Source organism: Folsomia candida, unplaced genomic scaffold (genome assembly GCF_002217175.1).
Source record: "Folsomia candida strain VU population unplaced genomic scaffold, ASM221717v1 Fcan01_Sc018, whole genome shotgun sequence".
In the NCBI taxonomy this organism is placed as follows: Eukaryota; Metazoa; Arthropoda; class Collembola; order Entomobryomorpha; family Isotomidae; genus Folsomia; species Folsomia candida.
In genome coordinates, this window is record NW_019091210.1 from 487,597 (window position 1) to 629,200 (window position 141,604).

The 141,604-nt window shown below is 37.0% G+C and overlaps 15 protein-coding genes and 5 long non-coding RNA genes across 28 annotated transcripts; 8 read left to right on the forward strand and 12 right to left on the reverse strand.

Annotated features, from left to right (window-relative positions):
• Positions 1-6,372: 6,372 nt before the first annotated feature.
• On the forward strand, positions 6,373-12,430 carry LOC118438145. Its single transcript, XM_035857959.1, has 10 exons — positions 6,373-7,184; positions 7,300-10,156; positions 10,231-10,413; positions 10,491-10,574; positions 10,650-10,795; positions 10,868-11,115; positions 11,183-11,370; positions 11,448-11,607; positions 11,700-11,941; positions 12,022-12,430. Exons 2-10 carry the CDS (start codon positions 10,055-10,057, stop codon positions 12,340-12,342), a joined length of 1,674 nt encoding a protein of 557 aa, XP_035713852.1. The 5' UTR covers positions 6,373-7,184; positions 7,300-10,054; the 3' UTR covers positions 12,343-12,430.
• Positions 12,431-18,629: 6,199 nt separating this feature from the next.
• On the forward strand, positions 18,630-20,112 carry LOC110857106. Its single transcript, XR_004836518.1, has 2 exons — positions 18,630-19,766; positions 19,836-20,112. It is a non-coding gene; the product is annotated as an uncharacterized LOC110857106 (long non-coding RNA).
• A 26-nt stretch (positions 20,113-20,138) lies between these two features.
• On the forward strand, positions 20,139-20,694 carry LOC118438108 (zinc finger protein 823-like). Its single transcript, XM_035857881.1, has 2 exons — positions 20,139-20,243; positions 20,311-20,694. The coding sequence occupies exons 1-2, from the start codon at positions 20,139-20,141 to the stop codon at positions 20,692-20,694; spliced, it is 489 nt and encodes a 162-aa protein (XP_035713774.1).
• Positions 20,695-24,383: 3,689 nt separating this feature from the next.
• Positions 24,384-26,111, reverse strand: LOC110857387 (piggyBac transposable element-derived protein 4). Its single transcript, XM_022105983.1, has 4 exons — positions 25,923-26,111; positions 25,504-25,856; positions 24,639-25,433; positions 24,384-24,522 (listed from the first exon to the last, which is right to left on the reverse strand). The coding sequence occupies exons 1-4, from the start codon at positions 26,109-26,111 to the stop codon at positions 24,384-24,386; spliced, it is 1,476 nt and encodes a 491-aa protein (XP_021961675.1).
• Positions 26,112-28,759: 2,648 nt separating this feature from the next.
• Positions 28,760-30,215, forward strand: LOC110857388 (PR domain zinc finger protein 5). Its single transcript, XM_022105984.2, has 3 exons — positions 28,760-29,246; positions 29,325-29,731; positions 29,789-30,215. The coding sequence occupies exons 1-3, from the start codon at positions 29,240-29,242 to the stop codon at positions 30,167-30,169; spliced, it is 795 nt and encodes a 264-aa protein (XP_021961676.2). The 5' UTR covers positions 28,760-29,239; the 3' UTR covers positions 30,170-30,215.
• A 4,248-nt stretch (positions 30,216-34,463) lies between these two features.
• LOC118437971 lies at positions 34,464-37,153 on the reverse strand. Its single transcript, XM_035857578.1, has 3 exons — positions 36,936-37,153; positions 36,001-36,498; positions 34,464-35,436 (listed from the first exon to the last, which is right to left on the reverse strand). Exons 2-3 carry the CDS (start codon positions 36,044-36,046, stop codon positions 34,580-34,582), a joined length of 903 nt encoding a protein of 300 aa, XP_035713471.1. The 5' UTR covers positions 36,047-36,498; positions 36,936-37,153; the 3' UTR covers positions 34,464-34,579.
• A 7,402-nt stretch (positions 37,154-44,555) lies between these two features.
• On the reverse strand, positions 44,556-48,359 carry LOC110857389 (synaptosomal-associated protein 25). 3 transcript variants are annotated; one of them, XM_035857584.1, is made up of 5 exons: positions 48,139-48,359; positions 47,929-48,059; positions 46,963-47,171; positions 46,758-46,874; positions 44,556-45,067 (listed from the first exon to the last, which is right to left on the reverse strand). In XM_035857584.1, the coding sequence occupies exons 2-5, from the start codon at positions 48,010-48,012 to the stop codon at positions 44,653-44,655; spliced, it is 825 nt and encodes a 274-aa protein (XP_035713477.1). In that variant the 5' UTR covers positions 48,013-48,059; positions 48,139-48,359; the 3' UTR covers positions 44,556-44,652. The 3 variants fall into 3 exon arrangements, with proteins under 3 accessions (XP_035713477.1, XP_035713476.1, XP_021961677.1); XM_022105985.2 differs by having other exon boundaries at positions 44,646-44,854; positions 44,923-45,067; positions 47,929-48,357; XM_035857583.1 differs by having other exon boundaries at positions 47,929-48,359.
• Positions 48,360-48,514: 155 nt separating this feature from the next.
• Positions 48,515-51,676, forward strand: LOC118437976. Of its 2 annotated transcripts, XR_004836517.1 has the most exons (4): positions 48,515-48,981; positions 49,076-49,318; positions 49,390-49,457; positions 49,564-51,676. It is a non-coding gene; the product is annotated as an uncharacterized LOC118437976 (long non-coding RNA). The 2 variants fall into 2 exon arrangements; XR_004836516.1 differs by having other exon boundaries at positions 49,390-51,676.
• A 4,555-nt stretch (positions 51,677-56,231) lies between these two features.
• LOC118437978 lies at positions 56,232-60,319 on the reverse strand. Its single transcript, XR_004836521.1, has 3 exons — positions 60,233-60,319; positions 56,494-56,590; positions 56,232-56,429 (listed from the first exon to the last, which is right to left on the reverse strand). It is a non-coding gene; the product is annotated as an uncharacterized LOC118437978 (long non-coding RNA).
• Positions 60,320-61,690: 1,371 nt separating this feature from the next.
• LOC110857390 (eukaryotic translation initiation factor 2-alpha kinase pek-1) lies at positions 61,691-63,252 on the reverse strand. The gene has a single exon (XM_035857585.1). The coding sequence runs from the start codon at positions 62,542-62,544 to the stop codon at positions 61,939-61,941; it is 606 nt and encodes a 201-aa protein (XP_035713478.1). The 5' UTR covers positions 62,545-63,252; the 3' UTR covers positions 61,691-61,938.
• Positions 63,253-64,205: 953 nt separating this feature from the next.
• LOC118437977 lies at positions 64,206-69,975 on the reverse strand. The gene is made up of 9 exons (XR_004836520.1): positions 69,610-69,975; positions 69,339-69,546; positions 68,506-68,717; positions 68,236-68,419; positions 67,757-67,950; positions 67,509-67,678; positions 67,115-67,436; positions 64,671-64,870; positions 64,206-64,598 (listed from the first exon to the last, which is right to left on the reverse strand). It is a non-coding gene; the product is annotated as an uncharacterized LOC118437977 (long non-coding RNA).
• A 6,239-nt stretch (positions 69,976-76,214) lies between these two features.
• Positions 76,215-80,389, reverse strand: LOC110857391 (oxygen-dependent choline dehydrogenase). The gene is made up of 10 exons (XM_035857882.1): positions 80,107-80,389; positions 79,466-79,659; positions 79,195-79,393; positions 78,844-79,032; positions 78,636-78,760; positions 78,395-78,565; positions 77,826-78,137; positions 77,306-77,462; positions 77,015-77,237; positions 76,215-76,952 (listed from the first exon to the last, which is right to left on the reverse strand). The coding sequence occupies exons 1-10, from the start codon at positions 80,258-80,260 to the stop codon at positions 76,754-76,756; spliced, it is 1,923 nt and encodes a 640-aa protein (XP_035713775.1). The 5' UTR covers positions 80,261-80,389; the 3' UTR covers positions 76,215-76,753.
• A 1,876-nt stretch (positions 80,390-82,265) lies between these two features.
• Positions 82,266-84,400, reverse strand: LOC110857392 (oocyte zinc finger protein XlCOF26). 3 transcript variants are annotated; one of them, XM_035857576.1, is made up of 3 exons: positions 83,700-84,400; positions 83,210-83,617; positions 82,266-83,019 (listed from the first exon to the last, which is right to left on the reverse strand). In XM_035857576.1, exons 1-3 carry the CDS (start codon positions 83,712-83,714, stop codon positions 82,630-82,632), a joined length of 813 nt encoding a protein of 270 aa, XP_035713469.1. In that variant the 5' UTR covers positions 83,715-84,400; the 3' UTR covers positions 82,266-82,629. The 3 variants fall into 3 exon arrangements, with proteins under 3 accessions (XP_035713469.1, XP_035713470.1, XP_021961681.1); XM_035857577.1 differs by having other exon boundaries at positions 83,210-83,591; positions 83,695-84,400; XM_022105989.2 differs by having other exon boundaries at positions 83,695-84,399.
• A 604-nt stretch (positions 84,401-85,004) lies between these two features.
• On the forward strand, positions 85,005-90,707 carry LOC110857103. Of its 2 annotated transcripts, XR_004836519.1 has the most exons (5): positions 85,005-85,102; positions 87,766-87,967; positions 88,042-88,217; positions 90,280-90,508; positions 90,570-90,707. It is a non-coding gene; the product is annotated as an uncharacterized LOC110857103 (long non-coding RNA). The 2 variants fall into 2 exon arrangements; XR_002548630.2 differs by lacking the exons at positions 90,280-90,508; positions 90,570-90,707 and having other exon boundaries at positions 88,042-88,317.
• An 11,680-nt stretch (positions 90,708-102,387) lies between these two features.
• LOC110857102 lies at positions 102,388-104,109 on the forward strand. 2 transcript variants are annotated; one of them, XM_022105709.2, is made up of 3 exons: positions 102,388-102,481; positions 102,579-103,102; positions 103,414-104,109. In XM_022105709.2, exons 2-3 carry the CDS (start codon positions 102,590-102,592, stop codon positions 103,999-104,001), a joined length of 1,101 nt encoding a protein of 366 aa, XP_021961401.1. In that variant the 5' UTR covers positions 102,388-102,481; positions 102,579-102,589; the 3' UTR covers positions 104,002-104,109. The 2 variants fall into 2 exon arrangements, with proteins under 2 accessions (XP_021961401.1, XP_021961400.1); XM_022105708.2 differs by having other exon boundaries at positions 102,440-103,102.
• Positions 104,110-109,524: 5,415 nt separating this feature from the next.
• On the forward strand, positions 109,525-113,961 carry LOC118437973 (oocyte zinc finger protein XlCOF19-like). 2 transcript variants are annotated; one of them, XM_035857581.1, is made up of 5 exons: positions 109,525-109,714; positions 109,806-109,932; positions 112,515-112,922; positions 112,989-113,374; positions 113,700-113,957. In XM_035857581.1, the coding sequence occupies exons 2-4, from the start codon at positions 109,813-109,815 to the stop codon at positions 113,343-113,345; spliced, it is 885 nt and encodes a 294-aa protein (XP_035713474.1). In that variant the 5' UTR covers positions 109,525-109,714; positions 109,806-109,812; the 3' UTR covers positions 113,346-113,374; positions 113,700-113,957. The 2 variants fall into 2 exon arrangements, with proteins under 2 accessions (XP_035713474.1, XP_035713473.1); XM_035857580.1 differs by having other exon boundaries at positions 112,989-113,961.
• An 8,245-nt stretch (positions 113,962-122,206) lies between these two features.
• LOC118437972 (zinc finger protein 888-like) lies at positions 122,207-123,822 on the reverse strand. Its single transcript, XM_035857579.1, has 3 exons — positions 123,506-123,822; positions 122,848-123,252; positions 122,207-122,786 (listed from the first exon to the last, which is right to left on the reverse strand). The coding sequence occupies exons 1-3, from the start codon at positions 123,614-123,616 to the stop codon at positions 122,403-122,405; spliced, it is 900 nt and encodes a 299-aa protein (XP_035713472.1). The 5' UTR covers positions 123,617-123,822; the 3' UTR covers positions 122,207-122,402.
• A 6,021-nt stretch (positions 123,823-129,843) lies between these two features.
• LOC118437975 lies at positions 129,844-130,783 on the reverse strand. The gene is made up of 4 exons (XM_035857586.1): positions 130,686-130,783; positions 130,382-130,547; positions 130,156-130,267; positions 129,844-130,063 (listed from the first exon to the last, which is right to left on the reverse strand). Exons 1-4 carry the CDS (start codon positions 130,733-130,735, stop codon positions 129,984-129,986), a joined length of 408 nt encoding a protein of 135 aa, XP_035713479.1. The 5' UTR covers positions 130,736-130,783; the 3' UTR covers positions 129,844-129,983.
• Positions 130,784-133,250: 2,467 nt separating this feature from the next.
• LOC118437974 (zinc finger protein 888-like) lies at positions 133,251-135,114 on the reverse strand. Its single transcript, XM_035857582.1, has 4 exons — positions 134,995-135,114; positions 134,656-134,810; positions 134,185-134,589; positions 133,251-134,116 (listed from the first exon to the last, which is right to left on the reverse strand). The coding sequence occupies exons 2-4, from the start codon at positions 134,716-134,718 to the stop codon at positions 133,721-133,723; spliced, it is 864 nt and encodes a 287-aa protein (XP_035713475.1). The 5' UTR covers positions 134,719-134,810; positions 134,995-135,114; the 3' UTR covers positions 133,251-133,720.
• A 5,381-nt stretch (positions 135,115-140,495) lies between these two features.
• LOC118438090 lies at positions 140,496-141,320 on the reverse strand. The gene is made up of 4 exons (XM_035857846.1): positions 141,222-141,320; positions 140,921-141,086; positions 140,701-140,806; positions 140,496-140,608 (listed from the first exon to the last, which is right to left on the reverse strand). The coding sequence occupies exons 1-4, from the start codon at positions 141,269-141,271 to the stop codon at positions 140,532-140,534; spliced, it is 399 nt and encodes a 132-aa protein (XP_035713739.1). The 5' UTR covers positions 141,272-141,320; the 3' UTR covers positions 140,496-140,531.
• Between the last annotated feature and the right edge of the window lie 284 nt (positions 141,321-141,604).

Here is a 141,604-nt window from a genome sequence, read left to right on the forward strand (position 1 = left end):
TGAAATTGTTGTTGTTTCATTTCTAATGGCATTTTCATGTTCAGATATTCTTGTTTTGAAGTCTCTTTCGGTTTCCCCTATGTATTTGGCGGGACAGTCATTGCATTTGATGTAGTATACACCGCATTGAGTTTTCTTGAGTTTTTCTTTTGTGTTGCATATTATTGTGAATAGTTTAGGTCCAGCATAATAACCAATTTCTACTTCTAATTTTCTTTGTAAAAATCGTGCAATTTTGGTTGTGACGTTTCCAGCCCAAGGTAGAATAATCCGTTTTTCTAGTTGTTTTGGATCCTGGTTTGGTCCTTCGCTAATTTTCCGTTTGACTTTCTTCAAGCGGTATCGAATCATAGATTCTGGATAGTCATTCTTCATGAGTATTTTGATGGTGTACTCTATTTCGTTGGTGAGATGATCATTGTCTGAGAGTTTGAACGCTCTTGTCAGCAGCGTATCAACTACTCCAATTTTGTGTGAGGTGGGTGGAAGGAATGGAAGTTTAAGTATTTATTTGTGTGTGTAGCTTTTCTGAAAATGTGATGGCCTAAACTGCGGTCTGGTTTTTCGTAGAGCATCACATCTAGAAATGCTATTTTGCCATTTTCTTCTTTTTCCACTGTGAATTTAATAGCATGGTGAAAGGCATTGATTTGGTTGAGGACAGCTTCCAATTTTCTTTTCCTAATAATTGCAAGAATGTCATCGACAAATCTTCTCCAAAAGATGATGAACTTGTTGTTGGTGACCAGTTCGTGTTCCAGGCTTTGCAGATAAAGTTCTGCTACAATTGCTGAGATGGGTGACCCCATGGCTGTTCCCTCAGTTTGGTGGTAGAATTTCCCGTTATATTTGAAATATGTCGATTGGAGGCATATTTTTAATAGGTCCATAATATCTTCATTTGTTAATATTTATATTTATTTATGTGATATGCAAGTTTTCAAGTAATTTAAAAATTAGAAAGTTGAATGATTTGAGAGTTTGAATCTTGTTCGTGGCCATAAGTGGATGATTTTCAGGAGATATGGATCATAAACATACCTCTTGACAAACGAATGCTGAAACATACTGTGGAAGTATTGTTCTGTTCACCTCATTAGCGTATATTGACGAGACTATTAACATGGAAAGTCCGAATCGTCCAAAAACGGCATGGTGAGATTTATGCTGATGAGGTGACCCGCAACAATAATTCCACAATGCATATGTATGTTGACATCGCTTGGGAGAAAGTTTTTTGGTCTTCCATATGTACAAAGGATGGCCAAAAGCCTCCATAAATTATTTGATCGGCGGAATTTTGACTATGGGCAAAAATTTGTTGATAATCTACATATGTGTGCTTATGATGACGTAAGTTGAACAGTGGAAATGTTATACTTTTAAAAGGTATGAACAATTATTTATTTATAAATACGCGCGACACTGCCAAATCATGTCTTTCTTCGAATGTCTATTTTAGCAAAGTATGCATGTTTAATCTTTGTAAGTGGAAAGAAAACGCGATGGAATTTTTGCATACGTCGCATTACTTCAACGTATGTCTGTATATGCATAATACGTAAAAGTATGTACGTAAGTAATATAGATATTACCATGACAAGCAGTAAGGGAGGGAACCAGATATACATAATATACATAGAAGGCAATGCTATGCACTCTAAATAAAGTTGCACAAAAATTTCTCAAGGTTGACCGGAAATCCTAAGACGAGGGATAAATTTTAACTTTTATATAGTAAATTTCACAATCAGTTGCGTCAACGCAAAATTTTTCTCACCCTTTAGACTCAATTTAGACTTTGAAGTGGTACTGATTTGGTAATAACTTCGGGATGGGTAGTAGTTTCCGAATGGTAAATTTATCATTACAATAACACTACTAAACAGTAATGCTCGTTATTCCTATGCCTGTAGAGTCTAAGAGTCATACATATTTATCTTACTCCCAACTTTGTACAAAAATCGCTTTTTCCGCTGTTTTAAACCGCACTGCGCATGCGATTCCGATCTTTTTTTCCGCTTTTTTGGCTCAAAAATAAAATCTACTTTAAGTTGATTTTTTTCCTACTTGCGAGCGAAAAATCAGTTTTTTGGGAACATTTTAACCGGAGGGTACCAGATTTTGATGCCCTTTGGATACGTTACAGTCCTTGGCGAGTGTATCAAAAGTGAAGGAGGATTTTACTCCTTGGCCCATTTGCGCCAAAAAAATTGGCTATGTAAAATTAGGTTTTCGGCGATGGTTTGAATGTGGAAGACAGGACGTTTTTCAAGCAGGCATTTTCTCCGTTGTCCGTCTTTTGCACACATCAACTTCCACCCTTCATCTTGCACACTAATGATCTCCACACGTAAATTACTTTCAGCAACCAATTGGAGGAAAATGTAATGCCAAGAAACCCTTATCTATATACGAACGTCACTTCACCACATTTCTAAGAGTTCATGTTATTCGTTCCCCGTTTACTTGGTTTCACGGTTCGCTTGACAAAATCCTTGAATTGAAGAATTTCAATGTAGGTAAGGTCATGTTATATTAAAATTGAGTAGGATAGGATATGTACTATGCGGGTGGAGCCTAATAGTGAAAAACCATAGGTTTCCTTACCTCTCTTGTCCTCAGGCCTACGTTTTTTCACTATTAGGCTCCACCCTCAAAGTACATGTCTTACTCAATTTTAGTATAGCCAAAAATTTCTCCGTATGTCTAAGATTTTGAAGTATGGGCAAATGGATCATTTATGCTGGAGGGTTTAGTTATAAAGAAAATAATATATTCCATGAAGCATCATATTTATAAGCATAGAGCGTCTCACTTACATGCGCATAATACATACCGATTTTAATTTACCATAAAATCTCTATTTATAGCCCTATTCTGCCCCTGCCAGTCTCAACTTCCTTCAAATAATGCTGACGGGAAACTTTGAGACTGGAAGTGGCGTAGTTTCTCAGAATTCTCAATTCCTGTAAAAGTTCAATCATGCATGGATGTATCTAGTAGTACGCCAGGGATTTCAAATAAATCCGTTTTTCACATCAGGTCCATTGCCATAGCTCGTGGAATTACTTTGTAATTGACGAAATTTAAGTAGGATCGGTATCAGAAACGGTACCTATGTAAAAATTATTCATGTGCAGTTCGTGATAGATTGAAGTATTTCATTTTTCTTGTCAACCAAACTCTCTCAGCACAAATCACATACATATTCCAAAACTGAAAATCATAATACAATTTGAGAAATTTTGAGCTGACATGACCCTACCTAAAAATCCCCAAAGCATTCAGTCAATAGACCCTGGTTGTCATATAACACGACATATTAATATCCCTCTCATAACCTTGTACGACATATTTTCCTCGTATAGTTTGTATCAAACTGACGCCAATATTTTAGTCCAATTCGACTCAAGCTTTCAATCCTACCTACAAAAAACTCGGAAATAGCTAAGATTGTACTAAGCTACAAATTGCTGCTTCATTAAAAAATGCATTCCTTCTCGATATCACTTATTCTCTTGACCCTAGGAATTAGGAACACGGTAGCCATCGACAAATTTGAGCTCCATTTCATTGTGGACAGCGGGGAGGAGGGTAGGTGGGAATCTAGATTACAAAATTTCTTACCCCTTTCGTACCATCACAATGTTAAAATTATACGAAATTCTAATCTCCCCTCAAATCACATTGCCTTCATGCACAATGTCAACAATATTAAAAAATATCCCGGTTCAGAAATTGTATTTATTTCAAACCCGTCACTATATTCTGTCGAATTCGATACTTCTGTTAGCTTAAAAACCGATTACATCTTTGTCTTTCTGTCTCATCCATTACGCTACGAGGATAAACTTTCAAATGTTATCAGGGCGTCCAAAACAATATTTTTCGGCGCAGATGGGATTTTCATTCCGTATTTTCCTTTCCGCAATTTCACATTTGTTAACAGCCACATTTTATCATTCGATATGATTAACTCAATTTGGCATCGACAAAACGAGATCGACATGCAGGGAAATATTTTCGCTGTTTTATTTATTAGCAAGGGTATTTTAATTTTTGACAAAACAACTTCTTGTGGCCCAAGCCTAAGTAAATTGGGCATGGAGACTTTGCAATATTGTCTGAGTTATATGATAGGAACGCAACTCAATTTCACCACGGTGCACAGAAATCCTGTAATCAATTCTGTCATTACAAACGTAAGCTCGACCATCGCCTTCGGTTATACCTTAAACGGTGGTTCCTTGCAAATGTTTTATAGACGTTATATTTTACTCGGACAAACTTTTGAAACGTATAGATTTTCCATAATAACACAATTTCCCACAGCAGAAAGTAGTTTTGGGAACATTTTTACCCCATTTGATCTTTGGACGTGGATCTTAGTTTTAGCTTGTTGTATTCTAATAACTATTGTAGTTCAATTTAACCAGGATATTCGCAATCTCCCTAAAAGCAAGGCAGAATATGGCGCCAGATTCCTGCGCGATTTTATTACATTTACGTCAATTTTGATGAGTCAGAATAGTAGTGATATTGTGAATTACAAAAACAGAGAAAAGCTGTTCCGATGCTTCCCGTGTGGTTTTTGGGGTGCTACGTTCTTATGCAAAATTTGTACCATGGATCAGTCACGTCAGACTTGACGGTTACGCCTTTTCCCGTGGTTCCCAGAACTTTGAAAGATTTAGCGAATTCTAATCTCACAATAATCACATGCGGCGCATCTGCCACGTCAAAGGGGGAGTATGAACCCACGATACAAATGCTACTACCACCCCGACCTGAATCTTGGAAGACAGATTTGTCACTTTGGGGCGATGAAAAATTTGTCACCTTTCTGCGCACCTTTGTAAACCGATGTATCTTCGTGTCGCCCGTAATCTATGATTTGGCCGCGATTACGAGTAATATTTCCAACTCGGAAATCATCGCGACCAAGGAGGCGGCAATTCCGACGCATGATACGTTTGCAGTTACAGACGTTCAAGCTGGCTTGTCCCTGTTTACCTCTATAATTAAAACACTTGGAAAGCGGTTAATCCTCGACAGCCTGCACGATCTACCCTTCCAATATCTTTTGGTGGACATTGGCAGAAACAATTACATTTCGCCATCAATATCCAAATGTATTGTGAGATTGGCTGAGTCGGGAATATCTGGGAGATGGAAAGCAGTCCATACTATGAGGATAAAGCTCGCGTATATGAAGTATTATGCACCCAATTTGACCAGAAAATTATTTATAAAATTCAATTCAAACTTTAAAGAAGCAAGCGTGCAAGTGTCTAATTCTCACGAGAGCGCGTTTCCAGCGCTTTATTACTTTCTCGGGTTATGTGGCACGATTATTGCGATGGCCGTGTTCACTTTACTGGTTGAGTGCAAACTTGCGATCAAGCGTTTTCTAGCAACCGTCAGACTTTTCATGTGGCACCTTGGCGGTTATATAGGCTACTTGGCACGATGTGCGGTATACTAAAAATCTGCATGTTGTGAAAAGAGATTCTCCAACTCATCTGAGTTGAAGCGTCACGTGGAGGCGAAACATGCCACTAATACAGAGAAGATTCATTCCTGTTTTATGTAATTGTCATGTCCGTCTGTCTGTCTGTCCGTCTGTCTTTCGATAACTCTTGAACGAGTTGACCGATTGACTTGAAATTTTTACCATATGCATATTGGACAAAGTTAGGAAACGAGTTCGAAGATGGGCGAAATCGGTCCAGTGGTTGACCGGTGGGGGTCATCGGAGTGGATGGGGTATTATGTACCAAATTTTCAAAATTTTCGTAGAAAGCTGAAATTTGGTACAGAGGTTGCTAATGGCCCCTAATAGATAAAAATGACTTCAAGTTGGAAAAGAGGGACCCTATGGGGTGACCCATATTGATTTTTCGAAATCGTCATATCGAGCTAAATTTGGCAGAGAGGTTGCTTATGGCTCTTAATTGAAGAATATACGTAGGAATTAGTAAAAATTTCATCTAGGACCATATTGGGTGACCCCCACCGATTTTCAGAAATTAACATAGAAAGCTGAAATTTGGACCAGAAATCCTTACTTCTTTTTCATGAAATAATATGAAGTTAAATATGAACAAAAATTAATCAGAAGGGGTATAAAGACGACCTCCACTGGGAGGGAAGTAGTCAGGGGGAAGGGATGGTAAATATTTTTAGAATTTGGAACCTAGTCATACGAAGGATTGATGCAAGAATTAGTGCAAAATAGTAGCACATAATTTTATAGAAAACTACTGATAAATATGGGTTTACAATCCCTGGTTCGGGCTAAGCAAAGCTGTACTGATAGGTTTTAGAAATTGCGAATTGTTACGAAGCAACGAAGTCAAGACACTTCAATCAATCAATCAAATTTATTGCATATTCGGCCAACGGCCCTTGCAGAAATATTAGAATAATTTTACAAAATTTGTAATATATAGTATGGAATTTAGGTTATGATTATAATTAGATTTTCCGTAATGTTTACACTAAAGCATGTTAGTCAGTGCACATGTCAAGCATTTTTGATACGGACGTCCAAAATAAGAATATAGCTTTACAATGATCAATATTTAAAATGCTTTCTTTCAGTAAATTGACAAGATCAGTTCCGTGATGATTAGTAAGGGAGAAGTTTAGTCTAGACAATAGAGTTGCACGTTCAAGAGAAAGGGGTTTACATTCAAATAGGAAATGTTGAGCTGAGGTTAGATTGGTAGATGTGCAGAGTGTACATTTCACTGTTAAAAATGTCATCAACTTTATTTTGTGTTAATATTCGGGTGACACTGGCTGGGGTAAAATTTATACGAGTCAGCATTAAAAGCTCTACCCATTACCAGGTAACACGCAATACAGTGCCAGAAAGGGTAAGAGTTACAAAGTTACCCTGGCTGGCATTGTGAGCAACCCTGTAAAAAGTTGCCATTATATTTTAACTCGGTGCGAGATTGTAAATGGGCGGGATTTGGTCGAGGCTGCCACTGCGCTCCATTCATTCTTCTACTCCTATACATCTCGCTTCAGCTTATTGGCCAGTCTTTGTGAATTCTTAATATTTGAAAAATTCCGTAAATAGTAAATAACGTAAATTTCGAAAATGTCATACGTTGAGGTGCGACGTCTTCTTCAACAGTGCGGTTTGGAGGATTATATCACCAAGTTTGAAGGTAAGTAAATTTATTTAATAAATGTAGAAGCAATGTAGAATTAAGTATTCCCTAAATTTAATTCATATTAGAATCTTTCCTCCGTATAAAATTTTTTATTTTTATTTGTTTCCAGAGAATCACATTAACGACGAAGCAGTTTTGGAACTTTCCAAAGAAGACATGGTCGATCTCGTTCCAAGTATAGGACACAGGTCAAAACTCGTCAAAGCAATTCATCAACTAAAAACTGGAGCCGTCTACGTATGTTTTAAATGTCGAGATAGTTTTGGTAACTTAGATTTATTGTCGAGGCATTTCAAAATTGTACATAAATTAAGAGGTAACAGTGAGTACAGGTGCCCACATTGCAATGGACTTTATGAAAGGAAAGCTTATCTTAAACATTTTAGAAATGTTTTTAGTCTTCATACTAATCTTTTTGAAATTAATTTTGACGATTGTAACAATCAGGCAGACGTATTAAATTGTGAAGTAATACCGTGTACACCATGTCCCATAGATTCCAATTTAAATAGCAATTAAACCAGATCAACAAATCATTTCGAATTTTGCATTTCAAAACTGTTTGCTGCCTTACTGGAATCTGGAAAAATTCCATTGCTCACTTGTAATAAGATTGTTTCAGTTGTAAAAGAAAGTGTTGAAGAGGCAATCAAATTATGTTGCTCAATAGCTGACGAGCAATTTCAATGTAGTTCTACTAGAAATTTTTCGTTGAACAATGCTCCGTTTCAAAGTTTACTGGCAGTTTTTGACAAATTTGGATCTAAATATAAAATGGACAAATACTTAATTGCAAATAAACTTATGATCGAGCCTAGAGAAATTGTGCTAGATAGTGACATTAGTTTTCAGTCAAAAAATATGAAATAAAGATCCCAGGTGTATAAAGCAATTTCAATGCAATATGTATCTATTCGCGACTCAATTAATCAACTTCTGCAGAAGCCTGGATTTCGAACCATTTTGCAAACACAAATGTATAGCCATGGGCAATACTTTTCGTGCTTTAGGGATGGCAAATTAATCAAAAGCTTTAGTCAAAAACCAGAGAAAGATTTTATTTTTATCAATTTGTATTACGATGACGCTGAGGTTGCAAATCCCTTGGGTAGCAAAAGCGGAAGACACAAAATTGCGAATTTTTATTTTTCAATACTAGACATGCCACAACATTTTCTTTCAAAACTTGAAAACATTATGCTAGTTGCGTCAGTAAAATCAGAAGATTTAAAATTGTGCTCCCCAAATTCTGTGCTCAAAATTATCATGCACGAATTGAAAGAACTCTGGGAAGATGGAATTAAATTCAGTGCTAATGGCGAGGAATTTAATTTTAAAGTAATTTTGGCGCAGGTGTCTGGGGACAATTTAGGGCTGCATTCCGTTTTAGGTTTTTCGGAAGGGTTCAATGCAAATTTTCCTTGTCGTAGATGTCGAATGCAGAAAAGGAATGCCAGACAACGTGCACTGAGGTCAAATCTAATCTCCGAAATGTCGCAAACTTTGAAAATGACATGATAATTAACAATTTGAGTGAAACCGGATTGAATTTTCGCTGTATTTTAAATTCTCTTCCGTATTATCATGTCACAATTAACTTTGTATTTGACATTATGCACGATATATTTGAGGGCGTGGTCCCAGATTTATTTCATGCTGTAACTAACTATCTAATTTCTGTTAGGAAGATGACTATTGACACATTGAATTACAGAATAGAATCGTTTGATTTCGGGCGACACTACAATAAAAGTCGCCCTTCACAAATTAAACCATCTTTCATGAAAGGTGACACTAAATCCGGACAAAATGCGTCACAAAACTTGTGTTTGGTTCTTTTCCTTCCGTCGATTTTGGGAGACCTCGTGGACCCATGTGACAAAGTTTGGTCTCTCTTTCTGCTTCTAAACGAAATTGTCCGAATTTTGTTAGCAAGCAATATTTCCAAGGGTGGATTGGTACTCTTGGACTCGTTGGTCGCCGAATTTTTGCATACATATCAAGTCTTGCTGAAAAAACGTTTAAAACCTAAACAGCACCATATGATTCACTACAGCTCCGCTATTAAGCAGATTGGCCCTCTTAGATATTTTTGGAGCATGCCTTTTGAAGCTCGACATAAATTTTTTAAGACCACTGCCCACGCCAGTGGTAATTTTATAAACATTTGTAAATCTCTTTGTTATCGATTTCAACTCTCCCGTTGTTTCAGATTAATGGGCGTAGACGCATTCACTCCTCACAGTTTTGCATTTAATGGCTGCCAAACAATTTTATTGTCAGAAGTACAGGATAGTGGAATAATTGCAAAATTATTTCATAAGAATTTGTTGGATCAAATTACAGTGACCGAGAGAGTGACGCACAACGGATCAAATTTTGAGTTAGGTAGTTTTGTTTTGTTAAATTATTGCAACAATAATCCTGAGTTCGGGTGCATTAAATTGATCATGATGGAAGTGGAAGAGTGCTATTTGTTGGTTAGTAAATATCTACGCAAATTCATTGATCGTGTATCTGGTTTTCAGCTTTTGAATTCGGATTCCTTGTTGGTGATAAATATTAGCGCTATAAAATATTTCCAATGCTTCTATGAGACGATTTCGTTTGAAAATGACACACAAAGATATAGTATATTACCATTTAAATGTATATAGTTATGCATTTACAAACTTAATGCTATGCATAGATTTCGACTATTTTAAATTAATTCTGTTCGTTAAAAATGAACGTATGTATATGTATTTATGTAGAAATCGCAATCGCCAATTACGTTATTAGTTAATATTGTTTGTATTTATGTTGTATGTATGTAGGAATCACAATCGTCAGTTTTTAGTTATTCATTTATTGATGAGAAGGAAATGAGAGAAAGGGGTCTAAATTTATCACCAAACCTGTTCCGTAAAAAACAAGCTGGAAATTTGCAAACCTCACCTGGCTCCAGTCCGCAGCTGATTATTGTTGTATGATCTTACTTTCAAATTTTGTTATTTTATTTAGCTGTGTAAAATTTTAAAATAGCTAAATTTGATTACAGAATCAACCACAGCAGAACGTTAATCAGGATTACATCAATTCGGAACTCACTTTTAATGTAATTTCAACTTTGGACGAACTATCCAGACCAAATTCTCCAGTATTACCATCAGCCATGGCTAACGCTACATTAGTGAATAATGACCAGCTAATTACGATGACGGAGAAATTCACAACAGTGCAGGTGAGTTCTTATACGTCCAGGTAAAAGTTTAGAGTACAATTTTTGCGCCTTCACTATCATAATTGTAACTATTTTAGGAATCCCAGTTGGAAACATATGTTATGCCGGATGTAAACCAGCGAGCGATCGTTTCTAAACCCCAAAAGCCATATTATGGATTTGTAAGGATTTATTGACAATAAATAACTACCTCCTCGTTAATTATAAATTTAATATAATATTTCATTGTAATGTAGGATCTTAATACCATTTTGAGAGACAACGAGCAGGCCCGACGCATCGTGGAAGAAAAAATTCCATCTAACGAATTCATACTTCGCAGCGACCGCATAGCCGTATGTAATGTTCTGATTGACGCAATCATTAAAATTCTTGGGACAAAGTGAGTCGCCACGTATCCATATATGTATGTATTATTTGAACTTGAGGTTATATGATTTATTTAAATTACTAGCCCAAGTAAGCAAGCAATGGAACATCTGGCGGTTGATCTTGTAAAATCTTATCCATCGCTTGGTGACCCAAGAAAGAAAAGTCTTGGGGCCTGTATGTGGTATCAAAGTTCGGCATTTGGGGGTGGACCTGCTGGCTTCCTCGAAGAAAGGTTGAAAAACCAAAGGAAGAAATTGGAATTAAACCATGTGGACATTGTTGATAATGTTGACATTTGCACTTTATCCTGGGATTCTGAGAATGAAGAAGGTTTGTAGTGGAAACAAAATACGAGATAGATTTTTTTAAATCACATATTTACTTGATTACTTGACAGAAAATCCAGAGCGGGATGAAAAGATTTTGGAATATCTTCGCCAAAACAGAGGAGAAGGTGTAATTTCCAGTATGAAAACTACGGTTTTTATGCGGAGAACTGTCATCAGACATGAACTCAAGGATAATTTAGCTGGTTTCCTGAGACTTCCGGGGATTCTTCCACGTTTGTTTGACATGGAGGGAATGGTAAGTTGAATTAATTTTGCGTGTTGTAATCATCTTATGGGGATTTACTTATATGATTTTATTAATTTAATGAGCAGATTGTACAAGACTTCGACTTAAGGCATCCCGCGCTAAAACTCGTCATCTATGATCGCTGGCCTAAGGCGTCAAAACTGCTGCTGAACTACGCGGAGAAAAGTGGCGTGGATTATGTTAGAAAACTAGATATTCATAAACCACGCTGCGATTTGACTGACAGTAAGTATGCATATATTATTAACTAAATTTCTTCCGTCAAGTAAAATTCTCAAGCTACGTAATGGTCAATAATGCGATTGATAATTTTGCAGATGACGTGTCCTTAATGGCTTATGCCCTGCTGCCTTACATTCTTCCGTCATGCGCAAGAAAAATCGCAACAAGAGTGGAAGTCGTAAATGAAGACGAAGATGAAGTCAGTGCACCTCAGCCAAAACGATCCAAAAGCAGTAAATTGCAAAAGGGCCGAAACAAGGCTCCATTAACCGCCCAGTCTAGAACTGTGAAGGCATCGGATCTCGACTCGAGGAACAGCTTGATTTTATTCCGCTCGGTAACAAATTAATGTATTATTAGATTCTTCGCACAACGTAGACTAATCGTATTTCAATATTTTCAATATGTGTTTTCCAGAAAAATACGCATGTGTCTAGCGTTTTAAGTGAAAATAAGAACCCTGCACCATTTATATTGGCATTGGGATCGACATTTGACCTCAAGATGGAGTCATTCTTTGTAATTTTGGATAAATTTGCCATTCCTTGTGGAAACAGTTTCATGTTGGCCTTAGATACCTGCCTTAAAAGTTTTACCGTTTTCTATCTGCCTCCTCCCGTCGAATCAAAAGGTGTTTGGCAATTTCTTCAATACGGGATTGCTGGAAAACCTTGCGAGAATGAAGTTTTGTCACCAGCCGTACAAGCTCTCATTGGACAAATAATGCCTAGGTTGTGATTAATTATATAGTCAATTACATATGTATTTGTTATTCAATTAACCTATTTGTTAATTAATAAATGGGATAAATATTTTAAAATGCGAATCGATAAACGAGATTTAGCTTTCATTTACTGCATTTTAATATTTAGTAGTATTACAATTAAATTGACCCCTTCCAGGGTAAATTAAACCAACTGAAACTCAGTAAACGTAACCCTGTTCAGCATTGTTACCACCGGAATGCGTTTACCCAGGCGTGCGTAAACTGCATGTGGCTCCGAGTAAACTGCGTTACCCTTCTGCCTTCGGGTGCTCTGCAACCCTTTCTGGCGTAAGAGCACTTTTAATCCCACACGGCATAAGATTTTACTCGCACTGGCGTTAAAACTTTTAACAGTGTTTGTTTCTAGTTCTATATAGTTTGGACCTAATTTGATACTAAACCGGTTAAGTCGGAGTTGGGCCATCAGTTGGGCGATGGGCATAGAAAAGGTTCCGGAGAGGTAGTTTGGTTTATCAGGGCAGGCGCTCATGTATTGATATAGGGGGATGAAAGAGGAAACTTGTATCCGTTTTACATCCGCTTGGAGAAAGTGTTCTCGAAGATTGGTGACTATATCTGTTTTAAGATTGGTCAGTTGAGTGACATCCTTAAGAATGGACACATCGGAAAAGCCAGCTATTTTAAACATATTTAAGGGTAGTGATGACCAAGTTTTAAATTTGTTGGCTTGTTTAGACCACTTGAGTTGTTCCATTAGACAAATGTAAGGAAGGGAGGATGGTGGTCTTTTTAAAGTTCTAATCCAAAAAGCCAGAGTCGATTTCACAATGGGGATCTGAATTGGTGGTATATTTGCCTCTTGTCGGAGAAAATAGTTTGGCGCTGATGGTGGGAGACGAAGGAGTGTCTTCAAGAATTTAGATTGAACTTTTTCTAGAATTTTCTCTTGCCCCCACCCCCAAACTGGAACAGCATACAGAAGGGTAGATTGTACAATAGCGTTATATAACTTGAGGTGAGTTTCCATTGGGGGCACTTTGGTTCTCTTACATATATCCCAGATTTTGGAGAGAGCTACATTAGCCTTTTGACGAAAGTCCTGTGCTGTTTTGGAGAAAGTAAGGTTGGAGTGGAAAGTGACACCGAGGTATGTATATTTCATCACAATCTCTAGCTCTGCACCATCCCAGGTAATTTTCGTGGAATTCCACATCTTTTTTGATTTCCGTTTCGCAAATATCATAACTTTTGTTTTAGAAATATTTACTTGCAGTCCTCTGGCCTTGAAGAAGTTAGCAGCTATGTTAATTTTTTGTTGGAGAGCGTGGGCAGAGTCGGCAATAATACAAATATCATCACAGTAGAGTAACAGGTGAATCTTGGCATCACCCATCGTCACCGGAAACTGGTTTTTTTCTAGAAGGGTTACAAGTTCGTTGATAAATAAATTGTAACATAAACTCGAGCTGGGTTCACCCTGAAAAACACCTTTCTCCATGGGGAAAGGATCCGTGATGCCAAATGGTGTCTTCACTTGACCTTTGGCTTTGCTGTAAAGGTTTCTGAGGACTCTAATAATTTTGGGGGAGACTCCTTGCTCCGAGAGAACACTCCATAATTTGGCATGTGATGGAGAGTCGAAGGCAGATTTAAGGTCAATGAAAGCAGCGAATAGTTTACATCCTGGTTTTCGAATTCTGGATTGGATAAGTGTAAGTAGGGAGAATACATGTTCCAGCGTTCCCATTCCTTTTCTAAAGCCGGCTTGTTCAGGTGCGATCTTGTTGTTGTTGTCAGACCACGCTTGCAGTCTTTTTGTTAGGATGGATGTAAATAATTTCAAAATAGTTGCGGCAAGAGCAATGGGTCGATAATTGGATGGTTCATTTTTATCTCCTTTTTTGAAAACTGGTTGGAGTAGAATCACTGACCATTCATCTGGGATGGAGCCGTCCTCCAAGATTTTGTTGAAACATGCGGCAAGGTTACTTATATAAGCCGGTGTTAATGCCTTCCAGACATCTGAGGGTATGCCATCGTGCCCAGGGGCTTTTTTTGGTTTAATTTGTTTGAGGGCAGAATTCAGTTCATCATACGTGATGGGGGAGCTAACGTCATCATCAGAGTAGGTTTGACGAGGATGCTCAGTAATTTGAGTGTGAGCAGTTTTCTCTTTAAATAGGGATGAAAAGTGGTCAATCCAGGAGGTGGGGGTAACAGGTGAAGAGGTAATGACTCTTGGTCGCAGTTTCTTGATCGTTTCCCAAAATTTATCCGGTCGTTTATGATTAAGGAGTGATTTGACGTAATCTTGGGTTTGTTGTAGTTTTTTCTCTCTTTTACATTTCACATAGGAATTTCTTCTGGATAAATATATTTGTCGTAGTTCATCAGTGGGATCTTTTCTGTAGGCTCGGAGACTGGAGCGGGCTTGATGTTTTAGTAGTTTGCATTCGGTGTCGAACCAACTTGTTTTCGTTATTTTGGTACTGGGGGAAATTTTTATATCTTTAATCATTTCGCATTCAGTGAGAGATTGTACAACATTAGAAATGAAGGTGGTATATGGGTTGGAATCATTAGTTGGAGGTAGGCAGGTCTTAAATTTATAGGTCAAGAAGGGGTCCCACTTTACTCGTGTTATTGTTGACGTAGATATTCCTTTTACTGAAGTGAAGGTTGGCAAAGGAGAGGCGCTGTTATTATTAATCTCAAGTTGGATAGGATGATGGTAAGCGGATAAGCAGTCATTGACATTAAAATTGATTATTTGGTGTAGAATATTATTGGAAACGAGACAAATATCAGGAGAGCTGGCACCGTTCGCGTTGGTAAAGGTAAAACGCCCTGGAGAGTCGTTGGTTGCAAATCCATTTAAAATGCATAGATTATTGGAGTGGACTAGTTTCATCAATTTTGCCCCTCTAATGTTACTGGTTTTGTCACGGCATTCACGTTTCATCTCGGAATTTGTGTCTGATAAATTTGGGATTTCGCCGGTTCTAGCGTTGAGGTCACCTATGATGATAAGATTAGGTGTGTTAATTGTTAGCTCAGATATTGACTCGCAAAAATCATTAAAATAGGAATCTCCTTGTTCATTTGGGGGGAAGTAGCAAGAGAGGAGGGAAAATTCATCTAAATCTAGCTTTATGGAGGATTTGGTTGTTGAGATTTGGACAACCTTGATTCCGCTCTTAATTCCTAGGAGGAGCCCCCCACTTTTCCTCTCTTTAGTATTTATTCTGGTTGCCTCGACCGATACGAAGTTGTAAGAAGGCAGGAAGTTTTTGGTGGTGTATGTCTCCTCGTCGGAGCACCACGTCTCACATATAAATAAAATATCCGGGTTCATATTAATAATTTCTTGATAAAAAGAGAAGTCTTTAGTCCGAAGTCCATCCACATTCCACGAGATAATTCGCGTTGTCGTAGAGCTATTTACAGGGATTTCATTAATTTTGCAAGGGCGGCCGAATCCTCATGAGGAATCGCGTCGTTGTTGGTTGGGTCGGGGACGATTTGGAGGTGCATGTTTGCCTTTAGCTCTTTTGTCATGGTGCCGTCATCCTTAAGGTCATACCAGTCCTCGTCCGCTTGGATAGCATAATCATAGACATGCACCTTTTTTGCTGTCCCGTTGTCTATAAATTCACGCCGTTTCGCCAGTAGTTGCTTCCGCACTTTTAGTTGTTTGGGTGTCAGGTCATCTGTGATTGAGAGACTTGACCCTTTCAGGAATTTATACTTTGATTGGAGATAGTATTTTTCGCTAACGGAGCCAAGAGTAACGAGCAGTGGAGCCTTCGGTCCTTTCCCTAAGAATCGAGAGTGGGAGATGTGGATCTTCTTGTTGTCAGCTTTCAAATTGGAGTGCACTATTTCTTTGAATGTGTCGTTTGTTCCTACATCCGGATTTGCTTTCACACCATGTATAATAATGTTCTTCCTTTTTTGTAGATGTTGAGAGATTCAACACCTTCCTCCATAGCTGTAATTCGTCGTTCAAGGACCTTCTCACGGTCTTGTGAGGATTGCAGACTTGATTCTAGCCTCGTTACCTGTTCTTGCAAGCTTTCGATCAGCCTATGTAACTCTTTTTCCCCTTCGGTCAGCTCAAATGTTCAGTTGGATGTGTTGTTGGTTTTTTACCTTGTCGTAACAGTTGACGCCTTCATGGGGGATTGTTTTTTATTTGTAGGTCTTGTTCCTGACGATGAGGATGAGTTGAGGGTGGAATTTTTGTTCTTTCCTGACATGATTGCAGTGGATCAGATTGTGAACAATTTAAAAAAATTAATTGATTATTCAATTTCTCTTGCCTGAAACGGCTCAAGACTGAGCATGAGAGTGGGCAGCCTACGTGGGTGTGTCAATCAAACTCCTTGCACAAGCAGGTAGCTGTACACCACTCCCCCCTTAGGTAAAAACTTAGAGAGATCCACCCAAAGAATGGTTGATGAAAGGAAGAAAGAGTCCAGGTTAGTCCCAAATTAGAAAAGGGTCAAAATTTCCCCATCCGCCTGGTCACGAGCTGGAAACCTTGCTAAGCGCCACCCCCACTCACTAGTACACTCACTGAGTCATTTTTTAGCTTTAAAAAAGTAGTGGATAATTTAAAACTTTGATAAAACTAAAATATTAAAAATGGTGGTGTTGTGAGGCGGAGCAAAGCAACTGAGTCCTCAGGTACACTCATGTCAAATCTCCGAAATTACGATATGAATTATTGCAATCAACTTTAAACTTTGAAAACAAAAAATCGAATTAGTAAAAATTGAAAAAATAGTAAATCCGAAACGTATAAGTAAATTTTTAGTCAGGCCTGTAATATAGAAACAAAAACAATTTATTCTACTCTTTCCAGTATTGCATACTAAACGTCTCACTAACTGCGTCCTACTGCAGCTGTACTGATAGGTTTTAGAAATTGCGAATTGTTACGAAGCAACGAAGTCAAGACACTTAGCAAATGACAAATTTCGGGAAATTTGGTTCAAATGGCTTGAATTTTGCAATGGGAAAAATTTGCAAATTTAGTAACTATGTATGGGTAAGTTTTCGCCGGAAATGTACCAAATAAGAAATTTCAAAAATTTCAAAGGCCAAAATAAGCGAAGATTTATAGATATTTTCCATTGAAAAATTTTCTATACTTGTGAAAAATATTTTGCGAACCAGCTACTGAAGATGGGCAAGTTCGGAAATCAATTTGCAAGCTATTTTTTACAACGCTACTAAACATACGAAATCGAAATGAATACCCTAATTAATTTACCTCGTGATATTTCAAATGCTGCATTCGTGCAAAACTCCTCCCACAAGTGGCACAACTGTGCGTCTTCTCCGTCGTATGGGTGGAAATGTGACGCTCAAGGTTTGGTCTGCGTTTAAATTCTTTACCGCAAAGTGAGCACGGATATTTACCCGGATTTTGGGAATGTTCAGCTTTTACATGTTCCGAGAGATGACCCTGGTTTAAGTAAGTTTTCTCACAGGCGGGAAATGTACATGGAAAACGGGGTCGTTCACTAGAGCCGTGGACGAAAACGTGCGGTGACAAAGATCACAAGTGGGACGTTCGCGGTGGGTGTGATTTCTCGTAACGTGGGCAGCCAGGCAGACCCGGTTTTTCGAAACTTTCCCGCAAATCTAGATCATCAATACATTTTGATAGTAGGATTTGCTAATTGCGTAATTTAAATGGCACATATTTAAATTGATACCTCACCTCGCATTTTATCTTCGCATCAGGATCGTGCGTGACAACATGATTGTTAAGGATCCCCTTTTTCTTGAACGTTTTTGATCACTTGGGACATTCCCATGTTCTCTCGGGTTTAAAATCCATTTTGAGTTTGTTATAGCGAACCTGCATACGTATCAAGCTAAATTTTTCAAAATGTCTTGTGTGTTTATCGCCAGCGTGTACATACACATATTTGCATACAATTTCTGAGCACACAAAAAATCTTCAACTCTGTTTTTAGCTCTTTCTCATATTTCTAGTACTTTTTTATGTAAACCTATTTTTTTCGTCATGGTACGTCATATGACGAATTTTGTATGCAACGGATTTTTTTTGATACGTGATATGACGTATTTGGTCTCTTAGGGACATGTTTTGAAATACGTAATATCGCGTATTTACGTGAAAAGAGGTTAATTGTATTATTTAAATTGGTTAATTTAATATTTGTTTATCGATTGTTTTAATCGATGTTAGACTTAGGGACCGCTGCTTGCTTTCTGGCCGAACTACCAGATTTTCAGTAAATTCTTACTTTATCAGGTCTACGTTTTGGGGACAGAATTTTCTTCCATAGATGAAGATTAGGGTTTGGGGGATATTGTCAGAAAAAAATCAGTGCCGATAACAAATGTTCTTTTGTGTACAGATGGGAGGATTTATTGGAGTGCTCAGAAATGTTATGTACACAATGTAAACCAAAATTCGAGTCGTACTTCAAGACTGTTGTTACTTAATCCATCCGAGTATTAACAATGAATAGTGTACTCTGTGAAGTACGTGGTGAGTAAATACTTTTGATCTTAAAGTGAAACAGATGTATCGTATCGGTTTACTTTGCCTTTTTTTACAAAAATAGCTGGAGGCCACGATTTACATGCCTGAGTAAAGTTAGAATTTGAACCTTCACTCCAGGCGGTTAACCGTTTGTCTCATGCTAAAATCTACATGCAAAGGGCTTTATGTGAACCCTTGTTCTGTAATACGCATACTTCCCCTCGGTACGCATTCGCATGTATTTTAGAAATTATATTCATGTTTCACTTTGTGTTAGTCTATTCACATTCAATAAATATATTTTTTGTACGTGTCTCCTCATTTGCATAAATTTCACTATACCAATTTTCGGCTATACGTACTATCCATGTTGAACAAACTTCATGCCTCTCGCGAAGCCATCAAACTATGCAAATGAGGTGACACGCACAAATAATTCCACTATACACGTACAAGGTGTCTGGCGTGGTTAGTTATTTTTATCTAAAGCATCGTTAAAAAATTCAACCTTTTTGTCCCACGCACAAAACGAGCCACACACTTCACCATTCAGGCTTACGCAACCAACTTTCCAGACATAACTTAAACATTAGAGACAAACTAGAACACCTTTGTACCCAAGCAATAACGGGAGAAAATTTTAAATAGTGTGAGAAACATATTGCTAATTTTCTCCACACAATTTTTATCTAAGTTTCTTCAAAATTCAGGTAGAATTTCCCTATAAATACATTTAGAGAATTCAATCATGCACGTAGATAGTTTTTAGTTTGAAACCCACGAATCGAGATGGATCTCACACCACGGGGGAAATTTGCATGCTCCACGTGCCCTAAAAGGTTCAAATGGAAGAAAGATTTTGATAGGCACGTGATCACACACGACCCCGACGCCAAAGTTAAATGCAAGGTTTGCAATTGTATTTATTTATGAAATTGAATTCGAGTTCTCACTTTACCCCTCTTTTCACTTGTTTAGATATGCGGGAAAATTTCCAAGAACCCAATCGCCTTGTCTTTTCACATGAAAAATCTACACACCAACCGGAAACGGCCCATTTGCGACATTTGTGGGCATGTTTTTCACAACTCTCCCAGTTTACGGAGACACACCGAAGCCATGCACAGTACTCATGAACGACCCCGTTTGCCATGTGCGTTTCCCGGCTGTCGGAAAACCTTCCTACGTAAGCAACATGTTTCGAGACATGTAAAAATCGACCACGCCGAGAATCCGGTCAGATTTCGGTGCACACTTTGCAGGAAATAATTCAAATTGGGAATGCAACTTCAGCAACACATTCCCACCCACACGACAGAGAAGCCGTACAATTGTGCCACTTGTGGGAAGAGTTTCACCCTCAGGGGAAACATGAAACGTCACGAGGTACATAAATCAGCTTGGTGCGGAAAAAACTAGGTGAAAATGACCAATTCGCATATTAATTTTACAGGAGACGCACTTGGAAAAATCTACCCGGGACAGGTTACAATGTCAGGTCTGTACTCAGACTTTCTTAAGTAAACTTGCCGTACAACGCCACGTCCGAGCTGTGCATGAAAATCGGAAGAAATATCCGTGCGAATTTTGCGACAAGGGATTCTCTAAGCCATCAAACTTGGAGGGTCACGTGGAGGCGAAACATGCCACGAATAAAGATTTGATCCATTCCTGCGACAAGTGCGAGTACAAGAGTTACTCAAAATTCAATTTAGCTTACCACGTGAGACGTCACAATCCTGCGAATTTGCGCGAGTGTTACTTTTGCGGGAAGCAGTTTGTCATGTTCCAAGAATTGGTTAGACACTCTAATCGACTTCATACTCTTGAGGTGTAAAGGATTTAATGTGTTTAATTTATTGTGGGAATAATTTTGGATTTGGTTCATCGTACGTATGTATGTAGCAATTTTCATGTGAAAGCGATGTACTAATGTTACATGTTTTTAACTTTGTTGAATTATCCCTTTTTGTTTATTTTTTGAGTTATGTAATGCCATTCAGATGTGAGCTGCGGTAGGCACTTTTTCAAGTTGCAAAGATGAGCTTAATTGCATTTTTAAACAAACATAAACATTTACTTTTCTGCATAATTTAATACGATACATAATTTATGCAAGGGCGTAATCATTCCTATGTATAATTGCCGAAATATCTGCGTTTATATATAGGACCAACATACGTAAATATTTATTATTAAGTACTCACAAATGTACTCATAAATGATTTAATGACTTATGTTCTATGTATATTGACAGTTTAAAACTTGACAATAAATTTATTTGTAGTAAATAAAAGCATATTTACTGCTAAAAATTCTACTAAAAACAATGAGCGTATACATATTCACGTCAAGCTTCGCATATTTAAGGAGGAGTACGTACGACCTTTTCAATGCCAGATCTTGATGCCCTTTGGATATGTTGTAGGTCTATACGAGTGTAGAAAAAGTGAAGGAGGATTAAGGTCCATGGGCCCTAGTTCGCCAGCCACACCCCTTTGAAAGGGCGCCCAATGCCAAACTAGCCGCACTAAAAAATTCGCCAAAAATTCAATTTTGCTCGGATTTTCAAAATATTTACATATTCTTGATCCCAGATAGTTGCTTTATCATATCAAACATCAAACCCAACTTTTTTGAAATTTCACACTTTTTCGATACATACCCCTAATCAGAAGATTTTCAAAAATTTCAAAAATTTGAAAAGGGTCGAATTTGATGTTGGATATGATAAAGCAACTATCTAGGATCAAGAATATGTAAATATTATGGAAATCCGAGCAAAATTGGATTTTTGGCAAATATTTTAGTGCGGCTAATTTGGCATTGGGCGCCCCTTCAAAGGGGTGTGGCTGGCGAACTAGGGCCCATGGACCTTAACCCTCCTTCACTTTTTCTACACTCGTATAGACTTATAACATATCCAAAGGGCATCAAGATCTGGCATTGAAAAGGTCGTACGTATTCCTCCTAAGATTTATGCTGACGAGGTGACCCGCAACAATAATTCCACAATGTATATGTAGACATCGCTTGGAAGAAAGTTTGAGTCAAAGGTATTAAAAAATACATACATACGATGGCCAACAGCATTCATAAATTATTTGATCAGCAGAATTTTGAATATGAACAAAAATGTGTTCATAATCTATATGTATATGATGGCGGAAGTTGAAAGTGGAAACCACATTAAACTTTTATAAGTTATAAACAATTATTTATTTATAAATACGCGCGACACTGTCAAGTTGTGGCTTTCTTCAAATGTTTATTTTAGCAAAGTATGCATGTTTAATCTTGGTAAGTGGCAAGAAAACGCGATGGAATTTTTAGATACGTCGCATTACTTCAATGTATATATGTCTGCATATGCATAATAAGTAAAAGTATGTCAGTAAATACTATAGACATTACCATGACAAGCAGTAAAGGAGAGAACCAAATAAATAAATACGTAGAAGGCAATGCTGTGCACTCTAAATAAAGGTCGACAAAATTTTCGCTCAAGGTTGAGCGAAAATCCCACGGCGATGCATAAATTTTAACTTTTATATTTTATATGTACTTTTATATTTCACAATTGGTTGTGTCAACGCAAATTTTACTCAACCTTTAGACTGGATTTAGACTATGAAGTGGTATTGACTTGGTAATAACTTCGGGATTGGTAGTAGTGGTAAATTGGTCATTACCAACACGACTAATATGGTATCGTGTTTCGTGGTTATCACGAAACATAAACTTCTGGGAAATTAGTTAACGGCTACCTTAAAATTAACCACATATGTAAGACATATGTACATACCGACGTGAAAAGCTAATTTGCTTCTACATAATACCAGAGACTACATGTTCATAGACCAGCCATACGCATGGGTACATATGGGTACATATGTACAATCCAAGAAATCTAGTACTAAAATAATACCATGTGATGTGAAGTGGTCGTAATAAGTAAATATGTAATGTATGTTTACACATAATGTATCTAAAACCTTACTATTATAGATAAACTAGATTATAAGGTTTAGCAATTTCCACCCACAGGTAAAATATTACTACCAATTGGCTTAAAATGGTATCGTTATCTTTGTTAAACACATTTATAAGAGTGTATGTTATTCGCTCCCCGTCTAAATAAATAACTTGTTACATATATCTACAACTCGAAATAATAATACCCCATCCTAACATTATTTTCATTTTATGGGTCCGTAGAAAACTGACCTCAATGTCCTAGTCACATTCGTATCACATACAACACACCTAGTGACACTAAAAAATTACAAAATTCTAATTATATAGCGGCCCCATTAAAAAAATGTATCTCTTGCTTATCGTCATGGCGTTAGGAATTAGGCACAGTGTGGCCGAGGATAAGTTTGACCTTTATTTCATCCAAGAATACGCTGAGGACAGTTGGGAATACATAATACAAAGCTTGTCACCCCTTTCGTATCATCAAAGTGTTAAAACTATACGAGATTTTAACCTTCCCGCAAATAACACTGCCTTCATGCGAAACGCCAACCTTATTAAAAGATCGTCTCGTTCACAAATCGTGTTTATTTCAAATCACTTATTCTCCAACATTTTTGTCAACTTCAGGGCAGAATACACTTTTATCTTTATCTCTCACTCATTGCAGTACAATAATAAATTACCATATCATATCATGACGTCCAAGGTGATATTTTTCGGGGAGAATGGAATTTCCATTCCATGCATTCTCTGTCACAAGTTCATATTTGTTCACAGACACATTTTCTCGTTCGATATAATCAACTCAATTTGGCACCGACATAACTAGGTCGACATGCAGGGAAATATTTTGATTGCTATCTACGTAGCTCGAGACAATATATTATTTGACAAAACAATATCTTGTGGTCCGAGCCTGAGAAATTTCCTTGCCTCAGAGTCTTTATCATACTGTCAGAGTAATATCATAGGAATGCAACTCAACTTCACCACGGTGCACAGAAAACATTTAAAGAATTCTGGAATTAAGGGAGAAGCCATAGTGACGAACATCACCTTCAATGTGGCTTTAGACCACAATCACGTTAACCCCTTTGTGACTAAAATAGTTGAAATTTTGCTTTCCTTTGGGGACCAGAATTTTATCAGTGAGTTGTTGCTACATAACCAATTTAATTTTAATCATGGTGTAGCTGCGCCACCAAAATGGTATTATGTTGAGCATACGTACGTCACCGATTTCACTGTGGTGTGCAAACTATAAAGGACCAAATTTATTTAGACAACTTTTTATGATTTTGTTTAACCGGGAGCATTTGTTTATGCATAATAGCAAAAACTAAGCCCAAAATACAAGAACTGAAGTTGATATTAAGTTATTAAATTATGCATTTAACATATTACACAATTTGCATGGAATTGAACTACTGTGTTGACTGATGATATTTAACAAAACATGAATTTTCACCATCATTACACAGCCAAACATTACACACGTCACATGTATATTTTGTAGCATTGCGAATTTTGTTCTTTGTACAGAGTTTACAATTTGACCGCTTGGTTTTTCCATTGGCGTCTCGAGTTGACTGAGGATAATGTGCCTGGCTTGACGACTTTTCTTTCCTTTGTCTTGGTGGCCGTCCTAAAAAACTCCTCTGAACCGGATTGCTTGAAATAATATCTTCAACAAGGGATAAAATGTACGTTTTGTATCCTTGTTTCGCGATTGTTTGATTAAACTGGCAACTTAAGATGAAGGCGCTGTAGATACAGATATCAAAGAGATGGAATGCATACTTCCTATACCACTTTGTCGTCTTGCGAAGCGCTTGATAAGGTCTTATCATGGCGTCCATGTTATCGACCGCTCCCATGACTTTGTTGTAGACAAGTACGGAAGCTGGTTTCAATCTTTGATTGGCTGGGTTACCAGAGTTGCATTCTTCCATTCGATGGTCAATGAATGTATTTAGCATAAAAACTTCTCTTCTATCGCCCCAACGTTCCAACAGCATGTCGCCATCTGAGAATGTTTCCACTTCCCCTTGTGTAATCTTATTTGGCTTTTTAGTTATTGGGTCAACAAACCGGGGCATAAATTTTCTGTTCTTCCTTACTGTTCCTAGAACAAAGACTTCAAGTCTGACGAGAACTTTGGCAAGAGTAGGAGACTGAAAGTAATTGTCCAGCACGAGACGATGATTTTTATTGAAATATCCTTTTCTCAACAATGTAAGGGCTGTGGCACCACCAAATCCGTAAGCGGCGATCCAAGCTTGATCAAAGATCGGAGTACTTCGTCCTTGATATGGCAAAATGTCGAGAACATATTTCTTTTCAGCATCCATGAGTAAAAATGACTCGATCCCAAATCGTCCTCTTTTCTTAGGGTTGTACTGCCTGAAACTCAACCTTCCCCTGAATGGCATAAGTTCTTCGTCTAGTGTCAAAAATTCTCCTGGATTGACCGCTCTTCTGAAGTTATTCACAATATCCGGTAAGATAGTCCCCAACTTGTGAAATCGGTTGGTTGTGTCCAAATCAGGGTCCTCTATATTCACGAAATGTAGTCCACGTAAGATTTGTAAGAATCTGAGGATAATATAATTATTATAAATAATTTACATTTAAGTTTTACAGAAAGAATTATTATTGTGCACACCTGTTTCTACTCATCGTGTCCCCAAAATAATGTGTTGAAATCAGCATATTGATACTCCAATAATCTTTCAATGATGGTTTCTGCACAATTCCAGTTAGTACGTGTAGCGCCAGGAAGTTCCAGAACTCTGCCACAGTTAAGTGTTTCCATTGGGGTATTTTTCTCTGGACTGCATACAAGTTGGTCTGATGAATAATTTCTCTAATAACTTCATCGGTCATGAACTTTCTAAGAATTGAGTATGGCGTTGAGGTCCCATTGATTTCCACGTCTTGCACAAATCTCTCTGGATCCATGAATTCTGACGCCTCGGAGAAAAAATACTCGTGATCGCCCTCCCACGCTATATTATCCTGAGCGTTAGAACACACACATCAATAAAATTATCCACAGGAAAATGGTTAGAAATAAAAACTTACAAAGTTCGCCACTGGCTCTTCATCGTTGTCATCGATGGGGTCAAATTGCAGCAATTCTTTTTCGCCATCATTGTCCTCAACACCTTCTTCCTCGACCCACGCTGGAACAAAGTCACCGAGTTCCTGACCAGATTCTTCTATTTCCTCTGCCTCCACCACCCCCGAATTTGTCAATGTTATTGGAAACATTTTATTTATAGAGCAGATGAATCAAGAAAATCGTGTATGACTTGTGTACAAGTGTGTATTTTTGGTCCTTCTGAAAATTTTTCCGCAGTACACACATGTGTGTAGTTGGTCCCCAACGTAACCGGAAAATAGTACACAAATATGTGTACTTGGTCCTTCACGGAAAGGAAAAAACTCCACAAATATGTGTAGTTGGTCCCCAACGTAACTACAAAATAGTACACAAATGTGTGTACTTGGTCCTTAACGGAAAGCAAAATAGTACACAAATGTGTGTACTTGGTCCCCAAGGGAAAGCAAAAAAGTACACAAATATGTGTACTTGGTCCTTAACGGGTTAACTACTACAAAAGGAGAGCCATAACGTTTCCCACTCTAACTTTTAGAAAGTTCAGATTTTCCACTATTGCTCAATTTCCCCGAGCTGAGAGTAGTTTTGGGAACGTTTTTACCCCATTTGATGTCTGGACGTGGACCTTAATCTTAACTTTCTGCATTTTAATAACTCTTGTAATTCAATTTATTCGCAATCTCCCTAAAAGCAGGAAAGAATATAGTGCCGTATTCCTGCGTGATTTGATCACATTTACGTCAATTTTGTTTAATCAGAGTGGTGGTGATATCGTGAAATCCCTGCAAAAACAGAGAAAAGCTGTTCCGATCTTGACCGTCTGGTTTTTTGGGTGTTACGTCCTCATGGAAAATTTGTACCAGGGCTCAATCACGTCCGACTTAACGGCCGCACCTTTTCCCACCCTCCCCAAAACTTTGCAAGATTTAGCGGAATCGAAGTTCACCATTATTTCAACCAGCAGAATTTCAACTGCACTTGATGAATATGAATCCCTCATAAAATTTCTCCTACCGCCACTTCTTCACTCCATTAGGACCAGCGGTGACGATAAATTTGCCTCATTTCTGTCAAACTTTGTACAGCGTATGGTTCACATTCCTATCTGGAAATATAACATATTCGCGATAGCGCACATAATTCCAAACTCAGGAATTATCCCATTAAATGGTACTGAAATTCCGACAAGGGACACGTTTGCAGTTTTGGATGACACAGATGATCTTGTCAGATTCACCGCGTCACTAAAAACAATTGGAAAGCGATTAGTTATCGACAGCCTGCAAGATTTGCCCTTCCAGTTTAACTCGGTGACTTACACCACGCAGAACTATATTTCGCCCTCAATTTCCCAAGTAATTTTGAAGCTAACGGAATCGAGGATTTATGAGCGATGGGAATTACTCAAACTTATGAGGGATCAATTAGTTTACATGGATAATTTTGGTGAAGGCTTGTCAAAAAAATTAATTTTAAAGTTCAGTTCCGATTTTGGAGAATCAAACGTCCAAATGTATAATTCCGAGGGTGAAGCATTTCCTGCGCTGTTTTATGTTTTCGGATTATGCGCGACTGTTATCGCTATGGCGGTCTTAAGTTTATTGGTTGAGTGCAGGTTTGCGATTAATAGGTTTCTAGAAATCGGTAGACTTTTCATGCGGCACCTTGGGAGTTATATGGGCTACTTGGCACGATGTGCGGTATACTAGAAGTCGGAAAAGTGGGTTTTATCTTGTATGTAGATAATATACTAGTTATGTACTAAAGGGAGGGCAGCCTGGTGGATACGAATTTGGCCTTGAATAACCCCGGAACGGTTTGTCGTAGCGGGTCAAAATTTTGAACAGAAGAGCATGTTATCCTCAGATAGTTGTGTGCAAAAATTCAACTCTCTACTTTCAAAAATGCCTCCCCCACAGCCCCCAGAAGTTGAGACACTCGTTTCAACTTTTTCCAAACTCCGTCTAAAAAATTCGGTCCCCACAGAAAGATTTTCTTTTCATCTATCCGAACTCAAACAAGTCGATTTGACTTATATCAGGGGATTGTATAGGTATTTCACTATTCCAAATGATTTTTATCCCCAATCTAGGTTCAAGGTCATTTGCATAATCTTGGGTCAACTTTGCCGTCTGGGAGGACGCTCCGTCATGATGAAAAATCACCTTAATTATTATTTTACCGTGCAAATTAGGAAAATTGTATTCTAAAAGTGGTTTCAGTACAAGGTCCACATAATACTTCGAAGATTCCTTCACTTTTTGGGGGACTTTGATAAGTGGGAGGACACCACGGCAGGACATTGCACCCACGACCATCAACTGTTTAAAAAAGTTCTCCTCACTGAAAAGCACCAAATTTCTTGAATTTTTTTTCGGCATTTGTCGTGTAGTAAGCTCTTCGAACCCAATTAGTAACTTGTAGGGAAAATAGTTCTTCGTCAATTGTCACCAATAGCTCACTTCTATTCCTCAACAGAATATTCAAATAAAATTTTTTGCAAACACGGGCGAGATTTTTTCTGGAACTATTTGAAATGACTGTCTCAGCTTCTGGGGGCTGTGGGGCAGGCATTTTTCAAAGTAGAAGGCTGAAATTTTGCACACAACTATCTGAGGATAACATGCTCGTCTGTTCAAAATTTTGACCCGCTACGACAAACCGTTCCGGGGTTATTCAAGGTCAAATTCGTATCCACCAGGCCGCCCTCCCTTTGGCATATCTAGAATATAGAATTTAGTTACGCATATTTCATCCATGCTGGTCACTTTGGAAAGCTAATAAATAATAACTCATATTAACTCATTTTCTGAATATCGCTCACATGCTTTAAATACGTATGTCTGGCGTGGTTAGTTATTTTATTTATTAGCTAAAGCATTCGTCGTTAAAAAATTTAACCTTTTTTTGTCAAACAAACAAAACAAGACACACATTTCACTACTCACTCTCACTCAAACTTCTGTGACTCATAAATCAAATATTGGAGATAAAATTGAATACATTTAAAACCAATCAATAGCCAAAGAAAAATTTTTGGGAAATATATTGCTAATTTTCCCCACCGCTTTCATAATTCAGGGAAAGTTTCTCTATGAATAAATTGCATTCGTTTTAGAAAAGTTAAGCGCACAATTTTTAGTTTGAAACCAAACAGAATCGAGATGGATCTCACACCTCGGACGAAATTTGAATGTCCCACGTGCTATAAAACTTTCAAGTTGAAGCGTCAGCTTGCCTGGCATCTCGTCACGCACGCCCCCGACGCACAAGTGAAATGCAAGGTGTGCAATTAAATTCGTAAATTTGTAAAAATTCTCAACCATATGCGTTCTCAAATTACCCATTTTCTACTTGTTTAGGTATGCGGGAAAATTTCGAAAAACCCAGTCGCCTTGTCTCGTCACATGAAAAATCTTCACACCAACTGGAAACGGCCCAGTTGCGACATTTGTCAAATAGTGTTCTCAACTCTCCCAGTTTACGGAGACACACCGAAGCCATCCACATTACTCATGAACGACCCCGTTTGCCATGTGGGTTTGTCGGATGTGACAAAACTTTCCTCAAGAAACAAAATGTTTCGCGACACGTGAGAGCTGAACATGCCGAGAACCCGGTCCGATTTCGGTGCACACTTTGCGGGAAAGAATTCAAAATGAAGATAGAACTTGAGAGCCACGTTCCCACCCACACGACCGAGAAGCCGTACAATTGTGCCACTTGCGGTAGGAGTTTTGCCCTCAGGAGGACCATGAAAAGTCATGAGGTAAATGTCCACGTGGTAGGAAAAACTAGGTGAAAATTACAAATATTCATTTTGCAGCAGACGCATTTGGAAAAATCTGCCCGAGACATTTTCCAGTGTCACGTCTGTCCTGGTACCTTCTTAAAGAAAGGGGGTCTACAAGCCCACGTCCAAGTTGTGCATGAAAATCGGAGGAATTATCCTTGCACAATTTGTGATAAGAGATTCTCCAGCTCATCAGAATTGAAGCGTCACGTGGAGGCGAGACATGTCACAAATAAAGAGCTGGTCCATTCCTGCGACAAGTGCGAGTACAGGAGCTACTCAAAAGTCAATTTAACTCACCCCGTGAGACGTCACAATCCTGCGAATTGGCGCAAGTGTTATTTTTGCAATAAGTTTATCACCTTGCAAAACTTGGTTAAACACTACAGTCGAATTCATTGTCACGAGAAGTAGAACGTATATAATTGTGTTTTATGTGTGTGTTATGCCACATTCAAACCGCATTATCTGAACACCGCCAATTTTGAAAAAAATATCCACCAGTTAATTTTCTATGAATTACTCCGTACGACGCTCATCCAAGGCAGATATGTATAATAATTACACCCACTGGGGTAACCTGACCCAGAAAACAACTTCTTTAGACCAGTGTGCCTTATTCATAGAATGAAAATTGACTTGAAAATTAGTCGTTGGATTTCGATATCGAGTCGTAGAATTCTTAATGACATATGTACAACCACAGATTGAGACTATGATTTTAGGGTACAATAATTTTTTTACAACCATGAATCTAAGAGTCTATGGGGTAGCAATCTGAGGGGACATGGCTCAAATTTTATATTGATGTTAATCCATCGTGTCCATTTTCATGCATGAGTGTATATACCTATTTATATAAAATTGACTTTATTCAGGACACTGAATAAAGGATGTATAATGGACCATGTATAACGAAGAGAAAAATAATACAAATTTGTACATCACGATTTATACAGTGCAGTGCATAAAGTATTTGTTTAATGTTCAAATCAATAAAATATTTCACTAAACTTTATCCATTCAGCGACCATAAAACCGGAAAATCCACCATTTCAGTCTAATAAGATTAGGCACTGTCCGAGTCGCGTTTCGCAATTTGTCCGCCGTTATCTTCTCTTTCATAGAATCGCCTCTAAAACAAAAATATTATTTCACTTGTTAAATAAGTTTAAAATTGGTTTGTTTTTTATTAATTTTCTCACGTCATTGTTTCGAATTTTGACAAGCCCGATTACGTCACCAGCTAAAATTGAATCAAATTAAATATTCTTACATAATCACGTTAATAAATATTCCCACTCACCGGTCCAACTCGTCGCGAAAACTTCACACTTGCAGGTATGCACGTCACATTGGTAGCCCTTCAAGTTGCAGTGGACATGACACGACAGCCTTCGCAGTCCCGAACAATCGGCGGCCGCCTGTAAGGTTAACAGCTAAAATTATTTTGACCAAGTTTTACTTACATGGAACACTTAAAAATCCGGTATAGTCAGGCAGATATTGAGTTCTTGGTATTAAAGTTGCTACCTCTTGGCATTAAAATTATGTATATGCCTGGGTAGGAAAATTTACTACCAATATGGTAAAACTTTAATATATAGCTATCTCTAAATACGCAGTATTGTTATACATACAGTCTGGTACATACAAACGCGTATGTATGAATACATACATACGCCTGGTATTATTTTAATACTAGATTTCTACATAAGAGTGCATATTTCTACGATTTATTAATTACCATGTCCGCGACGAAAATAGTGGCAAGACTAAGCAGCAGAACGAGGGTGCAGAAACTCGGGAACTTCATTTTTGAAAGTGCTGGTTGTATTTTTTAAAAACTGTGGTAAATATGTTTGTCGGTAAGGATGGGATGAAATGATTGACTTGCCGAGAAGATGTGCGGCCGAATTTATATGAAAATGCAGCTCCGCCCTGGGAGATCAGTCTAGCCCATATTGCATCAATGTGTGCGTATATTTGTATCTTGACTTAGGCAAGTTTGGCGTGAATCATCTTTGCAGTTATGTAAATAACACCGCAGAATATGTGTAGGGTTCCGGACAGCATAAATAATTCGAGTTTTTTATAAGCCAGAGCTTCTAGATGGTCCGATGAATCACTCCCAGCAAGGTAAGAAAGATTTCAGAAATTTCACAGCATTCCGAAATGTACATAAATATCAGTAAAATGAAATTTATAAGAGCAGAAAAAAAGGAAAAATTCTAAAAATTGATTAATGCTACTATTTTATGAATTATGAAATTGTCCAAAATGACCAAAATTGTAACATTTTAAGAGGCAAGAAGATACGGGAGACAAGCACTGGCTTAGTTCCTACCCATGACGGCCAAATTTGCAAAGCCTTGTCGAGAAGACGTGGCCTCAATATTTTTATAATAAATGATATGTAATTGATGATTTAACTTAATTATGTAATTGGAATAAATTCGTGCGTTATGTTAAAAAAAAGGAAAAAATCGAAATTTTTAATCTATGTATGACTCACAGTTATAGAGGGATGTACATAAATATGTATAGTAAAATTCTAACCTTCTGACCTTATAGCAATATTTTATCACACATAGTCGCATCTACATAGATATTTATTTCAGCAGCATTTTTTGCGAATGCTTGCAATTTACGAAACCTATTGCACTTTTTGCAGTAAGTATAAAATTTCACAAGGAACGAAACACTGTCCATCATTGCATGTCATTAGATCACATGTCACCACCAAGTAAAATTAGATCATGGGTTCGTGATTAGTTTCCTAGCAGAGGATGCGTTTCGTGGACAATGAAATATTTGGAAAATCATCGATTGTCCTGCTCAACCCCATGACTTAAATCCAGCCATCCTTCGGGTTTTCCATTAGCCTGTAAGCATATCGTGTTCTTTGAGTACCTCGCTTGATCCAGGATTATTGGAACTCGATGAAAGTGATGCAGGCGACCCAGGATTGGCGCGGGGTCGGCGGGGAAATTTTATGACTAAGCGGTCATAGGATGACCTATTTGAGGGAGAGTTACAAACCTGCTTATGACTTCAATTCAGCCTTCAGGTTTTCCATCGGCGTGTAAATACTAGTAAATAGGCGTATCGTGTTCGTACAAATAGAATTACTTCGTTACATGTATGCATATATGGTTTTCAAAATTATTCCAAATCAATGAAAGTTATGTAGGCTGACGAAAATTGGTGAGGAAATTTTATTACGTGGCGGCTACACAAGGATGATTTATTTGAGGGAGAGTTATCTACAAAGAACAATTGAAATATAGATCGGGTGGCACACTTTGAACGAACGTCCTGCAAAGCCATCACGCGTTGTGGTTGGGCATTTATTAAGTTGCGTCAGCTACTTATTGTGATCGCTTTGTCCGTCCGCCTGCCCGTCCGTCCGCAAGCAGGATATCTCCAGAAGGAGTCAACATAATCAAACTCCGTTTTCGTCATTGTGTTTCTTCTAATTTTTAGTTGTCGGTCGAGTTCGAAAATGGGGTCAATCGGACCACACCCTACTGAGCCAGGGGGTGTGATCAAGATTAAATGTAACCTTTATTTTCATATGAAGCACCATTTTAAAGGAAATTTGATCGAGATTTCAAGAACATTAATATTTTTGACCTCATATCCTTGAGGTTGAGGATCATAAATGCATAATTGTAAGATACGGTGTCATTTTAAAAGAAATTTCGATCGTTATCACGCTACTTTTTTATATCTATTTGAAAGGGTTTGTTTATGTAAGTAGCATTTTACTGAAAAAAACTTGTCACAAAAGTCATAATTGCATGGATTTGTTTATTATAGGATTCAAATTTCATAGTGAAATTGTGCTAATCAGGAGGCATGTGCGATATGATCGACAACAGGACGTGTGGAGGAAGAAAGTTTTCATCGGCATCGCATCCGTATAGTATTATCCTCACTTATTACATAATTTGTGAACTAAATGTCTTCTGATCTTATGGAGGTGGGGGAAGGGTAACTGCTAATCTCGGAATTTTATTAGATTTTATTAAAGTTTCATTTTCATAAACTTATACCCGAAACTTTAAATTACATATACTCAACTATTATACTTAACTTATACTCGATATGGGAACAATTAAGTAATGTTTATTAGGCCCATCTGGCTGATCGTCGACACCGCTACCTAAGCAAATTATACACATCTTGAGGTGTGTAAATATTCACAAATACTCGTACAAATAATTATCAAGTAAATACTCTTGTGGAATAGTTAAGGAGAAGTTTAACTTAAGTTTAAGTTGGTAACTTTTTACACACATAGAAAAACCAAAGTATAAAGCAAATTACCTACATACATTGTCATCACACTTTCTTGTCCATATCAAAATTTGTAAATGGTTCAGACCATGGAAGCGTTCGGGGAAAAGGGCAAAAAGGCATCAAACGGAGAAAGAGGCAGGCAAAAAGACAATTGGGCATTGAAACTACTAAGGGGCGTGACCTTATTCCTAAAAAGGCGCCTTTTTCTGCCCCCTCTATGGGTAAGTATCCTATCTAAAAACCCATTACCAAAAACCTTCCAAGGATCATACCTCTCTAAAATCTCCACTCCTTCATTCCACTCTCTTAATTCCTCCGAAGACGAAAATACGTTCGGCAAAGTGTCAAAAATTGTCTCATTACCCCACCCCCGTTCCCCCGTGTGACCCCACCCCTTCGCCCACTCCATCCTTAATACGCCATAAACCTGGTGAATATCCCGAAACAAAAGTGATTGCAAACCCGCCAGAAATTCCTGAGCTTTTCTCGTCTCGGGAAATGTGGCAAATTCGAACCAAATCACGATATCATACTCGGGCCGACTTGGCACTGGCTTAGCCGGTGAAAAAATGGGTGGTTCTGCGTCCGCCCCCTCTGCCAAAATATTTTCGGGATCCTCCACTCCCGAGACGCGTATATCGAACACACCCGCGTTCGGATATTCCCCCCCGAGGCCAAATCGTCAAAATCTTGCCGTATAATTGAGACAACGGTTTGAAAATTTTGGCGGGATGTGACCACCACGAAGGAATTTACCCGGAAGATTGGCGTACTCTTAGGAGTGTATAAAAAATGGTTTTTTGATAACCCCCAGTAATCCTGCGACCCCGTGAGGTACGAGACAAAAACCATGAAATTAAATGACAGACGTGAAAGAAACCACCAAATCTGCGGAATCCATGCGAGCACCCACTTCAAAAGGGTGTTTAAAATTGGGGGATAATTTTCGAAATGGTAATTGTACGGTGTATCTGTGAACTTTGACCCGGTCGGCTTTTCTGGGACGGGGTGCCAAGTAAAAAGAAATACGCTTGAATCTCCCCCCGTTCCCATGCTGTAGGCTTGTATTCGTCCATACGAATCCAAAAAGTCTGATAAGTTTGGCTTATCATAATCTCTCACCGTGCCAAATAATTGGCGCACATTTACGAAAAAAGTTTGCGATTTTAACATTTGATCGGCACCAACTCGTATTTTCACCCTGGTTACAAACGTTCTCCCCAAATTGACGAGAAACGCTTTCGTGTCGGGATGCGATCTTGGCAGGGTTTTGACGACGTATTTTTGAGTATGGTTGTCCCACGCGATGACGTCCATTTCGAGGACGAGGTTGCTAAATGTTCCGTATGCATGGCCCAAGATTTTGGGGTGGGTGGCTGTTTTTATATGGAAGTCGGTCAGTTTGGCGAAAATAGTCTTGGCGAAAAAATTTTGCCATAATAAAATTCCATTGGGCGAGGAACAAATTTAAGATATTTTACAGTACTTTAGGCTTTATATTTTTAAAGTACCTTTTGGCGAAAATACTGTCAAATTAGGCGCAAATGAGGATTATTTGAAAATGGTGATAATGGTGAGCTAATAATATAAGAATTAATTTTAAGTTATTTGACAAAAACAAATATGAAGGCTAAATTTGGCCAAATGTAATTTTACCTTGATTAGTTTTCTACTTTGGCGCCGTCCATAAATTACGTAACACTGGCTGACATGAGCAGGATATGGAAAAAACCCTATCTTGCCCATGCTAGCCAGCGTTACGTAATTTATGGACGGCGCCTTTCCGCAAATATGACAATAATTTCGCAATTGATAATTCCACCCCCGAACTGAGGAATTTTCAGTGCCAAATAATTTCGCCATTTGGTACTTGGATGGTACTTTTTTGGACCACAACGGCGAAGAATTATTTTTGCCAAACTGACGTCCGCCAAACTGACCGTCAATCGTCTTGATGCCGGATCCGTGCGCCCCAACTGCCAGCATCCCACCGACGGAAAGGTCATCTTGCGAGGGGTAGGAGAAAATTCCGAGGTGATGAGACTCCAAGGTTTTCAAGAGGTGTCCCAACGTAACCCCTGGGCCGAGAGTGGCAGGGACGTGTTAAAATCAGTCGTGACTTTTATGTCGGTCAAATATTTTGTGGTGTCGATTAAGAGAAATTTGGGGCAAAGGGTGGCTTCCTCGTAGTGCGAAAGGGTGATGGGACTCCAACTGTGCATCCGGCCCACGCCACGGACTCGGTAACCCGCATTCTTCGCCCAGTTGACCTAACTTAAAACTTCTGAGGCATCCCGTGGGGATGAAAAATAGGAGAATGGGATGACCACGTCGGATGCGTAGGTTTTGAAGGGTACCACGGTATATGTGGAATTGGGGGGGGAAATTTGGTAATGGGGGACACGGACCCAAATTAGGGACTGAGGTGTCAGTCACACCTGTAAACCAGTTAATTATGATAACATTGAATTATGTATGTAGTTACACATGTAGGTATTAAATATGTATAATATACATATTTAATACGTATGTATAATATGCATACGTACAGTAGAATTACTTGTACGTGTCACCTAATTTTCCTAAATCTCACTATACACCCTTAGAAATCCAGTATTAAAATAATATACCAAGCAGTATTCATATATGTATGACACATTAATAATTGATAAGTAATACTGTGCATTAATAGCTCAGTAACGAACTTTTACCATATCGGTAGCAAATTCATACATAACTTTAATACCGGGCGGTAGAAACTTCTATACCTAAAAAGTCGATACGGGGAGCTACCCATATTGAATAAACTCTAACGAATCCGTCAAAATATGCAAATAATTCCACTATATTTTTTTTAAATAATGTAATTAATTACCTTGTGATCTAAGCCCACCTATTGCAACAAATGTTATTATGCTTATCACGTCCGGTTTCATGTTTCATGAAATTAAGACTGAAATACGTATTTCTCTTGCACTTATGTTTATTATTATGTACACGTAATTTCGTTATTTTGCGGTTTAGATTGGACGGTCCCCCTGGAAAAATGCTGTTGTTTCTTCACTCACATTTTAACCTTCATCAAGCGTGTCAATGAGTGGGGAATGAAACTTGATAATTTTGTAGAGCCAAATACATATGTATTAGTTCTTAAGGTGAGAAAGTTTTGTATAAGAAAAGGAAATTGTGAGACAAATGAATAATCCTCTAATACCCTTTGTGCAGCAGAGGTATTAGGTATCGGGCACAACATAAAACTTACTTGATGTCCTTGATGCAGATTTGTCTAGGCATATTATTTTAATTATTTTACATTATGCAGTATTACGGGTGCAACTAAATACATATGTATAAATATACATAAATACTCGCATGGGTCTTTCCCACAGATTGATGTATATCTTGTGAACCTGTAGCTTTATTGTTTCAGCACAATTAGTTTTAATGTGCATACCCGGAATACAATATACATATAAATACATATCGACTTACATAGTTCGAGGGATGGGCTTTCACATAAAAATATTATAAATTCCCAACGCAAACAACCACCTGGTAATTAAAATATGAGCTTGTGCAAACTAGCTCTGGACATCTTTTGTATGCACGAGCAAGCAAATTATTTACAGTTTCGGATTTCTAACAAATAAATCTAACAGCCTTGTCAGCTCATATATAATTGAAATTCACACTAATCGGAAACGGCCTAGTGGACACATTTATTACTGGGTGTTTTATGGAGACATATGTACAACATCGTCTAAAGCATGAGTGAACAACCCCGTATGTCATGATTGATTGATTGCTTTTATTAACGGCGTCAGCACAAGTACAGGTTTTCATCTCTGGACTGCAGAATCGAATATAAATTTGTCAAATAGGTACACATGTATGTACACGTGAAAAAATAAAATAACTGAAAATTGTTTCTACATTTAGTGTGTATTTGTAGGTATACTTATTTACTGCGGATTCACGCAAGTCGTGAATCAGCATTTTTCACACCTCCAAGCTCTGAGTTCACTACTGATTATTATCTATTTATTTAGACTGATAACGTTAATATTGTATAATTAGACCATTTTTTTATTATAAATGCTTACAAAAAATGGCCTAATTTTAAAATAGAAACCATAGATGTCCATTGAACTGGACTTAAATATATGTATATATGTATGAGCAATATTCAAAGTCTCGCTCAACTAGATAATAAATTTTGCTTGACAATGAAAATTTTAATTTCAATATTAATGTACAAAGATGAGAAAAATAATACCAATTTGGACGTCAGGATTTATACAGTGCAGTGCGTAAAATATTTATTTAATGTTCAAATGAATAAAATATTTCATTGAACGTTATTCATTCAGGAAACATAAAACCAAAAAACCAACAATGCCCGCCATTATCTTCCCTTTCATAGAATCGTCTCTAAACCAAGAATATGATTCCACTTGTTAGATAAGTTGCAAAATTATTATTTTTTAAATAATTCTCTCACGTCATTATTTCGAATTTTGGCAAGCCCAATTACGTCACCAGCTAAAATTGAATCAAATTACTTACATCTTTTTACATAATCACGTTAATATGCATATTTTTTGTCAAAAAAAAAACATCCCACCCACCGGACCAACTTGTCGCGAAAACTTCACACTTGCAGGTATGCACGTCACACTGGTAGCCCTTCAAGTTGCAGTGGACATGACACGATAACCTTCGAAGTCCCGAACAGTCGGCGGCCGCCTGTATTTAATGATAATCTAAAATTATTTTGATCAAGTTTTACTTATGTACATGGAACACTGTTAAAAATCCGGTACATATAGTCAGGCAGGTATTAATTTCTCGGTATTAAAGTTACTACCGCTTGGTATTAAAATTATTCCGGTTCCCGTACAAATTTTCTACCGGTACGGTAAAACCTGGGGTTATTTTAATGCTGGATTTCTAAGCGTGTAGGTAGCTACGATTAATTACTTACCATGTCCACGACGAAAATGGTGGCAAGACTAAGCAGAAGAGTGAGGGTACAGAAACTTGGGAACTTCATTTTTGAAAGTGGCGGTTTTACTAGTTTGTACGAAACGTTGTCCTATATTTGTCTGTAAGGATAGGATGGAATGATTGACTTGCTGAGAAGATGGTCGGCCGAATTTATATGGAAATGCGACTCCGCCCTGGGTAGTCGGTTTAGCCCAAATCTCATCACGAGGAGTACCTCAGTGTTTCTTGGGTTAGGTAAGTTTGGTGTGAGTCACAGTTGAAAAGTTATGTAAATATACCAGAATATGGGTAGGGTTCCGGATGGTGATAAATAATTCGAGTTTTTTATAAACTAGAACTTTAAGTCCACTATAAATCAGTTTCTCCGAGTTCTCTCTTGGCTTCCTTCCGTGCATCACGTATCTCTCTCTCGCTCTGCAACTGGATTCTCTCTCTTCCATCTGGTCGCGGGTGTGCCAGGGCAAGTTAAGTGTGTCCCAATGCCTTATCGCCACGTGAGCCTCGTCCACTGACACCCCCCACCTGCGTGCCTAGTGACACCCCCTGCCACACCCGTCCCACCAACGACAAGCTGAGCCATCAGGTGAAGATGGATCTCGTCGGACTCTGTGCACGGGAGGATCAACGCCATGGAGGACTCCCCCAGGTGAGACCTTTGTTTGATAAATTGGGGTGGTGAACATGTGGGGGTGGTCGGCGGAAGAGTGAGTGTGCGCGGTGTTGGTGCGGGCGGCTGGGCTAGGTCTACGGGGTTTCCATGACTTTGTCATGTGCTGCGATGGGAGGGGTTAGTTTGTGGGGTGTATCATGGCCACTTTATGGGGTCACTTAGGCCGAACCCTGAAATGGGTCATTGGTTAGTTTGTGGTCCATGGATGCTCCACTCCAGCCTAATACTCGTCGTGTCCCTACCGGCACGGCGCCTACTCATTTGGATGCCACCATTTTTCCGATATGTAAATCGCCTATAATCTCTGTCATTCACTGGCCGAACCTGGGTTTACAGGTAGTCAGGGCCGAATGGTGAACTGGGTAACCTTCCCAGTTCAGGTAGAGGTTTTCCAAACTGACCACCATAGTCTGGTTTTCCCTCTACTCCCCTGACTACTATCACAATTATTCTAAACTAAAATTTGACTAAAATGTACCTATACTTGAAATGATTAAGACATAAATATGCACTTAAAATAAAATGGCGATAATTTTCTGACCTTACAAGGGAACCTTAAGTACTGTCACCTCTCGATTTCCTTCCACATAACCTTAATCGACAGATAATTTAGTGAAACTAAAACTTTGTTATACAACATGCGGTGCAAAATCGCGTTTTCGCGAAATATTTGGCTAGAGCTGCACCAAAACCTGCATTTTCCCAATGCTTTTAACATAGCCCTAGCTTTTCGAAGGATGAAATGAACTTTATAGAATCTCAATAAATTATATATGTACCCGTTCAGGTAATTTCAGTCCGATCACGAATATCCAAAAAGTGATGCAAAGATTTGCAAATTGCGAAAATCGGAAATTTTTCGCAAATTTGCATTTATTCATTTCTTTAAATTCAACAAAATTTACAAAGTTTGACCAATATAAAATACATTTATTATTGCAAAAATTTGCAGAAAGTGAAGTTCGCAATTTTTCAAATTTTCATTATCATTTTATTGGAACTAAAAAATTATGATTTACATACATGTCCGAATGAAGGAAAAGCTAATTTGTTGAACAACTAAAAAATCACGCTACACATTGCAATTTTTTGCAACTTGGAGAAATAAATATGGCAAATAATAAAACATACGTAAAAATAGACTAGCATTGGTTTTTTTAACTAATTTTCATGAAAAATTGCGAACTTCTATTTTTGCAAATTTTTGAAATAAGAAAAGTATATTTTATATCAGTTAAACTGATACATTTGTTGAATTTAAAGAAACGAAGTAATTCAAATTTGCGGATGCTTACAGATTTTCGCAATTTGCAAAAAATTGGCGAATCTTTGCATCATTTTTTGCATATTCGTGATCGGGCTGAAATTACGCGGACGGGTACAAATATAATTTATTGAGATTCTATAAAGCCCATTTCATCCTTCGAAAAGCTGGGGGCTATGTTAAAAGCATTGGGAAAATGCAGGTTTTGGTGCAGCTCCCGCCAAATATTTCGCGAAAACGCGATTTTGCACCGCATGTTCTATAACAAAGTTTTAGTTTCACTAAATTATCTGTCGATTAAGGCTATTTGGAAGGAAATCGAGAGGTGACAGTACTTAAGGTTCCCTTGTTAGAATAATATTTTATCGCATATCGTCATCTATGTACCTATGTAGATATGTAGCATTTTGTGATTTTTTTGCAATTTATGAAATAAGTATACATATGTTGCACTTGTTTCAGCAAGTTTAAAATTTCACATGGAACGAAACACTGTCAATCATTGCATGTCATTAGATCACATGTCACCACCAAGTAAAAACTAGATCATGGGTTCGTGATTAGTTTCCTAGTAGAGGATGCGTTTGGTGGACAATGATATATTTGGACAATCATCGATTGTCCTCCTCAATCTCATAACTTTAATCCAGCCTTCGGGTTTTCCATTGGCCTGTAAAAGCATGGCATATCGTGTTCTACTAGGATTACCTCGTTCTATGCATGCATATGATTTTCAGAATTATTCGAATTCTATTAAAGTGATGTAGGCGGAGGAGGATTGGCTTGGGGTCAGCGGGGAAATTTTATGACGGGCCGGCCATTGAAGGATGACCTATTTGATGCTGATAACTTCAATCCAGCCTTCAGGTTTTCCATCGGCGTGTATGCAAATATTTACATACATATTTGAAATAGGCGTATCGTGTTGTTAGAATCATCTTGCTTTATCTTTGTACATTTATGGTTTTCAGAATTTCTGCCATTTAATGAAAGTGATTTGGGGCGGACGAGCATTGGTTCTGGGTCAGCGGGGAAATTTTATGACGGGGCGGCCTTACAAGGATGACCTCATATGAATTTGAGGGAGATTTACGTATAACAATTATAATAGTGATCGAGTGGCACAATTACAGGGAAAGTCGTGGAACGCCACAGATCGTGGTGGACAATTGGGCGTTTAAGTATTTAGAAATTTGTCGATAAACCTGAAAACTAATTATACATAATTGCATTTGGTTATTGGACAATTAAAATTTGACAGTTTAAAATACTAATCAGTTGATATTTGCGATGTGGTTGGCAACACCATGGAAGAATTGGTCGCTCACGGAGGATAATTTTCATCATCTGTAATATTTTATTTACCTGTTAATTTGTAAATTAAATATCTTCTCGCACCGTAATTTTTTCTGAATTTATTTAATTTTATTGGAGTATGTATCATTTTCAAAGTTTTCTTCGGAAATTTCCAATCGAGCAGAGATGTTAATTTGAATTTTGACGTGATGAATTTCTTAATACGTTCAGATTTCCAATTCTGTTTTTTACAACTCTTTATTTATTTATTTCGCAATTGATTTGGCTAATTTATGTTCAGTAAACATATACATGTACCATCCATTCTTCATGAATATACATACATATTTATGTATACTTTTAGCAACGTGTCACTAATTTCTAGCTAGCTAGCTAAATTTTACATAATCTAGTCCTAATTAACTTCAATTTTTGGTGGAAATAAATCCGTCCAAAATTAGCATAATTACGACATCAAGAATATTATTGTTTTCTTTACAACACCAAGAAGCAATGTTAGTTAATTAATTGCAGTATTATTGTGCAAGGTACATACGTAATTTAAATAGTAGTAATTGTCAAGTAATTCGCTGTCTTCATTCCGTCGTATGTAAATGAATGTCACGTGTCATTCTCTAGTAAACACTTATAGATATCACTGTAACAGAAAGGCCTTGGTATAATAATCTCCACTTCGTCTGTGTTCCCCTGAGTACTTAAGAATAATGTGAGTGTGAATTATGTTCGACCCAGGTTTTGTGCTAATGAGACAAAATTTTCGGCAAATTTGCAAAATCTAGTGAGTCTTGGGCAGTTACATTTGCAAAAATATTGAATCTGTGTTCCTCGAAGGGTTTTAGCGTTCTCGTTTTTTTCGTTTTCAAAGCATTTTTTGCAAATTTGCAATGTCCGAAAGTCGCATGTTGAAAACTTAGAAATTGTTAAAATTGCGAATCCCTTGCAGATTTCAGATTTATCGGTTGTTTCAGGGGTTCGAAGTGTTTTACGAAATTTGCAATCCAAAACTTCCCTGTTGAAAATTTGAAAATTGTGAAATTACGAAGTTCTTGCAATCTTTTGCAAAAAATGAGGGTTTAACATCGTTCTCACTCACACACTAATACGATACATACATTACACGTAACGATTTTAGAAAATTGGCAAGGATGTCAAAAATATGTTTGTCTATTTCGCACTAACTCCCCCGTTAATTCGTCAAATTCCAAAAATTTATTCCAGACTCACCGATTTTCAAAATTCGTGTCGTGAATTAATTACATAACACACTTAACTTAATTAATAAACCGTCGCAAACGCGCATACGGAAGTAGCTTCAGACGTACTTCACCCCAAACGGTCCCACCACAACTCGGGAACACTTAATTTCACTCTATTTCACCTATAGATTAATTTTTTGTAAAAATCTCATTTTGCCCCGACCACACCCCCTGGCGACGAGGGGGTGTGGAACAACTCGGGAACACTTAATTTCACTCTATTTCACCTATAGATTAATTTTTTGTAAAAATCTCATTTTGCCCCGACCACACCCCCTGGCGACGAGGGGGTGTGGAACAACTCGGGAACACTTAATTTCACTCTATTTCATCTATAGATTAATTTTTTGTAAAAATCTCATTTTGCCCCGACCACACCCCCTGGCGACGAGGGGGTGTGGAACAACTCGGGAACACTTAATTTCACTCTATTTCATCTATAGATTAATTTTTTATAAAAATCTCATTTTGCCCCAACCACACCCCTGGCGCCTAGGGGGTGTGGCACAACTCCGGAACACATAATTTTACTCTATTTCACCTATAGATTAAATTGCACTAAAAATCTCATTTTGCCCCAACCACACCCGCTGGCGCCGAAGGGGTGCGGCAAAATCGGGGAAACACTCAATTTCACTTAATTTCACTTAATTTCATTTAATTTCACTCAATTTCACCTAATTTTACCCATAGATTAAATTGCACTAAAAATCTCATTTTGCCCCAACCACACCCCCTGGCGCCGAGGGGGTGTGGCACAACTCCGGAACACATAATTTTACTCTATTTCACCTATAGATTAAATTGCACTAAAAATCTCATTTTGCCCCGACCACACCCCCTGTCGCCAAAGGGGGTGTGGTCCGGTTGCCCCCAAAAGTTGATAGGATCCCCCTGGGGTCCTATGTATGATGGCGAAAACCGATTTCGATTATCTCGATCCGTTCTCCTGATATCCTGCTGACAGACAGACGGACAGACAGACAGACAGACAGACAGACAGACAGACAGACAGACAGACAGACAGACAGACAGACAAAGTCTTCACATAAAGTAGCTGAAGCTACTTAATAAATAGTTAATAAGTAAGTTGAACAATTATTGAAATAAGTTTCACAACAACAACGAATATTTTATCACTTTGAAAATATTGCTGGGTAGTATGTAGTAATTTTTGAGAAATGTTGGTTTCCAGTTGTAAATTTTTGCTAGATCGTCTACTTGAGAAGATTTCGAGCTTTCTCGTTCGCCGTGGAGATTCGACCGACGTTGTTCTCAGCCTGAAAGGGATTAATTTGTTAGTGGAGAAATTTAAGCAAGTTAGGTACGCATCGTGCAAGGCATGTACCATCATATTTATACGATCAATTTGAGCGTTCTGATTGCCAATTTCGCTTCCCATGTCGACTGCCATGTTTCTCAGATTACCCACCATGTTCGATACTTCTTCCATGTTCTTCTCCATCTCTTCCTCCCGAGCGTCGTTCGTGTATCTGGGCAGAAAGGAGGAAATTCAAGTGGTAAAATTTGCAAATTAAAACAAAATGCGACAGGCTTATATTGCGTATGTAGAAAGGAACGAAAGGAGAGGTTGCAAGGATTAGAATCTCTGGTGGAAATTATGGCGAAATTTTAGGTACACCTGTACATATACATATATGCGTGCATATACATAGCCTTTGTATGGTGAACATAACTTGCGAAATTTACGAAATTACGAAATTTTTCTACGCTTTTGCTGACAAATCTTAGGGTTTTTCGCAAATTTACCGAGCAATAACTGGGAATGTTTTTAAATACTTCGCAAAATCATTTCGGAGAGAAATCCATGAAAACTACCTCCAACTTGGGGTTTTACAAGTATGTAGCTTTGCGAGATTTGTGAAGTTATACATACTTTGCGAATCTCCTCACGAAATAATTTTTTTGAGCTGGACAAAGTGCTAAATAAGTAAGTTGTGATGCTATATATGTATGTACATGCGTAAGTAATTAAGATGTTGCTGTGAGTACGCCCGGTCGCGCAACTCATTTAGTAAGAGTTTGCGAATTAATAGATACTGAGGGTAGCCCACATTGGTGAAAACGATTTTGACCTTTAATATCTTTGGCGCTAGTAGAAATTTTGAATTGAAATTTTTACAATTTGTTCACCTTATAGTCAGCATTATGGGTGCAAAATTTCAATTTGCTAGTCTAAATTGCGCCAGAGATATATGCATATGAAAAAATAGTTCTGTTCTAAAACACTCTAAAACTGCATAAATTTTAAGTTTCAGAATATTTTTAAAACCTTCTAGAACTATGAATTGTTGATGGAATTTGATGTGGGTGGTATGAAAATTTTTGGCATCTATGTGGCTTTCATACATAACTCAAAATTTCCCAAATTTTTTTAAATTCATTCCATACCAGGTGGATTTGTACAAAAAAGCGTGAATAAAGTTTATTTTTCTGTTAAATGGAATTTTATAAATCACAATAGTTGAAATGTGTTCATGTTTATTATTTTAGCAGTTAGAGGAGACCTTACTGATCGTAATGCAAACATATTTTGTACTTCAAATGTTTAATGTCGTGCAATGGAGGTACTTGGGAAAAATTAGCGAAATTTTGACAAATTGGGGGCTGTTATAATTTTTACTCTGAAACTCTACCCAGTTATTTTTTTATCAAAATGTAAACTACATTGTGTACTACGGACATGGGGTCACACAATTTGCTATTTCCTAACATTTCTAGCCTATCAGCAACTGTTCCATGTCCTTTCATAGGGTAATTTATGTCTGGAACAAAAAAAGTCATCATTGTTTTACTTTGGGGTTAGTTGAAGGTCTGCTTTTTACACTAGAGAATTGAAATTTTGCACTCATAATGCTGAATATAAGGTGAACAAATTGTAAAAATTTCAATTCAAAATTTCTACTAGCGCCAAAGATATTAAAGGTCAAAATCGTTTTCACGGATGTGGGCTACCCTCAGTATGTGGAAAGAGATACATACTGGCTGGAGAAATTTTCGATAAAAATGCAGAACTTGTTCAAGCGTGGAATCTTTGTGTCTCGAGCTTAACAAATTGTGTTGCAATTTTTTTCCCTCATTTTAACTTTTCTTAGCACAAATGCTCAGTATGAGCGATTAGCTAATTATGCAAAACTTATTTGAGTTAAATAATTCCCTTACTTTGAGACGAATCCACCATACGTGGGTATTCCTGCGTCGGAGGGTCCACCCGGTCTTTCCGACCCACCACCCCCTTCGCCATCGTTCACCTTCCAATTGGCATCATCTTTGCTTCCCCTGATAATCAAAATTCAAAATTAACGATTAATTTAAAACCCAGTTTTATCTAGATGATTTGCAATTAAACTTCGAAAAAGCGACTTACTTTGCGCACGGAAACTTAATAAGGGAGCAGCAATTTTCCATCCCTCGCATATTTTCTTCTGCCTCTTTCATGTCGCTGTTAATTTGCAACATTCCTTTCTCAATATTGTCCAGTTTTTCGCCTTGATCGTCCAGAGCGACAAGGGAGCGGATTCCCATCTCTTTCGCCTCGTTGCAAAGTTCTCGCATGTTTCGAGTACTTTGAAGCGACTGAAATTATTTAAGCAGGAAAATTAGTTGTCAATTGGTTATAAGGAAAGTGTGTGCAATAATATTTGCACAATAAGTGAGTGACTTGCTATTGTTTAAAAAGGACTTAAATATTTAAATCCTTGTACAAATGAGTATTAAATTTCTTTGGATTTCTGCCCATTTTATTTTTGGTTAATCGTTGCTATAGGTTTTAATAAATTTTAGTTGTAAATTTCATAAAATAAAGAGATGTTAGATATTTTCATATGTCGTTCTGACCTTTTAAAAATTAGTTTTAGTAAATTTGCATAAACAGTTTTTGAATAATTTCATATATTGGTTTTAACTTTTATTCATAAATTGAGCTGTATAAATTTTCATGCATCAGATTAAAATTTTTCATCCATATTTATGTCATTCTTAAATGTTTTTGTCAATCCTTTCTATACTTTTTCAAATATAAAGTAAATCGCTTTTAAAATATTTTCAGAAATTTGTATCAATTTGTTCATACATAAATCGTTTTCTTAGATAAAAACATCCTATGTAAATATGTATGTAAATAATTTGTAACAATTTACATACATGCATAACGAATGTGTATTTTTTACATACACTCGTCGCTTCTAAACTTGGCGTAAATCTATTTTCAAAATTTCATCAATTACTACATTAATTTTGATTAATTTAAGTTAAAAAAATCATATAATTCCGAAGTAAATTTTCATATGCATCTACATTAGCGCGTGTGATACATAACCCTCTCATTCTCTACCTGATCGGTAACTTCGCTCGCTTTATATTGCAATTCTTCCAGCTCGGAGCGTTGTTTTGGTGGGGAGGGTGGTGGTGGAGGCATTTTGCCTGTTGCTTTCTCCGACTTTCTCTTTTTGGATCAAATTTTCTCTAAAAACACGCACCTCTCAAGTCAGTCACACCCACTTCATAAAATTTCCAAAGTCAAATTACTCCCACCCTTACGCACAATTTGGGTCCGTCTTATTGTTTTTTTTGCATAGATTTGGAGAGAAAGTCCTTGTGGGTAAAGTTGAGACAAATCAGGTCAGTAGCCTGTGGATTGAGCAGTATTTTTTATCACACACTTGCTTTTCTGCATGCGTCCAGTGAGCAGGGAGAAGTATGTCGTTGCAGGCGGGGAAAGAAGCTAAAGGCACGACTCGATTGTGTCTCCAGCGTTATTGTAACTGGGCATGAGAAAGTGGGGAAAGGGGATTTTATCTGCATTGCGTGAGCCTGGCGCCGGCTGGATTGAGCCGAGTGGAGGACGACTGCAGTGGCCGTGAAATACTTGGCAGATTTATGCTCGGCTTTTGCAAAAAGTAAAGCTCGCAACACTCCACACTAAAGAATGACCCAGTAGGCAATTCGTTGGTCGAATTCTCTGCGAACATAGCGAATTTAGAGCGAATTCGCTGCAGCGAAAAATCGTTGCGATTTCGAGGACAATTTCGCCTAGAACCCGCACCGACTTCGCAACGATATATTTCTCATCGAAAAATCTAAGACAATTCGTTACGAATTCGAGTACGAACAATCGCTGGCTTTTCGAGGAAAGAATTGTTCATGCGAATTCGCAACGAATTCGGAAGGACTTCAGAATTTCATTGTCCGTATAAAATTTGAGCAGCGATTTCACACCGAAATCGCAGCTACTCCTCGCCTTGAGATCACGTGCCCTTCGACCGGCGGATTTTAAGTAAACGATCACAACGGAGAAAACTTAATAAATAATCCTCCTCTTGTACAAATTAATAATTAATTAATTAGTGATTTAATTTGTGAAATCCATGGATTCTGAAATCTTTTGGTAAGTGGGTAGTTGATACAAATAACCACACTTAACTTAACCTAGCATATTTGTTACGCCATTGGTAATTTGTAAATACTTTTTGGATATTTAGAAGATGGTTTCGCGTTTGTGAGCATCACTCACAAAATGTATTTGCTCACTGGGGAAACTGTACTTGCAAAATTATTTCCAGATAAGTCATATTATTTTAGGCTAAAACCTTCCTAGATCTAACCATGTTAATTAAATCTGCCAATAGTTCAGATTTTTCAGAGGCTGCACCAAAATGTCATGTCGGTTACGAAGAACGCCATTCTCCCAAAATTTTTGACAAAGGCAGAGATTTAAAAAAAATGTAAGCAATTTTAAATTTTACACAGTAAGATTGTGCAAAATTGTTCTGAACTTCATGATGTCATTTTATAGAAAACCCAACTCCAGGCTGACACGAGTGAATACAGAAAACTCAACAATCGAAAATCATACTCCCAAGGGTATTGAAAATTATGTTGTTTATTATTTTGGTTTGTATTTTATACTTTAATATGAATGTATTGATGTATATTACGTTCTAATAAATCTTTCATTGCTTTCGGGAAGAATAAACGAATAAAAAGGGTGACATTGGATTCGCAGAGAAATCACGACGAAACCAATCGAAATCGATACGACTCAGAGCGAAATCGTCATAAAAATGCATCTCGAATTCTCAACGATACAGCGCGAAGTCGCTGCGAAATTCGCGCTAAGAATTCGCTGCTCTTTCGCACAGATTCGGCGGTCATTTAGCTCTGTTTTCGACGTCGATTCGATAGAGATTCTCTGCGATTCGATGCTGGTGCATCGCTACGATATCGCAGAGATTCGTTGTCTTTTTGCCTACTGGGGACGGACTTTGCAAAATGTGTGCAATCTTGTGTTTTCTTTGTTTACAAAATTATGAACGGGGATTACGTGAGTGAAAGTGTGTAAAGCTGAATATTGACTTTTAACTAGAAATGTATAAAACATAACAATGTGAAATGTTTGCATACATTTCACACTTAGAAATCCAGTAGTAAAACAGTACCAAGCTAAGCGGTATTCATGTATGTTTGGCTTTACCAAAGTGGTATTGATAAGTGTAAGATAAAAAAAAGTTTTACCATATCGGTCACAAATTTTGATAGATACGTATAATTTTAATACCAAGTGGTAGCAACTGTAATACCGAAACATCAATACCTGCAGGTATTGATTTTTATAGTCAGGCATGCCTGACTATACTAGATTTCTAACAGTGTGTTGAGTCCAATGAAATCACTGTTGATGTTCGTAAATTGATGAGGTCTGTAAAATTTATTGGTGAATTTGCACAAAATGAGAAGACCCTTTTGATCTGTATAATTTATAATTTTCCTTTGTACATAATAAGCTGTGCAAACAACTTAAATATGCAAATACTTAATCAGCAGTTTGCGAAGTTTGCTGGTAGTAGACATTCAATGTCATTCTTTGCGAAAATATGATGCCGTATTATAAAAGTTGTAAAATTTGGTACAATAATTTCTTAGTGTTTGCCTGCATGCATGGTTGCATGGAAAGTGGTATAGTGGTAAATAGCGATATTCGGCTTTACAAAATTTGGACGCTGCATGGTGGATTTTCTCCGGGAGAGATAGATGGTTTGTTTTGAAGGTGCAGAATAAGCCAACAACTTCTCCTGAGTTTGACTTCTGGATAGGATTTGTTAAATACATACGAAGCCATGTATGTAGTCGAAAGGAGTTCAGTTGCTTGAGATAGTACTTACTCGGATCCGGAATTTAATTTTATCATAACACTTTTTTATTGAAGAAGGTAAATTGGTGATAAATGGAATAATGGACAATATTTCGAGTTTCGTGTGGTGTTTCGCCAATAAAAATTGCATGAGAGAAAATTAAATTATAAAAAATGCAAGGAATATTAAACCAAAAAGTAGTACAATAAAATTTGAGTAAATTCTTTTGCCAGCGGTGCAAAATTTTTGGCATATCATGCAGAGTTGCGAATATGTGTTTGGTTTGAGCCGACGCACGTCAAGTTTTAACTTAAAGCACCGAATAATTCTTGTTTTTTAGTAATTTGTGAAAATGTAATATTTGGGAAAATTTGAAAATATTTAAAAATTAGTTACTTACACTTTCACAAAGTTCGAAATGATCTAAAATTATGTACATTAATTTCTATAATATCGTGGAAAGTTGAGGTGAATACACTCATTTCTTTTTGCATTCCACGCATTTTCTGGAACATTAGCTAGAAATGCAGGAAATGTAGTGAAAGAACATAAATCATGATAACTATGTGTGTTAGGTTAGACAATCAATACCTTTTGTAAGCAAGTATGATGCCCCTCCCGAATCTACCCTTACCTAATTCTTTCATTAGATCAGAGTTGTACCAGCAGGTGCACATGCTCTGGCCGTTTAGTTCTTGTGACATGCCTTATTTTCCATCTATTCAAACTGATGTACTCGTAAGGAAAATATGCATCATTCGAAATATTCAAATTCCTGAAACATTTATTCGATTGATTAATTATTAGATATCACTCGGACCTTTGGCCCATAATAGTATTATGTATTATCAGTATCAGACACACTACACAGTACAGGTTAATTATTAATGACGCTAATGTTTAATTAATTAAAGTGAAAATAAACGGCTACTTGAAGTAATTAGCAATTAACCACGGAAACTATTTATATAGCATTTACATACATATGTATCCATGCCAAGTCCAACCTGTCTGTTTCAACATTTGGACATTGCCCAACTCTGCGTAAGACACACTTCGCCTAGATTCGGATTAGATGTGACGCTATGTATTCCATGTAATTCGGAACATGGCTTCTGTCCTACATAATATTTGCCTTGTACACTGCACATGAGCCGCGGAAGGTGTACCGTGGCACTTTGGGTCATTAACATTGTAAGATATGTAAATAAAAGTGACTGGCTTATTAACATTGCGAAGAAAGCTTCCCCAATTTTTTGGGCGACGCAAAACCCAAGCCCCCAAAGTCCCCGTTCTTCCGGTGGGCCTGGATCAGGGTTCGGAAAACCCCGGGGTTTTTCTAGAAAAACCCAAACCCGGGGGTTTTTCCGGGGTTTTTGGGGTTTTTGTGGGTTTTTGGGTTTTTGTGGGTTTTTGTGGGTTTTTCCAGATTTTGGGGCAGGTTGAATCCAAATTCCTAAAATTATGTATTAGGGAAAAACTAATTTAAGAAACGAATTTAGCGTGCAATTTTAAACGTTATCATTGACTTTGACTAGTAAATCGAAAATTAGTGTTTAACATGTAAACCTGAAAATATGCAATAATATTTGGAAATTCAAGTCGCACATGAAAGTTCTCAAAATTTCATGATCAATCCGAAAATTGAATTAGCATTGATCTAAGTTGTTGTTTAAAAGATTTTGTTTCAATCTACACCAAAATCTTACAAAAACCCTGGAAAAACCCACAAAAACCCACAAAAACCCGCAAAAACCCCATTAAGCATTAGGGTTTTTCCGGAGATTTGATACCCCAAAAACCCACAAAAACCCCAAAAACCCTAACCCACAAAAACCCGGGGTGGCGAACCCTGGCCTGGATCTTGGAGAAAAATATCCAAGTCAAAGTCAGGAGCAGGCTAGTGATTACGGGAAAAGTGGGGAAAGTTGTGTTACAATGATCGCTTATATACCATTTGCGTTTCCTATCCATATTTTCTTGTCGGGTAAGAGAGAGAGAGAATAGAATTATTTTACGAGCAGGACAAGGGCACGAGCTATTATTTATGACTCAAATTATGGACATGTTAAAACCTTGGGGGAACGAAAGAAAGGGTGGCTTTGGTTGGTATATGTATGTACAAATGTAACCAAGCCTACACATATACGCGACCAGGGACAGGAAGTACGTCAGAGATAAGTTTCTAATAAAAAGAGGTGACTTTTTCTATGCGAACACAAATCTATATTGTATTTTTATGTCGTGTGATTCTCACAAGTATGTACATACATATGTATCTATAATGGGTAGACTGGAAACTGGAGAATTATGTAAAACAGGTCAGTCGTCTGGAAATGGGAAATAGTTTATGTGAATTTTTCTACTTTTAATACCTTTGTTTAAGTATGATTGAAAAAATAAGTTAAACAACAGGAATACGAAAATCGAAACTAATAAAAGCATGCATACATACGTAAGTCATAAAGGTTGCAAAAATGTTACTGAAAATATTAGGTAAGCACATGACAGTTGAAGTTGAATATTTCTGGCCTGCAAAAAGACAAAGGGACGCGGATGTGTAAAATTGATCAAACACAAGCCCGCCTAAAATGTTACATGTAATACTGCGGACTGAGCATAAAGGACGTGGTCGATTGAGATATTTTATCACACCATCTATCCTGAAATGTCCCTAAGGATGACGTCATGCATAGTCCATCGAGGTTACCTTTATGGGTCAAAATGATCCGATAATCGGTCACAATTCACCTACCGGATGTATGTACAGTACTCGCGTTAAAGAAATCCCTGCCAACAAGGTACATAGATAGGTAGAGTTAGTGGTTTTGTGATTTGGCACGAGTTACATATATTATGTATTCCATTATCGTAAAATCCGTGGTGTTTTTCGTTTTCTGGAGCTAAATAGGTAGTCGTACATATTTACATATTTATTTCGCAGGGCCAAGGTTTCAGTTGTGCTATGTATGTATGTACACGTGCACGTGTGAGGAATGGTGATTGTTGGATATGAAGAAATAATGGGGGAAAGGGCCATGCGGGGGAGATGTGATTGATTTTAGATACATAAATATGCTTCTTTTGTGCATTTTGCGGAACTTCGTGGAGTTCAACGTTGGGAAGAAATGGTGCAAGATCACGTTTATTATGCATTTGTTTAGTATTGGATAAATCGCTAATGGGAAAATGGGAATGTGGTGTGAGTGGAATTTAAGCGTGTTACCGGATGTGTTCCAGTTTATGAGAACAACTTAACAAGTCCAAATTATTCGCTAATACATGAATATGTGTAACTTTCACGTTGTAATTAATATACATATGTACATATGTATGTGCTCATATGTATTTGCATACACAAGGTAACCCGTGTATATGTCTGAATACATTTGCATTTTTGTGATTAATGGTTCACAACAATTTTATTTTCCTCCACTTTTCTGTACATTTTGAAATTGCCTGAATATTAAATATAAGTATTGGTAGACGCGCAAATTTAGTTGGTGCTAAATATTTATGAATGTATATGCATATGTGTGCGTATGTATGTACATACATACCTATGCACATTTGTAGGTATTCTCCATTCTGCAAGCAATTTATATAAAATTGGAATCAATTCAAGCATTTTGTTTAAATTTTAAAAAAATTGACAATAAAATCTTGGATGTACATAGATTAGTCTAATGTCAGACCGCACAAATAATATGTGAAAAATTTAATGCGAAACTAAAGTTGTGACAAATGATTAAAAGAATATGAGAATAATAACTCTCGACCCAGATTTGAAGATAACACAAAAATCCTTACAAACTAAATATTGAAAGTATGGTATGGTATTTTTTCGTCATGAATAAAAATGCACACAAATAGTACAAACAAGATAAACCACTTAATCCAAGCACTCGGAAACCTTGGGCTGTCGATTTGATCTACCAAGTTAACCAAATTATTAGTGAACGTCTAGAATTTCGAGATTCACAATGCATTAAGCTACATAATTTCCCTAATATCGGGATAGTATTGACCTTGATGCACAACTGCCTGTAAAATGCATCCGATGTAAATCTAATAATACTTCCTTAAGTTAAATATTAAATGTATCGACTTGCTATTTGCAACGTGAAAATTAAAAAGAAAAACTCGATATGAATTTGGTCACGGAGGAGAAAGTAAGCCTAAATATACAAAAGGAAAGTCATGTCTATCCGAAAAGGAGAAGTTAGTAAATAGGTCACCAATGTAGGATTGGGATTAATGGACACAAAACAAGTTCAAGGGTAGGGAGGACGGAAACACGTTGAATAATGGCCGCATTGTACTCTGAGCAGAGAAATGTATACATACATATACATATGTATGTACATAGAGACAGTGGCCGCGGAAGCGTGGGGATGTTTCGATGTGTCCAACATCTGTCCGTCTTATGAACCCCTCACCCTCCCTGATCCTTCTATGTTAATATCCCCAGATGTCCCATGACTTCCGCCCCCACTGTATAGGGAACAAACAATGCAGGAAATGTAAATTCCACTATGGAATTTACTTTTATGCACGAAATGTGCATTTATTACGTATTTAGCTGGCAAAGTGTGGAGTGAAATTTAGGCATTTTCCTAATTTAGGCATTTTAAATTTAGTACATGACAAATTTTCCCAAAATTTGCAACGCTTCTTGAAATTCAGTCCCCTTACTTTTCGACTTGAAAAAATGCATTTAGACTACGCCGAATTAAAAATCTTGTAGGCACGCTTTGTATAAATTCATTGTTTAACCTCACGCACATGGAGGGATCATGGGCTTATGGTTATACACATACAGAAGTTGTGAATATACATACATACATACATATGTATCAGGGGTAATAAAAGCCTCGCGAAAATCCACTCTCCTCCACATGCTAAATTTACACACGCCATGCAACGCAGGCATCCGGGAATGGGACTCACTTTCTCTGAAATTCCGCATTTACGCTTTCTCATCTGCGTGAGTCAGTCCAGGATCTTGGATCCATCTTACCATGTCGAGGACTCAGGAAATTTCGTGTCAATAAAGAAATTCATCAAGTGCTTGAACATGTTTGTCGTTAATTTCAGTACTTGAAATTTAGACGTTTAAAACTTTTGTCAGCGATGTATTTAAGTATGATGACGGGTATGACCAAGCCGGACCGCTATCTTCTCCACCGGAAGAAAAAAGCTGTACTTCTTAAAAATGCGGGTCAAAAGGTTAGCCAAATTTTGTCAGGACTATGTTGAATAAATATTTTGTAACCGAATCTACATAATTTTGTATTTAGTACACGATTGGATCTGGGGAAAACTTGGGGAGTTTCGATCCAGAAAAATATGAACAGTTTTTGATATTTCCGAACAATGCGGACCTTCCCGATGAGCACTGCCAAATCGAACTAACACTTAGCCTGCCCACAATAAGTACCTATTAAAAAACTACGGGTCGAGTTGGTTTTTGTATTTTTATAATTTTCGGGTTTTAGGTTGCTGGTTTTAATAATTCAAATACAAATATTGATCCTACAATAGTAGAACCTCGTTAATGATTATTAGCCGCACTGAAGCCTGGTGCAACCCCTGTCGCCCCCATAACGGGGTTGACCCAAATGCCACCGGCGGAAGCGGGGGCGCAGCTCCTGGTTGCCCAGCTCCTCGATCACTTTTAGCGGTGCCACAGCGGCGTCACTACCTGTGGACAAGGCAAATCTGGGGTCAATTCAAAACTCCCAATTGTACGACCCCTTTAAACTCACCCGCCAATGCGACCGGGTGGGCATTAGCCATCCATGCAAAACTGAGCATGACGAGGAGTGAGGCGACGATTAAAATTCGGGGACCCATTTTAAATTTCTAAAAAAACAACAAGAAAAAAATGCTCTACATTTTGGTTTGAATTTATTTTGTTCTTTACAAACCTTTTTTACCGGATAAATAGCTGGAATGAGTAATTGATTGATGAGAATAATTCCAAAACATCTCTCCGTTTTATAGGGAGGCTCAGGTCGTACGTCGTATTTGACATTACGTAACTTAAATTGAACTCAAGGATTCGTAATTGTCCTCGTTGCCTTGCCCGGCACTATGAGGGACTTGTTCAGTCGTTGTGCATGTCTGTCTGTATGTGTGTCCAATTGAGATTTTCAAACGTATGTACATGTATAGACATCGCGGGTAGTAATTTCAACACTGTTAGAAATCTGATTTCTCGGGATTAAGCTGGTTACCGCGTGGTAACAAGTTATTCCGGTATGTAAAAATTTGCTACCGACATTGTAAAACCTTAATACCGAGCTATACCGTATTACTAATCAACACAACTCTGGTATTTCGAGCCATACAAAAAATATCTATATTATAATTTCCAAAAGTCCGTCCCGTGGAATTTTCCGTGACATCCCTGCATTCTGATTGGCTGTTGCAATTCTGGCTCCACCAATCAAGGGTTATAATTTCGGTTATGATTTAGGTTATGATTTCGGTTATTATTTCGGTTATTATTTAGGTTATGATTTCGGTTATGATTTAGGTTATGATTTCGGTTATGATTTAGGTTATGATTTAGGTTATGATTTCGGTTGTGATTTCGGTTATGATTTCGGTTATGATTTAGGTTATGATTTAGGTTATGATTTAGGTTGTGATTTCGGTGATTTCTGTTATGATTTAGGCTTAAAGAATCCTAAAAGTATTCGTTAGCTACCTGCAAAATTCTCCCTACCCAAGTAAAATAAAATAAAAATAAAATCCTAAAATTCCTATTTAGCAAAGTTAAAAAATTCCTTGGCAACGTTAAAAAAATTCTTTAGCAACGTTAAAAAATTCCTTAGCAACGTTAAAAAAATTCCTTAGCAACGTTAACAAAATTCCTTAGCTACATTAAAAAATTCCTTAGCAACGTTTAAAAAATGCCTTAGCAACATTTAAAAAATTTCTTAGCAACGTTAAAAAATTCCTTAGCAACGTTAAAAAATTTCGTTAAAAAAACTCGCTCCAGTTACATATGTACTTCGTTAATCCAAAGATTTTGGTGGGTTCGTTTTAAACTCTAAATTTGGACCGTCTTTAAGACGGGCTTATAGGCTAGTTTCATAATAATTCATATGAGCGTGGATTTATACAAGCGTACTAATACTGGCTCATCATTTGAGCTATGTATGCTAATTTATAAGGATTTTGCGCTAGATGGAGATTATTTTTTAAACAATTTCTTGCCGTGTGTTCCACGCATTTACGTATTTTGTGCGCATTGAATTGCAAAACGAAAAACTAGACATCGGTGATCCAAAGTAGAGATATCTACAATTATCTATTAACCGATTCGCAAATCCGCATATTAAGCCCAAGTTCTTCGAATGAATATGTAGGGAAATTTTTGCGAATTTCATCACCATGGTATGAGACGGATCTACTCTGACTCGGGCTACATAAATAAAAAATCGCACCCTCGCCCTCCGCTTTATCATATGTAATGGAACAATTGAGTAAGTACAATGTCTTCTTAGGCACAATGGAGCGTAAAACTTTCGCAAAACCAAATTCGAGACGTCAAAGCGAGAATTTGCGAAGCTATGAAATTTTTTATACAATAAAGGTGAAATTCTAGTAAGAGAGATTTTAGTAGTCAATTTGAATGAAAGCGACTCATTAATGCATTTCCTGTCTCGGATAAAAGTGACAAATTTATACGCGCATTTACATATGTACATAAGTATGTCGAAATGGTGTATTCTGTTAAATTAATTTGTTCATTGTACTTTTAAGAATTACTATTTATGTATTTCAAAAAATTTTAATAGTCATTTCGATGTCTACATATATATTTTTCAATATTACAGTTTAATCAACAATTACTTATGTAACTGTTACAGAAACATTAAAAGGTAGCAAGTAGTTTCAAATTATGACTCGAAATTATTGACTGACGTTTGTCCCTTTTACTTGCCGATGTCACAAATACCCATATATAAATAAGTGTATTTACGTCAAATCATACCGATAAGTCATAACGAAATGTATTTATCGTCATATAAAGTCATGCTGATAGGTCATATTTACAAATAATGTCAGGTCCTTCACATATTTATCGTACATACACTGTTAAAAATCTAGTAGACTCAAATATACATATGTACATAGCCACATAGGTATACATAGGGTCTCGGTACCGGTATTGACTTGGTAATAACTCGTTACCGGATTGGTAATAGTTTGTTTCTGAGTGGTACATGCATATGGATTTCCGCACGGTATACTGCACTACTATGCGGTAATGCCCGTTATTACCGTGCCGGTGAAGTCATCCTGAATGATTCAAGAAATTTTGCTAAGAGTTTGTCAGCAATGGTTCAATACCAGTTTTCTAAGAGGGTACCCATTACTCACCCCCATACATGCATATTTACATAAATGAACAAGATTCAATCCTTTTCAATGAACAAGTTTAGTGTGTAAAGACCAGCTTGGCTTTAACTAATACCATGAATATGTATTACACTAATATAAATAAATATACTTGCTAATATAAATTCATGACTAATACATACACATCTGCACATCGCATAAGAATATGTATGTATGTATATAAGTAAACGTTTTTTGCACACTTTTTCATCGCAAACCTACTTTTCACAAGGTTTCCAACCTTGCTAGTCTTTAATGGATGTACAATTAATTTCTTCAACTTCAACTTCTTTGCAGTTGGACATTTATTACCTGCCCATTTATTACCTGCCCGTGCTCTGCGTACCTATTAAGTTTTTTCTCCACCGTAACGACTCCTGAGATCACTTTGTCGTACAATTTGACATGAATAATGCAATAATTTTTTTTACCCAGGGCTGATTAAGCGCTTTCCAGCTCACCTTCACCATCCTGATGAACTGAACTGCTTCAAGGATAGATGTACACTCTTAGCAAAATGGTGTTGAATCATTACTGACCGAAGTACATATACATATGTATGACTCCACCGGCTCGGTAATAATAGGAATTACCGTACAGTAATGTTGTTGTAATGAATGATTACCATTACCACTCAGAAAAAAAACTACAACCCATCCGGGAGGAAGTTATTGCACTACAAAAAAATATGAAGTCACAGATACACTCCGTGAATTGATTTGGTATTAACTTCCCCCGCCTTGGTGACAGTTTGATTCCGAGAGTGGTACGTTTTCATCACGACATTAGTGTACTTTTACTACCATACGGTAATTCCCGTTATTATAGTGCCGGTGAAGTCATATGCACTGCGGCCGGTGATGATTCAATACCATTTTGTTACCAAATCAATACCAGTACGGGGCGCATATGTACATATCTATGTAAGTATTTAACTACACTACCGGTATCAAAATCACCAAAACTCGGATTCAACATTGTAACCAAGGCGTTTAAGTCATATATTGACACCGGCGGTGTTGATTCGACAAATTGTTATTTTGAGTATATGTATCTACATATCTATGTAGATTTGAAAATTGTTGAGCTTACCGATTATGAAGTCGTACGTTTGTATCCTTGGGAGGCTTAAATCTGGTCCCAGCTCTGTCAGAGCCATATCCAAGTCGTCTTTCCGATACTGCTCGACGTACTGCTTTATCATTAACGAAACCGAAGTCACGACGAAGAAAGAAAGCTTAAACATGGTTGCTACTGGGAAGAATTTACATAACACGTAAATTTGAACTTCACGGTCAGGACATGATCGTCTAAAGGATGACTGAAAACTTACGTTTTGCTGACCGAATTAAACAGATTATCCTGTAATTTGCTCAACGTGTTCCTCACCCGAGGAAAATAATAATAACTCATGCACATTGATACCGAAACAACGAATATGTTCATGGATACGCTCATTTCATGTGTGCAATAATAAAGTCATTGACATAGAATATTTACATGCATCCATGAAATTTATATGCATGTAGGTATGCGCATACAAATATTGTGTATCTCAAAATATTTACCCACCTCGTATAAACTGCTACATGCATGTAAATATCTATGTCAGTAATTAGGTGGACACCTTATGCATAGAGTATTACCTGTCGAGGTAATCGTACCGATTTATATGGATCCGTTCGCAAGGAAAAAACTTGGTGCGTGCTAACCTCTATTACTAAACCGCATTATCATTTATTGATTTGAGTATGTATTCGCAGAGTATGCATCATTATTTATATGCAGGGTTTCGATTTTCCCGTTCAAATTAACATTATCTAATTAAGTTAAAGTACCGTGCCGACAATCCACTAATCCGTATTATTCAGAAAAAATTCAAAAAGTTTAATTGGACCCACCATCCCGCTTCGTGATTTTCTATTCGACATAAATCGGATGACACGGGAAAAGTATTTTTCAGCCTTTATGTGAGGACATTCGTGTAAAAAAATATTTAAAAAAATATTAATTCAAGCCAATTGTGCAACTTCTGAACCGCTTGGTACTCAAAAATAGCGACTGGACATTCAAGCAGGGCTCAGGTCCTGCTCATGAGGCCAAAATAGTAAATGGGTGGTTCAAATCCATGTGTCGCTTAGAAATGAGACTAATATTCCGTGGAATGCATCAAGCAAGTGAGATGTTGATACCAGGACTTTGGGGTCTTCTAGCTTCAGAAGGGGGAAATTTTGAAAATGCTTGCTATATTTCGTAGGTAATTTAATGAGCTTTCTCGTGATATCGCTATTTTTCAAAATTCAATAAACTGAGTCCGCTACATTCATTTTTGTAGTGGTCAGAACTTCTGGCAATATTATGTAGACACTGTCGCGTGTACGACCACTAGTCCATGAAAAATTGCACGTACTACATACTTATGTCTACATATTCCTGTTCCAAATTGTACCAAATGTTTAAATATTGTTTGGTAATTTTCTCCAAAACCCCAGAACAATATATATTCAATTCTAATATTTATTGGGATCATTATATATGTCCATTGTTCCTCTAACCATTCTTAGAAGCAAATAAGGTAAAAATGAGCATAGATTAATGAAGCAGTAATTAACTAAATTTGATTTTGCATAAACTCTTATTTATCTAAATATTGTATAATATACATGTTTACAGTATAAGTACCTGTTAATTTAGTGAAAATAATATTGAAATTACATATTCTGCATTGCAATGCTCTCCTCACGAAATAAAATATAATACATCTGTAACAATAATTTACACACCTTAACGGTAAAATTTCAATAATAGATTCTGTTTAACGCCACTTCCAACTCGGTGGACGAAATTCTCTTCATTTCATCCGGGTTAACCAACTTATTAATTACTTTTACCCAAATTGCAAACCTCTCTTGTACAACAGCCTCTTTTAGATATAAATATCTATGTCTTGAAATTCCAAGATTGTGCAATTTTTCCGAAACCTGCGCCACATTAAAGCCATTCCCGTCCTGTTGTACTAACTCCAAAAACACGAGGCCTAAACTCCACATGTCCGCCTTTGTCGTGTAACCAAACCCACGCTTCATTTCCGGACTTCTGTAACAGTCGGTCCCCACCTGGCCGAAAGTCTTGTCCAAATCCCTCGTTGCTAAACCAAGATCCCCCATTTTCCAGATACAGCCACAAATTGGGTGTACCTTACAAAATATATTTCCCGGTTTTATATCCCGATGAATGAACCCCTTCGAATGAATGTAACTCAGCCCTGTCGCGATATCTTTGAATATGGCGGCTACATGTCCATTTGCAAAATTTGGGATGAGCTGATGATTCTCTAAGAAATATTTCAACGTGAATTGACAGAGTTCCATCTTGATGTAAATATTGCTCGGGGGCACCCACATCAGACCGGTCGAGCTGGCTGAGTTGAGCAGAAGGGAATCCACGTATGCCTGAAGTTGAAACCGGTCTAATTTCTCAGTACCTTCTGCTTCCGCCCAACAGCTAATGTAGCGTACCACGTGGTCATTGCTGAGTCCACTAAGGACGACTATTTCATTCAAAACGGCAGCAAAATAGCCAACGTCCCTTGTGCTGAAGTTTGATGCGGCACTGCATCGAAGCGTTTTCCGAATATCGACGCATTTTACGGCGACGTTTGGATTAACCACGTCGGTCTGATCGATGGCCTCGTACACTTTTCCGAAACTACCAGATCCCAATAGCTGGAAGCATTTTAGAGAGTCGTCCGTCTTCCAGGGGGAGTGGGTGTCGTTAAGGGGAGATTTCAGATCAGTATCTTTAGTGTCGAAAGAGTATGTCCTAAGCTCATGAGGCGGTTCTGCAAAGAAAAATAACTCACAATGGAACCTTTTTTAGATCTAGGTACACTGGGATCGACTAGGGAGTTATATCCAAAAATCAAGCCAAAAATTAGGAGTCGCATGACGCTTATCCTTCCGTTGAATGGCCCTTTTGAAGAAAAATATTGGGGGTCAAAGTTCGCACTCATCCCTGGTCTTCGCCCCGTGGAGGAAAAAGCAAGAGAAAATTTGCTCATAAATTGAACATAACCGCCAATATTTTTCATCAAAGGGGCCATTCAATGGAAAGATAAGTGTCATGTGACTCCTAATTTTTGGCTTGATTTTTGGCAAACTCGCTAGTCGATTCCGGTGTAGCTCGAAAAAAGGTTCCATTGTGAATTACAATTATCTTCGCTGCTGCGAAATTTCTTGCCTTTTACGATTAATTTTTACACACACTCTAAAGAAAAATAAGTAAAATTTACTCATGGTTGAGTAAAAAAAGAGGATGGCACGACAATTGGGTAAAACTTGACCAGTGATGAGCAAAATTTCAAAAGGGATGCACGATTAATGTACATAAAGCATTGGGTAAGTTTTACTCAATTGTGGTGTCATTCTAAATATTTTTTACCCGACATACAGTAAATTTTGTCTATTTTTCTTTATCTTTAGTGTATGCACCTTATTTAAACTTCAATACCTGACATAATGCGATTGAGGAGGGGAGCTTCACCACCTGCCCTTCTCAGATCTCGATGCCCTTTGGATATGTTGTAGGGTCCCATGAGTGAACAACAACCCTGAAGTGGTTTGACTCCATGGCCACATTTGCGCCCGCCACACCCACTCAGAGGTGCCAAAAACAGGAAAAAAACCATGTTTTCATGTGCTTCAAATGTCACCAAAAATCCAAGTTTGCTTGGATTTTGATAAAATTTACATTTTTGTGATCCAAGATACTTGGGTGATCATATCCAGTAGATATCTCAACTTTTTTGAAATTTTGAATTTTTTCGACTAATCGTCAGCTCGAAAATTTCGAAAATTTCAAAAAAGTTGAGATTGCTATTGGATATTATCACACAAGTATCTGGGATCACAAAAATGTAACATTTATCAAAATCCGAGCAAAATTGGATTTTTGGTGGATTTTTGAAGTTGGTAACTTTTGTAGTTTTCATCCCTTTGAGTGGGTGTGGTGGGCGCAAATGTGGCCATGGAGTGAAACCACTTCAGGGTTTTAGTACACTCATGGGACCCTACCACATATCCAAAGGGCATCGAGATCTGAGAAGGGCAGGTGGTGAAGCTCTCCTCCTGAGAAGGACACTCCTCGATATCCTTTTGTACAAAAGGTACCCAATTAACACGACCAACACAACCGAGCTAACATAAATATACACCATTTTTCCTTCAAATGAGTTAATTTTCTCATCCACGCTACTTTCACAATCAGAAACTCCATTATTCACTTCGGTAACTGGGATGCATCTCGGTTCATTTCCTCCACAGTAAAACTCTCCTTCCCCGCATCGGTTCAATCGGGAACAAAACTTTGGGTTTTCATCGCTCCCGTCAATGCAATCCGCCACAGTTTTTGGAGGGAGAGGCATTTTCCTTCATCGCAGTTGAAACTTTGTGAGCCACACCTGCCAAAAATGGTGATATTAAGCTTAATTGAAACAAAATATTCACTTCATCTTGAGATTCAAACTAATTACCCATCCAATAGCGAATTGGGGTTGCGAAGATAACTTTGATGTTTCTTAACTTCCTCATTAAACTGGTCTAATTGTATGTTTTGAACGGCTGTAAAATTCCCAGATGTTACGTTACACGCAAAATATCCTGAACTTGGCAACTTTTGAATTATAAGCTGAGTAGAGGAATTCTGGTAGTTTGCTCGTATTTCATAATTTGACTAGAAGTAAAAAAAATAAACCGTAGTAACGTTAGAAGTAGCTCGTCCTGTAACACTTCTGTGACAACATTAGTTGGTACATAAACTTCTGCACCAATGGTGCAAAATAAATGGACAAAAAATGCATGAGATTGATAGAATTTTACACCGGTGGTAGAAAATAAGCGGACAAAATAGATGCATAATCGTCGTGGGGTTTTGCACCAATGGTGGAGAATAAGCGGGGAAAATATACCCAGAAATTTTACATGATTTTGACTTTTTTAGACCCCCTTCGTGGGGATATATTTCTGTGGGTTATTCTGCACTTTTGGTGCGTATTGAATCAATTCTCCCAATTGTTTGGCACCATTTTATGTATCGCTTGGTCGATACGAATGGTGCTATTAATTTCCTAAAAATTGGACATGGGCCTATTTAATTAGCATCAATTGATGCAAGAAACTCATTAACAGACAGACAGACGGACAGACAGACAGACAGACAGACGGACAGGAGGAATTCAATAGCTCTCATGCTACGCAGGACGAGCTAATAAGGATATCGGAATAATTACAAGGTCGTATTTATATATCAGAGGCCAACGCCGCCACCGGCGATACATCCGAGTTCCTATTCCTTCAACCTTGAGATGCCGAAAAATGACGCAAATTGGCATCGCCGCCGCAAAATTGGTCAGCATTGACCTCTGATATATTTCTGTTTGAGAGCAACTCTTCTCCGACACCAATTGACAGGGGGCGCCCACAGATTTCAGGATTTCAGGAAAGAAAAGATTACCAAATTTTAGGAAAGAAAATATTTCAGGAAATACGGTGATACCAGTTCTGTTGCTGATTTAAGTTTTTAGTCCGAGTCAGGGCTTATGTACCCATCATGTCCGTCTGTCTGTCTGTCTGTCCGTCTGTCTGGTTTGCGATAACTGCCGTAAAACTAATCCGATCGACTTGAGATTTTGCACAAACATATTATGGGTCAAATGAGGAGTTAAGTTCGAAGATGGGCGAAATCGGTCAAGTGGTTGACCGGTGTGGGTCACATAGGTGGGTGGGGTATTATACATCAAAATTTCAAAATTGCCGTAGAAAGCTGAAATTTGGTGCAGAGATTTATAATGGTTTATAATGAAGGAATACAAAGTAAAATTGCAAAAATTTTCATCTGGAGGGACCCTAGGGGGTGACCCATACTGATTTTTAAAACTTATCCAATCGAGCTGAAATTTGGTACATAGGTTGTTAACCCTTTAAACTGTAACGACGACAATTGTCGTTTTATAAGAAATGGTTTAATTCGGGAGTACGACAAAAGTCGTCCTGAAAAATCGTGGTCATGGCGCGGAAGGAAGACAATTGTCGTTTCTAGGAGGTCATTGATTTTCACCATTTTCTCTCCGCGACCTAAAATTTGTTGCAATTTTGAGGGATTTCTCCTATGCCAACACAATGCTATATTTGAAGATTTTCTTCCCGAAAATTTGGATATTTCCCTATACAACGCAATGTTAAATTTTGGATTTTTCAGTTTTTCGAGTTTTATTAAAAACTCCTGAATTTCTCCTCCCGCGCCATGACCACAACATACTTTTAGCGTCCCCGATTTAATGCCTTTTCTTGTCGTTAATCATACACGTTAAAGGGTTAATGACTACTAATTGAAGAATATGAATTGAATCACCTGGACAGGCCCAATGGGGTGACCCATACCAATTTTTCAAATTCGTCAAATCGAGCTTAAATTTGGTAGACAAGTTGGTAATAGCTCCTAATGGAACAATATGAACTAAAATAAGAAAAATTTTCATCTGGAGGACCTTATTGGGCGACCAGGAAAAACAAATATGTGTGCACCAACAAATGTATACGAACCTAGTCACCCGCGTGGCTGGAATTTATATATGTTGCGTCTAATATTACGAGGATAATATCCTGAGAGTTTTAGGACAAAGTGTACACTCGTTTCAAAGTTATGGTCACAGTCGATACTGGTGACCAAGGGAAAAAATGTGTGCACTAACAAAAATTTAGTGATAGTCGATAAATTTTGGCATATGCGTTATTAAAGGCTCTTAATTGAAGAATTCGAAGTTTTAAAAATTTTAATTTGAAAACAGATTTACGCCTGACTCGGGCTACATCAAGTCTGCACTGTAGGTTTTTTATAAATGTCCCCTCTCTGCACTGTCGGGAGCAACATTGTTCTCAAACAGTATCTACAAAATATAAAACTTTTTTATATACGTACCACAATTTTAGAAATCTGCCTCTTTTCCAGCGAAGCTAGTTCGACACCATTAAAAATCCAAGATATCGACGTAGTACCGACCCCGGTAAAATAACGGTCGGCGGAAAGTACAAACCCCTCGTTTCAAACCGCTCATTACAAACCCGGCTCCTTACAAACCGCTTATTACAAACCCCGCTCATTACAAACCCGGATCATTACAAACCCCGCTCATTACAAACCCCGCTCATTACAAAATAACAAGTCAGAGATCTTCCAGTTTCGCCGAAATTTGGAACACTATTTCCTCTATCCCAAACCACACTGGTTATGTGGGGTTGCGCTGTGGGAATAAAACCATAATTTAATACTGTTATAAATATATCTTTTCCTTAGATTATCCAACTCAACATACGATCAAAAACAGGAAATTTTAAGGTTTTTTATCCCATCGTGACGAATTAAGGTGTGGCGCCCAACATGTTATGTCCAACTCTCCAATAAAATCAAGTGTCATTTTATCCTCTGCAAATTGCCATTGCTGACTTTTTATAGTTTTGCCATCGCGCGACGAAATTCCCTCGTCTAAAAATTTTGCAAAGGAATATGACTATTTATTTCTTAATTGAAAAAATCTGAGTCTTTCCATTTTTCACAACTTACAAATACTGTAACGGGAAGTGTCAAATACAATCCCATTTTTTGAAAGGGTAACCGCTAATCCGTCAGAGTACAATGCTTTTAATATGGAACAAGTCCAGAATAATGTGTCCCCAAAAATAAACTACTCAACGGCTTGATTTTCAGAATAACCAGCCGGATATGATCCGACAAACCTCCATCCAACGCTGACAAATCTGTAATTTATTTTAGAAACGTGCAGATTCTACGAAGCTTGAAGAATTATATGCTCTAAACAAACCTTGAGTGAAGACTAAAATTTGCGCTAAAACAACAGTTCTTTGTCTAAAATTTTCCCAAGTAAAGTTGAAATTTACACAACGTTGCAGGATTTTTCAATAAACCTTGGGTAAATTTCATAAAACAGTTGTTTCGACGCAAATTTTAGTCAACCTTGAGTATATTTCACTCAAGTTTATTTAGCGTGTATGTTGTCGTGCATTAGATAGATATGAACATACATGTCGTATTCCCGTAATGCGCAATTGGATGCCAAAATAGTTGAGTAAACATCGGCTGATTTGTCCCCTGGGCGAGGCATGTCATTAAAAATGCGCCATACGATTTTTCAGAACAAGTGTAATTGTTGACTTCTCCATTTATTCGGCAAGATGTGGAGATTTCTTCTGAAATGCAGTCTATGTTCTGGGTAGTAAATAAAATAAAATCCATATTATTATAACATATTAGGTACATAATTAAGTATTAATTGAAGTTAAAAAAATACGAACCCTGGGCACATAAAAGAAATGATTTCGACAAGTCGTGAACGAACCACATTTTGTAAAATTGGGCACCATGTTTATTTCAACGCTTTCCTCAGGTTGATTACTGTTTTGTGCTGACAAGCATTTAAAACAGGTAATCCGATCATTTCGGTGACACCATGATCCTCGAGCTTGACATAATTCTTCCTTACTTTCTTTCAGACTTGGAACATAATCTGGAAAAAAATTGTAAAATTAGTATGGATAAAAGCGAATAGCCAATGAGTAAACTCACGAGTTTGAAAAGAAGTTATTATTCAACTCAATTCAAAGTGAGTAAATTGAACAATAATTAACAAATTTACGGAAAATTATTTAGTTCGGGTTGACTTATGAGTCAAGTATCTATATGTCCTCTAGGGGTGCCTCGGTATCCGGTACCCGGCAGGGTATTTATATACATATATGTTAAAAATAAATGGAACATTTATAATTTGATCAGTTTAAAAATTGTAAGTTACAAAACTTGACGCTACATATATTGAAACATTATTACCGAGTAATTTTAAAATTTGTCCTATAATTTCAATATAAAATTTGACCGAATAAGTACCTACATATTCAAGCTACATAAATATTTTATTTTATACCGAGTAAAAAAATTAAATTCATGGGATTGAACAGGTTTTTACAAAATTTTGAATATTAAGTACGAAAATTGAATATACAAATTACTCGCCCGGGTTCGCCAAAAAAGGCCGAGAAATGTGTAATCTAACGTCTTCCATAAATTATCTATTGCCGTTCTGAGATCCATATAATTTTATCCGTACTTCAGTCCCATTCGAGGTGATCACCTTTTTCAGTTCAGGTTCTAAAGCTACCCGAGATATTAGTCCTGGACGTCCGAATGATAAACAAGACATGTTTGGATAACTGCTTGACTTCCTTGTAAAATTGATTACGGCATGAACTTGATACGTAGGTAGATTCGTCGAATAATTCGTCCTTGAATCCGAGCCGATACGTATAAATTGTTCGATCAATTAAAGTTTCGTCGTCATCCTTAAATAAAATGAATAGTAGAAGTCACGATAAAATTCAATTCATGTAAAAAAAGTTAGTTACCTCATTGATATGAAATATCCAATTGATTGGGTACGTTGCAAAACAATCGAATTCTAAAACTAGTGGAATTTCGTCCGGAAATGTGACTATGGTTTCATTTCTGTCCTTAACTATGTCAATTGGTGGTAACAGCTTAATTACTGGACAGTTATCGCATGCACGAAATTTTAGTAAGTCACACTTAACTAATATAAGCAACACTATGATGCACAGCGTTAAGTTCAGTAACATATTTAATGACGGCAAAAAAGGTTGTCAAATTGGAAATTAACCATAATACAATTTTAATATTTCTGGCTCAACAATTTAATTAATATTTAAATATTTACAAGGTCATTGTAAATCCAGAGTTTCGATTTGATAATTTTGTATACGGTAAATCAAAATGAATAAAAATTTATTGAAGGTTGAGTAAAAAAGAGGATTTGCCGTCTAACTCTGTCTGAGTAATAATAAATACTTGAAACGATAATATTGTGAACACAGTTTTATACTCTATTAAATAAATATTTACAGAATGCAAACATTCATTTGTGCGTATCTATTTGGAAAATGTCAATTCATACATGATTAAATTGTACATATGTAATAAGTGATTGGAAGAAGTACATACATGCGAAAAAATTTATCCCTGTTTCTTGAATAACACATGAATAACACATAGATATAGTAGAAATTCAATTTAGGATGTGGTTTACTGAATCACGGAAAAGTTATTATGCTGGAAACAATCCAAGGTGAATATCTATGACAAGTGTTACTTCGTATTTATGTTTAAGTTTTGTCGTTATATCATAAAATATTAAAATGCTTGAAACCGGTCGACGTCTTTTTGATAACGTGAGGAAAATGTGCTAATGGAATTATTTAACTTGGAACTTATCGAAAACAATCCACCTTAACACTATTGGACAAATGTATTTATTCGTATAGAATTAATAGAGGTATGAATTCGTACACTCTCAAATCAGGGTTGCAGAAATCTCATCTCACCCTCGTAAATCTCATCTCACTGAGATATAATGAGAAATAGTGAGACATGTGAAATATGAGATTTAGTGAGATTTATGAGCCATGCAGTAGCGCCACCTAGCGGACGGGGTCATGAACTACAAGTTTATCTCATTATTTCTCATATTTCTCACTCAGCCCCAAGTGAGATAAATGATATATATCATTAAATCTCACTAAATCTCACTCACAATGGAACCTTTTTCAAGCTACACGAGATAAGCTTAGTGACATATGCTAAAAAATCAAGCTAAAAATTAGAAATGACGTGGTACTTATCTTTCCGTTGAATGGGCACTTGGAGGTCAAATATTTGAGGGCAAAGTTCACAGTAGCGGCAGGTTTTTTTCTCAAGCGGGTGAGCGGAGGAGTGAAAATTTTCTCCTTCGAGGTCACTCTCGCACGCTCGCACTTCATTCAATGCATATTATTTTTGACAAAATTTCACAATCTCGTAAATTGGTGTATACATTCATCTAATTTTATATTTTCTTTTTAAAATCCTACTATCCACCGATCCGTAATAAAAAAGTGCCGATATGTTCAATAAATTATTATTATTTATATTATAAATTAAAATTATAAATCGAATATTATCCTCGAAAACCGCAGAGATGACTACTAAAAATTATAACTGCGTCTAATTATTTAATTAATGTATTAATTAATTAGAAATCATAATCCTTAAAGTTGACTTATTTTTATTGACACATTTCGTTGTATATTTTTGGAAATGCATACTAGTAACGAAACTAGCGCGACAGTGAAGGGAGCGGAGTGACTTCGAAGGAGAAAATTTTCACTCCTCCGCTCGCCCGGTTGAGAAACAACAGGCCGCTACTGTGAACCTTGCCCTCAAATATTTGACCTCAAAGTGCCCATTCAAAGGAAAGATAAGTACCACGTCATTTCTTATTTTTAGCTTGATTTTTTAGCATATGTCACGAAGCTTATCTCGTGTAGCTTGAAAAAAGGTTCCATTGTCAGTGATATATATCACTTGTAACCCTGTCTCAAATCTCGACGAAAAATAATTCTACGCATATGTATACCTAACCCTGTAAAATTATGTAGAACCATATATAGTGAATGCAATTAAGACGGGTAATTATGTAACACCTTATAATGACTTGATGAGTCATCCCATCCAAACATTACGTAGTTAAAACCTGTCAGTACGGGATTGCGGAGCCCGACTCAAGATATTTTTAATATACTACACAACGCCGTCAACCGTGGCAATTAGTAATTCCATAGTAGTACGGTACACAGTTAGAACCACCAGAATTTTCCGGTCATGCCAATTGTATTCTTCAGTGAGTAGTGCTGTCATATTCTCATAGGTACATTACGGCAAGTATTGTACGAAAAGTATAATAGGGTTCTTTCTTATATGTGAGTCCCACTATAATAAGTATGTCTTGAGCATATCTCAAATTAAGCCAGGGCTATAACCTACCAATTGTTTTCCAAAATTGGTATATATCATTCGACGGGTCGGCTGGCCTGAACATTTTGTTAATTTGCAACGCCACAGCTCCGACGGTAGTATTTTAATCGCAGCTGCCGCCGATATATCTGATTCATTCTAAGTCGAGCTGTTTATTTGCATGTATCCAAAATTTTAATTCCATCGGATTCGTTTAAAAAAAATATCGTAAGACGGACGGACAGACAACACGGGAATATAAACCCTTGGTCTGGCTGAAAAATATAAAATGCATATATAGCCGAACCAATTACAAGTACATGGCAACGTTAAGCTGTTATGTTCTTAGCCAAATTTATTAAACACGATTAGGTGGCAATGTGTAGGGATGTACCTGAAGTATTACGTATCTCGCCCTTTTGTATTGACATCAGCTTTAGGTAATTTTACCAAACTTGTTGACAACAAGTTGTTGTCCACAATAATAAATAAGCTACCTAACCTTACCATACATATCTATGGTAACCTATGTACATACTTAAGTAATACAAAATAAAGCAATTTGGTGTAAGTAAAGTTTGTATTACGTAGGTACCTACATACTTACATATTAGCACTTGTAGTCCTTCCATGAATTTATATTTCTACTCTTATGAGTCCTTCATATTGTCTGAATAACTATGTATGGATATACCCAGCCAGCAGATTGTCCTAACTCTTCAAAATCTCAGAGAAATCTCAGAGAATACTGGTCGGTCGACTTACAATGGAATCTTTTTTCAAGCCACACCAGGATTTTCTGGCTGGGTATATCCAAAAGTCAAGCCAAAAAATTAGAAATCAAATGGCACTTTTGATTTCGTTGAATGGCCCTTTCGAAAAAAAAACATTGGCGGCAAGCAATGAACTTTGATAACACATTCCATTGACATGGATCACATAATTTCAAAATTTCAACCAAATCCGAAGGTTACACCATCGCATTGTAAGTTGAATCTGAAGGAGTTTAATTTATTTAGTTTCTTAATTTTAGTGTTTGGGACACAATTTTAACGATTCCTTTTATAATACACATGTGGGAATAGTAAGATTGAGTTGTAGTGTACGAGTAAAAATTATTCGATTCGACAGAAAAATCCAATGACTATTTTTAGAGTAGCCTTTCAGTATTTATATGGATAAGACACACTGGTAATTTAACTTATTGACAATGAGTTACATATATCACCCCAAAACTTTTTTTATTTGTTGATAAAAATAGAGTAGCACACCAGCCAAAAGTAAAAAATAGTCATTTTTATGGTCGTATTTTAGGAGTTTTTCATTCATACTTTAAGGTTTTATCGGTCATTTATATCCGACGTCTGGTGGATACACATCTTCGTTGACACCTCGTTCTTTCTCCCCTTTTCGATCACGTCATACTCCACTTATTGGGGAATATGGTAGAAATCCTTTCGTAAATATCAGTCCCACCTTCCACCCACCCCCACCGGCTAGAAGTCTCTCCTGCCTCACCCCACCCACAATGCCGCTTCCTCCTAATCCCTCCCACATTCCACTTTCCCTCCGCGGGGAATGAAATATCCAAACACCTCAACGTCTCACACGGCACAACGCCCTCACCCAAAAAGGTTTCGTACAGGAACAGCATGGTCGCTTCAAAATGGAAATTTTCATCCGGCTTTCCCACTTTACCTATCAATGCCAAAGGAATTTTTTTCCGTACCACGCGCACAGTTAACTTCTCGATAGCAGGAAATTGTTTGCTATACACTAATTTAACCTCATCCCCTCCTGTCTCAAAATTTAAGGAAAGATAAGGTCGAAACCAATTCGATTCGTTGCAAGTAGTACAATCGTATATAATTTCTTCTCTCAAAATTTCGAAAACTTTCAATCTTGGCAGAATCGGAACCACAATGTGTGGCCATTGAGTCTTCGTTTCAGCGATGTTGGGCACGGAGGAGATGCACACGTGTTCCAGCTGTGGGGCGAGGAGGGAAAAGAGCCCGACGGCATCGAGGGTGCCGTCTTTTGGAACATAGAATTCGAGCTTGGTCACATTTGCATAACATTTTTGAAGAGGTACGTTGAATTTGGAAAATTTTATACAGATATGTACTAAGTATCCCAGGTACAGTATTCTTTGCAGTGAGACTGATTTGAGGTGGGGGAATGTAGCGTCGCTGTCCTCAAGCAGTGCACCTGGCACGTTGCACAAGGTGAGATTGGCCACGTGTTGGCTGAAAATCGTTATAATTTGGGTAACCAGGGACATCACTTTTTCCCACCTTTTATACATATCAAAAGGATGAGGATTGAACACGTTTACCGTCAATGTGGTCACTTTTTGTATTGCGACATTATCTGGAAATAGTTCTTTCCAGCCTTGATCAGTGGAAACCATTTGTTTGTGATGGACTAAAAGTAGGTGGAATTTTAACGATGTCAAATTTTTCAAAGATTCGTAAAGTTTGACCAAGCGAGACGCCACGTGGCGTAGGTTATTATCGACGGGGAGATAAATGCTTAATTTTGTCACGGTTTTGAGATCGATAGTGTTGAGTGTTTTTATCGCTTGAAGTACAATTTTAGGAGGGTTGACTTTAAATAGGACGATTTTGAGGTAGCGAGGAGATAAGTTGGAAAGGGAGACGAAATCCGTTGTATCGTTGACGTTTGACATTAGCTGGAGTTCGACGGGATGTCGAACGAGGAGGTGTCGCAAGGCTTCCTTCTCCCACGTGGAGTTCACTAGAGATGTGGATTCTAGATCGGGCGAAGGCAGAAATTCCATAACTTTGGAAATTATCTGTACGAGCAAAAAAAAAGTTTGGAATTACATAGACTCTTAAAAATAATGTTACCCGTTTGAAAAGTAAAAGCACCATGAACTCTATATTAAGTTAGCTTTACTAAATCCAGGCTAAACTTTTTTCTTTATCAAGGTAACGTTACTCTGGATTTTGTATGACTGCTTTAATCAATTTAGAGTTCAAAGTGCGTTTAGGTACTTTTCAAAGGGATAAATCATTGTTAAGAGTTTGATATTTCTTAATGATCAATCATTAAGATAAATACGTTTCTAAATTAGGCAGAAAATTACCTCAGGGAGATAGAAAATTAAATGACTGTTGCCCTCCATGCTGCACAACTTGGACTCAGCGTTTGGAAATATTCTTAAAATGTTAATAAACCGTAGTAACGTTAGAAGTAGCTCAACCTGTAATAATGACTTGGTTATAACTTGCCCCAAAGGTGCAGAAAAATGCAACAAAATAGATACATAATTTTTATGCAATTATGCACCAATGGTGCAAAAAAATCCAACAAAGTAGATCAATAATTTTTATGCAATATTGCACCAATGGTACAGATAAATTAAACAAAATAGATCAATAATTATTATTCATCGAGGACAGTCCAAACATTGGGCATCACTGGTACAGAATTACCTACCAACAATCAACGATAATTTTGAAAAATTTATGTCAAAATTGTCTGATAACATCCGCCGACTAGTATGCATTATTGGTGCGCTATGCATCAAGTCTCCCAATTCTTTCGCATCAATTGGTGTTTCCAATTGTCAGATACCAACGATGCTATTAATTTATGAAAAAATTGACCAGGGACACATTAATTAGCATCAATTGATGCAAAAAGGTCGTTAACATACAGACGGACGGACGGACGGACAGGAGGAATTCAATAGCTCTCGTGCTACGCAGGGTGAGCTAATAACGTTATTTCAATGAGGGTCGAGTAGGAATTTATTCTGCTGGTCGCTTTTATGTAAATGTGGGGCAATGAACTTTAGCAGTGCCTTTTTATTTAATGGACAAAAATAACTACTAAAAACTGCATGCCCTGTTATGTATCATCCTGAACTAGAAATAGAAAAAGGGTTTAATGCAGAGGAGGGCCGATTTCCGGTAAGCTGTAATAAATATAACCTATGTATTAATGCTAATATGTATGTACTATACAATCTTAAAAATAGTATCATTTGAAAAGTAAGTAGGTATATATACTCCAGATACTATTTATAGTAAGAAAAAGTACTAAGTCCGGAGTAATGTTAACAGATAAGATAAAGAGTACAAATTTTACTGCAAAATTTACTTTGGATTTTGTACGGTGTACTTAATATAAAATTCAGAGTACTTTTTAAAAAGGTAACATTATTTTTAAGAGTGAAGCGTCCCCAATGAATGGAGTTTGGGATGAATGAATGAACGTTTTATTAAGTTATTAACCGTGTGACGTTTTGCTCCAGAATTCTACAGAGTTATAAAATTTCACATGTTTTCTTTTCACAAGATGTACATACATATGTAGCTAAAAAATTCCAAGGGTGTTTTTCGTAAATTTTCTCGCCATTTAACCAAATCTTAATATTTTTTGAAAGCTTTTGTAGCACCTTAATAAGCACAATGTGTAAATCAGCGACAATTAAAAAACCGGACCTCTGCAAGATTTTGGCCATAATTCAAAGAGCAAACTCATATGCGGGAACTATGTACATGTTACAATTTATTACGAAATATAAAGTTAAATTGTACATTTAAAATAAATTTAATCAAGATTTTAAAACTACTTAATTTTAAACTTTTATCACCTGGTTTCCTATTCCATTTGAGTTTAGTACTTATTTAGTAATTATTTATCTAGATATTTACTAGTTTGCAACCAGGGCCACTACTCATGAAATGACGTAAAAAACGCAGGATTATCTAACGGACACATATTGGGATCGCTATTTGGATCCAGATAATCCCGAAGCATGAGGCACGCCGTTTTCTCAGCGGCAAGTTGCGTGGGAGCATTCGGATTTCCGTTCGTCGAAGTTGGAAGAACGCTGGCATCAACGACGCGTAATCGTGAGACTCCACGCACCCTGTAAAAGACAATTTTGCAAATATGTACAAATTATCAATAGTGTTCGAATTTTTAACTAACTTTAATTCCGAGTCGACCACGGCGAGTGGATCATCTCTTCTGCCCATTACACAAGTTCCCGACATATGAAACGATGTGCTTGATGTCTGCATGATGTAGCACTTCCAGTAGTCGTCCGAGTCAAAAGGATAAAATTTACAGGCCTCTGGAACTTCGGGTTTATACCTCAAATCCAACGGTTGAAATGCTCCGGTTTTGCTAATACTGAAAACCAGGCGAATGCCTAACGTTGACCAGAATGTTAGCAACTGTCACATTTTGTTACAATCAATTTTGTAAAATACGACCCACCCTCGAGGAGAACATCGATATCAGTGGGATCCGTAAATATCCCCAAGTCAAGGCTGACCAATTTCTCATCGTCCACTTCCCCCGCAGCATACGCTTCTGTATTCAGAAAGACACACCCTCGTGATTTTGGTCTCCCAAATTCTACGCGCATCCTGATCTGCAATACAATCCAAATAATCATTAAGGGAACTCAAGAAGAATTTGCATACCTAGTCCCACACGTGAACAAATAAAGGATAATGTTTATGAAACAATTTTACTTCAGAAATAATTTGCTAACTTTCGTATCTCCTGTTTGATTCGCTATAAATAAAACCTCGTAGTAGAAAGTGTTCCACCTGGGACATGCAGTTCGCACCCAGTTCAAGAATGTCAGCTTTAAGCTTACTTTCCAATTCTTTTGAAAGCTAAAAGCTAGGAGTTGGCAGTAGATTACTGTCACAATATAAAACTGTGTCCAGCTTTGCTCTAATATACATAACTCTACCTATTTAAATATCCAGCTCTATGGTAAACATACCTGGGTTGCATTTATCGCAAGTCCGGCTAGATCATTCATTTGAAAAAACAAATGATAATCAGGCCAATTCCCTTCATTGTCTCGTTTCGCACGAGACGAGACGATAAACGCTTGATGCACATTTTCCGTGCTAAACGCTCCCGTTTTTATAGGAGCTTGGAACTTGATAAGTTCATCTTGCATGCCAGATTCTGTGAAGAATGGATAAAGGGTTTGGGCGGCGGAGGGGTTTTGAATCTGAAATTTGAAATGTATGTCGGCATGATCCAGGAGATTTTGGCCCACTCCGGGGAGATCTTGGACGATTGGGATCTATGTGAATAGATTTAAGCACACTCTTAAAAATAATGTTACCCTTTTCTAAATTAAATGCAGTCTCAATTCCAAATTATGAGAACAATTTATGGTTTATCAAGTTAACGTTACTGTCAACTGTGGATTTATCGTGGTATCGTTTACGTAATTTAAGATTAACTTTGTTAATTTAGTCTTGAAAGGGGTAACATTATTTTTAAACGTGTTTTATATTTAAGCTTTAGACAATTTGACGGTTTAAAATAAATATTTACATTGGCGGCGCGGAGAGTTTGTGAAGGGCCGATGCCGGATTTCATGAGCATTATTGGCGAAAGTATGGCTCCCGCAGAAACGATAACTTCTTTCGAAGCGTGAGCAATTTGTGGAATTCCGTGTCGCAAATATGTTACACCGTACGCGACTTTGTTTTCATCAATTAGAATCTTACGCAGTTTAAAATCAAATTCGTTGTTAAATAAGATTATGCATAATTAGAATCTATGGAATGTATACCTTTTGAACTTGAGAATATCGCAGCACTCTCAAATTAGGCCTGGTCTTTTCAACCCCTTGAATAAAAGCGGTGTAGGAACTAGCACGTAAAGAATTCTTAGTCGATAACATCACTGGGGAGAAGGCTGAGGTTATATTTCAAAAATTGCAGAATTTCATAAAACAATTCCAAAAATTTGAAAATTATGGAAGCCAAATAAATATTCACCCTCAATCTGGAACGCGTTTGTATCTGCCGTCTGAAATCCTAATTCCCTGCCGGCCGCTAGCCAAAGTCCAAGCGTTGGTCCGTGCGACGTAGTAACAGAAATGGGTCCATTCGTACCGTAAAAATCTAATTGTATGTTATTGCTTACTTTTTTATTTCTTTGCCAAAAATCTAGGGAACGTCCGCATACTACGTCATCAAAAAGGTGGGTAATTGGTTTTGAGTAGCCTGTCTTACTCGTATTGAGTTTAACATGAGTAGGGAAGTGGTGAGCGGGTGGTTTAAAAATCCGCGTTTTTTTATGACGTAATGTACATATGGACGTTCCCAGAGTGAAAAGTTTTTAACAACCTCTTTGATCTTCATTGATTAAAAGTCCACTAAAACTTTCAAGTCTTTTAAAATGGTGGATAACATTTAGATAACTCCAACTCGGGTCTTGCGTAATGCTTGCAAATTGATCGTAGTCGTGTGGAGAGCCACGATTGTAGTAATTGTTGTTATGCGATCCCGAGCCGCCCATCATTCTCCCATGTGTGATGTTTAACACCTAATAAATAAATCGAAAACAAAATTAACCAAGTTCAGAAAGGATGAAAAAATTTCTAAAATTTTTGAGCACCCCGCCATTTTCCAATGAAAAGTGTTGCTGTTTGGACTGGAATTGGTAATTGATAGCAGGATCGATAATAAATTGATTTGTCCAGACGAAAGTATTCACAGCGGGAGGTGGATTTCCGCCCGTTTCTAGCAGTAAAACCCTGAAATATTGGGAGAGCCTGCCCGCGAGAAGGCATCCCGCTGCACCAGCGCCTACTGTAAATTAGAGTACTAAAATGCAGGCATATGTCTGGTTGTTGGAATATATAATAAGATTACGGATTACATTATAGGATTATTTATTGGATTACATTTTCGGAGTTTCTACTATTTGTGCTTAAAAGCTGGAAATCTTTCATATGTTCAAACTAGGATTTGTAAGTTTGGATGTTATCTAATTTTTAAATGTTTTAATCATATTTTGAGAAGCAATTATGTGTTTTTAGTTGCTACAACGCACCATTTTCTGTAATTCGAAAATAATCCGTAGTCTATAATCCAAGATATATTTCAAACTTCAGCCGACCAAGCAAATTAATCTCAATCCCGTAATCCCAACAAAATTTTAATGAATTAATCCGTAATCCATCGAAGCTTTTGGGATTACGCATCCTTGTTGTCACCAATTTCTCCTCCTAATCCAAAGTATACAGTTGCTCTTACCGATTATAAAGTCGTACGTTTGTATCCTTGGGAGACTCATGTCTGGTTCCAGCTCCGCCAGAGTCATGTCCAAGTCGTCTTTCCGATATTGCTCGACATATTGCTTTATCATTAACGAAATCGAAGTCAGCACAAAGAGAGAAAGGTTACCCATGATTATTACTGGCAACCAAATTAATACGTAAACTTGAACAAGACAAGGTTAGGTCAAGGGTAACTGAAGACTTCCCTTGGCCTACGTATGTATGTATTTATACCGCTCGTGTCAAACAGATTGTCCTGAAATTTGGTCAACGTGTTTGGTAATTCTGGCGTGTTCTACACCTGAGGAAAATAACACCTTATTTATATAAAACCTACGGAAATACATATTCATGTCTAGTAAACAGAGAGCGGATATGTATTTATTTTCGACTTTTCCATTTTATTTCCAACCAACATGCAATAGCAAAACTTTGTAGACGTGGGCCGCTACTCTTGTCGATAGCAAATTGAAAATATTTTTTGAATATTTCCGATATATGTATAAATGTATAGAAATATTTCTCCATTATGTGAAAACTGAGTAAATATTATGAATATTAAAAAAATATGTAAGTATGTACACATATTTCAAAGGCTTGAGCCAATTTTTTGTTCAAAGAAATTAAATCTGAACATAAAACTCCAGACAATTAATTAAAATTCTTTTTTTTTGTGGATGCATATTTAGATACATACCTATATGTGTGTGTTCCATAAATATTTTGGCATTTTTCATGCATAGGTATGAAATACACATTTCCGGACTTTTCGTAAATATATATCCGCTCTCTGATAATTGTGTAAATGGCGTACAATACTTATAATGCGTATATTTTTTACGAAATTTGTAAGCATATGTATAGTTACATAAAAGTTTCATTGTAGTTACGTAAAAGTATTGCATCTTTAAATATGCCCACCCACCCCATATAAAATGAGCTACTTGTCTGTTAAGAACTTACGTAATATGTGGATTTGTGTATTTAAGTAATTAAATGCCACCTAATTTGTAATTCCTAATTGTCACAAGGTACCCAGTGCACCTTGTGAATGGAGAATTAAATTAGAAACAATACATACTTATGTACCACACTACATATTTAACTGTCGAGGTCGTCGTACGGATTTAGTACTTTAGACATACAAGGAAAAAAATTGGTGCATGCGAATATCGATATTTATATTATATATTATCCGGATCCCGTAAGAGCAGACAAATGTGCAAGGTATTTGTTTGCTTCCAATTGGTTTGACATAATGAGATTAGTGAGGCCATTCGTGAGTGAACCTCCATGTCAAATCTTACGGGAAGCAAAGAAACCCACTGCACATTTGTCTGCTCGCTGTGCTGCTGGTCCGAATAATAACTTACATATATCAGTGAAAATATCCACGTTCACTGTTAAAAATCTGGTGGGTATAGTCACGCTGGTAGATATTGATTTCTCGATATTAAAGCTGTTACCGCTTGGTACTAAAATTATACCGATCCATAAAAAATTTGCTCCGATACTGTAAAACTTTAATACCAAGCTGTTACACGGTATTACAGATAAATACCACTTTGGTGGAGTCATTCATATATGAATACCACTTGGTATTATTTTAATACTGGATTTCTAAGAGTGTGCAGATAGAATTTTCTGATTTCTGTGCGATGCCAAAGGGGAAGACCAAACAAAGGTTTCCTATTGGTCAATTTTACTCTTAATGTCGCACATATATGCATCCTTCAAGGTCTCCTTTAATATTTGAGCGTCAACGGTTTCCCATGTCATTACTTGACGTCCTCCAAAAAAGTGCGATGAGGTGAATAACTTCTGATATAAGGTCATTGCACTAAATAATTTTTGATTAATTGTTTGATGTTATTTCGGATTGTGAAAAACTGATCAGTTAAGCTGATATTGCCATTATTGTTGGCATGCATGCATCTAGAGTGATTTCTTGGCGGAATATCTACAATTGAAATGGATTCGTCACGACCATTTTAGACGTTAATTAGAGTAAGGCGACATATGCACAACGGAAACGATGTGGCAGTTGTGTTACATATTTAATTTAATTTATTTCGTTGGAAACGGTTTATTATCACTATGCACACATATGCTGAAAAAGGACAAAATTAGTCAGAATCTGCTTAAAACCTCTCTGTTTATTAATTAAAATAATCAGTCCCATAAAACGGGTAGTTTTTAATTTTGTGTATGTATGTACATATAATCTTCGTAAGCTCAAGTGGGCCCATTCACAACAAACTTACATATTTCGTATTGAAATACATACATGTATAGTGAAATCTAGAGAGCATGCTCAGTTATGACAGAAAAATTTCTCATCGTTTTCTACAAAAAAAAGTTTTGCCAAATTTTAGAAAATATAATAAAAATTCGTAAATTATTGAAATCCTCACTGCATAAATAAATAAATACAATAAAAGTATTACAACTGAACTATTAAGTCGGAAATGCTTGGAAGGTTATTACATTACACACTTATTTAAATACATTTTAACATTTCTAAAGTATGAACTCGAAAATGACTAACCAACTCGCGAGAAGTGAATAATTTCTTCCCACAAAAGTAACATCCATACCTCGGCGCATCATGACGTATTGTATGTACGGCCAAATATTGTTTCGAGTGGCTTTTGTACTCGCATTTGTCGCAGGAATGGACCAGTTCTTTATTCGTGGCATGCCTCGCCTCCACGTGACCCTTCAAGTTTGATGACTTGGAAAATCTCTTGTCACACAATGTACACGGATAATTCTTCTGATTTTCATGCACAACTCGGATGTGGAGACGTAGCCCTTCCTTGCTGATGAAGGTCTGAGGACAGACGTGACATTGCAGCACTTTTCGGGCGGATTTTTCCAAATGCGTCTTCTGTAAAATTAATATACCAATGGGTAGTTTTTCACCTATTGATTAGAAAATATTTAAGCGCGATGGAATTTCTGCCCGCCAAAAACACGTCCCTATTTGATTAACCTTGCGAAATTCAAGTCCAATCCATCACGCTAAAATATTTTCCAGTCAATATTTTTTCTCACAATATGCGCACATATGTATTTACCTCGTGACCCTTCATGGTTCCCCTGTGGGCGAAACTCTTCCCACAAGTGGCACAATTGTACGGCTTCTCCGTCGTGTGAGTGGGAATGTGTTGCTCAAGTTCAGGCCTAGTTTTGAAGTCCTTTCCGCAAAGCTTGCACGAATGACGGACCGCATTTTCGGCGTGTTCAATTCTCACGTGATGCAAAAGACTACGGATGTGCTGGTAAGTTTTCTCACATCCGGGAAATGTGCAAAGGAAGCGATGTGCTTCGCTCGCGCTGTGAAAGGAGTCAATATGTCGCCGTAAATTCGCAGGGGTGGATAACTCTCGGTGACAAGTGTCACAACTTGGTCGTTTCCGATTGCTGTGAAGTCTCCTCAGGTGAGCAGATAAGTTGCGTCTGTTTTTAAAAACTTTGTTACAAACCTAGATAATACAGAAGTGGGAAAATATGGATTTTCAAATTAAATGAATTCAGCTTTTCAAGTATCTACACCTCGCACCTCACATTTGACGTTAGCATCGGGAGCGTTCATTACCAGGTGGTCAGTCAACTCGTAATTACTTTTAAACGCTTTTGAGCCCTTTGAACAATCCCACTTCTTGTCTGGCTTTAGATCCATATTTCTCTGTTGAGTTTGCAGACTTTTATTCGTAAAAGACTGGTGTCCTTAAACGAGTTCAATTTATTGTCCGTAAGAGAAAATTCACTACTATTCACACATTAGTTTTGTCAACAATTCACACATTTTAAAAGCATCCACCTGCATGAAACGCTGTTCCAGGAATTTTTAACAATGGCAATATTGATTATGTAAATATGTAAATTGTTTACAATTTAATTATTAATTTACCGCACTGTGGTAACCGCAGTGTCAATGTAAAAAACAACGCGTACGTACTTAATTGTCAGATGGGGTGTAAAATTACAGGAAATTTCAATCGCTTTGACGCTGGGTAAGTGTTTCTGTTCGTTTGCAACGGTTTATATGAGGCGTAAAATATAAATATTTATCTAACGAATGTATGTACTTATGTAGGTGTTAGGTAAGGACTGTTGAATTTTTAACTTAATTAAACAAAGTTATTTGAAATTATTAATTGGCTTAGTATGAGAAAATTATATAGATGCTTAAAGTTCGGATGGCAGCGAGTTACTTGGTGCCAGTTCGTGGTTTAATGTGAACACGACTGGAATTGAGAAGGGTCGAAAATGGTTGAAGTACTTCAACTGTCTACTTAGACAGTTTATCGTAGTCGTGGTGGAACGGATTGAAAATAAAATTCCTGGAAATTCCTCCCAAATTTTGTGTGATTTTGTGATCGAATTTATGCTTATGCCAGTAATATCAAATAGGAAATAAATATTTATTTATGCACCTTGTGTTATTACACATTTGCCTAAAATTTCGAAATATTTAAGTAATGGAGATTGTGTTTTATTTTCATTTATTTGTTATTCGTTTGTTTTACTTTTGAGAAACTTTAGCAGAATTTGTATTTGTCATAATTGCGGAAATAATAAAACTTGCACTTAAACACGTTACGCTCGCTAGGAATGGAAAATGGAAAATCTGTAACATACCTATACATAGTTTCGAAATCTCTTTAGTCCATTTTTTCAAGTGCATTATATGTAAAATAAATAGCACGCCGTGATTGAATCTTTGAACCCGTTGGCGAAACTCTATCCAAAATTCAAAATAGATGGCAGGATTTATGTATGATCCGCACAGGATGGTTGGCTATTTTTATCCAGGAATTTGTCAAGTTTTCACTCGTTGTTATGGTCGATAAAACGCAACCTTTTCCACACGAACCCAACATTAACATGTTTATTCGATTTACTTCTACGTGCTCTATTACTCTTAAACAACACATTAGCAATAAATAATTAAGCAATCATACACGGTAAGAAACTAAATATTTACATATCTACTTACAATACAATAAGTGTAACATTTCTATTTCCAATCAATCTTATTTAAATATTCTAATTTCTAAAAAATGGAATTGTCCAAGTTGTGTGGCTTCATTCGTAAGTAGTGGAAAAGATGATGCTGTAACTATAAATTATGACAAGCTATTATTGAAATTAGTGAGAATATTGAACCATTTATGCTATCAAGATACCTTTGCCTGGATATAACCACCTCCCTTATGGAAATTCATATGCGGGTAACGGGTACCCGACCCGTTACCCGCGGCAACCCTACTAAATACCCATACCAAAGGGAGGGCGGCCTGTTGGATACGAATTTGACCTTGAATAACCCCGGAACGGTTTGTCGTAGCGGGTCAAAATTTTGAACAGACGAGCATGTTATCCTCAGATAGTTGTGTGTAAAATTTCAGCCTTCTACTTTGAAAAATGCCTGCCCCACATCCCCCAGAAGCTGAGACAGTTATTTCGAATAGTTCCAGAAAAAATCTCGCCCGTGTTTGCAAAAAATTTTATTTGAATATTCTGTTGAGGAATAGAAGTGAGCTATTGGTGACAATTGACGAAGAACTATTTTCCCTACAAGTTACTAATTGGGTTCGAAGAGCTTACTACACGACAAATGCCGAAAAAATTCAAGAAATTTGGTGCTTTTCAGTGAGGAGAACTTTTTTAAACAGTTGATGGTCGTGGGTGCAATGTCCTGTCGTGGTGTCCTCCCACTTATCAAAGTCCCCCAAAAAGTGAAGGAATCTTCGAAGTATTATGTGGACCTTGTACTGAAACCACTTTTAGAATACAATTTTCCTAATTTGCACGGTAAAATAATAATTAAGGTGATTTTTCATCATGACGGAGCGTCCTCCCAGACGGCAAAGTTGACCCAAGATTATGCAAATGACCTTGCACCTAGATTGGGGATAAAAATCATTTCGAATAGTGAAATACCTATACAATCCCCTGATATAAGTCAAATCGACTTGTTTGAGTTCGGATAGATGAAAACAAAATCTTTCTGTGGGGACCGAATTTTGTAGACGGAGTTTGGAAAAAGTTGAAATGAGTGTCTAAACTTCTGGGGGCTGTGGGGGAGGCATTTTTGAAAGTAGAGAGTTGAATTTTTGCACACAACTATCTGAGGATAACATGCTCTTCTGTTCAAAATTTTGACCCGCTACGACAAACCGTTCCGGGGTTATTCAAGGCCAAATTCGTATCCACCAGGCTGCCCTCCCTTTGGTATTTACATATCTACTTACAATACAAGTGTTTTACGTGTACAACTCACAAGGGACACTCACGACCTGTCGTTTGAGTCCAGGGTACCCACTATGTTTTTCAGAATCTACTAGGACCCCAGATGAAGGATTCATTCATATTTCCGTGTAAAACTCATATTTGGCGCCATGGCGTGGCGCCAAATTCGCCAAATTTGCATGTTTTTATTTTTGAAACCGCCATAACTTTTGAAAACCTGTACGGATTTTCAAAATTTTTGGCAAAAATCATGACAAGGAGTTCAACTTTCGTATCCAATGAAATTTTTTCCAAAATTATCACTTTTAACTTTTCGCAAAATTTCGTAATTTTCTTATAAATGGGGGTTCGTCGAAAAAATGCTAAAAATATTTCAAAAATTAGAAATTTTTTATTTTTATTTTTTTCTCAAAAATTTCGACTTTTGTGATCATTTTAAGTATAAAATTTTGAAAATCCGACATAAACTGCAAAAGTTATGGGGGTTTGAAACTGGTCGAAAATGCAAATTTTGAAGTTTGGCGCCACGCCATGGCGCCAAATATGAGTTTTACACGGAAATATGAATGAATCCTTCATCTGGGGTCCTAGTAGATTCTGAAAAACATAGTGGGTACCCTGGACTCAAACGACAGGTCGTGAGTGTCCCTTGTCAGATCGGGTTGGGACTAATTTTATTTTGTTCACCACAAAAAATAATCGTACCCGTATTTTTTCATTTTTCCTAATGCGCTAATTTGAGCGCGAGGCGCGAATTTTAAAACATTTTTCAGCCAAAACCTCGCTTTTTAAAAATTATGTAAATTTTCGAATTTTAGCGTGAATCCAAAAATTCAAAAACATGTCTCTTCAGAATGACTTACTTGACTTATAAAAAATCCAAACGCATTATTTTTTGAAAAATTCAAAATTTGAAAGAATTTACAATTTTAATGAATTTCAAAAGCTGGCAAAAAATTTTGAAATTTATATTTCGAGACAATTGGATTTTTCATAAGTTAGGTAAGTCATTTCGAAGAGACATGTTTTCGAATATTTGGATTCGCGCTAAAATTCGAAAATTTACAGAATTTTTAAAAAGCGAGGTTTTGGCTGAAAAATGTTTTAAAATTCGCGCCTCGCGCTCAAATTAGGGCATTAAGAAAAATGAAAAAATACGGGTATGCTTATTTTTTGTGGTGAACAAAATAAAATTAGTCCCAACCCGATCTGACTTGTACACGTAAAAGACTTGCATTGTTAGTTCAAAATTCATTTGTTGTTATATAAATATAGCATTGCTGGAAACATTCCACGTTAATTAATGCTACCAAAATGTGTGAATCGTGGCTTGCCACCAAATTGTATGAATATTTATTACGAATTTTTTTCACAGACACCAAATTAAAGGCGTTTAAGCACATCAATTTTTGGAGAAACTACGTAAATTAAATACACTCAGCCAAAACGGAATCCACATGGATCTGATTCCAGGAAAGGAATGGGAATGTGCAAAGTGCTCAAAAACTTTTGATACTTTTGACGTATTGGCCAGACACGTGGTCACGCACGATCCCAATGCCACGCTGAAGTGTGAGGTGAGGGTGTAAATTTGCAAAAGTGAAAAATAATTTTGCAGCCCAAATTTTCCCATTTTTGTCTTCTTGTCTAGGTTTGCAGCAAAATTTGCAAAATAGACGCGGCTTATCATGACAGGTGTGGAGAATTCACACCAAACGGCAACGACCAAGTTGTCCCACTTGTCACGGCTTGTTTTAAGACTCCACCGCTTTACGCAGACACACCGAAGCCTTCCACGGAACAAAGAATATACAGTCAATGGAACAAGTATTGGCAACACCCACACAAGCTAAATAAAATTGCCTATAACTTTGGCATGCATTATCAAATTAGCATGCAAATTTGTACGCAATTAGCAAATCTAATGTAGTTTTCGATTATAATCATGTTTTATTGATTAAAATTGGATAAACACAGTTTTTAAATAATTTGTTGGAAAATATGTAAAATTAACCCGCAAAAAGTATTGGCACCCTATAACTTATAAAATCATAAATCAAAGAATCGCCAATTTTATTACGTCACACTGCTTCTAATGTTACGCGGCACCTCCCCTCGACGCAATAAGAGCATAAATAGGCCGTTGAATTGATTCGACAAGGTTCTTTATAACGTTTTTTTATATGGTTGGCCACACTTGTTTCGAACTTTTGACAAGCTCGTTTTTCATCGAGTGGTTTCCCACCGGTCTCTCTTTTCGCAGCCCAAATAATCAGAATGACATCAGGAGACTGTGCAGCCAACGAAAGAAGCTTAACCTTTTCGGTCTCCAAAAACTTGCATCCTTAATTGGGGTAGCTGTTTTGGGTCACTGCATTTTTGGAATATAAAATTCCTCCCCAGATCAGGTTTTTATCAAATAATTTCAAATTATCGTTTGGAATGATTAATTAGACCTCCCTGGTCATGATTTTATCGATAATGACCAGGTAAACACGCCGCCACCTAGTCATTTAACCCCAAACCATAATCGATCCTCCTATCTGTTAAACTGCCATACGAACGTTTTCGTATTTCTGAGCCTTTTATGGCATCCGCCAGACTTGAACCAATTAATGAGCTCCGAATAAGTAAAATATGCCTATGTCGTACCAGTAGATTTTATTTCATTCATTGGAAGTCAATTGAGGCTTATATTTAGCCCATCCCAATTTATTGAGGTGGTTCGCTTTGGGGACTCTCTCGTCGGTCGGGCTACTGGAGCCTGAAACCCCAAGGCATAATTTTTTAGTGAACATCAAAATTGAATGATATGTTTGCCCACAGTTAGTACTGCAATTCAACATGGATTTGGGGGCTAAAATCTTCCGATCTCGAGTGAGTATCATTGAGTTTTGGTTTTCCGTGCATGCAGACGTTTACACAGGAGCAGATTGAGAGTTAACATTGCGGTAGATTGAGGAAAACTCGATATTGCTCATCGGTCTCTATAAAATCTGGGGGTGGTCCCAGACCCAATAAAGTATATATATTCTGAATCCTCCCACCAAGACCTTTCCAACGATACCCCACTTATGGGGTTATGTGAGACTTTGCCTGGTGACCTTTTTCGTTTGTGCGAAAAACTTGTTGACCTTGGAAAAATTTAAGAATCCTTAACGAATCTGATAGTACAAGTCAGTCTGATCAGTTTTTATCAAATGTGAAGAAAATCTATCGGGGATTGTTGAAATGCGGGCTATTTAAAAAATGGTGATGGATGAGCCAACTTTGTAACTTGACCTCATGTCATTTTGAGGTCAAGGAGTACGGGTAGGGCCTAGCGCTTCAGGATGACCCAAAAGCATACCGCGGGGATTGTCCATGCGAAGTTTGACCGCTGTGGGCCTACTGGTTGCTTCACAATCGAGGGAGAAAGTTGTCAAGTTTTGTCGAAAAAGGCAGTGCTTTCCCCCATACCATTAGACGGACGAGGACGTGGAAATTTTAAAAACTGTCTAAATCGAATAGTTCGGACCCGCTGAGCAGGTTTTTGAGATAAAACAGCAGAAAATAAAATATGACCTTTTTTACCGGCGATAGCTGATGGAAATCGTCGGTTAAGAAAATTGTGTCGAGTAACTAATTTAGCCACATGTTGCCAATACTTTTTGCAGGTTCGTACCTGACTAGTTAGGGTCAAAATTTGGATTGCGTTATGTTTACTAGGTTTAAATCGGAAACACGATTATAATCGAACACTACATTAGATTTATCAAATGTGTTCAAAGTTTCACGCTAATTTGATAACGCATGCCAAAGTTATAACCAATTTTATTTAGCTTGCGTGGGTGTTGCCAATACTTTTTCCATTGACTGTATACAGTGAACAACCCCTTTTGTCATGTAGATTTCTCGGCTGTGAGAAAACCTTCTTGAATAAACGCCAACTTACGAGACACGTAAAAGCTGAACATGCCGATATTCCGGTCCGATTTCCGTGTACACTTTGCGGGAAAGACTTCAAAACTAGGACTTGCCTTGACCAACACATTCTCACTCACACGACGGAGAAACGGTAGAATTGTACCACCTGTGGGAGGGGTTTTACCCAGAGGCCACACCTGAGACGTCACGAGGTAGATAAGCATCTTGTATAATAAGCTTGAAAAATAACCAACGTGCGTATTAATCTTACAGACAACGCATTTGAAAAAATTTCGCTATCACGTCTGCCCACAGGCCTTCTTAAGTTTGAACTATTTACAAAGCCACATCCGAGTTGTGCATGGAAATCAGAGGGATTATCCGTGCACATTTTGTGATAAGAGTTTCTCAGCCGCAGGAAGTTTGAAGCGTCACGTGGAGACGAAACATGCGACGAATGAGGAGCTGATCCATTCCTGCGACAAATGCGAGTACAAGAGCCACTCGAAATACTATTTGGCTAATCATAAAAGAAATCACAATGCTGGGAGGTATGGATTCTACTTTTGTGGGAAGAAATTTATCGCTTTTTACGTGTTGGTCGAGCATTATCGAAGGCATACTCTAGAATAATTAAAATAGTGAATATATATCTGAATAATTTACGAATCTTTTTTTTACTAAATTATTACCATGTAGCAAAACTTTTGGTGGAAAACCGTAAGATTTTAATTACAAAGTTATGTAGTAACTGGACATTTATTAGATTAGCAGATCGCTAGAATATTTCACAAACGAAATAAATTTATGCGGACCGAAGTATCGTTATTTCGAACAAAAATACTTGCTAGGCAAAATTTCCTGATGAAAGGTCAAAGTGGACTGTATTTCTGAAAATTTCTTTATTTAAATTTATTAACATGTACACAATTTCAAAAATTTGTTGAGAAGTAGAAGTAGGACATATTTAATTTTTAAATATTTATTTAAGTAAACTTTATTTTTTTAATATGAACTTGGCTTACGCAAATAAAAATATACACTTATTATAAACTTTTATATGCTAAATTGTGTAACAACCAGGGAATTGGAAATAAATATTTATTTCAGACGCAGACTGTATGTATATACAGTATAGGCGGGAAGTCTTTCCACCCTTATAATTTTTTCATTTAACGCGTTATATTTCTCGAGAAGCTTGAGGAAATGAACTGCAATTTTGCACAAGTACTTATCATGATGCAAGGTTTTCGGAACCATACTTTGGATAACGGCGTGGCACAGGAAACGACAGGGTGAAATTATATACAAAATTCCGACTGGAAAAAGTCTTTCCACCCAGACTAAAGTTTAATGTAACATTCATTTTAAATTTTTGTTTGTTATGTAATATTAAAATTATCATTTGAAATGTTCACCCAGGTCCTCTAGGAAGGCAATAATACCTTTAGGGGTCAACACAAAAATTAAGATTGTGTATGAGGTGTCTAAATTCTCCAATTCAAATTTAACGGCGTCCCCTAGTCCATTCGGGTTTGATAGTTTTTGCTACGAAATTTTAGGCTTCATAATTGACAACAAATGTTCATTAGCATTCCGTCCGGTGAGTTTAGAGTACAATCCAACAATTAAATCTTGTTTGTTGTAAATCTACTTCTCAAAAACTTTGATCTATGCTTAAATTCACCATTCTGTTTGAAATAAAATTGTCACCACGCGGTAATTTCTCGCGTCACCATCAAATTCGAACCCCTAATCTCGCAACGGCAGTTTAGGTCCTTGATTCCTTTGATTATCTCAAAATTTCCGATGCCCTTCTACGACGTTCACGCCCATACGTTTCGGTTTTCACCCCCATGCTTAACGGTTTATTTACGGTACTTAGTTTTGTCTGTATCTCCTGGTCACCTCCTTATCCGAGTGACCCGATCTGAACCAAACAAGTTGGTCTTGGTCTAGTCGCTCCATGTTGTACATTTCCAGTCTTGAATGTATCGATTTCGATACTTTTTAGCCAATTTCATAACCTTGATCATATGGGCCTAGGAAATAAATTTTTTTCCGCACTGCTGGGTCTTTAAATCCAACTTATTCTACCCAATTCTTTACATAGTCCGACCATAAGTTCCCGTGAATGCATTTCCGGTGATAAAGCCCAAAGTATTAGAGCTATCTGATAGAAATTTTTGTGGATGAACAAGGTATTAATCTTGTTTAGAAATCATAACTTCGTTTTCACAATTTCCTCCACGGGCTTGTACACAAGACATAAGTCGTGGCGAAAACTGCTCGATCGCGGCACGCACGGATTTCCTGGGAAAAGCGCCAGATCTTCAGTAAGTGCGACCTCAGCCCTTCCACACTTGGGTGAAATTTAGAGCATACTTGTACCTATAATTTGACCACCAGTCATAATTTAGGGGATTAAGGTCTGCAGATACTGAGCACGGAACTGAGCACTGAGCTACGGATGAAAAAAAGTCATGAAAATTCGTCTGAAGCCAGTTTTGGACAATTTTGCACCTTGCGCATGAGCAGATTCTTGTTGAAAGGTCCAATGGCGATTTTCGGAGGGTCCAGGGTTCAGGTTATTAACGTTTGTCTCTAGGACACTCTGAAAATAATTCTTGGCTTCAACTTGTACCCTTTGCGGTAAAAAACAGAGATTTCATTTCTCCAGCCAACTTGCTCCCATGCACACCACGGTGATGACTTCGTATTGACTTCCGCATACTTAAACGGATGTCAGACTTCTGTACAACAAATATCTGGCCTTTTTTTCTATTAAATTTTTTGCCAACGGTGAAAAGTCTGAAATACTTTTGGCACGAAAATTGGCGCGTACCACGATCGACCTGTGGCCGCCACGAGTTATGTCTTGTCTAATTGCCCGTGGACGAAATCTTGACAAAGAAGTTATGATTTCTAAACAATATTAATACCTTGTTAATCCATAAAAATTTCGAACAGATAGCTCTAATACTTTAGGATTTATTACCGGAAATGCATTCACGAGAACTTATGACCCCACTATGTACAGTTCGCACAGAAATTTGAAGGTCGTAGTTTTCCTTCGTTTCCAGTTAGTTTTTGGTGCTGCAGCCGAGTTTTTAGCTGAATTGAGGAGAGGATGGCGTGATCGATCCTTGGGTCCGTCATGCTTGGCGGTCCATAAGCTAGGAATTTCGCCGCCGTACCAATTTTTTTGTACTTTTGGACTATTCTGCCAACTGTCTACTTCATAACGAGTAGCTTATCATAAATTGTTTAGTATCGAAACCCCTCCTCACGAAATTTTACGACATCTTGCCCAAGATCTGTGACTAGGCGATTTACTCTCATTATGAGCTAATATTAATAACAATCAATAATTTGAACATTATACAAACGTTATTTTTCAAATAATGATATATCCCCTACTGGGTGAAGAACAATTTTCATGAATCTTTTTAAGAATTACACAAAAACAACGAAAATGTCAAAAGGTGGAAAGACTTTTTTCCAGTCGGAATTTTGTATATAATTTCACCCTGTCGTTTCCTGTGCCACGCCGTTAACTAAAGTATGGTTCCGAAAACCTTGCATCATGATAAGTAATTGTGCGAAATTGCAGTTCATTTCCTCAAGCTTCTCGAGAAATATAACGCTTTAAGTAAAAAAAATTATGTGGGTGGAAAGCCTTCCCGCCTATACTGTATGTATAAGGTCACATATCTTACTCGTGTCAAACTTATGCTTAACCTAAGCAAATTTGTAACAAAAATATTATGGTTGTTTACGAAAAGGTTTTGCTAGAATAAAATTATATAAATACCAAAAACCCCACCAACGCTTAATTTGGCCAGTTTTTGGTACTATCAAAGTGATATACATATGTAAACAATTTCATATTATCACTAAATTGTGACATACCGTAAAGACTCTATTTATAGCCGGGTCTTGAGCCCTAATTATGACATTCCTTTAATGTCCGTTTTTAGATGCTTCAAGTTATGCATAACCGAAAAAAAATTTACCCCGGTCTCTAATTATACCCGGTTTGAAATTGTAGTCGGATTTGTGTCGGCTTTAGACCCGGCTATAAATAGAGTCTTTACGGTATGTATATATGCTCATATTCCATTTAGCTATTAGTCGAGTTCTTGATATGCCCATTACGTTCATAAGTATTTAAACTTTTCCAGAGTATGAATCCGAAAATGTTGGACCAACTCTTGAAAAGTGACGAATTTCTTCCCACAAAAGTAACATCCATGCTTCGCTGAGCTGTGACGGATTATATGAGCGGTGAAATTGTGCTTCGAGTGGCTCCTGTACTCGCACCTGTTACAAGAATGGATCAGCTCTTTGTTCTCAGCATGTCTCGTCTCCACGTGGCGCTTCAAGTAAAATGGCTTGGAGAATCTTTTACCACAAATAGAGCACGGATAATTCCTCTGGTTTCCATGCCCAACTCGGATGTGGTATTGTAGACCATCCTTAGTTATGAAGGTCTGAAGACAGAGGTGACACTTTGACACGTCTCGGGCAGATTTTTCTACAGTCAATGGAAAAAGTATTGGCAACCCCCACGCCAGCTAAATAAAATTGGCTGTAGCCATGGAATGCATTATACAATTGGCACGAAAATTTGTACGCATTTAGCAAATATAATGTAGTTTTCGATTATAATCATGTTTTATTGATTAAAATTAGATTAACACAGTTTTTAAACAATTTGTTGGAAAATGTGCAAAATTAACCCGCAAGAAGTATTGGCAACCCTTAACTTAAAAAATTATAAATCAATAAAACGCAAATTTTATTGCGACAAACTGCTTCTAGTAATACATATCACCTCCCCTCGACACAATAAGAGCAGAAATACGCATTGTAATTGATTGGAAAAATCTTTTTATAACGCTTTTTAACATGTCTGCCTAATCTTCGTTTGAAATTTTGTCCAGCTCGTTTTTTGACGAGTGGTTTTCCATCAGTCTCTCCTTTCTCAACCCAGACAATCAGATTCACATCGGTAGACTGTGCAACCAACGAGAGAAGCTTAACCTCGTAGATCCCCAAAAACTTGCATTGCTAATTTGGCTACATGTTTGGGGTCACTGCATTTTTGGAACATTAAATTCCTTCCTAGGTCAGGTTTTTGCAAAATAATTTCAAATTATCGCTTGGAATGATTATTTAGACCTCATTGGTCATAACTTCATCGATAATTACCAGCTAACTACGCAACGACCTAGTCATTCAACCCCAAACCATAATCGATCCTATTCCGAGCTTGACTCCCAGACGGCAGCATTCATATTTGAGGGCCTCATTTTGCATCCTCCAAACTCTAACCATCGAACCCGCACCGAATAAGTTAAATTTACTTATGTGAGACCACTAGACCCTTCTTCATCCGTTGGAAGTCTATTTAGGGTGGTATTTAGCTGATTTAAATACCTTGAGTTGGTTCGTTTCGGGGGCCTTCTCTTCTATGGGGCTACTGGACCCTAAAACCCCTTGGTAGGATTTTTGATTGATCACCATATTGTATGAAATATTGACTCCACAGTTGGTTCTCAAATTCTAATTGGTTTTGGATGTTGAAATCTTCCGATTTCAAGTAATTTGTTGCTTGATTCATCATTTGCCTTTGGGCGAAGGTGACTTTTTTCTTCCGCAACCATGGAAAAGCAGAAACTAAAATTGCCATTTTATATTTCTTGGCTACATTTCCAATAGTAAATATGAAAAAGTATGTTTTCCATTGATTTTTAGATATCCAGGTTTTTTTTTGCGAAAAATAAATGAATATTTCTTGCCGCGCCAAATATAACTCGTTTGGTGTCGCCATTTTGGTTCCAGACAACACAACTGCTGACTTAAAATGTAGCTATCGTCATATTTTGTCACCTAATTAACTTACCGTAATGAAATGGGGTAGGTGATTAGGAATATTGTTCCACGTAATTAATTTGGCCACATGTTGCCAATACTTTTTGCGGGTTAATTTTGCAAATTTTTCAACAAATTATTTAAAAACTGTGTTAATCTAATTTTAATCAATAAAACATGATTATAATCGAAAACTACATTATATTTGCTAAATGCGAACATATTTTCACGCCAATTGTATAATGCACTCCAAGGCTACAGCCAATTTTATTTAGCTGGCGTGGGGGTTGCCAATACTTTTTCCATTGACTGTAAATTCGTATTCTGTAAAATATGAATTCAAATTTATTATTTTTCACCTAGCTTTTCTCACAATGTGCTTATTAACCTGGTGCCGTTGAATGCTTCCCATTCGGGCGAAATTCCTCCCACAAGTGGCACAATTGTACGGCTTCTCCGTCGTGTGGGTGGGAATGTGTTGCTTAAGGTGACCCCTAGTTTTGAAGTCCTTGTCGCAAAGCGTGCACTGGATTCGGACTGCATTCTCGCTGTGGTCAATTTTCACATGTCCCCAAAGAGTATTATTTTTGTATGTTTTCTCACATCCGGGAAATCGACATGGGACGCGAGGTCGATTCATTATGCTGTGGATGGCTTCAATATGTTTCCGTATAGTGACGAAGTCAAAAAACACCCGGTGACAAGTATTTACGCTTCCAATATCCGTGCGAATATGGGGCGACTCTAATTTTGCAACTTATGCTGCAAACCTAAGTAAAACAGAAATGGCAAATGTGGGTTGTGAAATCATTTCGTTTAACTTTTGCAAATTTGCACGCTACACTCACCCCACACTTGGCATCGGGGTCCTGCGTGCCACGACAACACGTACAAAATTGATGTTCTTACATATCTATATGGCACTTGAATTCACACAATATTTAAACAACTTATACAAGGATTCATGAACGCGAAATATATTTCCAGCAATATTTAGCGATAATAATATTTATTATATGTAACTACAAAAGATCAATTTTGTACTATTAAGTCTATTCATTTGCTTAAGTGTGTTAAATATCGTGTGTCGTACTGTGTCTCGTGTAGGATTGCTTACAATTGTGTAGTCATTACTTATGCAACCGGTGCTATGGATTGAACACGTAAAGTTTATGTTGGGGCTGGTGGTGCGAAAAAGGTTGCGTTTTCTAACAGTTAACACTGCAACGAGTGAAACTTGACAAGTTCCTGGATAAAAATAACCAACCATCCCTTCGTTCCTTAATTTTTAGGCAAGCGCATATATGTAGAGTTATATATAATAATATAGATACGTGTAGGGCTTCCAAATCCCGGACAATTGTTTAAATCCCGGGAATCTCGGTTTTAGGCCTGCAAAATCCCGGGATTTTTCCCAGATTTAAATATTACCTAATAACCTGAAATTAGTCATATTGGGTTATCCAAAAAGGTACATGGCTGTGAAAAGTATGAACAAGACATCACATGAGCATAAGTTACATGCTTCCTTCGCATATCAATAAAGTTTGCGAAATCTTCTAGCAATAGAAGAGCACTTTTAGTTACTAAGCTAATTTCTCATTGGTTGGCTAAATTTCTCAAATTATTGATAGATATACCTATCACTAATTAACATATTAGTATTTTCGCTATTCGAAATTATGAACTCGAAAATGTCTAACCAACTCGGAAAAAACGAAGAATTTCTTTCCACAGAAGTAACATCCATGCCTCGCTGCATTGTGGCGTATTCTGTGATTAGCCAAATTATGTTCCGCGTGAGTCCTGTATTATCGCAGGAATGAACCAGCTCTTTATCTGTGTCATGTATTGCCTCCACGTGCACCTTTAAATTTGTAGAGTTGCAAAATATCTTGTCACAAAATGAGCATGGATAATTCCTCCGATTTTCATGCACAACTCGGATGTGGCGTTGTAGAGTAATCTTGCTTACGAATGTTTGAGGACAGACCTGACACTTTATCACGTCTCGCGTAGATTTTTCTAAATGCGTCATCTGTAAAATGAATATTCACATAGGCAACTTTTCACTTAGGATTTATCTTCACCTCGTTTTTTTCACCTTGATTTCCCATACGTTTATTTACCTGGTGAAGTTTCATGTTTGTTCTGTGGGCGAAGCTCTTCCCACAAGTGGAACAATTATACGGCTTCTCGGTCGTGTGAGTGGGAATGTGGCTTCCAAGTTCTGCCCTCGTTTTAAACTCTTTCCCGCAAAGTATGCATGGAAATCGGACCGGATTTTGGGCATGTTCAGTTCTCACGTGTTGCGAAATGTGTCGTTCGTTTTGGTAGGTTTTCTCACAGCCGGGGTACGTGCATGAAAAACGTGGTCGTTCCTTTGTGCCGTGGATGGCCTCAATATGTCGCCGTAAAGTTGTAATAGTGGCAAACACTTGGTGACAAGTGTCACAACTTGGCTGCTTCCGATTGGAGTGAAATCTCGACAAGTGGTAGGATAATGCGAGTCTGTTTTTGGAAATTATGCCGCAAATCTGTATAGGACAGAAGTTGACAAATGTGGATTGTAAGATTAAGTAGTTTCACTTTTGCAAATTTATTTATGCACACGCTCACCTCACATTTGACTTTGACGTCGGGATCGTGCGTGACGACGTGTCTGGTCAATGCGCTGTTGGCTTTAAATCTTTTTGAGCACTTTGAGCATTCCCATTTCTTTCCTGGCTTCATATCCATGTGGGTCAATGTTTGGTAAGCTTGTTGGCTTATGTATCTTCTCAAAAACTTGATGTTTGGTTAAGCAAATTTATTTTTGTATATATCTGAAAGTAAAAATTATTCAAAAAGTGCGAATTATAAAACAATGAGAACAATTTTTGCCAAGAATTCACGCATTATGAAAGCATGAACGAACATGAGACATTTCCAGGTAGTTTTACAGATATTTATTACGATAAGAAATGAATTTTAGTGAGTTATTAAGCACACAGAGATAAAATTTCGTTTTTTACCATGTGTTGTGTAGAATTGCTTAATTATTACTTACACATGTACCTAGATATGCAAGTGTTGTGAGAACGTGTGAAGTTAATACTGGTGTGAAAAGAGGTTGCGTTTGCTAACCACAGGAATGAGTGAAGACTTGACAAATTTCTGTATAAAAATAAAAATAATCAGGCCTTCACCCCTGAGGACCATACATACCGTTAATCCAAGGATTGCATACTCTATGTCGCCACGAGGTTACCACGTGACTAAATATGTACATACGTACATATGGTGGAAAATTATCACTATTTGAGAATGGATGGGGGTCAAACATATCTAGATAATTAATTTGACAAGTTTTGACTCATCCTCAGTCATGTGTGTGAATATCAACCCTCTTTGGGTTTCAACACCTTTCACCGAAAATATCATCGTGGAGTGGACATCAGAGTTGACCGCTGTAGCCTGCATCGACCCTACATATTCGAGTACTATACAGTCGAAATGAAGCGTGCAAAATTTACACAAGGTAGAGTAAAATTGAGGATGACCCAAGAATTGGGTAAAATTTGTTTCTTTTAATCTTAATTTTTTACTTAACCATAAGATAATTTTACACAACTTTATTGAGAGTCTAGAGTAATTTTCCAGGAAATGTTGCGGGGAAATCTTGTTGCGGGACAATAAATATGTATGTTCTTATTGATTGGACCAATATTGGGTCAAGATTTTTCGGCAACATATATAATTAGTTTCCCAAGTTTGGGTCGTTATTTTTATCCAAAACTCACGGAATTTTCAGCCATTAGTTCATTTATTCGGTTGCATGCCTCGTAGTTGTGGTTGACCTATGTACATACGCAGTCTAAAATAACACAACGCAAGTTTAAATCAAGCACACTAATTTCTAATAATTAATTAATTACTAAAGTCATACGTATTTAAAATTGATTTTTGTTATAAATCGGAAATATGTAGTGGATTTCTGCGCTTCAGTTCTCATTAAACAAAATTTCCCAAACTCATAATTACTTTCGCAAGGTTTGATTTGTAAGTATGTAAATCCAACCCATTTTTAACCTGCCCGTACATAGTACCGATTCTCACAAACAGTGAGAATCTTACCAATACAATACAAGTGTCCAGACCAGGTGGATTTCCAGTCAGGGAAGAAGTGGGAATGTTCCAAATGCTCTAAAACGTTCAAATACAAGTCCAACCTCAACAATCACGGCATCACGCACGATCCCGACGCCAAGGTCAAATGTCAGGTGGGATGATGATTTTAATATTGTACTCGATCTTGCCAATTTAATTCTATAAATGTGTACTTCATTAGATTTGCGGGAAAGTTTCCTAAAACCGAATCGCCCTAGCTGTTCACGTGTTAAACTATCACACCAACCGGGAGCGACCCAGTTGTGACACTTGTCACCGGGTGTTTGCCAATTCGAGTAATTTTCGAGAACACATAGGCGCCATCCATAGCACGAAGGAACGACCTCGTTTCCCATGTAGGTTTACTGGCTGTGAGAAAAAAGCGCGATGTTGTAAAACACGCAAAAATTGAACACGTCAAAAATCCGGTCCTATTTCCATTTACGCTTTGCGGAAAGGACTTCAAAACGAGGAGACAAGTTGAGCAACGCATTTCTACCCACACGACAGAGAAGCTGTACAATGGTGCCAGTTGTGGGAAAAGTTTCGGCCAAAGTAGACGTATGTATGAAACGTCACGAGGTAAATTAACATGTTATGGGAAAAGATACAAAGGTGGAAAATTACCAATTCATTTTGCAGATGACACGCGGAAAAATCTGACCGAGACACCGTGTCACGTCCGTCCTCAGACCTTCTTAAGTGGAGTTGCCCTACGACGCCACATCCATGAAAATTACACCAATCATCCTTGCGCATTTTGTGGGAAGAGATTCACGATAGCATCAAATTTCAAATGTCACGTGGAAGCGAGACATGCCACGAATAAAGAGCTGCAGATCCATTCCTGCGACAAATGCGAGTACAGGAGCCACGCTAATGTCAATTTTTCCGATCACAGAAGGCGGCAACATGCAACGAAGCAGGAATGCTACTTCTGTGGGAAGAAATTCCTTTTTTTCTAATTGGTCAGACATTGCCGAATTCATGTAATTGGCATGATGCCAATTACGTTTATACGTATTTTGCTATTGATATGCCAATGGCATACACGTCAATAATTTCTAATTTTTACGAAGTAGGTTTGTGGCATTTGGCAAAACGTGTTTTGTAGAAAGCTATGGGAGTTTAGTTACAAATTTTCTTAGTAACTGGATACGTATTTACTCAAGAATATTAATAATATTTATTTTCGCCTATCATAAACGCTTACGTAAAACTGACAAGTATTGTTGTGAGATTTTGAGCGCAAGGAAATGTTCAATAATCTCGATCTTCGCAAAAGATATCAACCAGCCATTTGCCCACCGGGCATATTTATACAAGTAATTGTACTTAATTAAGTTAACATTTCAGCAGTTTTATGTTAATAAATTTACCTTATACGTTATACGTTATACGAATAATAAATTTCTTTATTACGAAATCGATGCAACTATCATGCCACGTATAATCTGATCATGGTTTCGCACCTGCAAAGGACTTTGAGTCCGTCAATCTATTGGGCGTAACCAGTGCAATGAACGAGATTGATTATTAGATAGATAATCAATGCATTCTTTCACAGTCGGATGAGTACTCAACAAGTTTTCAAGTATGTAACTAATGGATCCGATATCTGAACCAATTCAATTAGTTTTATCCTCCTGTTAACGTGACTTACAATGGAGGTCTCCCAACGTATGCTCACAGATTTCGACCAAATCAATGTCAATCGACAACAAATAAATTTAATTAGTTAGAAATTTGAAAATAGCACGATCGGCCAATGCGCAGGTTGGGCGGAAAAATTTCCATAAAAAGCGGTAAAAATGCGTAGTAAATTTGGAAAGTGTAACATTTTCCAGGCCTTGGGCACGTTTCCCCTCCTTTAAAATCAAATATCTCCGCCAAACCTGCGCATTGGTACCCTTTGTAAAGTTCACATTAATTGTGTTATTCGTTAACGATTGACACCATTTTGGTCCAAATCTGTGGGCATACGTTGGGAGACCTCCATTGTTAGAGCAGTATAGATTTTATCATTTGATTATGATTTGTATGAAATGAATGCAATGATTGTAAAAGCTAATGCTACACCTTGAATCTTGAATAAAAACGGTACCCACCCAGTGCAATATACCCAGTCATTTCCCAACCCCCAAGCTATAAATAGCTATGTAAGCACTTTCCAGCATTACAGCACGGTTTGCATAGTTAATTAAACTTCTGGAACTAACATATAACCGTGTTTAATCCTCCCAAATACTGAAACAGACCCTGTAAAAATGGCTCCTCGAAATTTACCTCCATCTCTCCTAACCCGTGACGATGTGGAAACCCGACTTCTATCCCTAATTAAGGAATCCACGGGACAGGATGGGAATCCCGAGGGTTGTACGGTTCCGTCAGACATCCCCTGGTTTGACGCCACCCTGGCCGAAAGAGGGCGTCGTTTCGTCGAATCGAATTTCTTCGTCGTGCTCATGCTCAACTTTGTCAACACGTTCATGGGGCTGGCCAACAAGCCGATTGCGGTACTTTCCTTTGAAGTGTTTACCAAAGGGGGGCGGGGATGTGTGGGACCGAGATATGTTTCCACAGTGAAAAGCATGATTAGCTGGTTCCTCTCGGAAAAGTTTGACCAGGATTCCGACATCTTTCGAGAAGTGGAAAGGGTGAGAAAACTTCATCGGTTGTACGCCAGACCAGCAACATTGCCGGAAGTGCCACACCCAGGATTGGAGCTGGGCGAAGAGTACGAAGAATTTGCGAGGGTCGTGAGAAAGGATTTGGATAAGGTGGGTAATAAATGCTTGAGGTCAAGGGATCATGGCTGGACAGGTTATTAAATTATGTGTGTTCTTGGTGTACTATTAAGATTTTGATTGATTTAAATGCGATTTTATAATTAACATCTTTACAACATTTTTTTAGCAAGAGTAAATATTTTTTAGATAATGTTGACACATTTGCAATCCATGAGTCACACAAGTTCCAAATAATTTGTGTGGTGCTGAACTAACCACGATAAATAAATAAGCACGAGCATTAACAAATATGCATATGCAAATATATTTTGGCATTATTTAAGTCATGGTCTTCATTACAGATCGACACATCCCTCTGTCCAACCTCCCTCAAGGGGTGGAACCCTCCCCTGCTCTTCACCCAGTTCGAGCTGGCCTTCGTCGTCTACGCCTCGGTCTCCTCGCTATTCCTCTATCCGGAAAAGTTGGGTCTGTCCGGCGACTCGGAAACAACTGCCGGGATTTCCGGATACATCCACCTCTGGGCCGTTGCGGGACGCATGCTCGGCCTAAAGGACGAGTTCAACGTTGCTCTCAACCCGGATAGGGAATTTTACCTCAAAATTATGCAACATTTAGGGTTTGGCACCTTAAAACTGATGGACGCCACGGTTGCATACATGTTCGAGGAAAGCATAGCCCTTCTGAATGTCCCCTTTGGAGCGAGTGCTAAGGCGATCCTCTACACTGTTCTGGAATCGGGCGGTGTCACTCCGAGTAATTTATGGGGCTTTATGCATTTTGGTGACAAAGCGTCCTATTACGCGACGAAAGTAGTTTTCTGGGCGTACAAGAATTTGTGGGGGGTTCGGCTTGTTTTAAATGCCGTGGCGAGAGAGGGTTTTTTCTATGCGGCTCGTAAAAGTAAAAAGGTGGCCAATTATCGGTAAAAAATTCGAAATGTTTTTTTTAAATTAGACGGTCGAAAGTTTCGACTCGAAACTGATTATGAATAAATAAAAGTGGTGAATTATGTATATTATATGCAAATTGGAAAATCATATTGGTGTGTACATAAATTTTTTACTGTTTCTTAAATTGTTTTCGCATACAAACTTACTTTAGTATGAATGAGACCATCCACGCATGCGTGGGTGATGGGTGTGTGTCACACACGCGACACGCACGTCACGCACACGCATGAATGTCTGCATGCGTGTGCATTAATAATAGTTTGCATGGTCTCTGGCTCAGACTCTGAGCAAATACTGAAGAACTTTTTACGTAAGGTGATAATTAATTTCAAAGCACGCTTAATTCAAAAATGTTTTTTTAGTTTCCGCAACTTAACATTTCATGATGCTGAATCAGCACCATGAAATGTTAAATCATCAATGTACATTAAATTTTAATGCACATTGGTGAATAATTTGCAAATTTTCAACTACAATAAATAATAATATTTAAATACTATTAGAAATATGTAGGTAAAGAAAATGAATTTATTTTTTTGTGATAAAATTTGAACAAGTTATACAGTGGGCGTACTCACGACAACTTCTTATTTCGCATCGCAAATCATTTAGCAAACTTGCGAAGATTAAAATATTTCCGTCGTGAGGGGATTCGCAAAATATGACTTCGCAAAACTCCCTTATCTCGCAAATCTACAGAAAACACCTATTTTGGAATTGTTTCCATGGATTTCTGTAATTTCTCTTGCAGAATTACTTTGCGAAATAATTTTGCGAAATAAGGACATACTCAATTGCTGAGTAAATTTGCGAAAAAAAATCCCATGGTTTTCCAGCAATTTTTTTGCGAAATCTCGCATATCTCGCAAAACTTAGCAAGTTATGTTGCTATGCTCAATTTGCGAGATATGCGAGATATGCGAAGGTTGACGTGAGTACGTTCAGTATTATTTGTTACGCATGCTTCACTAACGGAATACCTTAATAGCATTTTATCACGAATAGCCACAGAAAACTTATTTTCTGTTTATTACTCTGGGTTCAGCTGTATCTGTTATTATGCAATAATGACCATGAAATTTTGAGAATGGTGAATATCACTTACATATATATAGAATTTCATTGTTAATATTATCAGATATTTTTTGCATGCAATAGACAGCCCTGGTGAAGTAAAATTATCTGGTTATCAAAGAGGGGAGATATGGGAGTGTTTAGTACTTTTTAGTGCATTTCCTCATCTTAGAACTCTTTACTTACATATATAATCTAAACTTTATTTCAGATAAACATGTATTCTCCATGTAAGATTCTCAACCTTTTGCAGCTGTAAGAGCCCTGAAAATCCTAACGACTGAGGAGCGGATATCAAACTACTGTAATTGGCCAAAGTACATATACTTTCCCCATCTGTGCTTATTTTGGTCAGAATTATTAAGGAGAGCATGCTCGATAGATATAAAAATACACACGCTTTCACGCGTATATTTACATATCATGCTAACATAAGTAGGTGTTTTACTTTTCAAAAGTATGAACTCGACAATGTCTGACCAATTCGGAAGAAGTGAGCAATTTCTTCAAACAGAAGTAACATTCATGCTTTACTGCATCATGTCGTATTCTATGAGCGGCCAAATTATATTTCGAGTGGCTCTTGTACTCGCATTTGTCGCAGGAATGGATCAGCTCTTTATTCGTGGCATGTACTGCCTCCACGTGACGCTTCAAATCTGTGGTACTCACAAATCTCTTGTCGCAAAAGGTACACGGATAATTTCTCTGATCTTCATACGCAACTCGGATGTGGTGTTGACGAGCAGTCTTGCTTAAGAATGTCTGAAGACAGATGTGACACTTTGATACCAATCGGGTAGATTTTTCCAAATGTGTCCTCTGCAAAATTAGTATGCACATTGGAAATTTTTTACCAATTTTTTCCCCCAAAAAACGCTTATGTATTTACCTCGTGACTTTTCACGTGTCCTTTGTGAGTGAAACTCCCCCCACAAGTGGCACAATTGAAGGGCTTCTCCTTCGTGTGGGTGCGAATGTGTTGTCCGAGTTCAGCCCTCGTTCTGAAGTCCTTTTCGCAAAGCGTGCACGGAAATCGAACAGGATTATCGGCATGTTCATTATTCACGTGTTGCCAAAGACTATTCCTGTTTTGGTAGGTTTTCTCACAGCCTGGAAACCTGCATGGGAAACGAGATCGTTCCTTCGTGCTGTGGACGGCGTCAATATGTCCCCGTAAAGTCAAAGGGGTAGAAAATTCGCGGTGACAAGTGTCACAACTTGGCCGCTTCCGGTGGCTGTGAAATCTCGATACGTGGCGAGATAAGCTGAATTTGCTTTTATAAAATTTGCCACACATCTAAGCGAAACAGAAGTGGAAAAATGTACATGGTGAAATCATTTTTGCAAATTTATGTACACCTCTCACCTGACATTTAACTTTGGCATCAGGATCGTGAGAAGCCATGTGTATTGTCAACTCGTTATACGTGTCAAACAATCGGGTGCACTGGGAACACTCCCATTTCTTTCCTGGCTTCGAATCCATATGGATTGAATATTTGTAGATTTATGTGTGTCCGAAAAAAATGATGAGCTGAAACAAATTCAATTTGGTAAAAGTGACCAGTATAAATATTTCCACTATGTTTATCTACATATTTTACGGATGTATGTACATACTAAATATGTGTATTAGGTTAGGACTGGTTGAATTTTTCATTTGATTTAAATAGGCTTACTTGAAATTATTAATTAGTGTAGTGTCTGAAAAATATGGAGACGTTTAAAGTCCAGTAGGCAGCGAGGTAATATAGCGTGTGGATGAATGAATGGTTTAAAATGGTCGACTGAAAATAAAAAAAAATTCAAAAATGGGAAAAGGTTGAAGTTGAGGGTTACGAAAAGGATGGAAATGAAACTCCTGGAAATTCCTCTCTAATTTTGTGCAGAAGAAAGATTGGGAAATCGAATGCACGGTCATGCTAATAATGCATACATACATACGTATTTATTGATGTACGTCATATTTACAATGAATTGTTACAAATTTGCTTAATATTTCGAAATATTGTATATTATGTTTTTATTTTAATATTTAAATTTTCAAGTTACTTTTAAACAACTTTAGCTGAATTTTGATGTGTCATAAATGCCTAAATAATAAAATAACTTTAAAAAAGCTTCCTTAGGTGAGGCGCTGCTAAAAGTGAAAAACAAGATTTCTGGCCTTATCTTTTAAATATCTCGTCCCCTCATCCTTGTAACAGGAGATGGTGGCTTTGCATCACCGTGAGGCCAGTCATTTTAACCATATAACATACCACGCCGTTTATTACACACCGCAACGATAACAAAAATTGTATTTGCCACTAATAAATTAGTTAACGCATTGCTAATGAAAATATATATTGATGCATAAACAGATTATTTGGAAAGGCTTATAAACTTGAGTTTATAAAAACTATTTCGGAGGATGAATATGATTAGATTAGCAAAAAATTTATTTCACAAGCTAACCAGTACTTCAGGCAGCCAACATAATTTATGGATGGCCCGTAACGAAATTTAATTGGCTTGCACAATTTTCTGCATGTGTTATACAAACTACTTCAACCACCTTTGCTGAATTTTAAAAATGCCCCGTTCGAAAATTTAAGGGTAGGATTTTCTTAAATAATTTAAAAACAATTGACCAAGCCAGCGGCGGTAGTACGCTAAAGGCTAATTGTATTTACTAGCACAACTAGTTCCCAATACGAACCAGAAAGTAACAAATGATAATTTTGAGAAATTCGTGAAGCTGGACTTTGTTCCAGCGAGTTGCGAATTATTATGCGAATAAATTCTTTATTGCCAGAAGCTTAGCGTAAAATGACTGGCCTCACGGTGATGCAAAGCCACCATCTCCTGTTACAAGGATGAGGGGACGAGATATTTAAAAGATAAGGCCAGAAATCTTGTTTTTCACTTTTAGCAGCGCCTCACCTAAGGAAGCTTTTTTAAAGTTATTTTATTTCGTGGATTTTAGGTGATTTTTTCAAATTTCGCCACCAGGGTTATTACCGGTTTAGTAACAAAATGTCTACCACTGAATAATTAATTAATTACCATGCGGTAGAGTCACATAGATACTCAGCCTGGTAATACCTTAGTTACCGTGTTTCTTAGAGTGTAGCAATAAAACGGACAGGAAATTTGACAAAGTAATCTAATTATTAAATTTAAAATTTTCAATAGAATTTACATTAACCCTAGTCCGGATTCATAATCACTAATCACCAATCAGATATTTCCTAACTCTGACCAGCAAGTGAGTGTCTAAATATTTTATACCCGAAATTTATTAAAGACAACTACTATTATTTTTAGTAAATTGCTATATTGGCTGCTAATAGCAACCAGCTACATTGCAATTTTGATGAAGAATGCTTAGCAACATGAACAGTTTCAGATGCCTCCATCAAAACTCTTTCAGTTTTGAACCGATCTCAATCGGATTTGTTTTAAATGATGCATAACCGATTTTTACACAATAAAATCAGGTTTTATGCATATATTCCTTTGACACGAATGTCTCAAATTTTGATTGTAAAGTTTCAAATTGAAATTTGGGGGCTCAAAATGCAACTTTTTCGTCGGGAAAGCTGTAAAACCGCATCTCCCCATTCTCCTCTGCACGATTGCTCTGTACACCATTTGCGTAGGATTAACCGTTTAGGCTCTAGCCTTGTCGACAGTTTCAAAGGGTGTATACGAATGCATACTTAGGCTTCGCCGTAACTATGGTGACGCTTTTTTTTTGCGGGCACCAATTGTTACTTTTGCCTCACCTAAGAATAAAATTGACACTAAAACGCTTTACACGCATGCTCGCGTACAATGAAAAGATGAAAATCTGTAACGTACAGTTTTCGGTATTTCTACAGATGCTTAAAAAGTTATTAAATTAAGTCTTGAATTTGTTTAAAAAATTGTATAAATAGATTTACGAATAATTATAGATTTTGAAATTCGATCCCGTCTCAGGTATCAAATGATTCACGGAATGTGTGAATGCATGCATATATATGAATTCTAACATCCTGGTCAGTTTCAATTAAGGATTTGTAGAGGCTGTCTAGGTACTCCAAATGGGGCACCAGTAACGAAACACGTAAAATAGCTTGGTCGGTGGCTAGGTTTGTATTCTATGCTGATTTGCCCAGAATGAGAAATAAATCCGAAAAACAAGAGGTGAATACATAACTTCAGAACGGAAAACCAAAAATCTATAACAATTGTACATTCAACTATCAAAACTATTATTGCCCACATTTAGGTTGAATGTCCTGATTCTCCGCATAATAAAGGATAGTTAGTTATTTTTATCCAAGAGTTTGTCAACCTTTCACTTGTTGGATAGTTAAAAACGCAACCTTTTCCGCACTACACGGACCAACATTGACTTTTCATACATATTCATTTACATACTTCTAAGCAAAACCTGCAAAAGTAAGAATTAAGCAATCCAACTCAACACGGTAAAAAACGACATTTTACCCAATACCGTTACCCTCGTTCCGTAAACGAATAGCTAACCATAAGTAGCACCAAATTCATTATTACAATAAATATTATTACCTCTGCAAATTCACGGAAATTTGCTTCATGAAATTTGCTCCAATCCTTTTAAGTGTGTGAATTATTAAATTATCGAAATATTGTGTGAATACTTATGTAAATGCAAACGATTTTTTTGCACAAATACCTCTTAACAATTGCAGAATCGACATGGACCTGAACATAGGGAAAAAGTGGGGATGCTCAACGTGCACAAAAACGTTTAAAACTTATAGCGACTTGACCAAACACATCGTCACGTACGATCCCGATGCCAAGGTTAAATGTGAGGTGAGCGTGTACAAATTTCAAAAAGTGAAACAAATTTTACAATATAAATATGCACATTTGTCTACTTCTGTCCAGTAGCGGAACTATAGATTCGGGGCCGGTATGTGAGCTGGATATGGGGGCCTAAATTTGAATGAACTATTACAAGTGGGAGGCAATTTTTTTGTTAATTCTAGCTATGAAATTTAATGCTACACTGTAATTCTTCTAGTACGCATACATACTCGAACCATAAGTTCTGGTCCATAAGTTCTGGCATTCTGAACTACTGTCAATGTTCCTATGCGTCATGTGAGGTTCCATGTCTAGTTTATAAACCGTGTGACTCTATTTCGTTGATTTCACAAATTTCTGTTATGAGCAACGACCAATTTCATTGTTCTTTTCTTTGAGGTGGTTTGCCTAATTTTTAGGGTTGCCGCGGGTAGCGAAAATGCTACCCGTTACCCGACCCGCTACCCGCAGCACAACTACCCGTACCCGCACGGGTACCCGTTACCCGCTACCCGTTATGAGAATTAAGTTAAAACCTAACCAACCATCAGAATAAATTCGATTTAATTAATTACTTGCTCACTTGGGTTGATATCATACTCTGTGGTTGATATGTAGTTTGAGATAATGGTACGCAAGTAACGCATGCCATCATTTGCCATTATTTTCTATCATTTGCTATCATTGGTTGGTTCTGAAATCAAACTTTTTGACTAACAATGGAACGTTTTTCAAACTACATCGGGATTTCTTGGAGAATTATATCAAAAAACAAGCCAAAAATGAGGAATTATCACTTATCTTTCCCCTGAATAGCCCGTTTATAGATAACTGTTGGTGGAGAGTTCAAAGTCTATCATGGTTTGCGTCCAGTGGAGGAAAAAGATGCAGAACACAGAACATTTACTTAAAAATAGAACTTTGCCGCCAATAGTTTTCATCAAAATGGACATTCAACAGAAAGTATCACACGAGTCCTAATTTTTGGCTTGACTTTTTAACATACTCGATAGAAAATCTTTTGTTGTAGCTTGAAAAAAGATCAAATCTATAGTTTGATTTTTTGTAATTTTGATTTAAATGAAGTTTTCATTACAAAATTGTCTATAAATAACGTTTTTGCCTTCAATCAGACTTAGGTTTTTCACCTTTAAAGTATAAATTAAAATCTCGTCAGTCTTACACACATATACACGTCAAATTATAACTCATATCTTACAATGCGTTGGTGTGTGGTGTAACCTTCCTATTTGTTTGAAATTTTGAAATTAAGTGGTCCATGTCAATACAACCAACGTTTCTTGAGGCAGTTTGTGCGATGGTCAGAATTTGTCAAAATATTTGAGGTCAAAGTTGACAAATGTGCAATTTTTAGCACTGGAAGAGAATGGAAGTCGAGTTTACTTCCTCCGACTGGTAAACATTTTCCATTTTTCAACTTTGACCTCAAATATTTTGACAAATTGAGACCATCGCACAAACTGCCCCAAGAAACGTTGGTTGTATTGACGTGGACCACTTAATTTCAAAATTTCAAACAAATAGGAAGGTTACACCACACACCATCCCATTGTTAGATCAGGCGAATTATGCTTGAGAAACAATAATTTCTCCGCATGTTCGGGACGTGAAAAGTATTTTAGACTGCCGTAGGCTTCTGTGGCTTCCGAAAAGACACGCTCGCTATAAACCCTAGTTGCCGGAAAATGGCACATTTTGAAATGGATAAATAATAAATTGACGCTTTTGTTGGTAAATGAACTAATTTGCTGCTACCTTTCTTTGTGAACTGATTTATGTCGAAAATTAAATAAAAACTGAACTACCCGTTACCCGTGCGGGTAGCTCTCGCTACCCGCAGATAACGGGTACCCGCAAGAATCGTGCGGGTATGCGGGTAACGGGTACCCGACCCGTTACCCGCGGCAACCCTACTAATTTTGCTCGTTTGTACAAGTAAGTGCCAAACTACCAGGTTTTGATGAATCTTGGGCTTAATCATTCTTTTCGTAGTAGGCCACATCCCCCTGCGTCACCCTGACCATTTTTTTGATGTACATAAATTTTTGTTACTCTGTAGCGTTACTGTTTTCTTATCACATCCAAAATTCTCTTAATCTTCTTGTGCTTTTAATTGGGGCTCAAGTAACATTTGTGTCTGAATTTTATCAGGTTCATAATTAACCCATAGCATTGGACCTCTGATGGTAAAATTTTCAAATTAAAATATTCAGTGGTTCAGAAATGACAGCCGATTTTTGTCTTGAACTCGTGCAAAAAAATGATCGGGAGATACATTTGGGCCACCCTTTATGTATCATATGTACAGCCTGTATATAAATGTTTTTTTTGTGTAAACTAAAAACAATCTGCAAAAGTGCAAGAAATGGTAACAGATTTAGATTTACCAGTATTTAAATTAATTCAACTAATTATTCCTGTTTTTTAAACTTTTGATTCGTCAATGAAAAAATCCAATAAGATATACACACAAGCATCCGACGGCCGGGGGCCGTCTCATCTTGGGGGCCGATATGTGGGACCTCCCCCACCTACCCTATTTACGCCAGTGCTTCTGTCTTGCTTAGGTTTGCGGCTTTATTTCCAAAAACAGACGAGCCTTATCTTGCCACATGCGGAAACAACACAGCAACCGGAAGCGACCCAGTTGTGATACTTGTCACCGTGTAATGTCTTCCTATTACGCTTTACGGCAGCATATTGACGCCTTTCACAACACGAAAGAACGACCTCGTTTGCCATGCACGTTTCTCGGATGTGAGAAAACCTACCAAAACAGGAGTAGTATTTTGCATCACGCGAGAACTGAACACTCCGAAAATCCGGTCCGATTTCCGTGCACACTTTGCAAAAAGGAATTCAAAACGAGGACTGAACTTGAGATTCACATTCCCACCCACACCACGGAGAAGCCGTACAATTGTGCCACTTGTGGGAGGAGGTTTGCCAACAGGGGATATATGAAACTTCACGAGGTAAATAAGCGAGAAAAATTAGGTGATAAATGACAAATTACGAAATTATCAAAATGAATTTTTCAGACGACGCATTTGGAAAAGTCTGCACGAAAGGTGTCAAAGTGTCACATCTGTACTCAGATCTTCTTTTTTACAAGTGGTCTGCAAAACCACATCCGAGTTGTGCATGAAAATCAGAAGAATTATCCGTGCCAGGTTTGCGACAAGAGATTCTCCAAGCCATCAGAATTGAAGTTTCACGTGGAGGCGAGACATGCCACGAATAAGGAGCCGGTCCATTCCTGCGACAAATGCGAGTTCAGGAGCCACTGGAAAGGCAATTTGAGCAAGCACAGATTACGTCACAATCCAGCGAGGCATGAATGTTACTTCTGTGGGAAGAAATTCTTCGTTTTTCACGAGTTCGTCCATCATTTTTGAGTTCATACTCTGGAAAAGTCGTAGATACGGTATTAATAATTTAAAAAAGTTGAAAAATTGAAATACTTTTGTATATGACGGGAATTTCTTTCGAATTTGTATTAAATATCGTCGTTGAAGCTGCCAAAAGAGCTAAATCCATTTTATGTCGATTACCAAAAGAGCCAAATCCATTTTGTGTCAATTGCCAAAAGAGCCAAATCCATTTTATGTCAATTGCCAAAAGAGCTAAATCCATTTTATGTCAATTGCCAAAAGAGCCAAATCCATTTTGTGTCAATTGACATAAAATGGATTTGGCTCTTTTGGCAGCTTCAACGACGATATGTATTTATTTGACATATGTGACTTGAGCACGAAGTTTGGTTAGTGCGTATAGATAAAGTTGCTTGAAATTACTTTCTCTAGCTGACCAGCAAGTTTTGTTATATTTTCCTACGCAGATTGTAACAAACCTTTTTTTATACGGTAACAGCCGTATTCTTTTTAAATAAAACGATACTTGTTAAATATTACATTCACTGACAGTGAATCACTGTCAATAACATGGTATTCATTTTGTATATTGATACTATTAGAAAACCGGTAGTAAACCATTACCGGCCGGACGGCACCGTAATAACGGGCATTACCGTTAGTAGGAATGTGGCAATGAAAAATTTACCACTCAGAAATAAAATATTTACTATGAATAAATCCTGTATGAAGTTACGATTAAATTAATACTAGATAACCCGGCATATATACACTAGCGGAACTAGGGGTAGGCAGGGTAGGCATTGCCTAGGGGCCCCCGCGGAGCTGGGGCCCCGACATTCCTCATAATTTTTATAAATTTGTTACCTCCCGAACATTGGGGAAACTAAGGACAAGCGTTGCAGAAGGGGCATAATAAAATCAGAATATCTATATTATAATTTCCATTCCAAAAATTCTTCGATGGGAATGGGAATTGCGACTATCAAATTTGCTGTTTATTTTTCTACAGGCTTTGCGCCTAAAATCCTATCTTGATTAATAATTTTTCATGTTCTAAAATTATCAATTTTTTAGTGATTTAAAGGGTGGGCAACTTAAAAGTGGTACAGTGGCGCTTTGTCCATATTTCTGGTATAGCTGCTAAGATTTCCATCATTTTGTATTTTTTAGACATGTCATACAAATTGTTAATGACTGGTACAAAAAGAGCTCAAAATCGTTTATACATTGCGAGGAATTCATATTTGTACAAAATCTTAGGTAGTTGAAACAAGTTGGATTTCTTCCGCATGCATAAGGATTTCTGCTCTTTCTTATTTTTGTAATTTTTCTGATAGGTTAAGCTATCAAATGCAGAAAATAAAATTTGAAAAAATTTGCATTTCTCCAGAAAATTCACGAAAAATTAAAATCCCTGATTACGCGACACCGAAAGTTGAAAATTATTTACCCTGGAAAGGCCAAACGAATTGTTATTTAGCTAATTTGGCATGAGTTTCCTAGACAGCATTCCGTTGGAGAGTTCGGCACCAAAAACAAAACAAAAGTCCTCCCCAGGTAGTCAAAGCTTTGAAAAAGGCAACCTTTTGAATGTTTTGACAAAAAATTTCCTCCACCCTGTACATTTATTCGAATAGGGTCAATATTTTTCCTGGTTAATGCCAACTTCTGTGGGGAGGTACTACGTGAAATAAATGAAGCGTAATCCTCGGGGGACGATAGTTGGGAACAATTTAATTTTAGGTATGCGAAAAGTAGTATTGCTTTTGTCAGATCTAAAGAAACCGGGGTTTTCACCGCTTAAACTCATTTACACCCCATTGATGGGGTGACAAATATGAATTAAACAATATGAAAATCGGAACAATTTTCGTCTGGAGGACCCTATTGGGTGACCTTTCCGGATTTTTTAAATCGTCGTATCAAGCTGAAATTTTCTACATAGGCTGCCAATTGATACTTTTAAAAGAATAAGAATTTAAATCGGAAAAATAAACTTAAATTTTTAAATTAGAAAAATCAATCAAAATTTTTAAATTGGAAAAATCACTTTAAGTTTTTAAATTGTTTGATATGCATTTACGATAAAATTTCATGCAAAAAGTGGGACTGAGTGATAACCACGTTGGTCTGACTCGGGCTATATCAAGTCTGCACTGTAGGTTTTTGGTTTGGATACGGCCCTTAGTTTGTGCTAACAAAAATCTCATTGGTACCCTTCTGAAGAGTCATAAGCGGCCCCGTTTTAAATTTGAACCCGATTTCTTTAGAAAAGCCATAAGCAATATGGTGCAGAATTCAGCATGCTACAAAACAGTATATAACTACTGTCAAATCTAACTAAATAGAGCACTGGGTGCTATCATAAGACTAACTAGGCAGTTGTTAATAAGTGTGGAAAATTTCATTCAAATTCGCCAAGCCCTTTTGATTTGATGACATTCTAAACCCAACAGTTTGCGACTAGGTGCTGTACCACTTTTAGCTCAAAAATCATTAATGAAACTACTGCGAAAACTGAACTCCGTGCTACCAGCCAGCTCTGCCATCAATTTTTGAAGTTGTGGTTTTACTAATAAATTATTTTAAGAAAACCTTTGTCGTTTGACCATATGGCGCAAAATTACCTTCCTAAAACCAAAAAATGTCCCTAATTTATGAACTATTTTCAAATCTGTCAGGGACACAGGGACAGGGGCCTCCGACGTACCTTTGCCTACCGGCCCCAAATTTATAGTTCCGCTACTGCATATATATGTATGTGACGCTACCAAATTTTTAACATTACATACATACCAACATGTATTTTTAATTACTTATTATGAATTAATTAATTAAAATTAGTTACTTAATCGCTTACATATGTGTGTGTATTTACGTATGCGTGCTTAAGTCTGTGTGTAATTATGTCATCAATAGTAGTGACACCGTAAGACTCAAACAGTGATCGAGGACAACAAGTGAGGTCAAGTGATCGATGAAATTGCTGCCAAATCGTATCTTCAGAGGCTGAAACGACCTCGAAATTCTCTTCGCTTCCGACTTTCTTCCAAACCCTTCCATATTTTTCCACTTTTCCGTCAACTGTGACGACTTCAGGTTGACATATCCCATCGAGGCGAGATCGACGCCGATCGTAAGAATAAAATCCATCAGCAATGTGACGAAAAAGGACAATCCGGCGATCGAGATTGTGCTGTGCATTCGGATGCAGACGTACAACGAGAAGACGATCCCGTTCGATGCGACGGCGTAAACTCCGGGGATGAAGAGATTCTTGAAGACAACGTCGATCTGCTTGACTAGAATTTGACATTGGGCATAAATCCGGAATGATTGGATGATCAAGTCGTTTTTAATCCGGGGCGTCACAAATGCCTTGATCCGAATCCGGGCAATTTGGCTAAATTATTTCAAAAAATTAGAAACACACGTCATGTAGTCTTGAATAGGTATGTAATAATAAGAACAAAACTTTTACGTATGAACACATATGCGATTCCATATCTTAATAAAAGCAGGAATTTTCACGAAAATTGATATAAATAATATCTACCAGGTTTTTAATTATTTTCAATGAGACAACTCACGCAGGCCTTAGGAACGTTATAAAATTCGTAAATTCTGCAAATTTATAAATTTTTACAAAATTTTACAAACATTTCTTAGGAGAATTAGGTTATAAATTCTTATAAACTTGTGTACATATGTACTTATTGTTAAATCAAGGACGTTTTAATTTTTAAAAGTTCGTAAAATTATTTTATAAGAAAAACTTACGGATGTTGCAAATTACCAATGACTGCGTGAATTGCATTAATAATGAATATTTCTGTAAGCTCTTTTAATTCAACATACATACATATGCACAACACAGATAAATATTTATAGGTGTGCTTGCTTATCTGCTTAATCCGTCAAGTGGAAATCAAGATATGTAACAGCTTGCATGCCATCCAGAAATCAAGATAAAGGGTTACCTTCCAAGTAGTGCCATATATTCCTGCAGGGAGCATCCGAACCCCAGCAAGAAATTTACAATCACCAGAGCCGCCGGTTGGGCCACGTGGAAGTACATGAACGCATCAAATAAAATCCCAATCACCGCGATCGCATCTAATCCATCGTGTTGCGATGTTGGAAGGAGACAGGCCGCTCTCATGGATCCGACGTACGGCAGTGTGCACGGATTACGGAATAATTGGAGGGGTACAATTATCCCAAAGGATGCGCAGGAGGCGGTACTTATGACGAAAACTATTTTCGCGTAGGTCGCACCCTTACGGATTTTAGCATCAATGATGGGAATTTCTGCAAGTTTTTAGACATAAATATGTCAGATTATACGCATGTATCCATTTATTTACGATACGATCTCGACGTCATCATTGAAATTCCATCAGTAATGAGAGTGATGACGTCGAGGATATTACAGTAAGTAAACAAGGGTACATATCTATGTACTATGCAAAACGTAAATTTCTCCTTTACAAGAATGATAAAGATTGAAGAAATTAAAATGCACATTACTTATTAAGTAATGTCTTGTGTCAAAATAAGTACATTTTAGAATCTAGTTGCTTATCGCGACACAGAAAAATTCGCTGTCGTAATCATATTTAAATCAACATAACGATTTGTCTAATTTCTCACCTTTCAACAATTTCTGTTCAAATTGTAGAAATCCATTCACCAAAAGGAAGCCTTCCTTTTCCCAAACATAACAAGTTATCCGACACACTACACAAATAGTGTAGGTAATAAGGACCACGAGCGCTTTCAAAATATGGGGAAGAGACATTTTGTCCCTATTAAGACCCAAATGTGCACACATGGCGAAAAGATAAACCACGTGGAGGAACACGGTCACCTTGTAAATCCGTTTCGATTTGGGATCGATAATTTTCAGAGTATCTGACACGTCGTCGTATTCATAGGGAATCGCGTAACACCAATTGTTCAGCTTCAGGGCGATTAACATATATGTAAAGTATGACTGACCTTTAGAAAACATGTTTTTTATTGATATATTTTGAAACAAAATTCTGTAAGCAGAATTAAGTCTGTAATCTCGACTTCAATTTATACAATGTTGATGATATGTATTGGTTCGTAATTGTACAATGTGCACACTTATCGTCCCACGTAATTAAATACTTGCATTTTGTGACCACTTTCATGTCCACTAATTGGGAATAATTTTATTTCCTAAAAATAATAAACTTGCTTAAGAAACTCGGAAATAAACATTGGAGCTATTTCGATAAATTATTAATTTAGTTAGGAAAAAATGAACTACTCACAGGAGCATTGCATACTTTAAAGAAATAATTACACGAGAATTATTCAAAATACGTATTTGCTATCATATTACAACAAAAAGAGCTCTTGACACTGACCACTTAACTTTGAAAGTGATGGGATCGATGATGTTCTGCTTTGCTTATACATGCATGTATACCTACTCCACGTACGCCTTTCGTAACGGGTTTAACCCATCTTAACAAATTTTATTGCAGGCAAACCGATTAGTTAAATTGTACCTTGTTAAGATTAATGTGAATCAATTTCAGCCACAAAATTGCGCGCAAACTTTTCAATCGAAAGCACTAACCTTGACAAACCTTGGGGGAGATATATCTATGTATGTATGTAAATAAGTAGGTACGAGTGCACATGTTTGCCATGCTAACTTGTAATTATGAAACGCAGGTAAATAGCGGCTGTTAAATTGGTTTGAATTAAGACAACAGTGTCGCTTTAATGACCTCGCGGAACTGATGCCACAAAATTTCAAAAAATATGGAAATGTCGAAATTCTGTGATAAGAAAATCGATTTCAAGTTTTATTTATTTTAGTTTCATTTTTAGTTATAGTTCAAGAAGCTTTGGTTGTCTAGTGAGTATTAATTTCAAAAAGACGTAAGTGCAGGCGATGTTTAATTTTAAAAAGACGTAAGTGCACAAAAAAAACTAGTAAAAAGACGTAAGTGCACTTTTAAAATTATAAATAGTAATTACTTGTTCAAAATTGTCCTGTCAATTGAAATTTGACTTTATTGGCCCCCCGTAGGCTAGTAATGAAAGATTATTAAAAATTTAAAAACCACACCCTCAGGGGGTGTGGTTCTTGGCGCCAAACATAAGGTGAAAAAAATCCTGACTCTTATTTCTTTTCTCACCGCCATGAGGCAATTACCAAAGATTATTAAAAATTTAAAAACCACGCCCTTAGTGGGTGTGGTTCTCGGCTCCTATTTTGCTCTAAATAAAACATGGCATGCAATATATCATTTTTGTCAGCCCAACAATCGATATTCGACGGTACACACAAAATTTTAAAACCATAACTTTCAGGGGGAGTGGTTCTTAAATTCAAAATCGAATTTTGACTTGATTACGCCCCCAAAGCTTCCAAAATTGAACTTTGACTTTGTTACACCTCCAAAGTTTCCAAAAATGAAGTTTGACTTTGTTACACCTCCAAAGTTTCCAAAATTGAATTTTGACTTGGTTACACCCCCAAAGTTTCTAAAATTTAATTTTGGAAACTTTGGGAGTGTAGCCAAGTCAAACTTCAATTTTGGAAACTTTGGGGGTGTAACAAAGTCAAACTTCATTTTTGGAAAGTTTGGGGGCGTAATCAAGTCGAACTTCAATTTTGGAAACTTTGGGGGTGTAACCAAGTCAAAATTCAATTTTGGAAACTTTGGGGGTGTAACCAAGTCAAAATTCAATTTTGGAAACTTTGGGGGTGTAACAAAGTCAAACTTCATTTTTGGAAAGTTTGGGGGCGTAATCAAGTCGAACTTCAATTTTGGAAACTTTGGGGGTGTAACCAAGTCAAAATTCAATTTTGGAAACTTTGGGGGTGTAACCATGCCAAAATTCAATTTTGAATTTAAGAACCACTCCCCCTGAAAGTTTTGGTTTTAAAATTTTGTGTGTACCGTCGAATATCGATTGTAGGGCTGACAAAAATGATATATTGCATGCCATGTTTTATTTAGAGCAAAATAGGCGCCGAGAACCACACCCACTAAGGGCGTGGTTTTTAAATTTTTAATAATCTTTGGTAATTGCCTCATGGCGGTGAGAAAAGAAATAAGAGTCAGGATTTTTTTCACCTTATGTTTGGCGCCAAGAACCACACCCCCTGAGGGTGTGGTTTTTAAATTTTTAATAATCTTTCATTACTAGCCTACGGGGGGCCAATAAAGTCAAATTTCAATTGACAGGACAATTTTGAACAAGTAATTACTATTTATAATTTTAAAAGTGCACTTACGTCTTTTTACTAGTTTTTTTTGTGCACTTACGTCTTTTTAAAATTAAACATCGCCTGCACTTACGTCTTTTTAAAATTAAACATCGAGTGCAGTTACGTCTTTTTAAAATTAAACATCGCCTGCACTTACGTCTTTTTAAAATTAAACATCGAGTGCAGTTACGTCTTTTTAAAATTAAACATCGACTGCACTTACGTCTTTTTAGAATGAGTGCGACGAAATGCAAATTTTTTCAAATTCGTTTTTCTGCATTTGATAGCTTAACTTTTCAGAAAAATTACAAAAATAAGAAAGAGTAGAAATCCTTATGAATGAAGATATCCATCGTGTTTCAACTACCTAATATTTTCTATAAAGATGAATTTGTAAACGATTTTGAGCTCTTTTTGTACCAATCTTTAATAATTCGTATGACATGTCTAAAAAATAAAAAAAGAAAAGAAATCTTAGCAATGATACCAGAAATATGGCCAAAGCGCAACTGTACCACCTTTAAGTTGCCCACCCTTTATTAAAAGTTTATCACATATATTGGCAGCAAATTTTATGTACGTGTATATGTAATATTAATACCAAACGGTAACAACTTCACGAATTTGGGAATCTGAGATTTTTCCCAGGTAGCGACCCGCTATAGTAACTGGTCGCAACTAGTGATTAGTGATTATTGCATCCTACCAAAACTTGGCACATCACAACACTAGACACATTTATAAATACCATGGCATAAATATGCATAAATCTGGATACGCGACGTGCATAAATATTTGTATGTATGCACATTATTTACCATCTTTCAAACGAATGCCAAATTTTGCAAGTTCGTATTGTTTGCTTTTTACATAAGGTTTCAGTCTTCGTCTATTTATAAATATGTCCTCGTTGCGTAAGATGGATATTATACACCCACGACTACGTGTGTATGTACTCTACACTGATTACTCAAGTGCATAGGGATCACATCGCAAATACAAAATATTTGCACAATGTGCAATTGACGTCGAGCAGGGTTACATAATAATTATAATTCGTCACTAACGATGCATATGAACAAATTTAAGGTTGATGTCACAATTTTAAATATTAAAGAAAACATACATAACACGGTTAACCTGGTTAAAAGGTTTTACTAAAAATTAAGGACTTAATGCATCATTTAATTACTTAAAAGTGGAATGTCTTATTTAGTGCATTCTACAGTCGAGTACTCATACTTATGTATGTATATACGTAAACTTAAGCGTGTATAAGTATGTTAATCATGAAGGAGGAACACGAAGTAGGCTGCCACGTGACCAAAAATTGCCAATCCTTAGAACATAAATCCGTTGGGTTTTCTTAATTTACGACCCGGCGAAGCCAAGGAAACCCCGAACTCATGAACACGTGGTCGGGTCGGGATGTCCATTTCTTTAAATTGGTCCTCTGGAATTAAGAAAGGGTCAAAAATAGGAAAGGGTTGAAGTCGACGAGAAAAATAAATCCCTGGAAATTTCTCTTGAATTTGCTGCCGAAGAAAAATAGGATAATCGAATATATGTAATGCCAATAATATCAAATTGGAAGTAAATATTTAATCTGTATTTAGGCCGGTTGCATAATACACATTTAGTTTTTATTCTCATACATAGTAAGCAGGTAACTTGAGAAGAATTGCGATTAATAGTGTAAAAGTAATAATCAAACCGAGTCTAAAAAACACACTTGTACTTTGTACATCACTCGAGCATGAAAATTACTACAATAAAATAAACCGAGAATAAAATAATACGGAAAACGAAACGCTCCTTTATATCTCAAGGCAATGAATTCGACTGTAATGTGTGACCAATCCTTGGAACCTGGCAAACTGTTTCTTGCAAAAGTAACACTCTCGCCAATTCGCAACATTGTGACGTCTCACGTGCAGAGTTAAATTAGCTTTCGTGTGAGTCTTGTACTCACATTTGTCGCAGGAATGAGTCTTCTCCTTTTTCGCAGGGTGTACCGCCTCCACGTAACCCTTTACTTGCGATGTTCTCGCGAAAATCTTGTCACAAAATAGGCACGGAAAATTCCTCTGATTTTCATGCACAACTCGAATGTGGCGTAGAAGATCAGCTCTACGTAAGAAGGTCTGAGGACAGACGTGACACTTTGACCTGGCTCGGGTAGATTTCTCCAAATGCGTCATCTGTAAAATGAATTTGTGTATTGATTATTTTTCAAAAATTTTTCGCACGTGTTTTTGTTACCTCGTGACTTTTCACGTGCGATCTCCGGGCGAAACTCCTCGCACAAGTGGCACAATTGTACGGCTTCTCCGTTGTGTGCGTGAGAATGTGTCTGCTAAGGTTACCTCTTGTTTTAAATTCATTTCCGCAAAGTGTGCAAGGAAATCGAACCGGATTCTCGGCGTGTTCAGTTTTCACGTGGTGCGAAATTTGTCTCTTGTTTTGGTAGGTTTTCTCACTGCCTAGGAACGTGCATGGGAAACGAGGTCGCTCACTCGTGCCGTGGATAACTGCAATGTGCCTTCGGAAGTTTCTGGGTTCGAAGAATACCCGATGGCAAATGTCACAGCTTGGGCTTTTCCGGTGAGTGTGAAGTCTCGACACGTGGGAAGATAATCCACGTGGATTTAAAATTTTCCCGCCAACCTGAATAATACGTTCATACGTAAATTAACGATACTCAAGGGTAAAGATTATGTGGGTAGAAATCGTTCACGATTATAAACTGGAACTCGGGTCAATTGGGGTAAGGTTTAATTGTACTCGGAAAGAAAATACGCACGTCCATTTTAAATTGATTCTTTTTAAAAATTTCTTGGAAACGACGAGAGTATTTTAATCGAATATAATCCGAATAATTGTATATGTGGAGTGGACAAGCAATTATCTATACACTCACCTGGCATTTCACTTTATCGTCTGGATCATGCGTGGCGTGATGATTGGCCTTTATTTCTAACATTTTGGAGCCCGTGGTACCTTCGGATTTTGTCACTGACTTATTATCCATCTATTTAGACTCAAATTTACGGAAGTTTTGGAACGTATAGATTTCCAATCGTTAATAATGCGTTAGATTTGTCGCAACCAATTTGTCTTTACTAAACTTTTAGCAATATTTTTTGTAGTTGGTACATATGTATATTTATTACAACTCTCTTAGAAATTATCCTCTTGTCTTGTTTGGGATCGTTCAACTACGAAATATTTCGGAGAATATCATGGTGTTTTCATAATATGTATGTAGTCAGAAAAAGGTTGAATTGTTCAACCACAATCATATCTTCAGAAATTAAATTTATTTCGAGTTGGACAAAAATAATCATAATTTACATATGTATTATTATCGATAAAGACGTATGCATATATAAAGCTGGGGTCGATTTTCTGGGAATTGCCAGTATCTACACAAAAATGACGCACCGGTTCATGCTAAAATTAGCATAGTAAGCACGCGATCCTTGAGAGGGATATTTCTTAATGCGAGCCTTCATGAGTCATTCTTCGTATCAACGCGAAGGGATGATTCATGAAGGCTCTTCGCCTTAAAGCAAAACTTTATTTACTTATTACAAATATGTAAATATACAACTGACTCTTTTCAGGGAAGGGTTTTGAACATAAGTAGATGACATATAAGTAGCCTAAATATGTACATATTTGTACACACGTAAGTATGTATGTACATACATATGTACAGGGATGAATATACATTTTGTTATCGTACAACAACATTTTTAAGTATTGATTGTTGAGCTAACGCATCTATCTACGTGAGGAAACGACAGTGGCTAAATAATGTAAAATGGCAATTGGTAGTAGAGTATAGTAATGTACGTAATAGCAATAAAATAGCAACATTTATACGGAAAGTACGTACATGTATATACGTGCATAGGTATTGTGTCACACAATACAGATGTACACACATATGTATGTATGTTAACAGACACAATTTGTGTCTGCATAAGCATAAATGAATTGTAAATACAAAATTTTACAAAATATTGCTTATCAAGATAATGCTGTTTGAAAGTGCCATCTGTAAATATGCTTGTACTGTACATGCGGTTGATTTCAGATAACGTCTGACATATCTCGACAGTTTATTTAATTGCTCGTTATTACGAGATCAGTAAGAGTGACACGGTCAAGCTCAAACAGTGGTCAAGGACCGTAAGTGAGGTCAAGTGATCGATGAAATTGCTGCCAAATCGTATCTTTAGAGGCTGAAATGACCTCGAAATCCTCTTCGCTTCCGACCTTCTTCCAAATCCTTCCATATTTTTCCACTTTTCTGTCAACTGTGACGATTTCAGGTTGACATTGCCCATCGAGGCGAGATCTAGTCCAACCGTCATGAGAAAGTCGATTAGGAGCATGACGAAAAAGGACAATCCGGCGATCGAGATTGTGCTGTGCATTCGGATGCAGACGTACAACGAGAAGACGATCCCGTTCGATGCGACGGCGTAAACTCCGGGGATAAAGAGATTCTTGAAGACAACGTCGATCTGCTTGACTAGAATTTGACATTGAGAATAAATCCGGAAGGATTTCTTGATGAAGTTTTCCTTAATCCGGGGCGTCACAAATGCTTTAATTCGAATCCGGGTAGTTTGGCTGTATTATTTCAAAAAAATTAAAGCATACATTAGGTTTAAATAGTGCATACAGACAAATATTTAAGGAACGCATTGATGTAAGCTTTACTGAATTAGTCCAGTCGAAATTAAAGAAAATTCCCTTAAGGTCCCTATCATGCTATCATGGCGTCATCAGGGTGCAAACAATCCTATTCTTTATTTAGTTGTCCTAGTGATATTTTTAATTACTCAAGAACAAATTTAGATTGGTTGCACGACCTCATGACGACATGAACTATAAGCAGAAGATCTTTAAATTAGATTAGGATATGAAATTACCTTCCAATCACTCCCAGATATTCCTGCAAGGAACACCCAAAGCCGAGCAGATAGTTACCAATCATAAGGGCGGCCGGTTGGGCGACATGAAAGTACATGAACGCATCAAATAAAATCCCAATCAGTGCGATAACATCTAATCCAGCGTGTGGAGACGTTGGAAGTAGACAGACGCTTCTCATGGATCCGATATACGGCGGTGTGCATGGATTACGGAATAATTGGAGGGGTACGACTATTCCAAACGATGCACAGGAAACGGTACCCATTACGAAAACCATTTTTGCGAAGGTCGCCCCTTTACGAATTTTTGTATCGAGGATAGGAAATTCTGAAAATTTTAAAAACTTACCAATTAAAATCGTACTACTTTAGACAATAAGTTTCATCAGGTCAACATTTTTGAGACAAATTCACTCATTCCTTTGCAAAATAATGTGCAAAATCAATGCAATTGGTAACTAAATATGTAAATAAATGCAAATGGATTTATGTTGCATATTTTGCAATATGCTGAATGTCCTGTAGAAAATCTCAACATTTGCATCTGTCTACATTTTCAATAGACTTTTAACCTGATTTCCTATTTTTGCAAAAATTTGCATAATATTTGTAGCATTATAGTCTGCCCTATGTCCAATTAAGCACTGTGAATGTTCACATTACAATAAGTTTTCGAAATTTCTCACCATTTAAAAATTTTCTTTCGAAATGTAGAAATCCATTGAGCAAGAGCAATCCTTCCTTTTCCCAAACATAATAAGTAATCCGACACACGATACAAATACTGTACGTAATAATCACCACAACTGCTTTCAAGATATCCGGAAGCGGTATTTTGTCACGATTAAGCCCCAGGTGTGCACACATGGCGAAAAGATAAACCACGTGAAGGAACAGGGTCACCTTGTAGATCCGCTTCGATTTGGGGTCGATAATTTGCATAGTATCTGACACGTCGTCGTATTTGTAGGGAATCGCGTAACACAAATTGTTCAACTTCATGCCGATTATGTTATATGTAAAGTAAGACTGACCCTTGGAAAACATGCTTTTTCTCAAATTGTTAAACAGAAGTAATCTAGAGTTAAATTAATTATCTCAACTTTAATTACTGCAAGTGTGGCTTCTCAATTCCTTGTTTTGTTTAAATGCCACTTTTTAAGCACTTATGTACACGTATGAAAATTATTGATAAAATGATTACGTCGAAATAAGCTGCAACTTTAGACCTTTAAGAACTGACAAGGAGAGGTATGGTTTGCTCGAATTTCTAATAATAAGGCCAATAATTTAAATCGTGTTGCATTTATATAAAGATATTTTCGATCAGGAAGTATACATTTGTCATGTAAAAAGTCGATACTGGACAAGCTGTAACAGGTAATTTTTGCATTTAGTGGCATTTAATGGAATTTTATGGCAATTTCAAGGTGCTGCAATTAATGAACGTATTACGCTGCCAAGGTTACTCAAAAATTGTAATTTTTAGCCTCCTGGGTATCTATTTGTACATACATATATAGCGACAAGATAGTTTTACATTTCTTGTCAATATTGCTGCTCTAGATTACAAACTTTATAATAAACGTTCAATTAACTAGAATATTCGAGCGCCGTTCAGTCAAATTAAATAATTACCTTGTTAATTTAACCGATATTTAGCAGCGTGTCCAATTAATTAAATACTATTTTTACTAATTACAATTTTTATCTTGAAAACAATTTCTAAATTTGCTCTAAATAAAACCAAATTAATTACAGGCTGGTCTACCATGAATTATGTACATACCGATGATTTTATCGTAAAAAATAACCATAATTTTAGCTAGGGTATAATGAAATTGCAAAAATTTTCTAGCAGAAGTAGATTAAATAATTAAATATATGAAAAATCCTACACCCCAAACATATACTTCCGGAAACTTAGCTCTCAAAGTAGCAATTGATCCCTAAATACTTCCAACACGGGTTTTATTCGAAATATACATTTCGCAACCAGCTAAATGAACGTACACAAATTTTATTGCCGGCCAAACGATTAGTTAAATTGTACCTTGTTAAGCTTAATGTCAATCGATTTCATTCGCAATTGTGTACGAGCATTTCAATGGCAACCTTCAACCTTAAAAGATGTGGGTGGTATTTGTCTTTCTTATGTAAACGGATAATTGTGGTAATTACAGTAGTTTTATCCTCAATTTTGAGCTGATGCATTTAAATTGCAACACATTGGTTTCAATAAAAATATCCTTGACTCCAATTTTTTTTACGGATTTCGGGATCTTGGATTTTTCGCAGCTGGCGAAGAATTACAGATTCGCAATAAACTAATTTTTTTTGCAAACTATTGGTAACTTTGCAAGACTAGATATACACAATTTGCACCGTGGTTGCACATATTTTCATATACTTACGTTAAGTAAGTATATATGTAAATTTTTACAAAAACTTTATTTAATATACTCAATGTAAACGATTAAATGCTAAATTTTACCTGCAAATTTGCCTTGTTTGTTTTTGCATATGGTTTCAGGCTTCGCCTATTTATAAATATCTTCCAGATTAAACAACCCGTTGCGTAAGATTAACATTATTCGCCCACTACTACGTACACTCTAAAGAAAGTTGTAGAAATTTTCTACAAGGTTGTGTAAAATTTTGTCCAAGGTTGAGTAAAAAAGAGGATGACACAACCGTTGGACAAATTTTACTCAACTATGCTGAGTAATCCTTTTACACAACTACTGGGCGAAATTTGCTCAGCACGTTGTGGAATTTTTACTCAACTGAATGATTAAAATTTACTCTTTTGGTTGATCAAATTTTATTTGTTATGCTGATTAAAGTACAATCTTTAGCTTATTGAAATGTACTCTTTATTTCTTAGAATTTATATTCCTTATACATTTTACAAATTGTGCATTAGTAAAACAATTAATTTTAAAGATACTTGGATATATTACTTACGCAAATACTAATACATAAAACTAAAATTTTGAGACATAATCTGAAAAAAACTCTGGCTACTAATCTACTAACCTCTCTGGCTGCGGTCCTAAATTTAAATATGTGACCAATTGATGGAAATATTTCAGCAAACGTTGATCCAGCGGACTTCCCAGCAACTTTAAAAATCCTATTTTTAACATCATTTCCTGTAAAAAATAAGCACAAATAAATATTTTAATTTAACTATTAGCATGTTATTAAATGTCCAAAAAAACTAAATAAAAATACCTTACCTTTGCACTTACACAGCTGTATATTGAACTTAGTTGGCAATTTAAAGAATTCCAATCGTTGGGTAATTTTTGGTAAATTTCAAAAAAGAGAATACATTTACTGATGTTTCGTCTGTGACTCGAGTTCCCAACTGGTGGCATGACGTGGCTGATAGCGCCACCAAGTGGGCAGACTAGGTTTACTCAAATGTTGAGTAAAAATTGATCAACTCTTTGGCATTTTTCACCCAACATTGATTAGTTTTATATTTAATCAACAAAAAAGTCAAATTTTGCTCAAGGTTGGCTAAAACCTGCTTTACTCAACTTTGTTGTGTAAATTTTACACTTATAAAGTTTAAACTTTGTCCAATGTTGTGAAAAATTTGACCAACCTCATTTTACTCAACTAGTTTTACTCAACTTTATTTAGAGTGTACTCCAGACAGAAGCGTAGGGATCACTTCGTAAATACAAAATATTTGCACAATGTGCAATTTGACATTGACCATTGACGTCGAACAGGTTTACATCATAACTGCAGTGCGTCACTAATAATGCATATTTACAGAGGGTTGATGTCAGAATTTTAATTGTTGAATAAAATCCACCATGGGTAACCAATTGAAAAGGAAAGGTTTATACTAAAAATCAAAGAATTTAGGAAACATATTCTCAAAAGTGGAATGCCACATATTTACATAGGTATATGTATAAATATGTAGTATACACAATAGTGTATACTATCGGCGATAAATACATACGCACTGTAATTATGGAGAAGTAAATATAAACAATCAAATAAAAACTATAAAATTAAAGTATTTAATTTTTTAAATAAGACGAAATGGAGCTATGCGTCTTATGCATAAAATTAAGGAGATGCGTTTACTCCGATATTTCCCTGGTAAATTAGTCCATTTCGCTGGAAATTTTGAGGTAAAACCATTTCCTTAATGTTGATGCATTGGTGGCATGGGAACTTTGTATATTAGCAAACATATTTATGATCATGTTTATGCATTTCGTTATTAAGTCATTCAAGTCATATGAATAATAAACACAAATATCGAAATACATGCATTTAAGCTTAAATATCACAATATTTAATATAATTACTAATTAGTGTCGTAAATAATATAAAGCATTATAAACACATCTGTGTAGATAAATAAATATTAAATACAAGTAGGTAATAAAATATGATTAGATTAAATAGTATACAAATCTAGAAAATGTTCATATTTTGCATGGACTCTTCCAGTTCTGAAGTACGGGAGGATTTTGGACACCTTCCATCGGATGTGGCTGTTTGGAAAAATATCACGTTATTAAAAATATGAAGTTAAAATTATGTCATTGAGTCTCAAGTTATCAATTTTTTATGGATTTCTTCTTACCAGAATCGTTCAGAAACAACAAGTCGTATGGATAGCTTGACCTGGAGTCTTGCGACGAGGTACGAGGACGGATCTCAAACATGCCACGTGGAAAGCAATATACGTTCCCAACCTAAAAAGCAACCCAGAAATGTTTTAAAGTTTTAATTTTTATACAAAATTTTTCTAAAATTCGCATCACAATCTGTCACTTCATTTGAACTCGATCAATTAAATAGATAAATACCTGATAAATACTTTTAGCCACGTGGTAAAAGTTCCCGGTCGCAATGGCCACCATAACTGTCTCCCCGTCGTCCTGCGTGAGCATGACGCGAAGATATGGCGTTGGTCGGGCAGATTGTTGGAAAACTCCCTCCTCCATCCAGCAAACTTCGGCGAGGAAAGTGCATCTGAAGTAATAATTTTAAAATGAATACTTATTTAGTATTTATGTAATGACGAATGTATTGAATTTGTCTAAAATTACAAGATAACGAACTTATACATATATATATTTTGAATGAAAATAATTAAAATAAATCACTTACTCTAAACGTCCAACATGGTTTGCTTGGTGAAAGGTGAAAATAGCGTCCATTTCGGAGTTAAATTATTCTCTAACTTTAATTTCACAAATTTATGTAGAATATTTATGTATGTAGGTGTTAAATATTTAAGTTTCGTTAAGTTTTTTAAAATGTTTTATGAGTTATGTAAATTTACTTATTAAGTTAAGTGACGTTAAAAAGGTTGAGATATTTAAAGTGCAGAACACAGAATAGTAATGAGAACTGAACTCGAGAAACATTCGCATTATGAAGGCTTGGCCAGTGGTAAAGGGTTTTCATTCAACCATTCAACCCTTCAACGCTGAAAATAAAATTCTTAGAAATATTTACCTCTCCCTTTTTGGTTTGGTGAAAAATTGTGGAATGCAACGTGCAACGAATGAGTAGCCTGGATTAAAAATAAATGTAGTATTTTTCCAGTATGATGTTAACAAAAATAGTTTAATGAGCATAAGAGGATTAACAGACAACAACGAGGTATGTATATTCGCATAAGAATCCAGTTTGGGAAATATTCAAACGATACTTATTTATGTATAAGCACATATCCAGTTACTTTTCAGATTTGTTACTAGAATTAAATAGTTATACAACAACAAATTTTGCCAAATGTCACAAATTTAGCTTAAATTCGTAAATTATTGATACATGTGCTCATACATATGTATGTAAATGTATGCATACATAGATACGTACCTACATTACTATCATAAATTTTCCAAAGTATGAGCTCGTCAAGGTTTGACCAAGATGTTAAAACGGAAGAATTAATTCTGACAGAAATAACACTCATATCGCGCTGCATTGTGGCGTCTTCCGTGAGCAGCCAAATTGGCTTCGGAGTGGCTTTTGTACTCGCATTTGTCGCAGGAATGGACAATCAACTCTTTACCCGTGGGGTGTCTCCGCTCCACGTGAACCTTCAAGTTATGCTGGAGAATCTCTTGTCGCAAAATGGGCACGAATAATTTCTCTGATTTTCATGAAAATGAGATCAGATCATAGGGGGCTAGTATTAAAATCTGCAGTAAATGTATATAATGAATAGGCTCTATCGGTGTCACACATACCTACCAAAGGGAGGGCAGCTCGCTGATAACGATTTTGACCTTTAATATCTTTGGCACTTTTAGTAATTTCAACTTGAAACTTCGCGACTTGATAGGCACTAGAGTTGGCATTATAGATGCAAAATTTCAATTCTCTAGTGTAAGAAGCAGACCTTCAACTAACCGCAAAGTAAAACACTGGTGATTTTTTTTGTTCCAGACACTAATTACCCTATGGAAGCACATTGAGCAGTTTTTGATAAGCTTCAAATGTCGAGAAATAGCAAATTATGTGACCCCATGTCTGTAGTACACAACGCAGTTTAAATTTTGATAAAAAAATAACTGGGTAGAGTTTCAGCGTAAAAGTTATAGCAGCCCCCAAACTCTCAAAATGTCGCTAATTTTTTCCAACTAACTGCATAACACGAAATTAAATATTTGTACTCCAAAATCTGGTTGTATTGCCATCAGTAATGTCTCCTCTAACTGCTAAATTAATAAACATGCAACAATTTCAACTATTGAGATTTATAAAATTCCATTTAACACACAAAAATACGTTACTCACGCTTTTTTTGTACAAATCCACCTGGTATGGAATAAGTTAACAAAGTTTTAAGAGATTTTGAGTTGCTTATGAAAGCCACATGGATGACAAAAATTTTGATACCACCCACATCAAATTCTATGAACAATTCACAATTCTAGAGTGTTTTAAAAATATTCTGAAATTTAAAAAAATGCAGTTTTGGAAACGCTTTGGAACAGAAACATTTTTTCGTATGCATATATCTCTGGTGCCATTTGCACTAGCGAATTGAAATTTTACACGCATAATGTTCACTATAAGGTCAGCAAATTGAAAAAATTTCAATTCAAAATTACTAATAGCGCCAAAGATATTAATGGTCAAAATCGTTATCAGGGAGACGCTCCCTTTGGTACATAGTATGTATATGTACCTGGTGAGAAGCTTGCATATTCTCGTAGAAAATTTATTATTTAAACTAAATATTCATTATTTTTAAATTTATGTCACCAGAAATATGTTAAGTCATAAGATTAATTTTGAATTTTTGAGAGGAGTTTCGCCCACAGGAAGATTTAGCCAAAGAATTCAGATTCTAGAAAATTTATCACTTTACTTCATGTCTCAAGCTTTATCTTTTTAACTATTTGATTTTGAGTTTGACAGCCAAATCTGAGCAAATTTTGAACCAATAAAGGGCTCCTTTAAAAAATTATCACTGAATATCTGTATATCCTGTGAATTCATGCTTTATCTCTTTAAAACTTAATGACTTATGACTTAATGACTTAATAAAACTTAAATCTTTAAAACTTAATGTATTTATGTAGATCGCTACATTTGATCAGACGAGTTATAAATCCTTCGATGCAATAGATGAGCATTTTCTAAGTTTGGAAATAAAATGTAATTTTATTTTATTATGTACTTTAACTCGTAACCTTTACATACATATATACACAATATTGTGCTTTATGATGTTATTAATTAATTATTAATTGTAAGTATTTATGCTTATTGAATTATTTACATACGTAATACAATATTTGTACTAATTAATGATACGACTTCATAATAAAATACATACATACATACGTAATGCTAGTAAACAAATTAGTATAAACCGATACACTCTGAATTTAAAAAGAACCAAAATTTGCCCAGTGGTTGAATAAATGAAATGACAACTGCGTAAAATTTATCTAATTGTGGTCACAACAAATTTGTACAAAATTTATCCCCATGGTGGGTCTATACCCACCACGTTTATCCAACCGTTGGAAAAGGAGTATTCGGAAATATAATATTTCTAATATTCTAGCGAATTAAGAACTTGTCCAGTAACTAAAATCCCATGGTTCTCAACGAAACGGCTTTTGCCAAATATCGACAATTTCGTAAAATTTATTAAATTACCATTCTTGATATGCCCATTAAATAGATAAGTATTTTGACTTTTCCAAAGTGTGAACTCGACAATGTCTGGCCAATGCTTGAAAAGCGACGAATTTTTTCACACAGAAGTAACATTTATGCCTCACGGCATTGTGTCGTCTTCGGTGAGCGGCCAAATAACCTTTCGAGTGGGTTCTGTACTTGCATTTGTCGCAGGAATAGATCTTCTCTTTATTCGTGGCATGTCGCGCCTCCACGTGACGCTTCAAGTTCCCTGAGTTTGAGCACCTCTTATCACACAATGTGCACGCGTAATTCCTCTCATTTTCATGCACAATTCGGATGTGGCGTTGTAAGGTAATCCTGCTTAAGAAGGTCTGAGGACAGATGTGGCAGTTTGACACGTCTCGGGCCGATTTGCTCAAATGTCTTATCTGTAAAATTAATATGCAATTTTTGATCTCGCTTTTCCCACAATAAATACACATGGTTATTTATATACCTCGTGACGCGTCTTCCCACATTTCTCGGAAAAGCTCTTCTCACACGTGGCACAATTGAAGGTCTTCTCCGTCGTCTGGGTGGATATGTGACGCCCAAGGTGAGAACTCGATTTAAATTCTTGTCTGCAAAGCGTGCAGGGAAATCTGGGATTCTGGGCATGCTCAGTCTTCATGTGTCTCGTAAAATCGCTCTTGCGTAGGTAGGTTTTGTCACAGTTGGGAAATCTACATGGGAAACGGGGTCGTTCCTTCGTGCTGTGGACGGCTTTAATATGGTTCCGTAAGTTGGTCGCGTTTGAAAACACCTGATGACACGTGTCACAGGTTGGTCGCTTCCGGTTAGTGTGAAGCCTCCACTTGTGGGAAGATAAGGCGTGTCTGTTTTTGCAAGTAATGCCGCAAATCTAAGACGAAAAGGGGAAAATGTGGATGTTAAAATTGGCATCACTTTTGCAAATTTGCTCCCTCACCTCGCATTTGACCTTGGCGTCGGGATCGGTGTGTTTCGTCAATTCGGTATCCGTTGTTAACATTTTTGAGCGATCCCACTTTTTTCAGATCCACTTTGAATTAGTCGTTTGTTAAGTTTGGAGCACCAAGTGCTTAACCAAATTCAATTTAGTATCTGTAAGGAAATAGCTTTCAACAATTCACGCATTTTAATGCAAAGCATTAACGAGCATAAGCACATTCCTAGAAATTTTTATGTAGCTATAATAATATTTATTATAACAACAAAAAATCGATTTTGCATTTCTTAGGTATTCATGTTAGGTACATTGTTAAATGTCTTAAACATAGTGTCTTACCGTGCGTGATGTAAACTTATGCTTGAGGGAAGTATCTAAGTGAACTAAAGTAAATAGTATATAAATGGCTAATGCTAAATTAAATGTTCGTTCGTGTCACGTGAAAAAGGTTGCATTTTTAACATAGCAAGGAGTAAAACTTGACAAATTCCTGCATAAAAATAACCAGACATTTGCCCCTATGGAACATACAGACATAACTTGGAGGACAACCCTTCACCGACAGAATCATCGATCCTGATGCCCTTTGGATATGTTGTGGTACTAGGTGAGTCCAGCAAAAGTGAAGAAGGATTTCATTCCATGGCCCCATTTGCGCCCGCCACACCCACTCAAAGGTGCGAAAAACACGAAAAATACCCTGTTTTCATTCATTCAAAAAATCATCAAAAATCCAATTTTGATCGGATTTTCATAATTTAAGCGTTTTTGTGATCTTAGTAGATAGTTGCTTTATCATATCCAATAGCAAACTCAATTTTTTTAATTTTTCGAGTATTTTCGAAAATTTCCTGACCATGCCTTCGAAAAAATCAAAATTTAAGAGAAATTGAGTTTGCTGTTGGATATGATAAAGCAACTATCTAAGATCACAAAAACGCTTAAATTATGAAAATCCGATCAAAATTGGATTTTTGGTGATTTTTTGAATGAATGAAAACAGCGTATTTTTCGTGTTTTTCGCACCTTTGAGTGGGTGTGGCGGGCGCAAATGGGGCCATGGAATGAAATCCTTCTTCACTTTTGCTAGACTCACCTAGGACTACAACATATCCAAAGGGCATCAAGATCGGTGATGCTGTCGGTGAGGGGTTGTCCTCCGTCGGAGCCACCCCTAGGTGTGCATACTTTGTCTCCACGGGGATACCAAGTGACTATTTAACTGAAAAATTATCACTATTTGAGAATGTATGATGGCCAGATATAAATAACAAGACAAGGTTCGGCTCAGTCAGTGTGTGAATGTCAATCCGCTTCAGGGGTTCAATTCCTTTCACTGAAAATACATATCATCTTGGACTTCAGGGTTGACCCCTGCAAAATTGAAGATACCCAACAATTGTGTAAATTTGTTGTTGTCTCATCCTCCTTTCTTACTTAGAGACATAACCTGTGCATGTACATATGTAGGTAAATTTGACACAATTTTATTTAGATTGTACATACAATAGTTTTTGAGGGAATGTCGCAGGGTAACCTTATCAATTCCAGTGTCAATTTTAGCATGAGAGAGAGATTGAACGGATCACGGAAAATATTGGGACACGATTTTTTGGTAACGTAATTTATGCATGTACGTGTGAACCTTGGGTGGTTATTTTTATCCAAAACTTACGGGATTTTCAGCCATCGCTCACCCGCCTCGTGGCTGTTAAGAAATTTAAGAAATACAATCCATTTCCCACCACGCAAACCACCATTCTCCATTATCCAACAATCATAGCACTGTGTTTTATAGGGCCCAGACACTTTAATAAATAAATTAATCACTAAAAATAAAATTTAAATTATTTTTTAATCGGATATATTTAGTTGATTGTTACGTATTTAAGTTAAATCTGTAACCTAGCGAATGTTGTATTGATTGTTAAATTTCTAAAACCGGCCAACTTAAACATTGTCTCAATACAAACAAATTTTCCCGACTGGTTTTACCGAATGGTTAGACAAATCCAACCAATTTTTAGGTGAACAGATTCCCAATGCCTGAATCAAGATGGGCCCCAAGCCAGTGAGAAAATGGGAATGTTCCAAATGCCCTAAAATGTTCCAACTCAAGAGCAACCTCATCAGGCACGTCGCTACGCACGATAACGATGCGAGGGTGAAATGTGAGGTGAGATTTGTATTACAAAATTGATACTAATTTTACAATTCCACCATCAACCAGCGTATTTAACTAACACTGTACTCCGTTAGATTTGCGGGAAAGTTTCGAAAAATCAACCCGCCTTAAATGCTCACGTGTCAAGACTTCACTCCAACCGGGAGCGCCCAAAATGTGGCACGTGTCACCGGGTGTTTTACGACGCTCAAAATTTGCGGCAACACATCGCGGCCGCCCACAGCACGAGGGAACGACCTCGTTTCCAATGTACGTTCCCCGGCTGCGAGAAAACCTATCTACAAAAAAGATACATTTCGCAACACGTGAAAACTGAACACGCCGAGAATCCTGTCCGATTTCCGTGCACACTTTGCGGAAAGGAATTTAAAAAGCGGCAAGACCTTGAGCAACACATTCCCACGCATACGACGGAGAAACCGTACAATTGACCCACCTGTGGGAGGGGTTTCGCCAAAATGACCAAAATGAGACGTCACGAGGTAACTAAATGAACATTTCATGGGACGAACGGGGTGAAAAATTGTCTATATTCATGACCAGATTTATGGAGATAGATTATGGGCGTACTCACGGCAACTTCTTATTTCGCATCACAACTCATTTAGAAAACTTGCAAAGATCGAAATATTTCTGTCGTGAGGGGATTCGGAAAATATGACTTCGCAAATCTCTCTAATCTCGCAAATCTATGGAAAAACACCTATATTGGTATTGTTTCGATGGATTTCTTTCATTTCGCTTGCTGATGAGTTTGCGAAGTAATTTTGCGAAATAAGAACATGCCCAATTGCTGGGTAAATTTGTGAAAAAAAATCCCATGGTTTTCCAGTGAAATATTTGCGAAATCTCGCATATCTCGCAAAACTTCGCAAGGTATGTTGATATGCTCAATTTGCGAGATATGCGAGATATGCGAAGGTTGACGTGAGTACGCTCAATATTTTATTAGAAATCGCAAGCTTTCAATTTCGAGTTCGCACCGTTAGCAACGTTCGCAAAAGAATAAAATTCGCAAGTTCGCACAAAATTTTGGCTTGACAATTGATTTGCGAACTTGCGCATCTCCAGACCAAGTATTTAGTTTACAAAATATTTTTCACAAATATCGAACAAATTTGTAATGTGAAATCTCCATTGGTTGCCAAAGTTTTGCTGTTTGAAGTTTTTGAAATTTTTAATTTGAGAAATTTCAGACGTATGTAAAACTTGGGTAACTAATGGAAATTTACGAATTTTTCCCATTGCAAAATTCAAGATATTTGAAGCAAAATTTTCCAAACTTTCTAATTTGCGAGGTGTCTTCATTTTGTTGCTTCGCAAAATTCTACATTTCGAAAAAGTTATGTTGCGATGCGAACATGCGAACTCGAAATGAATACCTTCAATTACTCAATCATTTTCGTCAGGCAAGTAATTCATACGAACTCATTGCCAAAATTCATTTTACAGATGACGCATTTGGAAAAATCTATACAAAACAAGTTACAATGTGACGTCTGTCCTAAGACCTTCTTAACTAAAGATGGCCTGCAACGCCACATCCGATTTGCGCATAAAAAACAGAGGAATTTTCCGTGCTCATTTTGTGACCTGAGATTCGCGACAACATCAAGCTTAAAGGTTCACGTGGAGGCAAGGCATGTCACGAATAAGGAGCTGGTTCATTCCTGCGACAAATGCGACTACAAAACCCACTCGAAAGCCTATTTATCCACTCACCGAAAACGTCACAATTCAGCGAGATATGAATGTTACTTCTGTGCGAAGAAATTCTTCACTTTTCACGAATTGGTCAAACATTATCGAGTTCATACTCTGGAAAGGTTGGAATGCATGTAAATGGCATGTCAATAATATGCGCATTTTTCGAAATTTGCCTGGGCGTGTTGGTTCAAAAGCATTGAATTGTAGTTACAAACTGTATAAATATGTGGTAACAGGGCTGCTGTTTAAGTAAATACTTTATGTCAACCATCTATTTTGCTCTGAGAAATAAGTACATTTTTATGAGTTTCGGTCACGTAAAAACTGAAAACTATTTAACTGCACTGATTTATTTTAATTAATAAATACATTTTTAGCAAATGATAATTTTGACCTTTTTTTGTTTTAGTTACAAATGTACATATGTATGTATACATAGTTGTATATGTAGTAGGCACATATATGTTATCAATCACGTATTCATATAAATCGCTGTGTGAAAAACAGACTAGAATTTCAATATGCCGATTTATTCATACAAAGTTAATAATGCAGGTAATCGAATAAATGTACATAGGCTAAGCTTCCACGAGTTCGTACATATCTATTTACATATTTGTACAGGAATATCTATTCTAATTTTAAATAATAATCATAAATAGAAGTTTTGTAATTACTTATTTTCGATTCGATATTAAATACTAGCGTCGTTCATGCAACATTATAGTGGAAAAATACTACACTTATTAAGTAGCTTCAGCTACTTTATGTGAAGACTTTGTCTGTCTGTCTGTCTGTCTGTCTGTCTGTCTGTCTGTCCGTCTGTCTGTCAGCAGGATATCAGGAGAACGGATCGAGATAATCGAAATCGGTTTTCGCCATCATACATAGGACCCCAGGGGGAGGATCCTATCAACTTTTGGGGGCAACCGGACCACACCCCCTTTGGCGACAGGCGGTGTGGTCGGGGCAAAATGAGATTTTTAGTGCAATTTAATCTATGGGTGAAATAGAGTAAAAATTATGTGTTCCGGAGTTGTGCCACACCCCCTCGGCGCCAGGGGGTGTGGTTGGGGCAAAATGAGATTTTTAGTGCAATTTATTCTATGGGTAAAATTAAGTGAAATTGAGTGAAATTAAATGAAATTAAGTGAAATTAAGTGAAATTGAGTGTTTCCCCGATTTTGCCACACCCCCTCGGCCCCAGGGGGTGTGGTTGGGGCAAAATGAGATTTTTAGTGCAATTTAATCTATAGGTAAAATAGAGTAAAATTATGTGTTCCGGAGTTGTGCCACACCCCCTAGGCGCCAGGGGTGTGGTTGGGGCAAAATGAGATTTTTATAAAAAATTAATCTATAGATGAAATAGAGTGAAATTAAGTGTTCCCGAGTTGTTCCACACCCCCTCGTCGCCAGGGGGTGTGGTCGGGGCAAAATGAGATTTTTACAAAAAATTAATCTATAGGTGAAATAGAGTGAAATAGAGTGTTCCCGAGTTGTGGTGGGACCGTTTGGGGTGAAGTACGTCTGAAGCTACTTCCGTATGCGCGTTTGCGACGGTTTATTTTTAAACCAAAAAATGTAGTATAGATTACTTTATATAAGAAGACATGGAACTGTGTCTAATGCATCCAAATAAGGAAATGCGTTTACTCCGATATTTCCCTGGAAAATTAGTTTATTTCGCTGGAAATTTTGAAAACCATTTTCTTGTGTCTATGCATTAGTGGAATGGGAATTTTGTTTAGTAAGAAACATATTTATCAGCATACCTATGGGTATGTATTTCGTTATCAAGTCATATGAATAATAAATACAAACATTTAAATACATGTAAGCTTAAATATCACAATATTCAATGTAATTACTAATTATTGTCGTGAATAATATAAAGCATTATAAACACGATATCTGTGTAGATACATAAATAGATATTACAAATATGTAGGTAATAACATATAATTAGATTAAATAATATACAAATTTAGAAAATGTTCATATTTTGCATGGACTCTTCCAGTTCTGAAGTCTGGGATCTTGGACACCTTTTATCGGATGAGGCTGCCAGGAAAAATATCACGTTATTAAAAAGATGAAGCTAGAACTATAATTGAGTGTCGAGTGGTCAATTTGTTTTATGGAATCCATCTTACCAGAATCGTTTAGAAACCACAAGTCGTATGGATAGCTTGATGAATTTTGCGAGGTCCGAGGCCGGATCTCGAACATGCCACGTGGAAAGCAGTACACGTTCCCGACCTAAAAAGCAACCCAGAAATGTCTTAAAGTGTTGATTTTTATACAAACTTTCTCTAAAATTCCCATCACAATCCGTTACTTCATTTGAATTCGATCAATTAAATAGATGTATACCTGATAAAGACTTTTAGCCACGTGGTAAAAGTTCCCGGTCGCAATGGCCACCATAATTGTCTCCCCGTCGTCCTGTGTGAGCATGACGCGAAGGTATGGCGTCGGTCGAGCCGATTGCTCGAAAACTCCCTCCTCCATCCAACAAACTTCGGCGAGGAAGCTGGAGCTGAATTATAAATTGTTAGGGGAATAATTATTTAGTATTTATGTAATGACAAATATATTGATTTTATCTAAAATTACAAGATAACGAACTTATACATATATATATTTTGAATGAAAATAATTAAAAACCACTTACTCCAAACGTCCAACATGGTTTGCTTGGTGAAAGGTGAAAATAGTATCCATTTTAGAAGTTAAATTATTCTCTAACTTTAATTTCACAAATTTATGTAGAATATTTATGTATGTAGGTGGTAAATATTTAAGTTTGGTTAAGTTTTTTAAAGTGTTTTATGAGTTATGTAAATTTACTTATTAAGTTAAGTGACGTTAAAAAGGTTGAGATGTTTAAAGTGCAGAACACAGAATAGTAATGAGAACTGAACTCGAGAAACATTCGCATTATGAAGGATTGGCCAGTAGTAAAGGGTTTTCAACCCTTCAACGCTGAAAATAAAATTCCTGGAAATATTCACCTCTCTCTTTTTGGTTTGGTGAAAAATTGTGGAATGCAGCGTG

Bases quoted from the DNA above. Each gene is read 5' to 3' on its own strand.
- LOC118437971 (XM_035857578.1), bottom strand. From the start codon at position 36,046: ATGCTGGCAGTTGGGGCGCACGGATCCGGCATCAAGACGATTGACG. The intron at 35,437-36,000 runs GTCAGTTTGGCG...ATATAAAAACAG, and splicing joins CGGCATCAAGACGATTGACG to CCACCCACCCCAAAATCTTG.
- LOC110857390 (XM_035857585.1), bottom strand. From the start codon at position 62,544: ATGTGGGTGCCCCCGAGCAATATTTACATCAAGATGGAACTCTGTCAA.
- LOC110857389 (XM_035857584.1), bottom strand. From the start codon at position 48,012: ATGCCTCCACCACCACCCTCCCCACCAAAACAACGCTCCGAGCTGGAA. The intron at 47,172-47,928 runs GTAGAGAATGAG...AAATAATTTCAG, and splicing joins CGAGCGAAGTTACCGATCAG to TCGCTTCAAAGTACTCGAAA. The intron at 46,875-46,962 runs GTAAGTCGCTTT...TTTGATTATCAG, and splicing joins ATTAAGTTTCCGTGCGCAAA to GGGAAGCAAAGATGATGCCA.
- LOC118437975 (XM_035857586.1), bottom strand. From the start codon at position 130,735: ATGGACGCTATTTTCACCTTTCACCAAGCAAACCATGTTGGACGTTTA. The intron at 130,548-130,685 runs GTAAGTGATTTA...TTATTACTTCAG, and splicing joins AACCATGTTGGACGTTTAGA to ATGCACTTTCCTCGCCGAAG. The intron at 130,268-130,381 runs GTATTTATCTAT...GTTGCTTTTTAG, and splicing joins TGGCTAAAAGTATTTATCAG to GTTGGGAACGTATATTGCTT.
- LOC110857387 (XM_022105983.1), bottom strand. From the start codon at position 26,111: ATGTTTCCAATAACATTGACAAATTCGGGGGTGGTGGAGGCAGAGGAA. The intron at 25,857-25,922 runs GTAAGTTTTTAT...TCTAACGCTCAG, and splicing joins AAGAGCCAGTGGCGAACTTT to GATAATATAGCGTGGGAGGG. The intron at 24,523-24,638 runs GTATGCATTCCA...CCCTTGTTGAAG, and splicing joins ACGACAAAGTGGTATAGGAA to ATATTATTTCAAGCAATCCG.
- LOC110857102 (XM_022105709.2), top strand. From the start codon at position 102,590: ATGGCTCCTCGAAATTTACCTCCATCTCTCCTAACCCGTGACGATGTG. The intron at 103,103-103,413 runs GTGGGTAATAAA...TCTTCATTACAG, and splicing joins TGAGAAAGGATTTGGATAAG to ATCGACACATCCCTCTGTCC.
- LOC118438145 (XM_035857959.1), top strand. From the start codon at position 10,055: ATGAGAGAAAGGGGTCTAAATTTATCACCAAACCTGTTCCGTAAAAAA. The intron at 10,414-10,490 runs GTGAGTTCTTAT...TAACTATTTTAG, and splicing joins AGAAATTCACAACAGTGCAG to GAATCCCAGTTGGAAACATA. The intron at 10,796-10,867 runs GTGAGTCGCCAC...TTAAATTACTAG, and splicing joins ATTAAAATTCTTGGGACAAA to CCCAAGTAAGCAAGCAATGG.
- LOC118438108 (XM_035857881.1), top strand. From the start codon at position 20,139: ATGCAACTTCAGCAACACATTCCCACCCACACGACAGAGAAGCCGTAC. The intron at 20,244-20,310 runs GTACATAAATCA...TTAATTTTACAG, and splicing joins GAAACATGAAACGTCACGAG to GAGACGCACTTGGAAAAATC.
- LOC110857391 (XM_035857882.1), bottom strand. From the start codon at position 80,260: ATGGGTAACCTTTCTCTCTTTGTGCTGACTTCGATTTCGTTAATGATA. The intron at 79,033-79,194 runs GTTGTTAAAAAC...TTGATGACGTAG, and splicing joins AATCAATGAAGATCAAAGAG to TATGCGGACGTTCCCTAGAT. The intron at 78,566-78,635 runs GTATACATTCCA...AAACTGCGTAAG, and splicing joins GATATTCTCAAGTTCAAAAG to ATTCTAATTGATGAAAACAA.
- LOC118438090 (XM_035857846.1), bottom strand. From the start codon at position 141,271: ATGGATACTATTTTCACCTTTCACCAAGCAAACCATGTTGGACGTTTG. The intron at 140,807-140,920 runs GTATACATCTAT...GTTGCTTTTTAG, and splicing joins TGGCTAAAAGTCTTTATCAG to GTCGGGAACGTGTACTGCTT. The intron at 140,609-140,700 runs GTAAGATGGATT...TTTTCCTGGCAG, and splicing joins GTGGTTTCTAAACGATTCTG to CCTCATCCGATAAAAGGTGT.
- LOC118437973 (XM_035857580.1), top strand. From the start codon at position 109,813: ATGGACCTGAACATAGGGAAAAAGTGGGGATGCTCAACGTGCACAAAA. The intron at 109,933-112,514 runs GTGAGCGTGTAC...TGTCTTGCTTAG, and splicing joins ATGCCAAGGTTAAATGTGAG to GTTTGCGGCTTTATTTCCAA. The intron at 112,923-112,988 runs GTAAATAAGCGA...TGAATTTTTCAG, and splicing joins GATATATGAAACTTCACGAG to ACGACGCATTTGGAAAAGTC.
- LOC110857392 (XM_022105989.2), bottom strand. From the start codon at position 83,814: ATGGATCTAAAGCCAGACAAGAAGTGGGATTGTTCAAAGGGCTCAAAA. The intron at 83,618-83,694 runs GTGCGAGGTGTA...TGTATTATCTAG, and splicing joins ATGCTAACGTCAAATGTGAG to GTTTGTAACAAAGTTTTTAA. The intron at 83,020-83,209 runs GTAAATACATAT...TTAATTTTACAG, and splicing joins GAACCATGAAGGGTCACGAG to AAGACGCATTTGGAAAAATC.
- LOC118437974 (XM_035857582.1), bottom strand. From the start codon at position 134,718: ATGTTAACAACGGATACCGAATTGACGAAACACACCGATCCCGACGCC. The intron at 134,590-134,655 runs GTGAGGGAGCAA...TTTTCGTCTTAG, and splicing joins ACGCCAAGGTCAAATGCGAG to ATTTGCGGCATTACTTGCAA. The intron at 134,117-134,184 runs GTATATAAATAA...TTAATTTTACAG, and splicing joins GTGGGAAGACGCGTCACGAG to ATAAGACATTTGAGCAAATC.
- LOC118437972 (XM_035857579.1), bottom strand. From the start codon at position 123,616: ATGGATAATAAGTCAGTGACAAAATCCGAAGGTACCACGGGCTCCAAA. The intron at 123,253-123,505 runs GTGAGTGTATAG...CGTATTATTCAG, and splicing joins ACGATAAAGTGAAATGCCAG to GTTGGCGGGAAAATTTTAAA. The intron at 122,787-122,847 runs GTAACAAAAACA...TTCATTTTACAG, and splicing joins CGCACGTGAAAAGTCACGAG to ATGACGCATTTGGAGAAATC.
- LOC110857388 (XM_022105984.2), top strand. The intron at 29,732-29,788 runs GTAAATGTCCAC...TTCATTTTGCAG, and splicing joins GGACCATGAAAAGTCATGAG to CAGACGCATTTGGAAAAATC.